The sequence below is a fragment of the Styela clava genome, chromosome 10 (genome assembly GCF_964204865.1).
Source record: "Styela clava chromosome 10, kaStyClav1.hap1.2, whole genome shotgun sequence".
Taxonomy (NCBI): domain Eukaryota; kingdom Metazoa; phylum Chordata; class Ascidiacea; order Stolidobranchia; family Styelidae; genus Styela; species Styela clava.
Window position 1 is genome coordinate 20,537,793 of NC_135259.1, and position 144,179 is coordinate 20,681,971.

The 144,179-nt window shown below is 37.2% G+C and overlaps 7 protein-coding genes, 12 non-coding genes and 1 pseudogene across 20 annotated transcripts; 17 read left to right on the top strand and 3 right to left on the bottom strand.

Annotated features, from left to right (window-relative positions):
• The first annotated feature begins 28,510 nt into the window (after positions 1-28,510).
• Trnat-ugu (transfer RNA threonine (anticodon UGU)) lies at positions 28,511-28,583 on the top strand. The gene has a single exon. It is a non-coding gene; the product is annotated as a tRNA-Thr (tRNA).
• Positions 28,584-30,232: 1,649 nt separating this feature from the next.
• On the top strand, positions 30,233-30,304 carry Trnag-ucc (transfer RNA glycine (anticodon UCC)). Its single transcript has one exon. It is a non-coding gene; the product is annotated as a tRNA-Gly (tRNA).
• A 538-nt stretch (positions 30,305-30,842) lies between these two features.
• Positions 30,843-30,915, top strand: Trnat-ugu (transfer RNA threonine (anticodon UGU)). The gene has a single exon. It is a non-coding gene; the product is annotated as a tRNA-Thr (tRNA).
• Positions 30,916-33,205: 2,290 nt separating this feature from the next.
• On the top strand, positions 33,206-33,278 carry Trnat-ugu (transfer RNA threonine (anticodon UGU)). Its single transcript has one exon. It is a non-coding gene; the product is annotated as a tRNA-Thr (tRNA).
• Positions 33,279-33,949: 671 nt separating this feature from the next.
• On the top strand, positions 33,950-34,022 carry Trnat-ugu (transfer RNA threonine (anticodon UGU)). The gene has a single exon. It is a non-coding gene; the product is annotated as a tRNA-Thr (tRNA).
• Positions 34,023-35,577: 1,555 nt separating this feature from the next.
• Trnag-ucc (transfer RNA glycine (anticodon UCC)) lies at positions 35,578-35,649 on the top strand. Its single transcript has one exon. It is a non-coding gene; the product is annotated as a tRNA-Gly (tRNA).
• A 543-nt stretch (positions 35,650-36,192) lies between these two features.
• Trnat-ugu (transfer RNA threonine (anticodon UGU)) lies at positions 36,193-36,265 on the top strand. The gene has a single exon. It is a non-coding gene; the product is annotated as a tRNA-Thr (tRNA).
• A 2,297-nt stretch (positions 36,266-38,562) lies between these two features.
• On the top strand, positions 38,563-38,635 carry Trnat-ugu (transfer RNA threonine (anticodon UGU)). The gene has a single exon. It is a non-coding gene; the product is annotated as a tRNA-Thr (tRNA).
• A 1,664-nt stretch (positions 38,636-40,299) lies between these two features.
• Positions 40,300-40,371, top strand: Trnag-ucc (transfer RNA glycine (anticodon UCC)). The gene has a single exon. It is a non-coding gene; the product is annotated as a tRNA-Gly (tRNA).
• Positions 40,372-40,913: 542 nt separating this feature from the next.
• On the top strand, positions 40,914-40,986 carry Trnas-uga (transfer RNA serine (anticodon UGA)). The gene has a single exon. It is a non-coding gene; the product is annotated as a tRNA-Thr (tRNA).
• A 1,095-nt stretch (positions 40,987-42,081) lies between these two features.
• On the bottom strand, positions 42,082-42,153 carry Trnag-ucc (transfer RNA glycine (anticodon UCC)). The gene has a single exon. It is a non-coding gene; the product is annotated as a tRNA-Gly (tRNA).
• An 814-nt stretch (positions 42,154-42,967) lies between these two features.
• Trnat-ugu (transfer RNA threonine (anticodon UGU)) lies at positions 42,968-43,040 on the top strand. The gene has a single exon. It is a non-coding gene; the product is annotated as a tRNA-Thr (tRNA).
• Positions 43,041-47,804: 4,764 nt separating this feature from the next.
• On the top strand, positions 47,805-60,420 carry LOC120342956 (contactin-associated protein-like 2). Its single transcript, XM_039412050.2, has 8 exons — positions 47,805-47,827; positions 51,370-51,711; positions 52,640-52,706; positions 54,171-54,293; positions 55,641-55,757; positions 56,934-57,088; positions 58,334-58,466; positions 59,669-60,420. The coding sequence occupies exons 2-8, from the start codon at positions 51,394-51,396 to the stop codon at positions 59,851-59,853; spliced, it is 1,098 nt and encodes a 365-aa protein (XP_039267984.2). The 5' UTR covers positions 47,805-47,827; positions 51,370-51,393; the 3' UTR covers positions 59,854-60,420.
• A 19,069-nt stretch (positions 60,421-79,489) lies between these two features.
• On the top strand, positions 79,490-91,096 carry LOC120337505 (magnesium transporter NIPA2-like). The gene has a single exon (XM_039405301.2). It carries the CDS (start codon positions 79,699-79,701, stop codon positions 81,004-81,006), a length of 1,308 nt encoding a protein of 435 aa, XP_039261235.2. The 5' UTR covers positions 79,490-79,698; the 3' UTR covers positions 81,007-91,096.
• A 136-nt stretch (positions 91,097-91,232) lies between these two features.
• On the bottom strand, positions 91,233-98,289 carry LOC120338283 (uncharacterized). 2 transcript variants are annotated; one of them, XM_039406256.2, is made up of 6 exons: positions 98,185-98,289; positions 94,887-94,982; positions 93,939-94,056; positions 93,647-93,786; positions 92,942-93,042; positions 91,233-92,650 (listed from the first exon to the last, which is right to left on the bottom strand). In XM_039406256.2, exons 2-6 carry the CDS (start codon positions 94,970-94,972, stop codon positions 92,526-92,528), a joined length of 570 nt encoding a protein of 189 aa, XP_039262190.2. In that variant the 5' UTR covers positions 94,973-94,982; positions 98,185-98,289; the 3' UTR covers positions 91,233-92,525. The 2 variants fall into 2 exon arrangements, with proteins under 2 accessions (XP_039262190.2, XP_077973539.1); XM_078117413.1 differs by lacking the exon at positions 98,185-98,289 and adding an exon at positions 97,626-97,645.
• A 1,298-nt stretch (positions 98,290-99,587) lies between these two features.
• On the top strand, positions 99,588-102,246 carry LOC120337779 (G2/mitotic-specific cyclin-B2-like). The gene is made up of 2 exons (XM_039405664.2): positions 99,588-100,303; positions 101,273-102,246. Exons 1-2 carry the CDS (start codon positions 99,779-99,781, stop codon positions 101,942-101,944), a joined length of 1,197 nt encoding a protein of 398 aa, XP_039261598.1. The 5' UTR covers positions 99,588-99,778; the 3' UTR covers positions 101,945-102,246.
• A 5,457-nt stretch (positions 102,247-107,703) lies between these two features.
• Positions 107,704-109,535, top strand: LOC120340546 (large ribosomal subunit protein uL24m-like). Its single transcript, XM_039408872.2, has one exon. The coding sequence runs from the start codon at positions 107,765-107,767 to the stop codon at positions 108,506-108,508; it is 744 nt and encodes a 247-aa protein (XP_039264806.2). The 5' UTR covers positions 107,704-107,764; the 3' UTR covers positions 108,509-109,535.
• Positions 109,536-109,572: 37 nt separating this feature from the next.
• LOC120340456 (SH3 domain-binding glutamic acid-rich protein-like) lies at positions 109,573-117,842 on the top strand. The gene is made up of 5 exons (XM_039408756.2): positions 109,573-109,731; positions 111,327-111,422; positions 112,103-112,198; positions 113,041-113,115; positions 116,070-117,842. Exons 1-5 carry the CDS (start codon positions 109,690-109,692, stop codon positions 116,511-116,513), a joined length of 753 nt encoding a protein of 250 aa, XP_039264690.2. The 5' UTR covers positions 109,573-109,689; the 3' UTR covers positions 116,514-117,842.
• Positions 117,843-123,611: 5,769 nt separating this feature from the next.
• Positions 123,612-127,929, top strand: LOC120337228 (aryl hydrocarbon receptor nuclear translocator 2 pseudogene; annotated as a pseudogene).
• A 4,851-nt stretch (positions 127,930-132,780) lies between these two features.
• LOC120338369 (serine protease 33-like) lies at positions 132,781-142,637 on the bottom strand. Its single transcript, XM_078116695.1, has 9 exons — positions 142,544-142,637; positions 140,429-140,584; positions 138,580-138,711; positions 137,673-137,827; positions 136,703-136,794; positions 135,188-135,350; positions 134,741-134,846; positions 133,618-133,787; positions 132,781-133,230 (listed from the first exon to the last, which is right to left on the bottom strand). Exons 1-9 carry the CDS (start codon positions 142,635-142,637, stop codon positions 133,036-133,038), a joined length of 1,263 nt encoding a protein of 420 aa, XP_077972821.1. The 3' UTR covers positions 132,781-133,035.
• Positions 142,638-144,179: the final 1,542 nt, after the last annotated feature.

Consider the following 144,179-nt stretch of genomic DNA (forward strand, 5'->3'; position numbering starts at 1 on the left):
AAAATGAGAAAATGAAAACTAAAAAGTGGATCATTCTTTGTTTACGATGTGATTGATTGAGGTCATACTGAGCTATTTTACTGTAGTTTTCGAACAGTAAATGTTTGGAAGGATGGTTTTGTTATTAAAGAGTGATTCATAAGCGGTTTCATCACTGAAGAAAGTCGGCGGACGTCAAATAATAAATTTTTTTTTGAAAAAAATGAGTGATGATGGAGAAATTGGGAGATTGTATTCTTTAATTTTAATAATATTCATTTTAAATGTAAATTTTTGTGATTTATCTTGTATCTATCTTTGGCTGGTGTGTAACAGTGAATGGATAATCACGTATTGGTGGTGTAAACGGCAAAACACTCTGAAACACTGCTCAGAAACACGTGGTAAATTTTTGAGGAATAATTTCGAAAGGCTAAACGCCAAAATATGGCTCTTTTAGTGAACATAGCTACATATTATTTTGTAAATTGAATATTTATACCTATTTGGCTCTGAAAACATGTAATAAATTTTTCAAAAATAACTTTCCCGATATTCTAAAATTCGATAAACATTTACATTATTTTCTTTGAATAATTCTTTTTATAAGTTGAGATTTCAAACAACAATTAATCAAATCCTGTCTGTAATTTTTTAACATATTGAATGTTCTCTAGCTCTTTTCTCTAATGAATTATTTCTGATGGTGATTGAATAAAAATTTAGAACTTTATATGAGTTTGAAGTTATCAAGGCCAAGTACAAAAAAGAGAGAGAAAAGGGGAGTTTTAGCTAGAAAATATATTTATTGAGATTGCATGAAATTTAGTTTTGGCACGATGCTTATCGTTTTCCACTTTGTTTTTGTCACACTGTAAATATTGTTTGTAAAATGTGACTTTTTACGTCACAATTACATGGACCGTCAGTTCACATGTGCGAAATGTTTGGCCCCTGTTACAAAAACCTTGCCAACCCCTGATTAAAAGGGTTAAAACAGGTTTATACGGTTGGGGAAATTCACAATCCAGTTTCCGACTCCAGCTCAGACCTCAATGAAACTCTAATTTTATTTTCATAACATCGGCTTAAAATCGGACTGTTTAAATTACTTAGCAAGTTTGATGATTACTGGGATTTTGAAGAAAGGAATTTTATTATCACCATTAAAAGAATGAAACTCCGACTTGCGGCTCTGGAAATTTCTCCAACGCATGACATTAGTGATAACTTATCTTTATGAAAGTTGAACATGCAGCTTATAACGGGGCTGTAGAGTCAGGACCAAATTTACAATCGACTCATTACTCCAGGTTAAGAACATAGTTGACTCAGGTCATAATAATTCCGACTTCAGCTCCGAACAAAAAGAAAATCAAATTTTGATCACAAAAGATTAGTAAGACTACTTTAATAGACTGCTATGATTAGTTGTTAAAACATTTTTGAGATGTTATATTATCCATGTATTTCCAAGCTTTCAAGGTCGTGACCCCATCAGGTATACAGAGTGTTGAAAAAGTAACGCACAATTTATTCTCCAAAAGTTGAAAAAGTAACGCGAAATATAATCTCCAAAAGTTGAAAAAGTAACGCGAAATTTAATCTTTGAAAGCTGCAAAAGTAACGCAAAATTTATTCTTTAAAATTTGAAAAAGTACTGCAAAATTTATTCTTTAAAAGTTGAAAAAGTAAGGCAAAATTTAATCTTTAAAAATTGAAAAAGTAACGCAAAGTTTAATCTTCAAAAATTAAAAAATTAACGCGAAATTTAATCTTTGAAAGTTGGAAAAGTAAAGCAAAATTTATACTTCAAAAGTTGAAAAAATGATGTAACGCGAAATTTCTTTATTAAAAGTTGAAAAAGTAACGCGAAATTCAATCTAAAACAAAATTTATTCTTTAAAAGTTGAAAAAGTAAAGCAAAATTTATTCTTTAAAAGTTGAAAAAGTAACGCGAAATTTAATCTAAAACGAAATTTATTCTTTAAAAGTTGAAAAAGTAACGCAAAATTTATTTTTCAAAAGTTAAAAAAGTAACGCAAAATTTTTTCTACAAAAGTTGATCCCTCTTTTAAAAATTTATCAAGTCTTGCGCCCCACCTAAAAATAACTAGCTAACAACAATAGGCTACAAACAGGGTTGCCATATCGTGCTTATTTCTATTGTGCTCAATTTTGAGTTACTTGCTTATTTTTTCTTAGAAACATTGAAGACTCGTTTTTGTTTTGCGTACAAAGCTTCCGCCCGACAGACTATGTTTATCATTATTCGCGCTTCGCTTAATATTATTGTAACGCATCAATTATCCACATTCCACCGTGTCCTCATGTCTCGGACTCTATCTCACTCTCAGCGCGATCTGTTTCTGTTTATGGCAGGGTTTGCAGTATTACCATGCAAACTGTGACACAGTTACAATAGTTGCTGTTAGTGTTTAGGGATACTGTTTTAGGAACAAACCATAATTTGAACAATGAATAAGCATGAGTTCCGTTTGGAATATGAAGGAATTTGCTAATGTCAAACAGTCGAAAGGGTAAGCGCTATGCCCGCGTAACGATTTAAAATGGCCCGCCGAACTTAAGTGAAATAGTTTAACGGTTAAATTTTAACCGTAAATAAATACTAATACGTTTGAAACTTCATGTTTTTACCTTTTTTACGTTTTAGATACCGGCAATTGTTACATCATTATCACAGTTTAAGCACGTGCATATTCGTAACAATTCAAGCGATTTGTCTTCCTTGCCAACAAAATATTCCAGTTCTGAAGGAATTCAACACTAGGCGCCATTTTATTTATTTATTTAATTCATCGCTAAATTCATACAAACGTCTAACAACATGTTAAAAAAATGTCAAATGAAAGTGAATCCACGTTACTGGCCAGTTATATTGTAGCCCACAACATCACTAAAAAGAATCGCCCGTTTGTTGAAAGGGAATTTTTCCGCGAATGTATGGTGCAAGTTTTGGATGTCATTTCTCCTGATATAAAAAGTAAATTTTCCCGCATCAGTCTTTCTAACAACACAATTATGAACCTTAAACAAATCAGAACTTCGGCCCAGACTGACAGATAATCACTGAACCCACGCCGTACAGTCGTGGCCTTTTTTACGCTCCCCTTTCCTACCCCCTGGAAAAAAAAATTTTGCAACCCGTGCTTATTTTTGGCTCTCAGTAGATGGCAACCCTAGCTACAAATAACAAATGATGAAGCGAAGTATCTTTATTAAGACAAGACACAAGTTAACACTACAAGTTTAACTGACTTACCTATTTCTAATAAGTTTGTGGCCCACCTGATAACGTTTCTTTGGCCAGAAATGGGCCATGGCCAACTTGTTGAGACCCGGTGGTTTAGATTTTAGAAGGTATTATTCTAAATACGAAAACAATTCTTTGAATAGAACCCACGAAGGTTGCGCAATTGTCTTGGCGACAGGGTGACTCGAGGGGCAAAATTCCTTTTGAAATACGAAAAAGGCATTTTTCTGTATTATACAAAACAATTTTTGGTAGCTTGAAACGCTTTTTAGACCCTCAAGACTTTTAAAAATCTACACTGACACGCTAGCTGTCCAACTTAGCAAATAGAAATTGGAGACCCCCTCTCCCTCATTAAAAATTCCTGGCTTTGCCCCGGACTGGCAAAACGTTAGACCAACGAGTTTATAGTAAAGACCGGCAGATAAAGGTGGCCTATACAGCCTAGTCCCATTTACCTTTAAGGAAAAGGGAAGCAAAATTTTAAGTTAAATATCCAGTGCCATAACACCAGGAGTTTTAAAATCTCATTTATCAAAAATTGGGAATTCATTCTTGTAAACACAAGTTTTTCAGATAAAGTATGCTGTCAATTAAACTAGTGATTCTCACACTCTTTAAGCCGCACCCCATTTTAAGAATTTGTCAAGACTCTCGCCTCACCTCAAAATAACAATAATCCCAAATAACAGATAGTAAGGAGAAAGAATGTTCATTGGAAAAACTCGTTGAAAAAACGTGGATGGAAGGTGAATATCCAAAATAAGGCGGTAATACCAAGTATTTGCATTTTTAATTAGCTTCACGTCCCCTAAAAAACTTGCCTACGCCCTTTTGAGAACTACTGCATTCTTTTTAATATCTAGTGTTTTTACTCTGGTGTTTACCACTAGATAGCCAGTCTTGTGTTATTCTAACAATTTTTGGGGCTTCCGAAGTATGCGAACCAAGATGGCGGACATCGGAATGTAATATGTGTACTAGGTTAGGGTTAGTCCATAATTTTAGCTATAAATACTACGGGAGGCTCTTGGCTAGTCTTCGAACTGATAATAGGACTAAAAAGAGGAAAATTGAAAAAAAATTATCGCCTAACCCTAACCTGTTACCCATGTTACGTTCCGATGTCCGCCATCTTGGTTCGCATACTTCGGGAGCACCCAACTTTTTTACAAAATGAAATAGCACTCTATGTACTCAATACGTATTTTACTTCTTCTGCTTTCTTATGATGAAAAATTAAACCACTGGTAACGAATCGACTATTCTTATGTTTTCCACGATTACGCAAAGCAATTTTTACCAAGACCGTTGTTTGAAAACGCAATTATTTCGAAATACGCCAAATCAACTAAAATACTTCAATTGAAGAATTGAACTAACGTGTTTTCCTGAAAATAAGACTTGCAAGAATTTCAAAAATGATTTTAATATAAGCCCTCCCCTAAAATAAGACCTGGTCAATAACGCGAACTTTTTTTTTTTTGACAAGTCGGTAGCAAGAAATTCTCTACTTTGTAAACTGGTTTTTGATAATTGAAAATATAAGACACCCCCCGAAAATAAGCCCTAGTGGTATTTTTCGGGAAAAAAAATAAAATAAGACCCTGACTTATTTTCGAGGAAACACGGTATAGACCAGGGTGGTCCAGGGTTGTCGGCCTCGCGGGCCACATAATTAGTTTTGTAATAATCGCGGGCCACAATAGTGCCTAGAATGGGTAAACAGTGCAAAACAAAACAACGTCATGTTACCAAACACATTGATCATTATTTGTCATTTATCAAGCTAAAACGTGCAAAAACCACCAAAAAACTCACTAAAACGTGCAAAAATCTTACTATATCTACACTTAGTGTAAAATTTCAAACTTTTCATAACCGAGAAAATGCCGTTTTAGATTGTCACCAACACAACTTTCAGACATATTAAGCAAGCATTATGATATGGTATCCCATATCCAGTCATCAAATCTATTTGAATTGGCCAGCTTTCTTTTCAAACTCATGTTTACAAAATAACTTACAAATAACTGCACATTGATTATCGAATTTTACCAAATTTGGGATACATGAGGATAATTACTGAATTTTTGTAATACTGTTTATGCTGGTTGCAAAAAGATTCGGCAGGAATTCTATTCAGTTAACATGTATAGCCAACCTAGGCTAATAGATTCCTTATTCGATTATTAGTTTTCTATGAAGCCTATTTTGTTAGCATATATTCCCGACCAAAAATTAGAAAGCTAGATACCAATTTAGACTAACCAAGCACCTAAATCAATTTTGCTAGCTGCTTCAGCTAGCCATAACACTACTCAGTTCAGTTACATCAAAATATTTTTTGGTTAATTTCATGACGAAACAACTCCAATTGCGATTTTTTTGTTCACCTTCGCCCAAATGCGTCGCGGGCCACAGCCAATGATGCGGCAGGCCACACGTGGCCCGCGGGCCTGGGTTTGGACCACCCTGGTATAGACATACAGCAACTTGAAAGAGCTTAACATGCATTTTCTTTATTAATTGAGTCAAGATTTCTCTCATGATAAGCGCTTGTTTTCAAAAACCTAATTACCCACAAACACTGAATTCGAATAAACCAACACTTGACGTCGGTCTCCTGAGACAAAGTATTTCAATTCTTCTGACTCAGTACCGGAAATAATTCAAACTTTTACGGGAGTAAATATGTTTCACAACATTAAGTAAAATTCTAATATAAACATAATATTACTAGTTTATTTTGTATTGCAAAGTAAATGCGGCATTGTAACCAATTATATTTCAATAATACAAAAATTATTAAGAGTGTGAGATCCGAAATTTTGAATGAAATCGATTCGAATCGGAAGAAATTTTAGCTAATTAAACTTGCATTTGTTTAGAACAGTAACAGTGATTCGCGACATTTTTTCCTTTGGGGCCCACCTGTGTAGCATATAAAAATTATGTGGCCCATTACCTTTTTCATGCAAAGGAAAAAAACTGCATGAAATCGAATAAAAAAGACACTTCTACTTCAACATTTAAAATGAGAATTACCACTCACAGACTTAGTAGCAAATACAGCATTAATATTCGTTGCTACTACTATCAAAATTTACCTATTTCTAATAGGTTTGTGGCCCACCTGAAAATGTTTCTGTGGCCAGAAATGGGCCATGGCCAACTTGTTTAGAACCGGTGGTTTAGAAGGTATTAATCTAAATATGAAAACAATTCTTTGAATAGAAACCACGAAGGTTGCGCAATTATCTTGGCGACAGGGTGACTCGAGGGGAGAAATTCCTCTTGAAATATAAAAAAGGCATTTTTCTGTATTATACAAAACAATTTTTGGTAGCTTGAAACGATTTGTAAACCCTCAAGACTTTTGAGAATCCACACTGACACGCTAGCTGTCTAACTCAGCAAATAGAAATTGTAGACTCCCTCCCCCTCAATAAAAATTCTTGGCTACGCCCTGGACTGGTAAAACGTTAGACCAAAGAGTTTGTAGTAAAGATCGGCGGATAAAGGTGACCTAGGCAGCCAAGTATGGCCTATTTACCTTTAAGTAAAAGGGAAGCAAAATTTTGAGTTAAATATCCAGTGCCATAATACCAGGAGTTTTAAAATCTCATTTATCAAAAATTGGAAATTCATTCTTGTAAATACAAATTTTTCAGATAATGTATGCTGTCAATTAAACCAGTGATTCTCACACTCTTTAAGCCGCACCCCATTTTAGGACTTTGTCAAGACTCTCGCCTCATCTCAAAATAACTAGCTAACAATAATCCCAAATAACAGATAGTAAGAATGTTTATTGGAAAAACTCGTTGAAAAAACGTGGATGGAAGGTGAATATCCAAAATAAGGCGGTAATACCAAGTATTCGCATTTTTAATTAGCTTCACTTCCCCTAAAAAACTTGCCTCCGTCCTTTTGAGAACTACTGCATTAAACTGTTTTCTTTTTAATATCTAGTGTTTTTACTCTGGTGTTTACCACTAGATAGCCAGTCTTGTGTTATTCATACAACTTTTGGGGCTCCCGAAGTATGCGTACCAAGATGGCGGACATCGGAATGTAATATGTGTACTAGGTTACGGTTAGGCCATAATTTTAGCTATAAATACTACGGGAGGCTCTTGGCTAGTCTTCGAACTGATAATAGGACTAAAATGAGGAAAAAAATTATCGCCTAACCCTAACCTGTTACCCATGTTACGTTCCGATGTCCGCCATCTTGGTTCGGATACTTCGGGAGCACCCAACTTTTTTACAAAATGAAATAGCACTCTATGTACTCAATACGTATTTTACTTCTTCTGCTTTCTTATGATGAAAAATTAAACCACTGGTAACGAATCGACTATTCTTATGTTTTCCACGATTACGCAAAACAATTTTTACTAAGACACTAAGACCGTTGTTTGAAAACGCAATTATTTCGAAATACGCCAAATCGACTAAAATACCTCAATTGAAGAATTGAACTAACGTGTTTCCCTGAAAATAGGACCTAGCCAGAATTTTAAAAATGGTTTTAATATAAGCCCTTCCTTTAAAATAAGACCTGGTCAATAACGCGAATTTTTTTTTTTTTTTTTTTGGCAAGTCGGTAACAAGAAATTCACTACTTTGTAAACTGGTTTTTGATAATTGAAAATATAAGACACCCCCCGAAAATAGGCCCTAGTGTTATTTTTCGGGAAAAAAAAATTAAACTAATACCCTGACTTATTTTCGGGGAAACACGGTATAGACCAGGGTGGTCCAGGGTTGTCGGCCTCGCGGGCCACATAATTAGTTTTGTAATAATCGCGGGCCACAATAGTGCCTAGAATGGGTAAACAGTGCAAAACAAAACAACGTCTCGTTACCAGACACATTGATCATTATTTGTCATTTATCAAGCTAAAACGTGCAAAAACCACCAAAAAACTCACTAAAACGTGCAAAAATCTTACTATATCTACACTTAGTGTAAAATTTCAAACTTTTCATAACCGAGAAAATGCCGTTTTAGATTGTCACCAACACAACTTTCAGACATATTAAGCAAGCATTATGGTATGGTATCCCATATCCAGTCATCAAATCTGTTTGAATTGGCCAGCTTTCTTTTCAAACTCATGTTTACAAAATAACTTACAAATAACTGCACATTGATTACCGAATTTCACCAAATTTGGGATACATGAGGATAATTACTGAATTTTTGTAATACTGTTTACGCTGGTTGCAAAAAGATCCGGCAGGAATTATATTCAGTTAACATGTATAGCCAACCTAGGCTAATAGATTCCTCATTCGATTATTAGTTTTCTATGAAGCCTATTTTGTTAGCATATATTCCCGACCAAAAATTGGAAAGCCAGATACCAATTTAGACTAACCAAGCACCTAAATCAATTTTGCTAGCTGCTTCAGCTAGCCGTAACACTACTCAGTTCAGTGACATCAAAATATTTTTTGGTTAATTTCATGACGAAACAACTCCAATTGCGATTTTTTTGTTTACCTTCGCGCAAATGCGTCGCGGGCCACAGCCAATGACGCGGCGGGCCACACGTGGCCCGCGGGCCTGGACCACCCTGGTATAGACATACAGCAACTTGAAAGAGTTTAACATGCATTTTCTTTATTAATTGAGTCAAGATTTCTCTCATGATAAGCGCTTGTTTTCAAAAACCTAATTACCCACAAACACTGAATTCGAATAAACCAACACTTGACGTCGGTCTCCTGAGACAAAGTATTTCAATTCTTCTGACTCAGTGCCGGAAATAATTCAAACTTTTACGGGAGTAAATATGTTTCACAACATTAAGTAAAATTCTAATATAAACATAATATTACTAGTTTATTTTGTATTGCAAAGTAAATGCGGCATTGTAACCAATTATATTTCAATAATACAAAAATTATTAAGAGTGTGAGATCCGAAATTTTGAATGAAATCGGTTCGAATCGAAAGAAATTTTAGCTAATTAAACTTGCATTTGTTTAGAACAGTAACAGTGATTTGCGACATTTTTCCTTTGGGGCCCACCTGTGTAGCATATAAAAATTATGTGGCCCATTACCTTTTTCATGCAAAGGAAAAAAACTGCATGAAATCCAATAAAAAAGACACTTCTACTTCAACATTTAAAATGAGAATTACCACTCACAGACTCAGTAGCAAATACAGCATTAATATTCGTTGCTACTACTATCAATGTTTAACTGATTTACTGATTTCTAATAGGTTTGTGGCCCACCTGATAACGTTTCTGTGGCCAGCAATTCAAATTCTTTGAGCAAATTTCCAGCTAAAACATCAAAATTGGGGGAGGGGGTGTTTGAAATTTCTAATTGCCAAGTTAATTGTCGTATCACCTAGCGTGTCTGTGGATTCTCAAGAGTCTTGATGGTCTAAAAAGCGTTTTAGGCTACGAAGAACTGATAAAGTGATCAAGCAGTGATACATCTCTAGAATTGAATATAGATTATTTCAGCATTGCATCTCAACAAATCACATTCGAATATTAAATCCTTTGTACTTAATATCAATTTTTCTGCTTTGTTGCCATTTGTCCAATTTTATTTAAATTATAGGCTCATGAAGCGAATTCCAGTTGGTCTTTCTCATAAAGATCGATCATCCTTAATTCAATTGCAGCCTCATTTGAGACTAAATGGAATTTTAAATTATCCGTCTCATAATTAAATGAGTCGTCAACGACGTAGTCTGCGACGTTTTATCTGCACCTCATATACTTCGCTCAAATGATAAATGGTGCGTTTCTCGCGGAACTACGATTACGACAGTGCAGGGCAAAAAACACAACTCACAACAAATAAGTTAATTGTCACATAATAATGGATGATTGCATGGTAAATTGGATGAAAGCGTATCTCCGACGTAAAAGAAGAATGCGCGATGAAGCATAATATGTTTAATCCAAAATGATAAATCGTAGTTTGCAGCTGAATTTTTTTTTAAATGACCAAGGCAAAAAGAGTCGCATGAAACCGGTTCAAGAGCCGCATGCGGCTCGCGAGCTGCGGGTTGGCCACTCCTGTCCTAATGGATTGTAGGTAATATCATTATGAGTTTACTGGTAATTTCTTGTTCAGTACAATACAAAATAAGACATTGGAAGCCGGGTCGCTATAGGAATAACAATTTTTTCTCGTAGATTCGCATTCCACTAGCTCTGTCGTCTGCAGCATTTTTATACCCGCACCAAACGTGTAACGCTGCATTACTACGCAGTTGCTGCATTATTTGCATTCCTGCTGTAACAATAACCTAACCATTGCAACTTAAACACAACTGAACTAGAAATTTATTTGTACGAATTATCAACGTATTCGATATTTAGAATATTATTTACTAGTTTGTTTACTCACATACGTCTCTTGAGACTGTCTGCAGTTGCAATAACTCGAACTAACAACGTGCGAGCGTTATGAATATTATTTAAACCATTTGCTACGTATAGTGAGTTGTTTTGTGTTATTCAAATTTTATTTCGCCTGATGAATGTTGTCATTTGAAAACTCCTATTCCACTGTAGCACATACTACACAACAACCAAATAGTAATTAAATTGGATATCCGCAACTATGAAAGCACTACGGTAGCCTAATTGCCAAAGAGCGGTTGCTACGCATCAACACAAAATAAGGCTTTCAAGCATAATAAGCATGAATGACTCGTGCCCATGTAACGTAACATTTCTTACTTTGAATAAGCAAAAACTTTCACTAGATTACCCTAATAAGCTTTATGAATTTCTTCGTGATTTTCTATTTCTCCCATTTTGAGAAATATCAACTCAATTTTATCTTATTTTCTTCTTTCTTATTTTTTCAATTTCTCAGCTTTGTAAACACCGCATTGCCTCATTTTTATTTATTCGCTGTAAAATTACATCCCAAGCGAAATATATTTCAACCATCGCTATTTACAGAAAACCTTAACTAGAGTTCTGTTTTACGAAAGTTTGTCATAAAATGTGTTTGACATTCAGTCGAATATTAGTTTGCTTGTTTGAGTACTTTAAGATTTGCTGTGGCTCGAGCAATCAACGCCCGTGTTGTATTTCGTTCTTCAACATTATTTGTGGTACATCTGTTAATTCCATGTAAACTATTGCTACAAATAAGAAGGTATTTTGCGGTGTCAAAACTCGAGAGCGTCAAACTTGGCGGGGAAAACTGTCGTTTTGCAAACTATTTATAAAATTACACTGTATCACATACAAGACGTCTAATCATCTCAGCTGTAATCTAATCAGACCATTGCAATGTACAAAAACTCGACTAGAATTTTAATTGCACAAACCTAACGTCATACAAGGCATTCAACATTCAGACAAACATTAATCACTAATTTGTTTACATACGTCCCTTGATATTGTCTGCGGCTGTCATAACTCAAACTAACAACGTGCGAACGTAATAAATATCATATAAACCATTGTTACGTAAATTATTTCGCGGCATTCAAATTTATTTTCGTCATGCTTGATGAATGTTGTCATTTCAAAACATTTATTTCACTGTAGCACATACGACACATCAATCGAATAGGAATAAAACTGGATATCCGCAGCTATGGAAGCACTACCGAAGCCTTGTTGCCAAACAGCGGATGCTACACAAAAGCACAAAATAATGCTCTTCAGCAAAATGCAAATTGACTGATCAACGCAATCTGGTAACAAAGTCGCAACGGAAACTTCCGATTCATTAAAACTGGTGGAAAATTCGTGATTACATGTACTAGCAAATGCTTGATTTTTTGCATTTAATATTTAATTTCACCAGAGAGCTGATCTGGACCTTGATTTGACGTTTGTTCAATTGGGGCCGAAATACATGAAGTCGACTCATAATAAAATTGAAATTTTTCACTTTTTGACACTTTCTACATTGAATCATTTCTATCTTTTAAAAAATACATTTCATAGCTCAGAAATCCCATTCCACTAGCTCTGTCGTGCGTGAGCGTTTTCCGGTTTCTTAAACTTGCGATTAGAACCCACACCACAGATACAAGTTAGAACGCTGAATACACAATGCGATGTTTAGATATTTTGTCAGTTGTTATTCATGACGTCACGTTTCTGCAGCCGCAATGTTTTACTGCAACTTTGAGATTCTCAAGTTGTTTTTAAACTCGAATTTCTAATAAATACTAGTTTATACTGTAATTTTACAGTTATGCAAATATTAAAATTTAATTTAAAGCATATTACATTCCACAAAAATATACAAAATTTATTATGAAGTCCTAATGGATTGTACATTAATTCATTATGAGATCACTGTTAATTTTCGTGTTGAGTACAATACAAAATATGACATAAATAAGACATTGAAAGCCGGATCGCTATGGTAATCACAATTTCTTCTCTTAGAAGTTGCATTCCGAAATTTCAACTAAAAAGAATTGCAATACCTTTATATTCTCAGTTTTATCATACTACAGTCGAAGTCTGAAGTTGCAATTGACTTTTGTTTGTTCAATTAGGACTAGTGTCAAATTCAAAATATTAAACAAAGTGCTCATACACATTATTGGGTATGTTTAATAGTAACTCACCCCTCTCAGTTGTTTTGAATAAATACTACTGAAATTATTGTAAGTCCAAGACCACGCATTGCTACGCAAAAAAATGCTAACATGAACAGACGCGTTCCCTTTCTCTCTTTGCAAAATACGTCATCGCATTCCACTGGCTCTGTCGTCTGTGAGCGTTTGTCGATTTAATAGACTTGCAATTGGAACCCGCACTATAAGTGTAACAGCCCATTACTACATTAATCTAACCATTGTAACTTACCCAACAACTCGACTGAAGTTTTAATTGTACAAATAATCTTCACACAACTTATTCGACATTCAGAAGAATATTATTTACACGTTTGTTTACATACGTCCCTTGAGATTGTCTGCAGTTGTAATAACTTGAACGATCAACGTGCGAACGTTATGAATATTATAATATCATTACTAGGCATAGTGAGTTGTTTTGGGTTATTCAAATTTAATTTTGCCATGCTTAATAATGAACTATAACTCCTATTCCACTGTAGCACATACAACACATCAATCAAATAAGAATCAAAGTGGATAGCCGCAGCTATGGAAGCACTACGGCCTGCCTCATTGCCGTACAGCGTTTGCCACACGCAAGCACAAAATAACGCTTTCAAGCATATTTCACGCAAATTGATCAAGGCAATCTGATAATAGAGCCGTTCGGGAATCTTCCGATTCATGAAAACTGGTGTTAAAATTGGCGAACAAAAGTACTAACAAATGCTTGAGTTTTTGCATTTTAAATTTTATTACACAAGACTGGAGAGTTGGACCTTGAAACGACGTTTGTTTAATCGGAGTCGGGGTCGAAATATCTGTCAATGTTAAGTCGACTCTCAATAAAATCGAAGTTCTTCCCAATAAGAAAAAAAACAAGAATCGAACAACAACATAATAACAAAACGATCGATAGGTAAATTTCGTGTTCAATAAAGCATGAATGACTCGTGTCCACGTGACCTCTATTTATGCAAATTTTGTACTTTGAAAAATACTAATTGATTTTTGAATATTTAACCATAATACCAGATATATTTATCTTCAACAATTTCACCGCAATTTTCTATTTCTATCGTTTCTAATAAATAACACCTCCGGTCACACTACTGCCGTCTGCACTCATTTATTTTTTCGATTTCCCAGCCTAGCAATTCAAACCGTACCCTAGATATATCGCTGCATTTTTATATAATCGCTGTAAAATTATATCTGAGGCAAAATATATTCCAACTTAACTAGAGTTTCAATTTTACGAAATGTGCGTAATAAAATGTATTTGACATTCAATCGGATCTTAATTATTAGCTTGCTTGTCTAATTCCTATGAGATTTGATGCGACTCGACCGACTCAACGCCAGTGTTAAACCTGTTTCTTTAACATTACTTGTAGTACAGCTGTTAATTCCCTATAAACTATTGCTACAAATAGAAAGGTATTTTGCGGTGTCAAAGCTCGACGGCGTCATACTTGACGAGGGAAGCTGTCGTTTTGCAAACTATTTATGCAATTACATTGTAGCACATACAAGACGTCTAAACATTTCAGATGTAATCTAATTTAACCATTCCAACTTACACAACAAATCGACGAGTTTTAATTCTACGGAATCATCGTCAAACAACGTATTCGACATTCAGACGAATATTTATTAATAGTGTGGCGTGCCTGTATCAAGCCTAGATAGATATCACCACTCATGCTTTTCTTCCACGCCAGATCTTGTAATCAACCTTCTTCTCAACTGCAGCAGAGTAACTAACTTCACTATATTAAATCTTAACACAACCACATACTCCAATGAAAATATAATTATCCAAGAAAAACGCAGTACAAATACCGTAGGACATACCCAGGTTCAGGGCACCATAATAATGATTTAAGATACAAGAGAATTCCACACTGCCGGCAGTCTGGCAAACCAGATGGAACGGAGGTTGCTCAATATCATCTCCAGTGCCATAAATGAATATGGCGCCTACGGGAATAAGACACAGTTTAGACGTGGTCGTCTCAATAGCTTGGTTGCTTGAGCATTATGAGATTGTTTGTTATGGAAAATAACTTGAAGAGTGGTTCCCAACCGCCGTGCCGCGCGCATTAGTGTGCCGCGAAATGATTTTGGTGTGCCTCGAAAAGATTTCATTTTTGAAGATATTCCAAGTAATCACAATTCCCACCGCGCTAACCAAAAAACACCACGTCGTGTATCGTTAAGTAACAATAACCTTTTAATGTCATTCTATTAAGTATTAGAATTACTACTCGCACGTCGAGTAACTAGACCGGGTTGCTTGTCCACGGAACCCGCGTGTCGCTAAACCGATCCCTTAAATAAATTCCGCGAGAATTATCTCACGGCTCTTGCTAACAAACGGAAACGACAAATTTGAGGATTCGTATTTGCGTGTTATTTCAATTCTTAGTTTTGCATAAAACTCACCAACAACGTTTCGAAACATTAGTAACAAGATAACAAATTATAGTGCAAAATTGTACCAAGGAATTAAATGTTGGACTAGTGAAATTGCCATTATTGAAGATTTATCAAATCATCAATTGGACTCAAAATAATATTCAGTCTCATAAACATTCCCATCAGGGCGACAGAAATGATAATATTATTAGCTTAAAATCAGTACGGTTAACAAACGGTGACGAGAAAGATCAAAGCCGACACAAGAGATGAAATTCAGAATAAAATCCCGAATTCACTTCCTAATAGCTGTCGATAACATATGTCGCCGATATGAACGCATAGTTCTCTCAGGGAATATAAAGCCAAAATTTGACGTGCTTAAACGAGTTATTATGAATTATATACTTGTTGGTTTATATTATAATTTAGTATACACGTGTCTCACACTAAGTTCTGTTACGTAAAAAATATAATCTTTAATACAGCCGTTTTGTTACTACAATTCAGTGAAGCGTCGCGGGCCGGATTATTTCACTCAGCGGGCCGTAGGTTGCCGACCCCGGATGTAGACGTTTGTAATTTTGCCAAGTAAGGTCATAGAAGATCGTGGAATCCTTCATTTTTGATCAGTTCAAGCATATTCGTCAAGAACATCACGTAGAAATTTTATTTTCCCATAAAAGATTGAATTATTCCCGCCTCTCGAGTCAGAATTGGAATATTTTCTCCCAGGAACCAAGTTCAAGTAGTTAAAAGCATTTCAGTTTATTTTAATCAAGTGTTTGTAGATAAATGGGTTTTCAAAAAAAAACATATACTGGCTTTATTCTGATCGTGGCAGCATCAGGCGGGCCAGATTGAATCACACAACGGGCGAATTTAGCCCGCGGGCCGTAGTTTGCCCATGTCAGCTTCAAACAAAATTGAGATTTTCTGTCAGGAACAAAAAGATGGGCAATATCATAGCAGACTCCGGTCAAACCATGTTTACGAACTAGTAATATAAAACATCATGTATGTGTAACAGTTTGACTGCGCGTATTAGGAAGCACATCAAATAATAACTATCAAAGTCGCCTATTTTAAGTTTTATCTAATAAATAAACTTCATATTATATTAAATTTATGGAAGAGTAAATCTTTTACAAAATTAAATAAAAATTCTAATACAAACTTAAATATGACTAGTTTATTTTGTTTTGCAAAGTACATGCGTCATAGTAACCATATATATTTCAATAATGCAAAAATTATTAAGAGTGTGAGATCCAAAATTTTGCATCAAAGTGATTCAAACTAACAACTTTAAAAATAAATTTTTGCTTATGCTTCTTGCATTTGTTTACAACAGTGGTTCTCGACGTTTTTTCTTTCGGGGCACACCTCTATGGCATAAAAAATTCTGTGTTGCATCAACTTTCTCATGCAAGGGAAAAACTACAAGAAATCAAATAAGAAGTTCCTCGCGCAAAGATAGACACTTCTACTTCGATATTTAAAATGAGAATCACAGCCTAATCACCTTAATTACGTATCCCGGCGTACATGGCCACTATCATACCGCGCGGCCTCAAAAGCAATATTCTCGTAGGGTTCCACGACGCTGACTGTGGTCAGACTGCCGTTATGTTACTATACTCTTGCCCATGGTTACCCTGGTTGTGCCTGGAGTCTCTTTTTTTGTTACGGTTTTGGATTTTCTTGGACATTCTTTCCTTCACTGCCTAAATGTGTTCGTTTTATTCTATTCTACTTGTATCAAAGTTAGACATTTATCACAGGTGTCGCTGCTAGATAACCAACATTGGTTTTTTCGCGTCACCCTTCACCAGGAAATGCCTTTTGTTATGTTTTCTCTAATTTTTGTTCGCATTACGTGTATGTTTCATTTTGGTGAAAAATAAACGACTGACTGACTGACAGACTCACTAGCAAATACAGCATCATTATTCGTTGCTACTACTATCAAAGTTTACCTGATTTACCTATTTCTAATAGGTTTGTGGGCCACCTGAAAATGTTTCTCTGGCCCAGAAATTGGCCATGGCCCCCCGGTTGAGATGGTTTAGAACAGGCACGCGTGCCAATTATAGCACGCGAGAGGATTTCTCATGGCACGCCAGCGATTTGAACCATATTCAAATATTTATTTTTGTAGTGCGACAAACATTCTACATTTAAACAAAAAAAAATCGACAAAATCATTGAAAAAACATGCAATATTAAACTGCAATCGACGAGAGGCCGAAATCTGTACCTAAAATCGGTGTAGATAAGCGTGTGCAGTCGATCATCCCCCTTCTTTCAAATTTTCGGAAAACTGAGAAAGTCGCGAATACCGCGTGCGATTGCTTTTTGCTAAAATTCCTGATTGTTTTTATCAGCGTGACGTGGTATTTAGGCCGTAAACACTTTTAGTTGGTGTTTTCTTCCTGAATCACAACAATTATTTCACGTCAACGATAATAACTACTTATTTCTTTCATAATAAGCGCTTGTATTCATACCCAGTATATGTGTTTTTTCGGAAACCCATTTACCCACATACACTTGAATAATATAAACCGAAATGCTTTTAACTACTTGATCTTGAGTCCTTACACAAAAGTAATCCAATTCTGACGTGAGGAGCGGAAATAATTCAATATTTTTTGGAAAAATAAAATTTCTACGTGATGTTCTCGACGATTGATACTTGAATGTGCATGAACTGATCAAAGCAAGGATTCTACGGTGATTCGACTATAGTTGGCCGAACTACAAACCTTTACACAAATCTAAGATTTCCTGCCAGGAACAATGAGTGGGCCATAGCAAACTCTGGTCAAATCATGTTTACGTACTAGTATTATAAAACATCATGTATGTGTGACAGTTTGACTGCGCGTATTAGGAAGCACGCCAAACAATAACATGCAAAGTCGCCTATTTTAGGTTTTATCCAAGAAATAAACTTCATATAATAATAAATTTACAAAACAGTGAATATGTTTTACAACATTGAATAAAATTTAAAAATGCTAATATAAACATAAATATGACTAGTTTTTTTTGTATTGCAAAGTATATGTGACATTGTAACCAATTATATTTCAATGATTCAAAATTATTAAGAGTGTGAAATCCGCAATTTTGGATCAAAGGGATTCGAACCAACAACTTTAAAAATAAATTTTTGGTTATGCTTCTTGCATTTGGTTCTCGACCCTTTTTTTTTGTTGTCATCTCTGTGACATAAACAAATTCTGTGGCCCAATAACTGTCTCATGCAAGGGAAAAACTACAAGAAATCCAATAAAAAGTTCCTTCCGCAAAGATGGACACTTCTACTTCAATATTTAACACAGACTTAGTAGTAAAAACAGCATCATTATTCGTTGCTACTACAATCAAAGTTTATTGTGTTGTTTATACAACCTTTTGTACAAAACAGAACTTCATTTTATAAAATAGCACTCTATATACTCAATACATATTTTACCTCTTCTGCTTTCTTATGCTGATAAAATTAACTACTGGTTAAGAATCGACTATTCCCATGTTTTTCCACGATTACGCAAAACATTTGGCGCTCCAGAAGTATGTGTACCAATATGGAGGTAACTAATTTTGTTCGTCTACTTCACATCAAGTTGTGTAAGGGGTATATTTATTTGGATAACTCAGACAGTCCCCGAATCAGTAATACAACTAAAATAAGGAAAATTGGAATAAAATTATGCCCTAACCCTATCTGGTACACACACTACGGGAGTACCTAATATTTTATAAAATAACACTCCATACACTCGATACGTATTTTATCCCTCCTGGTTTCTTATGTTCATAAAATAAACTATTGGAAACCAATCGACCATTCTTGTGCTTTCTCGATTAGGCAGAACATGTTTTCTACGACGGTGCGACGTTAATTTGAACACGCAATTATTTTGACATTCGCCAAATATTCTTAAATACCTCATTCAGGGATTTGAATTCGACATTTAGCAACTTATAACGCGCATTTTCTCGAATGATTGAGTCAAGATTTCTGTCATAATAAGCGCTTGTATTTAGGAGCCACACTTGTGTGATTTCTGAAAACCCATTTACTTCCAAATACTTGAATAAAATAAACTTAAATCCTTTCAACTACTTAACCTCGGTTCCTGAGACAAAATATTTCAATTCTGACTCAGGGACGGAAATAATTCAAACTTTTATGGAAAAATATGATTTCTACGTGAAGGTATCGATTGATACTCGAATATGCATAAACTGAATAAAAGATGAAGGATTCTACGTTTAGATCTCAATTGGTCAAACAAAAAACCTCTACACAAATCTGATATTATTGTCATGAACACAAAGGCCATAGCAGACTTTGGTGGTCAAATAGTATGTGTACCAGGTTAGGGTTAGGCAATAATTTCAGGTACTAATACTACGGGTGTCACTTGGCTAGTTACCAATCTCTTAAAAAAACGCAAATCGGAATAAAATTAGTGCCTAACCCTAACCTGGTACACATACTATGTTCCGGTAATATAATAATAATTTTATAAAACAGTGATCATGTTTTACAACATTCAATAAAATTTAAAAATGCTAATGTGAGTGTGAGATTCGAAATTTTGGATCAAATTGATATTGAACCAACATCCTTGATGTGAAATTTTAACTAATGCTTCTTACATTTGTTTAGAACAGTGCTCCGCAACCGGTGTGCCGCGGCATACAGAACAGAACGCTAAGACTGAAATTCAGCGAAATTCCACTTGATGTGTTTTGGATTTCAAAGAAGAATATAGGCACATTTTCAATGCAGCTATTGAAATATTGCTCCAGTTTTGCACTTCTCATGTGTGCGAACAAAACTTTTCCTCTCCATTACTGATCAAAAACGATAAACGATCCTGCATAAAAGATGTTGACAGCGAATTTCGAGTTGCTCTTTCACGTATTGATCCTAATATAGAGCGATTGATTGTGCTAATTGAAACAACCACAAATCTCTCATTGAAATATGAACATAAAACAAAGTTACAATTTTTTTTCGTTTGTTGTGGTGTGCCGTCGAATTTGGCAAGTTATATAAGTGTGCCGCATGTCAAAAAAGGTTGCGGAGCACTGGTTTAGAACAGTGATTCTCAAACTTGTTTCTTCCGCGGCCCGCCTTTGTGACATAAAAAAAATTCTGTGGCCCATCAACTTTCTCATACAAGGGATAAACTACAAGAAATCAACCAAGAAGTTCCTCGCGCAAAGATAGACACTTCTACTTCGATATTCAAAATGAGATTTACTAATCACAAACTCAGTAGCAAAAACAGCATCATTATTTGTTGCCACTACAAGTTTTACTAATTTACCTATTTCTAATAGGTTTGTGGCCCATCTGAAAAAGTTTCTGTGGCCCAGAAATTGGCCATGGCCCAAAGGTTGAGAACCGGGGGTTGAGAAGGCATTAATCTAAATATGAAAACAATTCTTTAGTATAAACCACGGAGGTTGCGCAATTGTAATGTTACCAGAGTGACGCACGAGTCGAACCCTTTATTGAAATGTAAAAAAGACATTTCATCAGTATCATACGAAGCAATTTTTCGAAGCTTAAAACGCTTTTTTGACCCTCAAGACTTTCGAGAAGCCACGGAACCGCTAGCTGTTACGGTCTGACTTGGCAATTAGAAATTTCAGACCCTCTTACCCCCACCTCATTGAAAAATTTTGGCCACGCCCCCGACTGGCACAAAGTTAGAGCAACGAGTTTGGAATAAAGATCGGCGGACAAAAGTGACCCTCAAACCAATTACAAAACACAAAATGTAATAACCCTCTAGCGACATCTTCCGTTTTCAAGCACTGGAAATCTGTATTAGATTCGTTTATCTGATGTAAACGAAAAGCCTTTTTCTGAACAATAGCAACAGTTTAGTAAAACGGCCCATAAGCCCACTTCATAGATGGTAATGTAGCTTGATATTGCTCATTATAAAGATTTCACAATTGTTCCAGTATGGTAATCGGTGATGGCAAGTTCGGGTCTCATGTAGTTTCGTACCTAACATATTTCTAGTGGGCGTAGCATAATTTTTCGATATGTCAATTCTAACCCCCATATGACTACGCCATCCAAAAATTACGTTACTACGACATCACAATCACGTCATATAACTTGCTAAATATACGTACAATCGCCCGAAATGGTATTGGCGCCGACGATTAAAAACTGACTGACATTATCGATCTCTCTCCTATTGGAATCGTTGCGACGAGAAAACGAGAGAAATAACTGTTCGATTTCGGGTGCTCGTTTGCGCGTCTCGGATGGCAGTTCGTATAGTTTGAAGGGATCTATTACGTCACTGTGACGTCGTGTTGACGTAATTTTGGAATGTGTAGTCAGGTGGGGGTTAGGATTGATACGTGTAAAAATTGTCATGCTACGCCCACTAGAAGTATGTTAGGTACGAAACTACATGAGACCCGCAAGTTCTATATGTCGGTATATGTGTATTGATTCTCTTTCCCCACTCAAAGACTGCATAATATTATTTATTTAAAATTGATTACGGTATTCCGTAATTGTGATAGTTTAACTTACTTTGGTACTTGCCGATTTCTCTAGTCATTGAATATGGAATCCACAGACACGTGTCACAAGCATCGCGGTAGATTTAAATTACTTGAATAAGTTGGTACTGAGCGAATAAAATGATAGGATAGGATTTACATATTTATCCCAGGGGAGATAAGACGGCTTATCAATATGGCGAACCACGGCCTCTCGTCCGGTTACCATTCCAGGTCGGGTATGGGATTAGTTATATTGTTTTGTTTTCGGAAGCATGGACTTGGTGGTGGAGGAAGCCGTAACCGACCAGCGGCTACGTGAACCACCCAACGACAGCGATCCTCTCGCACATAACCATCCCTGCATGGGATTCGAACCTGCGAACCCACTTAGAGTAATTAGAGGTGCGGTGGCGAGCGTATACCCAACGCTTAGCCCGTTGAGCCACACCGCCGCGCAGATAAATAGCCGTACCAATCACAGCATACAACAAAATGAAACCGACAAATGCGACCAAGCGAATAGGCAACATTTGGGTTGGAATAAACGTATTGTGACCATGACTAAGTATTTTCTTGAACTTCGTATAAATCCGCATGTTTTTCATACTTTGTTGCGGCGTTGACGAAGAACGTTTCCATAATTCTTTGCTCAACTTAAGATCGAAAATCGTGTTTAATTTTTCGGCTGTCGTCTGTTACGTTTTTTTTTTTAAAACTTGAAGCGAACGATAAAATCCGCAAAGAATACTAAATAATATTTAAAAGCTATTTTATACGCTGTATATAAGATTGCAAGAAATAAAATACCGTTATGCTCAGTCACTATCGAAGCTGAGGATGAAAACAATTAATTACGACACAATATGCTTTTAGATTTAATGTCGTGGCCGCCCAGACTCAACTAAGTTGAAATATACGATAATAATTGTAAAATATTTTCACTCAAAACGTCCTCGACGTGTTATACGTACTTCAGGTCGGCACTGGTGCCAGGTGTAATTTAATGTAGCGCGAATGTCTACAATTACGATAAAACATAAATGTAGAATACTTTCAATCAAAACGTGGACGGGTGGCGCTGGGATGTGGACGGGTGGCGCTGGGATGTGCTTCTCGATATTCTTATAAACACTTAAAAGATATTCGAAGGTTGTAAATTAAATTCGAAGTGGACATTCCAGGCTACGCTATTGCTTATAATACGAATATGAATGGTTACTTTGTCGAATTTAATCTTCACTTTCGTTAGAATGTCTCAGGCGCAATGCACGCGCCTCGCGTGGGTTTGAAATCAGACATGAAATAAACAGTGTTCAAACTTGTTCTTAAGCCTCTCTTTTTAGAAGCAAGAAAACCACTAATTTCAATCTCATCACACGTGCCATTTGTATTTATAGCTGCTTTACAGTGATAATCTTATTAGCGTAATTCCTATGTCCCTGGATTTCAGAAATTTATATAGGGCATTTCAGAATGTATTCAATATTCCAAATTCGAAAATCTCTTTAGAATATATTCGAAATAGTCAAGTAGTCGGTTATGCTTGTACCGGCAGGTTTCGGGTTCGAAACGACCCCTTAAAATTTCGGAAGACCGATTGCGATTTTCACTGCGTTAATTTGGTAAATAAAATCGTCAATTGTTTTTGCCAGCTCGACGTGGTTATTTTTAGGCCGGTATTGTGTCCATAAACTCCATTTCCGGTAATTTTCCCCGGTTCAGAAATAACTCTTTCCAAATCTTGTTCGACAGTCGTGTTAAAAGGTTATGGATATTTTCCCGTTTATACCCCAAGTCGAAATAAAACTGCAAAAACAGTATGATATCCCATGGTTCATAAATCAAGTGTTGATATTAACAATAAAGAATGATTAAACATTGCTAATCAACACTTGGTGGGAAATTCCCACTATTTAAATACAGGCAACTATAAAAATAGATTAAAATAAAAACGCAACATATATACCATATGTAACGGCAAATTGGAACAAGCAAATAATACATTAAAGTGAAATAAATACAAATAACGGAATATGAATACCTGTCTTACTTATCTGGTTCGACGTTTCTGAATTGACAAAAACGATGTTGACACGCTTTATGCAAAATTAGGAATTGAAAAATATGACGCAAAGAGGCAAGGAATTTTTTAACGTAACTCGTTGTTAATTAATGCTAATAAATTTGCTTTTCAATGCGCTGTGATTTGTATCAATAAAAGTAATTGAGTCGAAAAAAGAAAGTCTCCTTCTCTCCTTTTGAGCGCCCATGACGGTGGTAAAATTATTTTCGTGTCTGTTTCATGAAAAGAAAGAAAAATACGCCTTCCGGAATTGCAACCAACAATCACACCGCCGAATAAAAAAGTCTGGCGGTGGTAATTGCGTCACGGTGATAACGCACAGAATAATATCGTTTTGACCAGGAAATCAAGATGCGCGATCGTAAAACGATGCTGTTGCTTTTTCGTAGATGAAATTTCACATCAAAAATTTTTTTTAAACGGGCGTGGCAACGCGTCAACGCGCCCCACCTGCGTAACAAGAGAGAGAGAAACGGCTTCAAATACCAGAACTCTAACTTCTTCTACTTATTAAACTTTCATTTTTTACAGTCGACGGAATGGACTTCTTTGAAGAGAGCTCGTTTCAATCGCGAAAGTGCTCGACCAATAATTACGACTTTACGTAATTCGTAACTTCCCTTCCGTAACTCGAAATACTTTCGTGATTTCGTAAATTACGTGCAAGCCTATTATCTGGAATGATTTTTGTGATGGGAGTTTGAGGGGCACGCTGTAAATAAACGCGCAGGATGCCACCAGTGAGATCACACCCATGCCAACTGGTTTGCGGGACCAGTGCTCTACCACTGAGTTACAGTGGCCGTCTGTGGCTGCATTAGATTGTAACTTTTATCTTCATAGAATATTAGGAGGTTTGCATATTTGTTTTTACCAAGATCAATTGATTACCTGGGCAAGGGTCGTGAGTTTGAATATCACTGGTAGCATCTTGATTATCAAACTATAATCTTCTTCCACGTAAGCATTATTGGTACAACGGTTGGTTCTTCCGTAGTATGTGTACCAGGTTAGGAATATGCCATCATTTTAATCCGATTTTTCTTATTTTAGTTGTATTACGAGTTCTGGGACTGTCTGTGTTAGCCAAGTGAGTACACCCCCTGCCCATAGGATTCAGTCCCTTTGCACAACAAGATGTAAGGTAGGCAAACAAAATTAGTTACCTCCATATTGGTACATACACTGCTGGAGCGTCAAACGGTATTGTCGACTTCAGAGCGATAATTCCGGATTTGACGCTATGCGATTAATTTTGTTTTGTTTTTGTCTCCGACGGTCTTTAAAGATTTAATTCCTGTTGAAGAAGTATACAAAATAATATCACGAATATTTGTATGTAGAGAAGACATATAAATTACGTTATCGAAAAGAAATTATAAACGTCGGTAAGGCGGAACAAATACCAAACAGATCCAGCAATATTTGTTCAAAAATATTCAAATCATATTGAATTGTTGCCGTCCAAGCAGTAGTTTCGGGTTTAAACGCAAATTGGCAGCACAGGCTAGCATGCTCTGTTATGTGGGCCAGGATACGCAATCTTTCTGTGTACATCGTAACCGACTATTTTATAACGTCGTTGTGAGCTGGTGAGAGTGGGATTTAGAACTCAGACCTTTAAATCAGGGTTGTCCAACCTTTATGGCCGAAAGGCCACATGCTGTTTACGAATGATTGTTCTAGTTTCCACTACACCGACTACAGGTTAATGAAAAAACAAACAAAATCCCTACATCCAACTTATAAGAACAATGAAAATACAAAGATACAGTAAAATCAAAAGTTTTTATCACACATATATATTTCAATGGGAAATATGGCTCTGCTTTTATCCAACATGTTCGTCAACATTTGGTGCGATGGACAATATAGCAATGTGGACCGAATTTTTTATATGAATATCAGAAATTAGTGATCTCACGGGGAATATGACATGGTTCATCCGTGAAAAAACTTGCTCGTACAAGTAAGTGCTGTCGAAGTACAGTAAGTACATTGACGCCATGACAACTGCCTTTTCTAGATTCACAGAAAAAAAAGACCTAAAAACAGAATGAAACACATGGCAGACGATAATAAATTCAAATATCTCTCTCCAGCAATAACGCCCGCAAAGAGACTCAAAAAAACTTTCGATAGCTCGGTGGTGCTTTTCGCGCGTTTGAACGACGAGGAATATTTTTTATTAGCGGTTTCAATAGTGGCTCAGATTTGTGAATAACATCGGGCTTCTATTGATACCGCGCGGGTCACTCTGAAACTTTCGGCGGGCCACATATAGCCCGCGGGCCACGGGTTGGACGACCTTGCTTTAAACCGTAACATACTTAGTTAAAACAAAGGCCACTCAGTCATCGCACCAAAGTGAATTTGGTAGGTTCGTGAAAGTAAATCAGTTACTTATTTGTTACACAATGATAGATTCGAATTGTAAATTGATTTTATGTACAATTTAGTGACGGATGGCATTTCACGGGAACAATACACTACAATGGTCATATAAATAGTCGCAAATGTCAACAAACATTCAAGCATATACACTGTAGTCTTGAAGATTTGATTTGTAGTCAAGAAATAGTCGACGAGTGCAATCGATAAACATTCACAAATCACAGTTCGACTAATTACCGTGCTCCAACCAATGAGGCATAGCGGCTGCTGTCGTGATGTTCGAATTGTAAGTTATAACTTTATAAATAGAATAGTAGCTGAGTCAAGCAAATAGAGAGGAAAGATTTACATATCCGGGGGATAGGAAAGCCGCTAAGACGGCTTAATCATATGGCGAACCACGGCCTCTCGTCCGGTTACCGGTCCAGGTCGGGTATGGGATTAGTTAGCCAGTTATTTGTTTTCGGAAGCATGGACTTGATGTCTGTCTGGATTAAGGGGGATACGTTAGCTATTTACTTTATACGCATATCATATGCCAGGTAATTTGGAGGAGAATGTCACAAAAGATGAACAGATATCTGCGTCAACCGGGAGTCGATCTCGGAACTGTTGCTCGGAAAACAACAATGCCAACCGTTACAACATCGACGCCGACGAGGACAATCAATAAACATCCATCATCTTTCCCTTGGTGCCCTAAGCACGTGCTAATATTGCTTGATGCTTAATTCAACCCTGGGTGCGGGAATAGGTAACCTGTTATTCGTTTGTTACCTATTTAAGAATTCGAATTGAAAATTAATTCCATATACAGTTTGGCGACGGATGGCATTTCACGGGAGCAATATACTGATATGGTAGGAGTATAAGTTTATTTCGACTACATAATCAGCATAACATACGATAAAATAATTGATTAAAACAAACAAATAAAAACTGATCTCTCCATCAGAAGAGGTAATGGTAATAAATAGACAGAATAGCCTGGAATGTAAACGAATAAACATTCAAGAATATGGACACTGTGATCAATAAAGGTTTAATTTATTGTCAACAAATAGTTTCACGCGTTTGCATACAAGCGAAGAAAAGGTAAAAACAAGAGCGAAGTATCATTGGCCGACTTGAAGAAAAATGGCACGAACCCGGAAGGCAACAATGCTAACCGTTACACCATCGACGCCGACAAGAGCATTTGAGCATTTTGAGCATTCACAAATTGTGATAACTTGTGATAATACTGAATACTGAAACTTGTGATATTTGCTAATTATAATTCGACTAATTAGTTGCCTCGTGATATTGCTGCCGCCGACTTCATTATTCAGAAATCGGTTCATCCTCGGGTCTGAAAAAACCTAATAAATTACAACAAACGCTAATTAGCAGAGAATATGCGCTTAAAGTGTTCTTTATTATGGTTGTGAAAAAGGCAACGTTATGCACGCATGATATGCTAATATCAGTCAAGGATTTTTAGATGGAGGACGCGCTGATTCTTAAATATATAAGTCCGCGGCAGAAACACCACTTTGCGTATAATTACAAACTATAATTAGTAAATGGTGCATCACAACTACTCGTCAGCGTCGATGGTGTAACGGTTACCGTTGTTACCTTCCAAGCAATAGTTCCGGGTGCGTCTCTCGGTCAACGCAATTAAGCATTTGTTTGCGCCAACAATACAACTTTTAATATTTCTACGTTAGGAGTCATTTTTAGTCAAATCGGTCCATGATCTTTCGCTTCTGTTTCAATCTTACGTTCTTTAGTAGATGATCGCGTTAAACAGACTGTTGTTGGACCTCCAAGAAGTAGATCTTTATAGGACCTCAGAGTCCATATCACAGACTGTCTGTTTACATTTCAGGCTCTTCCACTTATCCATCTTCATTTCGGTGTATTGAGCACGTGAAATTTTATTTGTCATCTAATCTAATATAGATTTCATATTAAAATTTTTCAATATGTCGCAAATACCTATTTGGCTACTATTCTCTTCTCGCATCTTATCTGGACAAGATGCTTGGTCTGCCATATAACTACGATAGGCAAACCGGTCAAACACTAAGATGAAGAATGGCATCAACTAATAAATTGCCATCGTAGCTCAGGTTACTAATTGACGTCGGCTCAAAACAAGAAGATGAAACAACCCAGCTATTACTTTATGAAGTGATAAGTTGCATTATAGCCTCTCTAGGAAGTGGCCGCCATAGCTCAGTGGTTAGAGCACTGGTCTTGTAAACCAGGGGTCGTGAGTTCGATCCTCACTGGTGGCTTTTGGTTGTTCATGAATTTTAAACTACTGACAAACATTCACCAATTAGAGTCGATGATAAATAAAGCCTAACCGGTGTTAGCAAAACGATTTAATTTGCCGACGTTTTTAATTTATATTCATAAAAGCTTCATCAGGGCATGATATGGAAAGCAGATTATCGTAATAAAATACAGGGAGTCCTCGGGTTACGATGGTCGCGACTTAAGCTATTTCGATGTTACGAACGCACTTACTAAAAATATAAAAGATATTACTGTACTGTAATATCTAAGCCTTAAACTGGCTCATTGTGATCAAGAATATCAGTGCTTTGGGCTCATTGGTTTTTGGTATTTACATCGTAAACGACGTGGACAATTGCGAACTATTACGATTATGAACGAATAATCACTAAGCTTCAGTCACATAATACACAGTTTCAGTGATACTGTACGCCATTTTGGTTGTCCCGACTTACACTGAAATTCGGGTTACAACGCGTTTCGAAAACGGAACAACGTCGTAAGTCGAGGACTACCTGTATAGGGAGAAGAGGGAGAAAAAACTACGGCATGACTCTAAACATAAAAAAACGCGAAAATATGATAATACACCCACGTGAAATAGCGCAAGCTCAAACAATTATGGCGATTATCTAAACTAAGGAATGTCTTTTTTTTGTAGTCGATTTTATTCTCTGCGTCGACCGGGAGTAAACCGGGAATGTAAACAAACAAAGGTACTCCCGAAGTATGTGAACCAAGATGGCGGACACCGGAACGTAGTATTGCTTGGAAGGCAACAATGCTAACCGTTACACCATCGACGCCGACGTTATCGTTGATAAACATTCACAAATTATAGTTCAACTAGTTACGATACCACTGAGCTGTGGCGGCCGCTGCCGTGAACGTTAAATTTTAAAGTTACGATACAATAACAGCTGAGACAAGATAACAGCTGATGGCAAGTGAATAGCAAAATAGCTATCTGGTTGAGAGGGATATGCCAGCTAATTTGTAACTGGTTTCGGTAATAAATAGGGTAAATAGCCTGGAATGTAAACAAACAATCATTCGAAAATATGGACAAGGCTTGATTCGTAGTCAACAAAGAATAACGCGTTTGCACACATAACGCACATCTGCGTCGACCGGGAGTCGAACCCTGACATAATACTTGGACAAAAATGCTAACCGTTAAACCATCGACGCGACGTTAGCTAATGAATAAAAAAACCTCATCAATTACAACAAACGCTAGCTGGCAGAGAACATGGGATGGATTGTCTGGACTGCAAACAAACAAACTTTCGGGAATATGGACACTGTGGTCTATAAAGATTTGATTTGTAGTCAAGAAATAGATGTTACACGTTTGCATACAAACGAAGTAAAAGCAAGAGCGAAAGCCAATGGACCATTCGAAGGAAATTGACACAAAATAGGAATGAACATATGCGTCAACATGAAGTCGAACCCGGAACTATTGCTTGGAAGGCAACAATGCTAACAGTTACACCATCGACAAACATGATCGAATTAACAAAGCCAAAAAATTGTTTCCTGTTAACTTAACTATTTACCATGTTTCCTACAATTAGTAGGTCAAGATCCGTCAGACCAAAACGATTGTTTATGTCGGTTAAGTGCAACAAATTCCCCGTCGGCGTCGATGGTGTAACGGTTAGCATTGTTGCCTTCCAAGCAATAGTTCCGGGTTCGACTCCCGGTCGACGCAAATAAGCATTCGATTGCGCCAATATAATTTTCAATATTTCTGCGTTAGGAGTCATTTTTAGTGAAATCAGTCCATGATCTTTCGCTCCTGTTTCAATCATTCGTTCTTCAACAGATGATCGCGTTAAACAGACTGTTGTTGGACCTCCAGGAAGCATGTCTTTATAGGACCTCAGAGTCCATTTCACAGACTGTCTGTTTACATTTCAGGCTCTTCCACTTATTCATCTTCATTACGGTGTATTGCGCCCGTGAAATTTCATGTGTCATCTAATACAGATTTTATATTAAATTCTTTTAATATGTCACAAATAACTATCTGGCTAATATTCTCGCATCTTATCTGGACAAGATGCTTGGTTTGCCATATAACTACGATAGGCAAACCGGTCAAACACTAAGAAGAAGAATGGCATCAACTAATAAATTGCCATCGTAGCTCAGATTACTAATTAACGTCGGCTCAAAACGAAAAGATGAAACAACCCAGCTATTACTTTATGAAGTGATAAGTTGCATTATAGCCTTTCTTGGAAGTGGCCGCCATAGCTCAGTGGTTAGAGCACTGGTCTTGTAAACCAGGGGTCGTATGTTCGATCCTCACTGGTGGCTTTTCGTTGCTTATGAATTTAAAACAACTGACAAACTTTCACCAATTAGAGTCGATGATAAATAAAGCCCAACCGGTGTTAGCAAAACGATTTAATTTGCCGACGTTTCTAATTTATATTCATAAAATCTTCATCAGGGCATGATATGGAAAGCAGATTATCGTATAAATATACAGGGAGTCCTCGGGTTACGATGGTCGCGACTTAAGCTGTTTCGAGATTACGAACGCGCACTCCATAACGCTATTTCGATGTTACGAACGCACTTCCTAAAAATATAAAAGATATTACTGTACTGTAATATCTAAGCCTCTAAACTGGCTCATTGTGATCAAGAATATCAGTGGTTTGGGCTCATTGGTTTTTGGTATTTACATCGTAAACGACGTGGACAATTGCGAACTATTACGATTATGAACAAATATTCACTAAGCTTCAGTCACGTGATACACAGTTTCAGTGATACTGTACGCCATTTTGGTTGTCCCGACTTACACTGAAATTCGGGTTACAACGCGTTTCGAAAACGGAACAACGTCGTAAGTCGAGGACTCCCTGTATAGGGAAAAGAGGGAGAAATAATTACGGCATGAATCTAAAATCTAAAAACGCGAAAATATGATAATACACCCACGTGAATTAGCGCAAGCTCAAACAAATATGGCGATTATCAAAACTAAAGAATGACTTTTTTTTGTAGTCGATTTTATTCTCTGCATCGACCGGGAGTAAATCGGTAATGTAAACAAACAAAGGTACTCCCGAAGTATGTGAACCAAGATGGCGGACACCGGAACATAGTATTGCTTGGAAGGCAACAAGGCTAACCGTTACACCATCGACGCCGACGTTATCGTGTATAAACATTCACAAATTATAGTTCGACTAGTTACGATACCACTGAGGTGTGGCGGCCCCCGCCGTGAACGTTAAATTCTAAAGTTATAATAGAATAACAGCTGAGACAAGATAACAGCTGATGGCAAGAGAATAGCAAAATAGCTATCTGGTTGAGAGGGATATGCCAGCTAATTTGAAACTGGTTTCGGTAATAAATGGGGTAAATAGCCTGGAATGTAAACAAACAATCATTCGAAAATATGGACAAGACTTGATTCGTAGTCAACAAAGAATAACGCGTTTGCACACATAACGCACATCTGCGTCGACCGAGAATCGAACCCTGACATAATACTTGGACAAAAATGATAACCGTTAAACCATCGACGCGACGTTAGCTAATGATTAAAAAAACCTCATCAATTACAACAAACGCTAGCTGGCAGAGAACATAGGGTGGATTGTCTGGACTGCAAACAAACAAACTTTCGGGAATATGGACACTGTGGTCTATAAAGATTTGATTTGTAGTCAAGAAATAGATGTTACACGTTTACATACAAACGAAGTAAAAGCAAGAGCGAAAGCCAATGGACCACTTGAAGGAAAATGACACAAAATAGGAATGAACATATGCGTCAACATGGAGTCGAACCCGGAACTATTGCTTGGAAGGCAACAATGCTAACAGTCACACCATCGACAAACATTATCGAATTAACAAAGCCAAAAAATTCTTTCCTGTTAACTTAACTATTTATCATGTTTTCTACAATTAGTAGGTCAAGATCCGTCAGACTGAAACGTTTGTATATGTCGGGTATGTGCAACTAATTCCCCGACGGCGCCGATGGTGTAACGGTTAGCATTGTTGACTTCCAAGCAATAGTTCCGGGTTCGACTCCCGGTCGACGCAAATAAGCATTTGTTTGCGCCAATATAATTTTCAATATTTCTACGTTAGGAGTCATTTTTAGTGAAATCAGTCCATGATCTTTCGCTCCTGTTTTAATCTTTCGTTCTTTAACAGAGATCGCGTTAAACAGACTGTTCTTGGACCTCCAGGAAGCATGTCTTTATAGGACCTCAGAGTCCATATCACAGACTGTTTGTTTACATTTCAGGCTCTTCCACTTATCCATCTTCATTACGGTGTATTGCGCCCGTGAAATTTCATGTGTCATCTAATCTAATATAAATTTTATGTTAAATTCTTTTAATATGTCGCAAATAACTATCTGGCTACTATTCTCGCATCTTATCTGGTCAAGATGCTTGGTTTGCCATATAACTACGATAAGCAAACCGGTCAAACACTAAGATGAAGAATGGCATCGACTAATAAATTGCCATCGTAGCTCAGATTACTAATTGACGTCGGCTCAAAACAAAAAGATGAAACAACCCATCTATTACTCTATGTAGTTGCATTAAAGCCACTCTTGGAAGTGGCCGCCATAGCTCAGTGGTTAGAGCACTGGTCTTGTAAACCAGCGGTCGTGAGTTCGATCCTCACTGGTGGCTTTTCGTTGCTTATGAATTTAAAACAACTGACAAACTTTCACCAATTAGAGTCGATGACAGGAGTCATTTTTAGTAAAATCAGTCCATGATCTTTCGCTCCTGTTTTAATCTTTCGTTCGTTAACAGATGATCGCGTTAAACAGACTGTTCTTGGACCTCCAGGAAGCATGTCTTTATAGGACCTCAGAGTCCATATCACAGACTGTTTGTTTACATTTCAGGCTCTTCCACTTATCCATCTTTATTACGGTGTATTGCGCCCGTGAAATTTCATGTGTCATCTAATCTAATATAAATTTTATGTTAAATTCTTTTAATATGTCGCAAATAACTATCTGGCTACTATTCTCGCATCTTATCTGGACAAGATGCTTGGTTTGCCATATAACTACGATAAGCAAACCGGTCAAACACTAAGATGAAGAATGGCATCAACTAATAAATTGCCATCGTAGCTCAGGTTACTAATTGACGTCGGCTCAAAACAAAAAGATGAAACAACCCAGCTATTACTTTATGAAGTAATAAGTTGCAATATAGCCTCTCTTGGCAGTGGCCGCCATAGCTCAGTGGTTAGAGCACTGGTCTTGTCGGCTCAAAACAAAAAGATGAAACAATCCAGCTATCACTTTATGAAGTAATAAGTTGCAATATAGCCTCTCTTGGCAGTGGCCGCCATAGCTCAGTGGTTAGAGCACTGGTCTTGTAAACCAGGGGTCGTGAGTTCGATTCTCACTGGTGGCTTTTTGTTGTTTATGAAATTTAAACAACTGACAAACATTCACCAATTAGAGTCGATGATAAATAAAGCCCAACCGGTGTTAGCAAAACGATTTAATTTGCCGACGTTTCTAATTTCTAATCATAAAAGCTTCATCAGGGCATGATATAGAAAGCAAATTTTCGTATAAATATACAGGGAGTCCTTGGGTTACGATGGTCGCGACTTACGCTGTGGTTAGAGCACTGGTCTTGTAAACCAGGGGTCGTGAGTTCGATTCTCACTGGTGGCTTTTTGTTGTTTATGAAATTTAAACAACTGACAAACATTCACCAATTAGAGTCGATGATAAATAAAGCCCAACCGGTGTTAGCAAAACGATTTAATTTGCCGACGTTTCTAATTTCTAATCATAAAAGCTTCATCAGGGCATGATATAGAAAGCAAATTTTCGTATAAATATACAGGGAGTCCTTGGGTTACGATGGTCGCGACTTACGCTGTTTCGAGGTTACCAACGCGCACTCCATAACGCTGTTTCGAGGTTACGAACGCACTTCCTACAAATATAAAAGATATTACTGTACTGTAATATCTAAGCCCCTGAACTGGCTCATTGTGATCAAGAATATCAGTGCTCTGGGCTCATTGGTTTTTGTTATTTACATCGTAAACGACGTGGACAATTGCGAACTATTACGATTATGAACGAATAATCACTAAGCTTCAGTCACATGATACACAGTTTCAGTGATACTGTACGCCATTTTGGTTGTCCCGACTTACACTGAAATTCGGGTTACAACGCGTTTCGAAAACGGATCAACGTCGTAAGTCGAGGACTCCCTGTATAGCGGAAAGAGGGAGAAAAAATTACGGCATGACTCTAAACATCTAAAAACGCGAAAATATGATAATACACCCATGTGAATTAGCGCAAGCTCAAACAAATATGGCGATTATCTAAACTAAAGAATGTCTTTTTTTTTGTAGTCGATTTTATTCTCTGCGTCGACCGGGAGTAACCGGAAATGTAAACAAACAAAGGTACTCCCGAAGTATGTGAACCAAGATGGCGGACACCAGAACGTAGTATGTGTACCAGGTTAGGGTTGGGCCATAATTTTATTCCAATTTTCTTAATTTTAGTTCTATAACGAGTTCAAGGACACAAATTTGGCATCTTTAGGGTGGATTGTCTGGACTGCAAACAAACAAACTTTCGGGAATATGGACACTGTGGTCTATAAAGATTTTATTTGTAGTCAAGAAATAGATGTTACACGTTTGCATGCAAACGAAGTAAAAGCAAGAGCGAAAGCCAATGGACCACTTGAAGGAAAATGACACAAAATAGGAATGAACATATGCGTCAACATGGAGTCGAACCCGGAACTATTGCTTGGAGGGCAACAATGGTAACAGTCACACCATCGACAAACATTATCGAATCAACAAAGCCAAAAAATTGTTTCATGTTAACTTAACTATTTACCATGTTTTCTACAATTAGTAGGTCAAGATCCGTCAGACTGAAACGATTGTATATGTCGGTTAAGTGCAACAAATTCCCCGTCGGCGTCGATGGTGTAACGGTTAGCATTGTTGCCTTCCAAGCAATAGTTCCGGGTTCGACTCCCGGTCGACGCAAATAAGCATTCGTTTGCGCCAATATAGTTTTCAATATTTCTGCGTTAGGAGTCATTTTTAGTCAAATCGGTCCATGATATTTCGCTCCTGTTTCAATCTTTCGTTCTTTAACAGATGATCGCGTTAAACAGACTGTTCTTGGACCTCCAGGAAGCATGTCTTTATAGGACCTCAGAGTCCATATCACAGACTGTTTGTTTACATTTCAGGCTCTTCCACTTATCCATCTTCATTACGGTGTATTGCGCCCGTGAAATTTCATGTGTCATCTAATCTAATATAGATTTTATATTAAATTCTTTTAATATGTCGCAAATAACTATCTGGCTACTATTCTCGCATCTTATCTGGACAAGATGCTTGGTTTGCCATATAACTACGATAGGCAAACCGGTCAAACACTAAGATGAAGAATGGCATCAACTAATAAATTGCCATCGTAGCTCAGATTACTAATTGACGTCGGCTCAAAACAAAAAGATGAAACAACCCAGCTATTACTTTATGAAGTGATAAGTTGCATTATAGCCTTTCTTGGAAGTGGCCGCCATAGCTCAGTGGTTAGAGCACTGGTCTTGTAAACCAGGGGTCGTGAGTTCGATCCTCACTGGTGGCTTTTCGTTGCTTATGAATTTAAAACAACTGACAAACTTTCACCAATTAGAGTCGATGATAAATAAAGCCCAACCGGTGTTAGCAAAACGATTTAATTTGCCGACGTTTCTAATTTATATTCATAAAAGCTTCATCAGGGCATGATATGGAAAGCAGATTATCGTATAAATATACAGGGAGTCCTCGGGTTACGATGGTCGCGACTTAAGCTGTTTCGAGGTTACGAACGCGCACTCCATAACGCTGTTTCGATGTTACGAACGCACTTCCTAAAAATATAAAAGATATTACTGTACTGTAATATCTAAGCCTTAAACTGGCTCATTGTGATCAACAATATCAGTGCTTTGGGCTCATTGGTTTTTGTTATTACATCGTAAACGACGTGGACAATTGCGAACTATTACGATTATGAACGAATAATCACTAAGCTTCAGTCACATGATACACAGTTTCAGTGATACTGTACGCCATTTTGGTTGTCCCGACTTACACTGAAATTCGGGTTACAACGCGTTTCGAAAACGGACAACGTCGTAAGTCGAGGACTACCTGTATAGGGAAAAGAGGGAGAAAAAATTACGGCATGACTCTAAACATAAAAAAACGCGAAAATATGATAATACACCCACGTGAAATAGCGCAAGCTCAAACAAGTATGGCGATTATCTAAACTAAAGAATGTCTTTTTTTTGTAGTCGATTTTATTCTCTGCGTCGACCGGGAGTAAACCGGGAATGTAAACAAACAAAGGTACTCCCGAAGTATGTGAACCAAGATGGCGGACACCGGAACGTAGTATTGCTTGGAAGGCAACAATGCTAACCGTTACACCATCGACGCCGACGTTATCGTTGATAAACATTCACAAATTATAGTTCGACTAGTTACGATACCACTGAGCTGTGGCGGCCGCTGCCGTGAACGTTAAATTTTAAAGTTATGATAGAATAACAGCTGAGACAAGATAACAGCTGATGGCAAGAGAATAGCAAAATAGCTATCTGGTTGAGAGGGATATGCCAGCTAATTTGTAACTGGTTTCGGTAATAAATAGGGTAAATAGCATGGAATGTAAACAAACAATCATTCGAAAATATGGACAAGGCTTGATTCGTAGTCAACAAAGAATAACGCGTTTGCACACATAACGCACATCTGCGTCGACCGGGAGTCGAACCCTGACATAATACTTGGACAAAAATGCTAACCGTTTAACTATCGACGCGACGTTAGCTAATGTTCAAAAAAACCTCATCAATTACAACAAACGCTAGCTGGCAGAGAACATAGGGTGGATTGTCTGGACTGCAAACAAACAAACTTTCGGGAATATGGACACTGTGGTCTATAAAGATTTGATTTGTAGTCAAGAAATAGATGTTACACGTTTGCATACAAACGAAGTACAAGCAAGAGCGAAAGCCAATGGACCATTTGAAGGAAAATGACACAAAATAGGAACTAACATATGCGTCAACATGGAGTCGAACCCGGAACTAATGCTTGGAAGGCAACAATGCTAACAGTTACACCATCAACAAACATTATCGAATTAACAAAGCCAAAAAATTGTTTCTTGTTAACTTAACTATTTACCATGTTTTCTACAATTAGTAGGTCAAGATCCGTCAGACTAAAACGCTTGTATATGTCGGTTATGTGCAACAAATTCCCCGTCGGCGTCGATGGTGTAACGGTTAGCATTGTTGCCTTCCAAGCAATAGTTCCGGGCTCGACTCCCGGTCGACGCAAATAAACGTTCGTTTGCGCCAATATAATTTGTCAATATTTCTACGTTAGGAGTCATTTTTAGTAAAATCAGTCCATGATCTTTCGCTCCTGTTTTAATCTTTTGTTCTTTAACAGAGGATCGCGTTATTCAGACTGTTGTTAGACCTCCAGGAAGCATGTCTTTATAGGACCTCAGAGTCCATATCACAGACAGTTTGTTTACATTTCAGGCTCTTCCACTTATCCATCTTCATTACCGTGTATTGCGCCCGTGAAATTTCATTTGTTATCTAATCTAATATAGATTTAGAAATAAATTCTTTTAATATGTCACAAATAACTATCTGGCTACTATTCTCGCATCTTATCTGGACAAGATGCTTGGTTTGCCATATAACTACGATAGGCAAACCGGTCAAACACTAAGATGAAGAATGGCATCAACTAATAAATTGCCATCGTAGCTCAGATTACTAATTGACGTCGGCTCAAAACATAAAGATGAAACGACCCAGCTATTACTTTATGAAGTGATAAGTTGCATTATAGCCTCTCTTGGAAGTGGCCGCCATAGCTCAGTGGTTAGAGCACTGGTCTTGTAAACCAGGGGTCGTGAGTTCGATCCTCACTGGTGGCTTTTCGTTGCTTATGAATGTAAAACAACTGACAGACTTTCACCAATTAGAGTCGATGATAAATAAAGCCCAACCGGTGTTAGCAAAACGATTTAATTTGCCGATGTTTCTAATTTATATTCATAAAAGCTTCATCAGGGCATGATATGGAAAGCAGGTTATCGTATAAATATACAGGGAGTCCTCGGGTTACGATGGTCGCGACTTAAGCTGTTTCGAGGTTACGAACGCGCACTCCATAACGCTGTTTCGAGGTTACGAACGCACTTCCTAAAAATATAAAAGATATTACTGTACTGTAATATCTAAGCCCTTAAACTGGCTCATTGTGATCAAGAATGTGAGTGCTTTGGGCTCATTGGTTTTTGTTATTTACATCGTAAACGACGTGGACAATTGCGAACTATTACGATTATGAACGAATAATCACTAAGCTTCAGTCACATGATACACCGTTTCAGTGATAATGTACGCCATTTTGGTTGTCCCGACTTACACTGAAATTCGGGTTGCAACCCGTTTCCAAAACGGAACAACGTCGTAAGTCGAGGACTCCCTGTATAGGGAAAAGAGGGAGAAAAAATTACGGCATGACTCTAAACATAAAAAAACGCGAAAATATGATAATACACCCACGTGAATTAGCGCAAGCTCAAACAAATATGGCGATTATCTAAACTAAAGAATGTCTTTTTTTGTAGTCAATTTTATTCTCTGCGTCGACCGGGAGTAAACCGGGAATGTAAACAAACAAAGGTACTCCCGAAGTATGTGAACCAAGATGGCGGACACCGGAACATAGTATTGCTTGGAAGGCAACAATGCTAACCGTTACACCATCGACGCCGACGTTATCGTGTATAAACATTCCCAAATTATAGTTCGACTAGTTACGATACCACTGAGCTGTGGCGGCTGCTGCCGTGAACGTTAAATTTTAAAGTTATAATATAATAACAGCTGAAACAAGATAACAGCAAAATAGCTATCTGGTTGAGAGGGAGATATCAGCTAATTTGTAACTGGTTTCGGTAATAAATAGGGTAAATAGCCTGGAATGTAAACAAACAATCATTCGAAAATATGGACAAGGCTTGATTCGTAGTCAACAAAGAATAACGCGTTTGCACACATAACGCACATCTGCGTTGACCGGGAATCGAACCCTGACATAATACTTGGACAAAAATGCTAACCGTTAAACCATCGACGCGACGATAGCTAATGATTAAAAAAACCTCATCAATTGCAACAAACGCTAGCTGGCAGAGAACATAGGGTGGATTGTCTGGACTGCAAACAAACAAACTTTCGGGAATATGGACACTGTGGTCTATAAAGATTTGATTTGTAGTCAAGAAATGGATGTTACACGTTTGCATACAAACGAAGTAAAAGCAAGAGCGAAAGCCAATGGACCATTTGAAGGAAAATGACACAAAATAGGAATGAACATATGCGTCAACATGGAGTCGAACCCGGAACTATTGCTTGGAAGGCAACAATGCTAACAGTCACACCATCGACAAACATTATCGAATCAAAAAGCCAAAAAATTGTTTCCTGTTAACTTAACTATTTACCATGTTTTCTACAATTAGTAGGTCAAGATCCGTCAGACTGAAACGCTTGTACATGTCGGTTACGTGCAACAAATTCCCCGTCGGCGTCGATGGTGTAACGGTTAGCATTGTTGCCTTCCAAGCAATAGTTCCGGGTTCGACTCCCGGTCGACGCAAATAAGCATTCGTTTGCGCCAATATAATTTTCAATATTTCTACGTTAGGAGTCATTTTAGTGAAATCAGTCCATGATCTTTCGCTCCTGTTTGAACCTTTCGTTCTTTAACAGATGATCGCGTTAATCAGACTGTTCTTGGACCTCCAGGAAGCATGTCTTTATAGGACCTCAGAGTCCATATCACAGACTGTTTGTTTACATTTCAGGCTCTTCCACTTATCCATCTTCATTACGGTGTATTGCGCCCGTCAAATATCATGTGTCATCTAATCTAATATAGATTTTATATTAAATTCTTTTAATATGTCGCAAATAACTATCTGGCTACTATTCTCGCATCTTATCTGGTCAAGATGCTTGGTTTGCCATATAACTACGATAGGCAAACCGGTCAAACACTAAGATGAAGAATGGCATCAACTAATAAATTGCCATCGTAGCTCAGATTACTAATTGACGTCGGCTCAAAACAAAAAGATGAAACAACCCAGCTATTACTTTATGAAGTGATAAGTTGCATTATAGCCTTTCTTGGAAGTGGCCGCCATAGCTCAGTGGTTAGAGCACTGGTCTTGTAAACCAGGGGTCGTGAGTTCGATCCTCACTGGTGGCTTTTCGTTGCTTATGAATTTAAAACAACTGACAAACTTTCACCAATTAGAGTCGATGATAAATAAAGCCCAACCGGTGTTAGCAAAACGATTTAATTTGCCGACGTTTCTAATTTATATTCATAAAAGCTTCATCAGGGCATGATATGGAAAGTAGATTATCGTATAAATATACAGGGAGTCCTCGGGTTACGATGGTCGCGACTTAAGCTGTTTCGAGGTTACGAACGCGCACTCCATAACGCTGTTTCGAGGTTACGAACGCACTTCCTAAAAATATAAAAGATATTATTGTACTGTAATATCTAAGCCTTAAACTGGCTCATTGTGATCAAGAATATCAGTGCTTTGGGCTCATTGGTTTTTGGTATTTACATCGTAAACGACGTGGACAATTGCGAACTATTACGATTATGAACATATAATCACTAAGCTTCAGTCACATGATACACAGTTTCAGTGATACTGTACGCCATTTTGGTTGTCTCGACTTACACTGAAATTCGGGTTACAACGCGTTTCGAAAACGGAACAACGTCGTAAGTCGAGGACTCCCTGTATAGGGAAAAGCGGGAAAAAAATTACGACATGACTCTAAACATCTAAAAACGCGAAAATATGATAATACACCCACGTGAATTAGCGCAAGCTCAAACAAATATAGCGATAATGTAAACTAAAGAATGACTTTTTTTTGTAGTCGATTTTATTCTCTGCGTCGACCGGGAGTAAACAGGGAATGTAAACAAACAAAGGTACTCTTTTTTAGCAAAAATTTCAGGTACGAATACCACAGGAGTCACTTGGCTAGTCCTCGAACTCGTTATAGAAATAAAATTAGGAAAATTGGAATAAAATTATGGCCTAACCCCAACCTGGTACACATACTACGTTCCGGTGTCCGCCATCTTGGTTCACATACTTCGGGAGTACCCAAACAAACATTCAGGAATATTGACACTGTGGCCTATAAAGATTTGATTTGTAGTTAACAAATAGTTTCACGCGTTTGCATACAAACGAAGAAAGGATAAAAACAATAGAGGAATATTTTGGGCCGACTTGAAGAAAAATGACATAGAAGAGGAACTAACATCTGCGTCGACCGGGAGTCGAACCCGGAACTATTGCTTGGAAGGCAACAATGCTAACCGTTACACCATCGACGCCGACGTTATCGTCGATAAACATACACAAATTATAGTTTGACTAGTTACGATGAGCTGAGCTGTGGCGGCCGCTGACGTGATCGTTAAATTTTAAAGTATGTATGTATGTTTATTTGCCTATGTTCATAATAGAATAACAGCTGGGACAAGATGAAAGCTGACGACAAGAGAATAGCAAAATACCTATCTGGTTGAGAGGGATATGCCAGCTAATTTGTAACTGGTTTCGGTAATAAATAGGGTAAATAGCTTGGAATGTAAACAAACAATCATTCAAAAATATGGACAAGGCTTGATTCGTAGTCAACAAAAAATAACGCGTTTGCCCACAAAGCACATCTGCATCGACCGGGAATCGAACCCTGAAATAATTGCTTGGAAGGCAAAAATGATAACCGTTAAACCATCGACTCAATGTTACCTAATGATTAGAAATCCTAATCAATTACAACAAACGTTAGCTAGCAGAGAACATAGGGTGGATTATCCCAGGGGCCGTGAGTTTGTTTACATTTCAGGCTCTTCCGCTTTCATGTGTCATCTAATCTAATATAGATTTTATATTAAATTCTTTTAACATGTCGCAAATAACTATCTGGCTACTATTCTCGCATCTTATCTGGACAAGATGCTTGGTTTCCATATAACTACGATAGGCAAACCGGTCAAACACTAAGATGAAGAATGGCATCAACTAATAAATTGCCATCGTAGCTCAGGTTATCAATTGACGTCGGCTAAAAACAAAACATGAAACAACCCAGTTATTATACTATGAAGTTATAAGTTGCATTGTACAACGCTCATAAGCGTGGCCGCCATAGCTCAGTGGTTAGAGCACTGGTCTTGTAAACCAGGGGTCGTAAGTTCGATCCTCATTGGTGGCTCTCAACACCTCCTTTTTGAAGTGGCAAGCAGACTTGCATGCTGTGCTAAGCGGAGCCAGAATACGCATTCTTTCTGCGTGTCGAACATAATAACCAACTAATTTAGACGTTAACAGCAACATACTTAGTTAACAACGGTCACTTAGTCATCGCACAAGAGTGATTTCCGTACGTCCCGGTTGGTTTTATAAAAGTAAAGCAGTTGCATATTTGCTACATACACTGCAATAGTATGGGTATAAATTTATTTTCGACTCCATAATCGGCATAACAGACGATGAGGTAATTGATAAAAACACACAAATAACTTATAGTCGATGACCGATCGATTACAGATTTTCAGTGCTCTAAAACGGAGGATGTCAATAAAGGGCTTTTCCATTTTATGTTTTTATACAGGTTTGTTTTGAGTACTATCGCACTGAATATTTAACTTGAGAATTTCCCATTTCATAATTTTGAAGTAAACACTTTAAATGAGACCATGCCTGGCTGCCTAGGTCATTTTTGTTCGCCGACTTATACTCCAAACTCGTTGCTTTAACGTTGTGCCAGTCAGGGGCGTAGCCAAAAATTTTCAATGGGGGGAGGGGGCCAATTTGTAACTGCCAACGGGTCCAGCCATTTGTTACATTTCAAAAGGAGGGGGGAGGAGGGGGTCGACCCTCGAGTTACCCAGGTGCCAGTAAAATTGCACAAACTCGATGGTTTATATTCGAAAATTCATTTCATATTTAGATTAATACCTTCTGAACCAGAAATCTCCAAACTACGGCCCGCGGGCCAAATCCGGCCTGTTGGGTAGTCAAATCTGGCCCGCCCGATGCTGCCACAGTAAAACTAATTTCGATGTTGAGCTAAAAAAATAGCCCGAGGAATTTGTTGAGATTGCGATTAAATGTAGTTTTGGCACGAGGCTCACAGTTTTCCACTCTTGCTTTTGTAACACAAAAAGTAAACGCGAAACAAATAATACAAGCCCCAACAATTGTTCAACAAACTTTATAATTTATATCACAATGTCACTGTAACACTGTCATTATTGTTCATAAAATGTAACTTTTACGTCACACTTACATGGCCCGCCAGTCTACAGAGGTCAAATGGGACCCTTGTTCAAAAACCGTACCCAAAACCCTGTTCTTGACAAGAAACATTAGCTAAAATTCCTCTTCAAAGTTGTTCGAATCAATATGATCAAAAATTTCGTATCTCGCACCCTTATTATTTTATCAAATATTATTACATTATTGAAATATAATTGGTTACAATGCCACATGCACTTTGCAATACAAAATAAACTACTCGTATTCATGTTCCTACAGCATTTTTAAATTCTATTTAATGTTGTAAAACATATTCACTTTCTCATCAAATTTATTAATATAAGAAGTTTATTTCTTAGAGAAAACATAAAATAGGCAACTTTGAATGTTATTTTTTGGTGTGCTTCCTAATACATCAACCGATGGCAACCGGACCCGTCACTTCGAACTTAAAGCTCGCGTCAAATAACTCCTCATTTGGATTGACGTTTTGTGCCTTCATTTTAGTAAAAACACTACTCTACTCCAAGCGTTAGCCACGTTACAGCCCTATAAACCGAGAGGAAACGTATTACCCACAACAACGTTAAACCACAGTGTCTGGTGTGTTTTCAAGTAAAATCCGTCACGAAAGAATATAATTTTAGGCCACAACAAAACCATACACGAGAAAAAATACCACGATATTTCTCGAGTAGCAATTTTAAAATAACTTGAGACTTTATATAGTTTCCTTGAAAAACTGATTAGAACGATAAACTCTCATTCTTAAATATATTTAAAGTGACTAAACTCGCGATGTTTTGATCACTTTTGGGTTTTCTCCAACTGCGGCCCGCGAGATCTCCTCAAAAGTTGTTGCCAACGCTTGTTATATTATTTCTAGTTGCGTGACGCTATATCGGGCTATGACTGTGCGATCGGGAGGCATTTTCTCACTGAGTCCAAATTTGTAGACTGTTCGAAGCCGAAAATTTTAAATCTCCAATTTATTGGTATAATTGTGGTAATAAAAGTAAACGCCTTCATAACAGGGCTCCCCTGGGGGCGCGCAACAAAGATCAGGGGTTGGTAAAAGTACACCAATTTTACGCAAAGTATTTCATGGATTTATTGACAGCTCATTCCAAATTAAAAACAAAATGTTTTAGTGGGAATACTTCCCAATATGAAATTCAAACAATCAGATTTTAAAAGTTTTGGTTATTGAAAACTTGTGGAATTTCATTTATTTTTAACTATTTATTTTATTTTTTTGAAAAATTTTGAAACAAGGTTTTTTGTTGTTACAGGTTTCTTTTCGGTTCAATGGCACCATAACTTTTACACAGAATGTTGTTGTTTTTTAATTAAAAGTGTACATTTCTTGTACGGCCACGATTGGCCGACTACGTAACGCTTGTTTGCCGATCTTGTGGGGAAACGAGTCAAAATTGTAATATTTTGGTAATTTGAGACTCAGGTAACAGAGGTCAAGTAGTTAAAACACATTTTGGGTTTTTTGAAATAAGTGTTTGTGGGTAACTGAGTTTTTAAAAACACGCATATACTGGCTCTGAAAAAATGCGCTTAATATGAGGTAAATCTTGACTCAAATATTAAATGAAATGCACGTTGAGAGAGGTTTAAGTTGCTAAATGTCTAGTTCAAATCTCTAAATGAGGTATTTGATATTATTTGGCGAATTTTAAAATAACATTACAGGCTCAAAACGCTGGAGTAATGAATAAAATGTATTTCAATGTAGTAATCAATCAATCGGCAGTGTATTTTAAGTTATTATGTAAACATGAGTTTGAAAAGAAAGCTGGCCAATTCAAACGGACAATCTAAAACGTCACTTTTTATGGAACTTTCTACGTTATGAGTTCGAAATATTACGCTAAATGTAGATATAGTGAGATTTTTGCACGTTCTGGTGAGTTTATTTTCTTGGTAGTTCTTGCATGTTTTAGCTTGATTAATGACAAATAATGATCAATGTGTTTGGACAAGAGAAGTGTTTATTTTGTATTGCACTGTTTACCTATTCTTGGCACTATTGTGACCCGCGAACAATACAAAAATAATAGTGTGGCCTGCGAAGCCAACAACCTTGAACCACCCTGATGTAGGGTATAAAGTATTTTTTTCATTTTGTGAATAAAGTTGTTTATAAACAACAAAAGACTGATTGTCTGTAGAGTGAAAATATAAGATATTAAACGAAAACAGTTTCGAAAACAAAAACAGTATTGGGTTCATCGACAGCATACAAAAAAATGTAATTTTAGGAATGAATTTTCTGATTTCAGGTAAATGAGATTTCAAAGTTGTTATCGAGAACTTGGAAATTTCAATTACTATCGTGAATTCGAAAAATTGTACATACTGTGTTACCCCGAAAATAACGTCTGACGTGAATTTTAAAAATGATCTTAATATAAGCCATCCCCTCAAAATAGGACCTAGTCAATAGCGCAAAATTTTTGTTGACCTATTCGATAGCAAGAAATCTATACTACACGTTTTGAATGATTAATAATCTATATTTAGCAGTTATTTTAAATAAAATCGTGCTATTTATAGGTAAATGGATATCTGTTTTCTTATTTTGTATTTGAAAATCTCGTAATTCTCCACTTTGTAATTATGTTTTTGATAAATGAAAATAAAAGACATTCTCCAATAATAAACCCTAGGGTTATTTTTCGGGAAAAAAAATGAGATCCCGTTTTATTTTAGGCGAGAAATAGCAGAAACGTAGGCACTTTATTTCTCTGCCAATGCTTTTCATATTATTTCTAGTTGCGTGGCGCCATATCCGGCGATGACTGTGCGCTTGGGATTTTGGCATTTTTTCCCTGAATCCGAATTTTTAGACTGTTCAAAGTCTGAGTCGAACTATTAAAATCTCCAATGTATCGATATAATGATGATAATAAAAGTAAACGCTTTCTATAACAGGGCTTCCCTGGGGGCGCGCCACAAATATCAGGGGTTAAAAGAGCACACCAAAATTTCAAGCGAAGTACTTACTATAGCTGTTGTACTTTTTTAGACTTATTATTCGAAACACAATTAATAATGCTAGTGCAAAACATGAATCTCAAAAAAATTTATCAGAACGGCAAACTCTCATTTCCAAATATATTTAAAGTGAGTAAACTCGCGGTGTTTTGATCACTTTGGGTTCCTTCTGACTGCGGCCCGCGAGACATCCTCAAAAGTTTTTGCGGTTCGCCAACCTCGCATCACCCTGGTATATTTTATCAACACAAGAGGACGAGAATATGTATACGTATTCAATAATGCACTATTTCAGTTCATAAATTTTTTTTTTGCAAGACTGGTTATGTAGAATCAACACCGGAATTAAAGTATTAGATAGATCACTTTGTTACAGATACTGAAGTTCGCAAACAAAGTATTTCATTGATTTATTGACAGCTTATTCCAAATGAAAAACGAAATGTTTCAAGGGGAATAATTCTCAGTATGAATTTTGGATCAATCAAGATTTCGAAAGTTTTCATTGTTATTGTAAACTTGGAAAATTTTATTTAGTATAGCTGGAAAATTTTCAGAACAAGCTTTTTTGTTACAGGTTTCTTTCAGGTTTTATGGCACCATAAATTTCACACAAAGTGTTGTTGTTTTTTAATTAAAAGTATACATTTCTTATAAGGCCACACTTGGCCGACTACGTCACGCTTGTTCGGAATTGTATTATTTTGGTAATATGAGACACAGATAACAGAGGTCAAGTAGTTAAAACCATTTTGGTTCATTTGAATTCAGTGTTTGTGGGTAACTAGGTTTTTAAAAACACGCAGATACTGGCTCTGGAAAAGCGCTTATTGTGAGAAAAATCTTGACTAAATTATTGAAGAAAATTTAAGTTGAGCCCGTTTTAGGTTGCTGGGTGTCAAGTTCGATTCGTCGAATGCGGTATTTGAGTTTATTTGGCGTAACTCAAAATAATTGCGTGCACCGTCGCAGTCTAAAATGTTATGCGTAATCGTGGAAAAACATGAGAATGGTCGATTCGTTACCAGCAGTTTATTTTATCAGCATAAGAAAACAGAAGAGGTTAAATACGTGCGGGGTGGTACAAACCTACGCCCGCGTCGCAATTGCGCAAGTGTAAACAAAATATCGCATTTGGTGTTGTTTCTTCATCAAAATAACTAGAAAAATAATGAGCTTGGCTAGTCTAAATTGTTAATTGGCTTTTTTAAAAGCCAACCAATTTAAACAGACAATCTAAAACAGTATTTTCTCCTTATGTAACTCTCTTTGTTATGGGTTTGAAATCTTACACTAGATGTAAATATAGTAAGATTTTGCACGTTTTAGTGAGTTTTTTGGTGGCTGTTTACCTATTCATTGGCAATATTGTGGCCCGCGAACAATACAAAAAAATAATGTGGCCGACGAGGCCGACAACCTTGGACCACCCTGAATTATAGAGTATAAAGTATTATTTTTATTTTGTAATTTCTATCTGTAGACTGAAACTATCAGATATTGAACAATAACAGCTTCGAAAACAAAAACAGTGATGGATTCATTTACAGCATACTTTATTTGAAAAAAAAATGTATTTCTAGGAAACAAATTTCTGATTTCTGATAAATGAGATTTCAAAGTTGTTATCGAAAATTTGGAAATTTTATTTACTCTCGTCAATTCTAAAAATTTTACATACTGTGTTTTTCCGAAAATAGGAACTAGCCTGAAAATAAGACCTAGCGTGAATTATAAAAAGGATTTTAATATAAGACATCCTCTTAAAATAAGACCAATTCGATAGCGCAAAATATTTTTTATCTAGTCGACAGCAAGAAATCTATCCTACACGTTTTAAATGATTAACAGTTATTATTAATCTATGTTTAGCAGTAATGTCAAATAAAAACGTGCTATTTAAAGGTAAATAGATATCTGTTTTTATTTTTTGTATATTTAAAAATCTCGCATTTCTCTACTTAGTAATTTTGTTTTTGATAAATGAAAATGAAAGACATCCTCCAATAATAAACCCTAGTGTTATTTTTCAATCGAAATTTCAGTCGAAATTTCCAACCTCCCATTTTATTTGCAAATGGTGTTATAAAAGGCCAACGCTTTTCATAGAAGGGATTCCTTGGGGAGGGGTATTACCCCTGGGGGATGCAACCAATACCTGGGATTGGGAAGGTAGAGAGCATAACAGTCACGCCAAGTACTGTAGCTGTACTTTGATTCGAAACACTAGTGCAAAACAGGAATCTCACGAATCCAAGAAAATACATAGGATCAGAGTATCGACGAGATTGCATAACAATGTGGAATTTGATCTTAAGTGCCAAGAAGCGGCGGCCGACCGACTTAACGGGGGTCCCGAAAAATATTAACTTATTGAAGGGGTCACGATCTTGTAAGTTTGGGAAGCCAAGGTTCATACTCTATAACAGTGTTTCCGCCATGGGAGCGTTGATAATTTGTTTGAGGGGGCGTGAAGCTTGTTACATTTGATCTTGCCGCCTTATTTTAGATATTTTCATTTCTTTATTGTTTAGAGATTGCAGAGAGCTGTTTGGCTTGTGGTTATTTTTATTAACTATCATATTACTTTCGCCTTATTGTCTGTTATTTGGAGCTTATTGTTAGCTAGTTATATTCGAGGTCGGGCGCGAGACAGATTCTATAAAGGAGGCGCGGTTTGGAAAGTTTGGGAACCACTACTTAGTAGATCTTAAAAAATATCAGGTTTACCAACTGATCTTAAATGTCTATTAATTGAGGCTTACCTATGTTCTGTGATTAAAATTCGATTTTCTTTTTGTTCGGAGCTAAAGTCGGAATTATTAAAACCCGGAGTCAAAATTGTTATTAAACTGGAGCAATGAGTTGAATGTAAATGTGGTCCTGACTCCACAGACCCAGTATAAGCTGCATGTTTAACTTTTATCAACGTACAAGATCGGTTATTATTAATCTCACGCTATGAAGAAATCCCCAGAGCCGCAAGTCGGAGTTTCATTTATTTAATGGTGATAATAAAATTCTCTTCTTCAAAAACTCAGAAATCATCAAATTTGCTAGGTATTTTGAACAGTCCGATTATGAGCCAATGTTATATAATTGAAATTAGAGTTTTTTTGAGGTCTAAGCTGGACTCGGGAGTGGATTGTAAATTTTCTCCAACCTTATAAACGTGTCTTAACCCTTGCATGCATAAATAACGTTCATTTTAATCCTCCCTGTTTATGTAGTTAACCGTGACAACTCCGAACCCATGTAAACTTCTAAATGCTTATTCAATCACCATTACTAATAATACCATTGTAAAGAAAGACTAGAGCACTTTCAATATGGTGAAAAATAAAAAACAGAATTTGAATAATTGTTGTTTGAAATTCCAAATAATTTATAAAAAAAAAATCTTCGAAGAAAAAATGGTAAATGTTTATCGAATTTCAGAATATCGGGAAAGTCATTTTTGAAAAATTTATTACATGTTTTAGAGCCATATAGGTATAAGTATTCAATTTACAAAATAATATGCTTAGTTCAATAAAGAGCCATATTTTGGCGTTTAGCCTTTCAAAATTATTCCCCAAAAATTTACCACGTGTTTCTGAACAGTGTTCCCATTCACTGTTACACACCAGCCAAAGATAGATACAAGATAAATCACAAATTTGTACATTAAAAATGAATATTGTAACAATAAAGTATACAATTTCCCAATTCTCCACCCTCACTCATTTTTTCAATAAAATATTTATTATTTGACGTCCGCCGACTTCCTTCACTGATAAAACCACTTATGAGTCACTCCTAAATAACAAAACCACCCTTCTATTAAAACTACAGTGTAATAGCTCAGTATGACCTCAATCAATCACATCGTAAACAAAGAATGATCCCCTTTTTAGTTGCTGCCACCTAGTGGTGGCGCTTCCATGTACTCATTTTGAGCGTTTATTTTAAAGAGAGATGAAGAGAAACGCTTCACTGAGTATTTGAGTTGCATAATAATACGTTTCAGACAGGAAAAAGCATTCGACATATACGAGAGGAGGATGTAAAATTTTTTGTGCCAACTGATAGTGGTGCTCTCTTTTTGTATATTGAGCCCCCTTGTAAAAGAGAATTGCGGAGAAACATCTTACAAATAACTTGCTACATATTTTTGGATGTCACACAAAAAGTTTGAGTATGGTGAAACCACTTGGGTCAGACGAGAGATGTTTTGAACATTTTTGTACCAATGGCATTAAAGGGAGTTTTTACTTTATCAACGTTTTTTACAGATCAGTTATAACTAATCTTATACGATGGAGAAATCCATGGTGATTATCCTTCTGATAATATGCCACATTGCAATTACAACTGTCGTTGCTCAGCATTCGGTGCCGTTTCCGTCAAAGGGAGGGGATTCATGCAACGTAGTTCAAGTCAACTGCGGGTCGGCCGCTCCTGTTAACGATAAAAGCGCCTCTCAGCACCTTAGACACCCGGGGCCCCCCGGGAAGCGTGGCCCCAAAGGCGACTTGGGTCCTATTGGGCGTGCTGGACCCCAAGGTATCAAAGGAGCAAAAGGAATAATTGGGGGTGTTGGACCAGCCGGTGATAAAGGAAGTCAAGGTTCAAAGGTCAGTAAACTGGGCAAGTTTTTCAATTTTTGATTCTAAACGTTTTTCATTTTTGTAAGAGCTGCCACTCAAAAGTATGGAGTAACCAATTTTGAAGGGACAAGTTTTTTTCGGTTCAGTATTGTCTACCAAATTTATTACACCCTGGGTGAGGTGGTGAGCATGGGATTTCAACCTGCCATGACCATATAGAGTTAAGCCTACGCACGTCAATCGCTTGTCCATCGCGCGCACCACTGATAATATTTGAAACGACGAACACCAATCAACAGTTCACACGGGAAATGGTGATGAATTTAAATTAAAGTTATCATGTCACAATTATTAATAGTTTTACCGCTGGCATAAATCAAGGATTCTTATGTTCGTAAATTTAAAAAGTAAAATTCACCCCCCAAACTGTGTATACCCCCTCGTTTGAGTATAAAATGACTATAATGTGTATATAAAGTATCTTTTCCAGTGTGCATCTTATGAAATAGGGTAAGGCTGAGCTATACTGTCTATGGACAGCGAAAATTTATTAGACACGAAGTGAACTTATGGATCGTATTGTTATTGTTGTTGATAGTATTTTTTTTCTTGTTATTACGGCATTCCTCTTCAACTATGAACCAATGGCTTCAAAGTTTTCAGTAAGGAAAGATTGTATTTTTCGCTAGAATTCTATTACTTTTATTTACTTTAAAAACTTTTGCCGGCTCCAAAGGATTCATTCCTAATCATAACTGGACAATTATTAATTTTCTTTTTTTGAACGTTGGTGAGAATGTTTTTTTTAGATTTTCCACAAAACATCCGAGAACCCTGCACGGGTTGGTTGTGTAATATAAAAGAATATCAAGTATCGAACCCATTTGAGCACGGGTATTTTTTTTTTAATATTGGCAAACACGAAATTTGATACATAGTCTATGTTTCATTTTAGGGACAACAAGGAATCAAAGGTGTGAAAGGAGACGCTCCTGACTACATGAGAATACAAAACATGATGAGTGAGTTTGTTTTTCTACCTACAGTATGTTCAGAAATGGTCGCTTCCGCTTTTTTTTGTACGGATGCCTCCAGTCCTTCCGGAAGTCCGGCACGAGAAGATTCCTAAAGTGATATGACGTCACGCATGATTACGTCACTTGTCTTATGAGACTTTTTGAATAGTGTGGTGAATTTCGCATAAAGCAAGCGAACAAATGCGCAGAATTTCTGAAACATTTTTATCTAAAAATATGCAAAATAGTATTTTGTGGAAATCTGATTCAGGATGCAGACATTCCGAAAACTGCTTTATTCAAACGATCTAAGAGTTCGCGTTTAAGAAATCTCCGTGCAAAACGCAAATTTTTGAGGCATACTCAACTAATGCAAAAGTGTGAGATGTGGGAAGAACGCCCCCGCTCCGTTTGAAAATACCAAATTAATAATTTTCCAGCTAGGGTTCGGAATGATTTAAAAATTTGCATTTCCAGCGCAATTAGCATTCCTAGCCCTCATTGTGCATGTATAGTTACTAATTTTAATATTTTGAGCAGTGGTGGTTTTTTTTACGGGGGCTTTGAACAAAACATCACTCATTTTTACTTACACTAAAATTGCTCGGGTCGGGTGACCCTATGGCTGACATGGGCAAATTACGGCCCGCGGGCCAAATCTGGCTCGTTGGGTAATTCATTCTGGCCCGCCTGATGCTACCACAACGAAACGAAAACCATATTTTGATGTTTTAGCTCAAGATTAGTGCAAGGAATTGGTTAAGATTGCGATTACAATTAGTTTTGTCAAGAAGTTTATTGTTTTTCGCTTTTGCTTTTGAGACACTGTAAATATTGTTCATAAAATGTATTTTTTTACGTCATACCCACATGGCCCAGTCTAGGTGGCCCACCTCTGCCCGAGAGCTATAGGGTCTCTTTTCAAACATGAACGGAAAATATTTGGGTGGAAAATAACTATTAGCTGTTTTCTGTGAGGCTGCAAATGTAATCGGGGTACTTCACAATAAATTTTATGTTAGGTATTTCAATTATTTGGCCACCTTGAGATAATCAGTATACTGTATATATAGGTTGTCTAGTAAGCACAATTTATTGATTCAAAAAATACGCAATATGAGATTTGAATCATTTACGATTGTTTTGACTTCCGAGTATTCGTTTCAATTGGGCAGACATGACGGGTTAGCAAAAGTTTATCCAGAATAACTTAACCACAGCCAACTTTGTGACTGCACGCAGACATATATATATATGTGCATGTAAACATGTTTATTTAAACAAGAGAAGATCTTGTTTCATTGCCAAGGAGGCATGATAATGCACGAGTGGCACGCTAAGATGCACGCTCTTGAGAGTATTTTACAACCATTTATTTTCGACTGCAGAAAAAATCGCCCTTTTTCGATAAGAAATTCTTTTTTCTTGTAAATTTATCAGCACATCTCCGTTTTAAATTTGTTGTTTTAGGTGCAACAAGCTGCAAAGATCTGAACGAAACTTACGGAGTTTCCACAAGCGGATACTATCCATTGAGAACGATTGGTACCGGAGTTCTGGTCTCTGTTTACTGCGACTTCAGAGTTTACGACGGTACGTAAAAACCTGTTTTCACTGGAAACTTTCTTGACTTAAAAATTCTTATTGAATATAAGTAATGTGGCCGAAAATAAAACGAAATTTACCGTCAAAAACAAAAAAAAAGTATTTTTTTTAAATTTGCTGGCTAATAAAGTTTGGAATATTTGAAAACAAATTTTCATAAGTATGATTTTTCTGTAATGTTGATGTTCTCTTGAAATAGTTACCATTGTAAATCCCCTAGACTGGACGGCTGGGAAGACGTTTGTCATCGCACTTCTGATTATATCCTGCGCGGGTTTACAAACTATTGGTAAGTGAGTTCTAGCACTCGTTTACTGCCACTTCAGAATTTATAAAGATACGCAAGAACTTGTTTTCGACGGGACATGTTTTTGAAGAAAATGCTTTCGTTCCAAAATTCCCGATGAATAACATTTTTTTTATAAATAAAATTGGAATTTGGCTTAAACTGAAACGAGTAAAAAGGAATTTCGGATATTTTGCATCGTAAAATATCCTTAAGATATCCCGCATAATGTTAAAATTTCTTTTCACGTATACTTTTAATGGGGTTTCTGTTACCTTCTCTCAGTATGATCTCAATGTAAGTGGCCATTACATTTAACCAAAATATCTTCTTTCCTAAGTCAATGCGGCATGTCATGAATGATTTTCTTAGTTTATCCTTACCAAATTTTCAAAAAAATGAATATAAAATAAAATGTGGCGCGTAGTAAACGTATATAGCCTGGAAAGATATCACATAGAATGTGGTGGGGTTCACTTCTTTATAACACGAAGCCAGAAACCACAAATGAAAAGGTCGTAATCAAATTCGCGAGAAGCTTGAAAAAAATTAAGTAATTTTCTGAGATAAAATAATAACAGTGACATTCATAAAGGCCGGTATACACGACAGCAGTATAACTCACCGTACCGCGACTTTCCGCACTATGTGGTACCGGTATGCGCGAAACCACAGCATGGTACCGGTATTGCTGGCCAGACCGACAGGCATGTCATACCAATGTACCATATATACCAATAATATAAAACAATGTCATACCAATAATATAAAACAAACTAAAAAATACGCTGCGGTGAGTTCGCACACTTTCGGGTATATCGGCCATAACTCACTTTACGTTGGTAAGGGATATTACGAATTAACTGAATCGATCGATGCGGTCGAACAGGTTTATCCCGCCTCACTTTTTTAGTTAATTAAAACACTTTAACGGTGCATGCATTTCGGTACATTCGCATATGTAAAAATGAAAATACTACAACAAGCATTTTGTGTTAATTTCCATGCATGGAGATAATAATATACAATTGAATTTGTTATATAAACAGGTATTCATACATGCCATCAACTGAAGGAAAGAAACGGAATAACGACGTCTGGAAACTACTTTCTTGGACCAGCTAACAACCAATATGAGGTTCATTGTGACTTTTCTGGATCGGATGGTACGTTAGTTAGTCTATACTTTTATAATTATCTCAATCCTACTTAGAAGCGCTTCCAATCACAGTCAGAGCTTTGTGTTTGAGGATGGCTGTGGAGTCGGAGTCTTATTTTCAAACTCCCTAACGTCGAAGGTCAAAATTTACTACCTTCATATGTGATAACAGATTCAGTATATATATAACTTATCTTTGAAATTTAGATTTATTTATGACTTGTATTAACCCTATTAAAAAAGGTTTAGCATTTAAATTAAGTAAAGTACTTTTAACTTATTCAGGAATATTAATCGGAAAGTAACAATTTTAACATTTATTTTGGGGCTCCGTGAATAATAGTCAACCTTTTCAAGGGCTCCGCAACACCAAAAGTTTGAGAACCCCTATTAGTCTATACTTTTATAATTATATAAATCCTGCTTAGAAGCGCTTCCAATCACAGTCAGAGCTTTGTGTTTGAGGATGGCTGTGGAGTCGGAGTCTTATTTTCAAACTCTCTAACGTCGAAGGTCAAAATTTTCTACTTTCATATGTGATAACAGAAATTTACTCTGATACTCAAAACCAATTTACTGAGCGTGCTTGCATACTAGAATGTTTGGTACTCCTGAAGTATGCGTACCAAGATGGCGGACAGCGGGATGTAATATGTGTACTAGTTTGGGTCAGGCCATAATTTTATTCCAATTTTCCTTATTTTAGTTCTATTACGGGTTCGGGGACTAGCCAGGTGACTACCGTAGTATTTGTATCTGAAATTATGGCCTTACCCTAATCTGGAACACATACTACGTTCCGCTACGAATAATTCAGGATTATCGAAGCTTTCGTTATTGAAATTTGATTTTTGAAGAGCTCGGAGCAGGAGTCTAAAATAAAATTTGTTAGCAGTTTGATTCAGACTTATTAAGCTGTTGTATTGTCAACAAACAATGGAATATCAAATGAATCAATGCAAGATTGCGATTATACAGAATTATCTTAATTGTTCAATTTAGTATTGATTTTACTTTAAGATGATTGCATTAACCAAACAAAAAGTTTCATTTTAAATAAAAAGAAAACCAATTATAAACTGGCAATTCTTTTGAGGCAAATTTTCTCATTCATGAGGAATCTTATGGAAGGTTGGAGATTCATAGGAGTTGGAGTTTCAACTATTTAACATTACATTTACAGCAATCACCGAAATTCGACATGATTCCATGGGAGAGGTGCTGATGCCAAAGTGCGAAGATCGGGGGTGCTACTCTAAGATTCCTCGGTATACAATCAGCCTGATCGACACGATCAAAATCATCGAGAATTCAAGGGAATGTCGGCAGTATATTCAGGTTTGTAACTTTGCTGATAATCGAGCAGTGGTTTTGAAAAGGTAAGGCAATCATCAGAATCTATTTTATTTTTTTGTTCAAGGTATTTAGATCATTCCATTAAGGCATTTACACAAGAAATCGTTACCATTCTATGCTTTTGAAAAAACGTGTTCCATATCGTAAAATATTTTAATCAATTATACCTCAAATAAGAGATTTATTAGTTACATGAAATACTGTATTGACAACTCATTTGCGTATTAGTTGTGCAAAAACAGGAGATAAGTGTTTGAATATTTTTACTCGCAGTCGCGCATCAGTACCGGTATAGCATGAAAGCATCGAGATTGCTGAAAAGAGTGGTAAAACGAAAAGTGTTTCCGTTTGAATAAAATGAAACGGCAAAATTTTGTGGTGAACAATCGAGTCCCATACCGTGTTCGGCGGAATTCGGGACACAAAAAGCAATACCCCTTTAGCCGCTTCATCCATGTTCAATTAAGATTAAAAATATTCAAACTGATTGGCCTGGGTCTTCGGAGAGCATCCAGTTTAATGAAGAGGTCGGTGCCAAGAGTGACGGATGTAGCCGATGAATACTAACTAATACGTGTTTCCTTTATGCAAAATAGTACATCTGAATTCCGAGTAATTGAGACTAGAAAAAAAATTGAACAAAAAATAAAAGTATTACTCTTTATTGACGTCAATAACCAATAATAAATAAAAGTTAATTTTTTCTAATTAAATTCAAATAGCCAAAACGTTATATCGAAATTACCAAGTACTGAAAATATGAAATATATTAGTCCATCCGATGCGGCGAATAGCAATTTTTCCAAAAAAAAAAACCTAGCAAAACGGTGTCAAGCAATGAAAATGAGTTAGCGATCGAACACTAAGCAACCAGTCTTTGAAAGTTGAGTTCTGACTTTTTTTTGTTCAGAAATATGACCTGTCCAATGTCGCAGTCAGGAATATTTAGAGTGAGAGGATATGAAATTTCTGAAATGCCAAGTTAGACTATTGGGCTATTGGATCCAGCCAGAAAACGTGATTTACAAGAGTCTAAATTACGTTCCAATTGCTATGTAAAATACATAAAAGTGCTTACCCCTTACCCCTACTCTGGCTATGCCCTTACTAGTGGGTATTGCTCACATGAGCGACCTATTTATTATTTGGGGTTATATAATGCATAATGCTAAACCTAAGCTTGATTGAGACAGTTCATTATCAAATCTATTTTTTCTTTTTATATAGGCACGTTGTGAAGGAATGATGATATTTCGTGATGGCCCTTATGCCTGGTGGGTTTCACGAGATGGTGAGAAAATGCTATATTGGGGTGGAGCGACTTCTAGAAGAAATTCTTACTGCGCTTGTGGAGAGACAGGTAAAGTCTGAAATATTTATGAAGTGTACTGCAGTTTGATAATGTTTGCAGTTGACAAAACTAACCCCACAAAATAAAAACCTTTTCCACCACCATCTATTACCAAAGTGTTAATCAGTAATGAAAACATAGTTGTAAAAATGAACTTTTTTGCGTAATAAAATTAAAAATGGCCGGTCCAAAGTTGGGTTAACCTGCATTACGTGAAATGGGAGTCTGTGAAACTGAAATTATTTAATTTGCGCAAATGTTTTGAGCGTCATGTCATGACAAACTGCTTTACACTTCGTAAACTACTTCAGACAAATATGTTTAACCTGTTATTCAACGGACTCGAATACTGTCTGACATAACAATATGTGAGTGAATTGCTAAACTTCACAGCACGATGGTTCACATAACCGTTGGTTGGCTTGGTTGGTTGTTTGGCTTTCTCCGACCTTGACTTCTCTGATTTGCATATAATTTGATTGGGCTTTATGCAAAAATATAGCTGCGAGTTTCGCTACCGAAAGTTAATAACCTCCTCATTACCCGATAATTTGTTCAATATAAGATAATTATTTGACTTTGAAGGTAAATCGACAACTCAGATTCGAACCCACAATCTCTGTTCCCGGCTGACAACATAGTCATGCGTAGGATCGAATCCAAAACATTTGATTAAAAGTAATCCGATGACATTGACCAGCGACGCCAACACGCCAAAATACGGTACCTCCAGAAGTATGTGCATCAAGATGGCGCACAACCTGAACATAGTATGTGTACCAGGTTAGTGTTCAGGTTGTGTGCCATCTTGGAGCACATACTTCGGGAGCGCCAAAGTGCGTTATCCGATAAATCTCAAGGCGACCTAGCGGTTAAAGAATTTGACTTAACTGTAATGGTATCGCATATTCCGCATCTCGGATTCGACTTCATGACCCCACCTACGCAGGGTGTGTTAAATTAGGCAGGCAATACCGAAAAGATACCGGTTAATGTATAAATTATTAACTGTTTACATATCAATCGATATTGGTGGCTGCTAGCACACGGCCTTACTCGAAGCTAAGAGCATGATTAAGCGTAGTATGAAAAATGTCTAGCTATATAGTAAGCCATGAATTCTGGAATTGAACGCCAGAGGAGCAAGGCCAACGTTCTCCCACATTTTAAAAAATGACGAAAAATGATTACCCTTGTTTTTATATTTCAAGGTCAATGTGCTGACAACAACTACAAATGCAATTGTGATAAGAACGACGTCGGCACCATCAGGGCAGACGAAGGATTCCTGACCGACAAGACCAAGTTACCGGTCAAAGAAATAAGATTCGGCGACATGGGAGGAAGTGGAGAAAATGGATGGCACACTCTCGGCAAATTAGAATGCTTGGGTTAGAAACTCGAAACCAACGGAAAACTAAAAAAAACGATTTACATTACAATGAATTTCTTTTTACTAATTGTTCGTATATTTCATTTCGCTCACAACGAGGATAATGGATAAGCATCTCAGGCAAATGCCCAGATACTGTTTTGGATTATAAGAATATTTCCGGTCGTTCATATCCTATCGGAAGTATTTCATCGGTAAATATCACGAAATAATAGTTTTTTTTGGAGCGAATCGAAAATTATTCTATCGGGAAATATCACGCTCAAATTAAGGCACACTTTTTCGTCATGTCAACACTGAGAAGTAACTATTAAAAAGCGTCAGTCGTGAAATGTTTGAATGGCATTTCACCGTAGTTTAATACTGTTAAAAGGTGTCAGTTGTTAAATGTTTTAAGTAGCATTTCATCTTAACTTCCGTTAATTTTGCGTTACTTTTCTAACACCCTGTAGTTTGCTTTTGAAACGACTCGATACGAACTTAATGATAATTTTGCAGAACTTCAACTCGTGCAAATTATATAATGTTTGTGAATGATCTGAGTCATTGTAATAAAATATATTCATCTCGCATGATTATCCAATCTGACTGATAAATCGTGCAAATAGCTGGGTGGTTACTCTAAGATTTTACAATAATAGAAGATTTTTCGATAGTTGTAGAACTTAATTGATAGCCAAAGTCGCATCTTTATTGCCTATTCTGGATTTTATCCTAAACATGGCACTGTTCAAACGGCCACTGGTATTATGTAATGAGGTAATATTTCAGGAACAACCGGAATATTTCCGGTTTGGCATCGTCTACCGGATAATGCCATTTTGAGGCGCCAATTCAGACCTTTCGCTACGAACAAACTCTTTTCAAGTAGCCAATTGTATATGACGTTACCTAAAGAGCTATTATCTTCAGAAGGGCAGGAATCTTCCCAATTTGGCATCGCCTAGCGGAATAATACCGTTTCTGCCACGCTTGTTCCGGTCTTTCGCTCTGAACAAGGGTTGTCTAGGCGACCACAGATATCTATATCTAACATTATGTAAAAAGTTAGTATTTCGGGAAAAAGGGAAAATGTTCGGGTTCGGCAACTTCTATCGCAATATTGATATTCTTGCGACGTTTATTCAAGCCTTACACTACGAGCAGTACACTTCTCAACCAACCAATGATGATATCTAATGTGCAGAGCTACTTGTTTCGGGAAGAACAGGATTATTTCCGATTCGCCATCGCCAACCCAATTTATTATGTAAGCCTACTCCAGAGAAGGGTAAAATGACATTTGAACCAGAGATTTGTGACACGATATGTCCATTGACGATTTAAGTCAAGGATTTAATCGCAAAGCCATATCAGAGCTTGATCTGTTGTCTACCAAGGTATTAGTACTAAATGGCTCGACATGGGCGGATACAAGAAATCATTTCGTCGCTTCCCTGATGCTTGTTATTTGTTCTCATTCTGCTAATGATTTCTCATTATATAATGCCATGGTTCAGACACGATTATATTTATGTACGTCAATTGCCCTTTATATATTAACAGCACCCGCGTACAATATAAAAGAGAGTGTACTGTTTGTACGCCTTGTTGAAATCTCTGTTCAAATAATTGATCAACCCTGATACCAAGTTACCGGTCAAAGAAATAAGATTTGGCGACATGGGAGATAAGGGAGAAAATGGATGGCACACTCTCGGCAAATTAGAATGCATGGGTTAGGAACTCGAAACCGACGGAAAACTAAGAACACCGATTTACATTAAAATGGATTTCTTTATATATTTCATTTCGCTCACAACAACGATAATGGATAAGGACCCCAGGCACATGACCAGATGCTGTTTTGTAACATAGGAATACTAAAGACTTTTTCATAACATATTGAAAATATTCTATCGGTAAATATCACGCCCTAATAGTTTCCTTTGAAACGACTCGAAAACAACGTGATAACAATTATTACAACTTCAACTTGTGCAAATTATGTAACGTTTGTGAATGAACTGAGTCAATTTAATAAAATATATTCACCTCGCAAAATTATCCAATCTGACTGATAAATCGTGCAAATAGCTGAGTGGTTACTCGAAGATTCTACAATGATAGAAAATTTTTCGATTGTTGTAGAGGAATTAGCGGGCTTGTCCATCGGACATATTTTTATGTCTCATTCCCACCCCATAGCAGTTATGCCTGTCCCATCCCATGGGATTCCCATTGGAATAAAAGTCAATAAATATTGTTAAATTTAGGTTTAGCGTCTAATAAATAGGACTACATGTAAGAAGACACATGTAAAACAACAAAATTTACGGACTTTGTTGACTCTATATAACTATTATACATGCGACCATCTGCCCCTCACAAAGTATATTGTTAATGTTGTTGAGCTATGCTCAAATATATAGACAAGAAGTCCGTAACGAAAGGTTTTACCATCATTTCCCGAGAATCATACGGTTTTCGTGTCCCATGGGAAATACAAATGTGTGTTGTCCTATCCCACCCCATGGGACGTTTCCCAGGGACAAGCCGTGTAACCAGTATAGTCAAGATTGCTTGTTCATTACTTATTCGGGATTTTATCCTAAATATGGCACTGTTCGAGCACCCACTGATATCAGATGAAAAAACGACCGAAATCTTCCTAGTTTGGCATCGCCTACCGGAATAATGCAGTTCCCGCGACTCTTGTTCCGTCCTTCCACTCTAAACAAAGCTCTGCCAAGGAATTCACTGTTAATTAACGTATGGTCTACGAAGTTGCTAATTCCCTGAGAAACAGGAATTTTTTCCGGTTCAGCCTCACCTACCAAAATATTACCGTTTCTGCCACGCTCCGACTTTTTGCTCCAAACACGGCCTTTTTATGGAGCCACTGATATCTGAGGTAAAAAACTACTATTTCTAGAAAAAACAGAATCGTTCCCGTTCGACATCTCCTATCGTCATAATGCCATTTTTCAAGAAGTCACTAAAATCTATCATTAAGTAAAGATGGCGCACAACCTGAACCCCAACCTGGTACACATACTATGTTCAGGTTGTGCGCCATCTTGGTGTACATACTACGGCAGCACCGTAAAAAACTACTTGTTTCTGGAAGTTTCGACGGAAATTTTTTCCCTTTAGCGAGGTTTCTTCAGGTCTCTCGCTCCGAACAAGGCCCTGCTCAAGCAGATTTAATTTAAATTAATCTACAGAGCTAATTGTTTCGGGAAGGACAGAATTCTTCCCAGTATGCCATCGCCTACCCGATTTGCTATGTACTCCGGAGAAGGGTAAAATGACATTTGAACCCGAGATGTGTGATACGATAAGTCTATTGACAATTAAGTCAACGCTTTAATCGCAAGGCCATCGCGCCCACTATCGAGGTGGCAGTAATGGCAAACACGTAAGATTCCGGAGACTCAAGAAAATTAGCGTCCATGTACGGGGAAAAAAATTGTAACGGGCATGGGTTACGTGTACCACTCTTCAAAGACAAGGCGTGGTTACTATTTTGCCATATATCTCGGAGGAGCGGAAAGTTAATTAGCTACCACTAGGGCTGGGCAAAATATTCGAATAACGAATCGAATATTAAATTATTAGAATGGCATTTTACTATTCGAATATCGGGTACCACGTGATCTGCGTCGCTTCACTTGGACACAGAACGTCTGTGAACCGATCGTAAATTGCGCGAGAATTCACCTACAAGCTCGCTAACAGACAAAAGCGAATAATTTGAAAAATCGTCTTTGCGTTGTGGTGTTATTTGTTTTCATTCCGTTTCGATCGTTCATTTCAATTCCCTATGTTGCACAAAGAGGTACCGACACCGTTCCCTAAATTTAGAAACTTTAAATCAGATGAGGTATTTAAAATAAATATTCCAGATTTTAAACTCCGTATGATTGGCGGCACGTGATTAGCCGTTTCATGCATGAACCAAACATAAATTTGTTTAACGAAAATTAAAAGTTGAACTTTTGCGTGAAACCATACATAGTATAACACGAACAAGCTATGACCAGAAAAGAAATGGCAGGACATAGTTCTTTTAATGTACTTCCAAATAATTCTTTAGTGATCCCTTTCATTCTTGACCAAATATTGTTTCGAAAGTGTAAACATTTCACTCAGGGATGCATGGCGGGTGGAGTGTAGAAATCGTGAACAAGAGTATGGCGTAAAATCAATCGTGAATTTCGATGTAACAACGCGCACTGTCTCGTTTACGAATTGTTGTATCGTCGGAAATGATTACATTCGTTATATTTTGAGTATTTTTGCACTAATAAATAGGGCGTGACATTATCAAAATTGTCAAGAGAAGTAAAAGTGAATTCGCAAATTCCGTAAACAAAATTGTGAATTACTCGGTAACGATATTAGCTATAATGATCGCGCGGTTTGTTGAAAGAAAACGTCGGAACTTGGAAGAGTTAGTTATAATTAGCGCCTGGCCATCTATTAGGCACAAAAGTACAAAAGCGCAATTTTTTTCAGCATTAGGTCGCATATGTAAATTATCATTCAAGAAGCGCTGTTTATTAACGTCATCTCGTCATATGGCCACGCAGAAATGCCTTTATTGCCGAATTATTTAGTCACTATTTTAAATCAACATTCGGGATTGACGCAATCGCAGCTCTGCGAGGTTTATCTGTAGAGCAACATAGACACCATAGAAAAGCATAGCAAAGTTAATTACGGTATTGTCTTAATAAATATCTGCATCCCGGTATCGATAATAATATCACCGTTCGCTTAATATTGTGACAGTAAATTTACAAACGTTGATAAGTAATATGAAAGCCAACGCAAATGATAAAAATTAGAATATTATTAATTTGGGTTTTTACATCAATCCTTGATGGTTTTAACAGCTGTTGCCGACGTGAACGCACGGGTAAACCCGAAATATAAACGTCGATGTCCGCCGACCCGAAAGAATTAATACTTGCAAATAACAGAAAGGGCGGTATTATAGATCAGGGCTACTCAACCATTTTCACCCCAAAGGTCCGTTTACGAAATTTCAAAATTACTGGGGTCCGGACATTACAGAAAATTTATTTCATTAAATAAGCGAAACGTCAGATGCAATATTACATTTAATACAAGAGCAATGAATGGCTCGCGAACATGGACACAAATATCGTACATTGGTACCAGTACGACAAACTGTATAGCTGTGTATTTAAATTGTATCAAAATCCTCTGAAACTATAAAACGATGCTTATGCTGCCAAAATAAACAAGCAGAAGCGGTCCAAATTTTATGGTCGAAAGGTCCGGATTCGGACCGCCAGTTGAGTAGCACTGTTATAGATTATATATCACCGCAAAAACGGTCACGGTGACAAAAACAATCAGCGATTATGACGAAATTAACCAGTAAAAAAACGCTTTGTAGCCGATTTATCAATGTTCTTATTAATTTCCAAAGGGAGTATCTACCGACGTTGTAGACCTCCTGTTGTGTATAAAAATATATTCGTTATTCGACTATTCGGTATTCGTTAAAAATATTCGAATTATTCGATTCGAAAAAAATATTCGATTTTGCCCACCCCTAGCTACCACGTTGAATTTCTACGTCACATATGTCATGACGTCTTCGCTTTAACACGTTTCCCGATTCTCAAGATAACCAGAACAAGCTGTATTACAAAAACGACATCGTATAGCAATGGTGGTTTTGGCATTTTATCAATATTGACATCTCTAATTTTTATTATCTGTTTTCATTTTTACTCTTATAATGGTAGGATAGGATAAGTTTGTTTAGGTTACTCTAAGCTGCTATTGCCAACCATTAATTTCCGTCCCGTTGTTACTTATCGATCTTAAGATCGGTAAGTATATTGATAGGTATTTGTCTGTATGTATGTATGTCTGTCTGTGTGTCTGTTAGATGAACGCGATATCTCGCGAATGCGAGGTTGAATCTGCTCCAAATTTTGCATGTGCATACATCATATCTCGGACCAGGAGCCTATAGATTTTGGGTTAATTATGCCGTATAATTAGCGAGTTATTAACTAATTACCGATCTAAGATCGATAAGTCTTCGGTCTCCGACCGATATTCTCGTTTTTGATTTTATTTATCTTACTCTAGGTGGGATGAGCTAGGTAGGAGTGCTATCCCGTTATTGCCGCACTAATTTCCTGAACCTTTCGCTTTCATCGAGTTTAGGTTATGTTAGCATATCGTCACGCTAATAACCGAATTGCGTAAGTCATTTTTGCCGATTTTGAATTTTTTATAAAATAGGTATTTATGTAATGCTGCGCACCTGTCTGTTAACTCAGATTTTATTTTAAGAATTCCGAAACCCATAAAAATCAAGATTTAGTATGGCATGCACATTTTTGCAATTATTTCGTCATAATGAGTTATTATTGTTACCGCATGACTATTGTGACGTCACAAAGGCAAAATAAGCTCGTCGAAGTATTTTCGAGTTTTTGCATCTCGGATTCTAGCTTATCGCGTATTAATTTAAATTTATACTACAGTATAGGAAGGCGTGCACTTGTGATATTCACTGTCCGAGTCTAATTCACCTTGGTTGGATTTTATATTGAATGCATTGCTGTTTTATTCTTTATATTTAATCTTATTTCGGTGGGTGTGCAGAACGTGTTATATTGATGAAATATATAATTTTAAACATAAAAAATAATGTAATTGAAACTGATTAGCCATTTTGGGGATTGGACATTGTAGATACTGGGAATTACATTCGTTTTTGGAAAGTTTAGTTTCCAGGACTGGTGCATATAGTAAAGTTGCAAAATTGCGTATGTCCCCAAGTCATAGACGCATTTCTGCCTAAGTCACAGTGCGCCATTATGACGTCACTTAACTGCGTCATACAAATTAACTTAAATCCGGCTACGATCGAAAAATTGAATCATGGCAAATTATTGACTCTCAATGGCATAACAATATCATAAGGAAGTTTTTTACGTTTTTCTCAAAACTGCTAAAAATGACTTACGCAATTCGGTTATCAGCGTGACGATATGTTCTGTTGAGCGGTAGTAAGAAGCAGAGAGAACGGTTTGGCAGTATTCTAGTTTAAGGATTACCAAACTTTTAAGCTCGCGAACCTTTTCAATATATTAACTAAAATTTTCTGCGACTCCAGTTAAGTTGTCATTGTTATGCAAGCACACCGTTTCTCTGATGCTATGTATTCCCTTGAAATCGTAAGATTTATGCTTTGCAATAGTTTTATCAATTATGTTTCGAATCAAAAGTCCAATAAATATAGTACTTTTGTGTAAAATTGGTGTACTCTTGCAACCTCTGAAATTTGTTGCGCGCCCGGTGTCAGGGTCGCGTCCTCCAGTTTGAGAAGCCCTGGCCCAGTCTAACCACTGAACTAGTGAAAAATATCAGAAAATTAACGATGGGGCAATCATAAAATAGTGCCAGCTTTTCAAATGAATATTGGAAATGCATTGTGCACTTGTAGTATTATGAAGTGAAAAAATTTTTACTTACCAACTTTGCCGGGTGAAAAGAATCAAGATGGACGACCACATCCCACATCAATAGTTCCGTACTGCAGATAAATCCCAAACGTAGATTACAACAGTGTTTTTAGAGCTGCCGCAGAGGCGCAGTTCTTACCACTTCATGGCAACTCCTGCCACGAACGTACCGCGGCGTCTCTTGCCATGGTTTTATGGCGCTATTACCGGTATATTTACAAAGTCATGTACAATGTTTTAGTTTATCATGCGGAATTATATCTACTATCCAACTTACCCAATATTTATCACCATCAGGGGCAGCCCTACTATTACAGCCGACATTCCGTGGTTACGGCAGCAAAATTGGTGGTATTCGATTTGCTGTCGTAACGACGACAGCTCGTTATTGGTTTGTGGCAGCTAAAAAGTCAGTCGCCGTGGATTTGGTCATAGCGGCCATGGTTTGAAAATCCCGCCATGGTTTTGCGGAAGCTCTAGACGCCACAAAATACTCAAAACTGCACTTGAAAACACATCCCATGAGTTGTAACTAAGTCTATTACTCAACCCTTTTTGCATCAATCATTTTAAGAATTTTCAGGAGAAATTTAACCCGGACCGATTTCCTACAGAACCAACGAAGCATCTAAAGGATTCCGAAGCGTTTAATTATTACGTCACAAGATTCCGGTCACATAAATAGTGAACAAGAAAAAGATAATTTTAGCCAATGGCTACGCTTGCAATATTTCTGGATTAACCTAGACATGTCCGGGTTTAAGTATAAAATTTAAATATGAGTGGAAGAAGAAAAAAAACGAGGTGTCTAAGATCTGAGACCAGCCATCTAAAATAGAAGGCGCGCATATCTGCTTTAATTATTTAATTCAACGTTTCTTTTATCTTGCTTCTAGCCTACTAGATTTTTCGATATTTCAAGAATTGACCTCACTTGTGTCTTGACTCTTGATGCTATCGATTTCAAATCTCGAGGTTTTAAAGACTGTGACAAAATATAGATTCGGCGGTGTGGTGCATCGCGCTAAGAGTTAGGAATACGCTCGCCACCGTACCTCTGATTACCCTACGTAGGTTCAAATTCTGTGGAAGATAAATATGTGCGTCAGGATTGCTGGGCTCCTCGCCGCTGTAGAGTGGTTCACGTAACCACTGTACGCACTGGTGAGTTACGGCTTTTACATAGGGTTACCATATTTTTGCGACTTCAAATCGGGACGCCTCGAAAGACAACGACCCCTTAGCTGTGATTTTATAACTTCCCATTTTCCGATTTTACTACATAGGCCTACATTTAAAGCAGTCTCGGCTGTCTTTATTGACCATATTGTTATCAAAATTTCATGCGCATATTCTCTGTCCAAATATCAGGTTCAGTTCGAAAAATAGGAAGGAATTGACGTTAACGATACCGGTACAAATAATTCGAATTTAGACTAATTATTATTAGTATTGGTTTTACATGCGATACGTCTGCCATCAATGAGAATCAGCGGGAAACGAACGCATTCACCTTCAGTAAGTAGGCTAGCGCTGCGCTACAAAGAAACAACAGTAACGAGAACATGTTTGTGTATTATGCTGGAAAAGCGGGACTTTTGGCTGACTTATCGGGACGGCGGAACAAAACGCTGAAAAGCGGGACGTATGGTGTCGCTGCCTGAAGACCTCATCCTCGCGACTCCTGTCACACAACTTAAGTTAAGTTCCTATTGTGTTTGAAATGTTTTTTTCTTATGATACGTTTATTTTGTGTTGACGAATAAAATGATGATTGATATGGTAAGCCTACTCTTACACCATCAAGTCCGTGCATCTGAAAAAAAACTGGCAAACTAATCCCATACCCGGCATGGACTGATAACCGGACGAGAGACCGTAGGTCGCCATATTATTGAGTCGTCTTAGCGGATTTCCTCTCCCTGTGATAAATATGTGAAGCCTGCCCTGGCCGGACGCTGTGGCGTATCGTGCTAGGCGTTAGGAATACGCTCGCCACTGGACTCATTGATGACTTAACAATGGATAGAAAACTCATTGTATCGCCACAGACGTTCCACGCTTGAATAACCTTCCGTAAAATTATATTCTGGGGCGCTTGAACAATGCTATTCTTATGGCGGAGCCGCGTCGAATTAAGGCCTGAAATCTCGTAAAATGGGGTAATATACCAGGAAATTTGATGGTAAATATGTTTATACGATCGTATTCATATACACTGTCGAAATAGAAATTATATGCAGTATTCGGACAAATTTGGGGGCTCCCGAAGTATGCGAACCAAGATGGCGGACATCGGAATGTAATATGTGTACTAGGTTAGGGTTAGGCCATAATTTTAGGTATAAATACTACGGGAGGCTCTTGGCTAGTCTTCGAACTGATAATAGGACTAAAATAAGGAAAATTGGAAAAAAATTATCGCCTAACCCTAACCTGTTACCCATGTTACGTTCCGATGTCCGCCATCTTGGTTCGCATACTTCGGGAGCACCCAAATTTGTAATTGGCTACATGTGCGTGACATCGTATATTAAATCCAATGTGGAATATGCGACCAGAGGGTGGTTTTTGATCGATTTATAAAGATTGTGGAAATGTCTGAATGGCGTGCGATTGCATTTTGTTATATTAACCGATCTAATTCAGTGTGATCCGTGACGTTGGTGTCTGAGCACCTTCACGCCGTTATTTATCTCGCTTAATTTCCCGCTGCAAACTTACCGCATTTCATAATATCATTGCAAGCATTTTGTCTCAATAAGTTGTTTTGTTCCGTATTGTTAAATATATAAAATGAAACGAAAAATACCTTTAGTTTCTTTGGGCTGGTGCTAGATTAAAATCTCCTTTTCAGTTGGTAAATTTGCCCTTGTGAAATATACCACATAGTCACTGAATTCCTTCAGTATGCCTGCGATATAACTTTTATGGCAGGGGTGTGCAACCTTCATTGTAGACCAGACTCTGGATAAAGTCGCGGTCTGCACCAAGAAACTCTACTAATGAAAAGCTCTGGATACGAACAATTCAACATACGAAAATTCTTCTCGTAATATTGCTTCGGCTAACATAATATTTTCTACATACGAAAGATCGAAAACCTTTGAAACGCGTGTAACAATATTTGTATAATTTAGGTTAATCTATGGCATTGCTTGAAAAAGTGAATACCGAATATGGCGCACACATCCTAGATTTAAAACACTGCAGCCCTGTGCGACACGCCAAAAAATTATCTGGCACGTCTCATCAAATGAGGAGTTACTTGACGTTGAGCTTAAGGTTTGAGGTTTAAATAAAAAGCGCGACTCATCTCAACGGCTTGGTCCTGTCTGCACAATTCGTTTTCCTGGTACCGATCACAGGACGTTATTCCCATATAGGCACCGCCTCGACGTTTATAGATACAACATTGAAATTCCATGATGTTAACAAACATTTATCCCGATATCGAAGTACAAAAAGGACTATTCCCAGTTGAAATAGTTTACAAATAAATCAAACATTTCTGCCAATAAATACAAATATCTGCCATTGGTTTAAGTACGCTGAAATTGTTCAGCGGGCCAAACGGAATGTGTCCGGGGGCCGCAGTTTGGACCACCCTGTCCTAATTTGTTCTAAGCCTACACAAAACTCGGACGTAACATTTGTATAAATTTTTGTTTCACGGATAGTTAAACCCATACTAACCCTAACCCATGGGCTTTAGCACCCGCATATAGATTGAACCCGTGGATATACGCATGGGTTCAAATGTACATGGGTTCAAATGTACGGTCACCTTATTACGCGATCATTGTCATAATCAAATGGGTACTCCCGAAGTATGTGAAAAAGATGGCGGACACCCGGACGTAGAATGTGTACCAGGTTAGGGCAAAGCGTATATATAATACTACGGTTGGGCCATGATTTCAGGTACAAATACTACGGAAGTCACTTGACTAGTCTCGGAACTCATAATAGAACAAAAATGTGGACAATTTGGAATAAAATTGTGGCCTAACTCTAACCTGGTACACATACTACGTTCGGGTGCCCGCCATCTTGGTGCACATACTTCTGGGGCGCCATCTACTAAGTGAACCCGATTCCATCCGTCAATGATGGAGAATTAAGTTTTATTATTCGATTCAGTGCTGTTATAATAAATATTTCATGTCAGCAGTTATGATTTCATTTTTGATTGCCATCAACGACGTCGGGAAAACGATAAAACTCGCAATAGATACTAAATAATATAAGAGCTATCCCACACGCTCTAAATTGCAAGAAATGAAAACTTTCTCGTATTGTCCGGTCACTATCGAAATTGAGGATGAAAACGTTTAATTGCGACACAATTTGCTTTTAGAGGTATTGTCGAGGCCGCACAAACTATCTCGACTAAATTTGAATATACGATAATAATTTAGTATAATATTCGTAAAATATTTTCAATCAAAAACATCCTCGACGTGTTATAAGCAATTAAAGTCAGCGCTAATTTAAATCTTTTCTTGTGGCTGTAATTTATTGCCGTGCGTACACGGCTGCCTTCGACTACTATAAAAATGAAGTGCAGTAGTTGTAAAATGTTTTTAATCGGAACGTGGACCGCGGTGCTAGGATATGTGCGCTTATAAACTTGAAAAAACGATATTCGAAGGTCGCGATATTCGAATTGGACATTGCTGATCCAAGCACTGCTTTAAATTATTCCCAATGATACTACACGCGGTATTCAAGTTTTCAACCTTCCGAATGTTGGCAATCTGAAAAGATCCGACTATTTTTACGAGTGGCGTATTTGGCGAATGTTTCAGGACCCATTACATGGAAATTTCCGAATTCTGATCTCCCCACCCCTTTGAAAATCTTGGCTGTGCCACTAAAAGTGTGTATTGTAACGTGAGTCTGCTCGACCCTTTTTTATGACATTTTGTGCCGGGATAATATGCCAAATTCAGGTTAATCATGCTTAAGATAAGTATTTCGCAAGCCTTCATACACGGAAATTTAGGGAAATCCATCCTCTAAAAATCAGTCGATTTTTACGATCACAGATTTTTATTAAGATCCTCATTAGCTAAATCATTGAGCTGAAGTTACAAACTTTCCATTACTATATCAAATAAACCATGCATCGTGCTTCGAAACATTACATTTTTACAGTGTATGGTCGTCACTTCACCCATAAATTCCCATGCATTCGACGACAAGAAATGCGTCGGAACAGAAGAGATGAAAAATTACAGTAGGCTTACAGTAGAAACTCTACCTACGAAGTTGATTCGTTTCGGAAGCCCCTTCGTAGGTAGAAAATTCGGCGCCCCCGAAGTATGTGCACCAAGATGGCGCACAATCTGAACCCTAACCTGGTACTCATACTATGTTCAGGTTATGCACCATTTTGGTGCACATACTTCTGGAGGTCTGAAAATTCTGCAAGTAAGGACGCAGTTTACATATAAATGCCCTAATTCGTTCTAAGCCTACACAAAACTCGGACATAACATTTGTATAAATTATAATACTGGGTAAACCAGTAACAATTACATCTTAGAATTAAATTACCACATAATAAATAGAAAATGTACACATAAAAAGAATAGAGAAATAACAAATAAAAACTACGAACGGTAGACCGTGGAGATTGAAAGACGGCGGTCTTTTTTTTATTTATTAATATTTCATTTTGCTAACTAAACCATTCGTTGATTCAGAAAAACGCAAATATTATTACGCGATCATTGTCATAATCAAATGGGTACTCCCGAAGTATGTGAACCAAGATGGTGAACATCGGAACGTAGTATGTGTACCAAGTTAGGATCGGGCCATAATTTAAGGTACAGATACGGGAGTCATTTGGCTAGTCCCGGAACTCATAATAAAACAATAATACGGAAAATGGGAATAAGATTGTGGCTTAACTCTAACTTGGTACACATACTACGTTCCGGTGTCCGCCATCTTGGTGCACATACTTCTGGGGCGCCATCAAATGAGTGAACCCGATTCCTCAATTTTCATCAATGATGAAGAATTAAGACCGGAAATCGTGTTTTATTATTCGATTCAGTGCTGTTATAGATATTTCATGTCAGCAGTTATGATTTCATTTTTGATTGCCATCAACGACGTCGGGAAAACGATAAAACTCGCATTAGATACTAAATAATATAAGACCTATTCCACACGTTCTAAATTGCAAGAAATGAAAACTTTCTCGTATTGTCCGGTCAGATTCAGATAATTTATTTTCGTCGTGCAAGAAACATTATGAACTATCGAACTGAGGATGAAAACGTTTAATTGCGACACAATTTGCTTTTAGAGGTATTGTCGAGACCGCACAAACTATCTCGACTAAATTTGAATATACGATAATAATTTAGTATATTATTCGTAAAATATTTTCAATTAAAAACATCCTCGACGTGTTATAAGCAATTCAAGTCAGCGCTAATTTAAATCTTTTCTTGTGGCTGTAATTTATTGCCGTGCGTACACTGCTGCCTTCGACTACTATAAAAATGAGGTACAGTAGTTGTAAAATGTTTTTAATCGGAACGTGGACCGCGGTGCTAGGATATGTGCGCTTATAAACTTAAAAAAAAACGATATTCGAAGGTCGCGATATTCGAATTGGACATTGCTGATCCAAGCACTGCATTAAATTATTCCCAAAGATACTACACGCGGTATTCAAGTTTTCAACCTTCCGAATGTTGGCAATCTGAAAAGATCCGACTATTTTTACGAGTGGCGTATTTGGCGAATGTTTCAGGACCCATTACATGGAAATTTCCGAATTCTGATCTCCCCACCCCTTTGAAAATCTTGGCTGTGCCACTAAAAGTGTGTATTGTAACGTGAGTCTGCTCGACCCTTTTTTATGACATTTTGTGCCGGGATAATATGCCAAATTTAGGTTAATCATGCTTAAGATAAGTATTTCGCAAGCCTTCATACACGGAAATTTAGGGAAATCCATCGTCTAACAATCAGTCGATTTTTACGATCACAGATTTAAATTAAGATCCTCATTAGCTAAATCATTGAGCTGAAGTTACAAACTTTTCATTACTATATCAAATAAACCATGCATCGTGCTTCGAAACATTAAATTTTTACAGTGTATGGTCGTCACTTCACCCATAAATCCCCATGCATTCGACGACAAGAAATGCGTCGGAACAGAAGATCAGCCAAGCGTTTACTATCTGCAGCACAACAATGGTAAGACAATGGTCATTTTGATCCATTGTTAAGGTATCAATGCTGCACCTTTGATTGCCCTGCGTGGGAAATAATTTTGTCCGTCAGGATTGCTGCACTTCTCGTGTCGCCATACGATTTAGCTGTAGGGTGATTCATGTAATCGCTGGTCGGTTACGGCTTTCCTCACCATCAAGTCCATGCTTCCGAAAACAAACAACTACCTAATTCCATACCCGACATGGCGAGCGAGAGGCCGCTGTTCGCCATATGGCTGAGCCGTCCTATCGGCTTTCCCCCGGGATAAATATGTAAATCCTATCCCAAATCATATACTACTGGACGGTAGGCCGTGGTTCGATATTTTAGCTGTATTATTTGGCTTTACACTTGCTGGGATAAAATTCCGATTAGATTGTGTCCTCATGATATAAAATTTTTATCGCATATCGGTGGAGTTATACGATTCATTCATCACATTCGAGTGACAGAAAGGAGAAATGAACCCTCGCTGTAGCGAAATGATCAATAGTCACCAGACTAACAGAACACTTATGACGTCAATGACGTAGGTTTTAAAAATGATTCAATGTAGTGAACAGAGTCGTTTGAAATATTTTAATAATAATCAATTTTTTTTACCATTTTGGTGACTTTTTACTAAAAACTTCTCATGAATATTAAGTAATAATTAATGCTGTCTTAGTAATTTTCCTAATTATTGTATTCCGTAGGCTCAATTGTTGTTTTTCTGTACTTACCATTTGATTTTGATTGACTCCAATCGCCGCGTCACTACCAACCGCTGATATTGTCAGATTCTGGAATTTAGGAGTATAAAGTATGCCAACATTACGAATGTCAGGCCGTCGGTGCGAGTTTCGCGTTTTAGTTAGGTTTTTCGACATTTGACGTGTCTTTTGTAGCATAGGAGTTTCTGAGAATCCCAATATAGGGCTCAAATCTGCAGATCTTTCTGGAGTCTGATAAGTACAGCAATATTCAGATATTGTAACTTAGGATAAGAATTACATAGACTATTTATCCCAGGGGAGAGGAAAGCCGATGTGACAGCTTAACCCTATGGCATACCACAAAGCGTATACCGGTATATAATATAAGCGAGGCAACGCTCAGACAATGGACGCCATCTTGTGCCTATTGTTCTCGACCTTATGACAGTTTGAGAAGTTCCAACACAATTATTGGAACATGGGCTACCTATTATTTTCACTAATATTTTAGATAGAAAAATTTTGGAGTCTCGTGTAGTTTCGTACCTAATGTTCTGATGGGCATAGCATAACAATTTTTTGATATGTCAATCCTAACCCCCATCTGACTACGCCATCCAAAAATTACGGGGTCTGGTATAGTTTAGTACCACATCCACTTCTAGTTGGCCTGGCTCAACAATTTTTGCATATGTCAATCCTAACCCCCACGTGACATCGTCATCGAAAAATTACGTCATTCCGACGTCCCAGTGGCGTAATAAGGCCCACCGAAGTATGCGGATGATCGTCCAAAATGCACAGACGATAACCCGAAATCGAGCAAGCTATTTCTCTCGTTTTCTCGTCGCAACGATAACGATAGGAGAGAGATCGCCGGCTTTAGCAAGTTCTGATCGGCGGCGCAGATGCCATTTCGGGCGATCGTAATTATACTGGCAATCCCTATGATGTGAGGGTGACGTCGTAGTGACGTAATTTTTGGATGGCATAGTCAGGTGAGGGTTAGGAATAACATATGCAAAAATCGTTATGCTACGCCCACTGGAAGTACTTGTGGTACTATACTAGACCCAAATTACGTCACTACGACATCACAATCATGTCATAGAGCTTGCCAAATATACGTACAATCGCCCGAAATGGCATTGGCGCCGACGATAAAGAACTGACTCACGTTATCGATCTCTCTCCTATTGGAATCGTTGCAACGAGTAAACGAGAGAAATAACTGTTCGATTTCGGTTGCTCGTTTGCACGTCTTGGATGACAGTTTGTATAGTTTGAAGGGCTCTATTACGCCACTGTGACGTCGTGTTGACGTAATTTTTGGATGGTGTAGTCAGGTGGGGGTTAGGATTGATACATGAAAAAATTTCCCTGCTACACCCACTAGAAGTATGTTAGGTACGAAACTACATGAGACCCAAATTTTGAAGGTCGCGTTTTAAGTAGAATCTCAGCCATACATGCTTATATCCTTTCATGTTGGCCAAATTACATTTATAGTACATCAAATTGTCTTTGAAGACAAGTATTCCGGTTCCGAGTTGCTTCCGAAGTAAATTGGCCATTCTAATCGTCATAATTAACCCTTTGACAATGGCTTTCCTTATGACTGTATGACGTCACAGATGAAAAGTTGTATTTATTCATCGAAATGACCGGCTGACCCAACTTTGCTTCAATGGCTGTTCTATTTTCTGGTTAACATTTTTCGTCTGTCAAGCTCCATAATGCCATTGTAGGATTGTTGCGGAGACATTTTACAGCCTCAAATTGGCGTATCACTATAACATCTTGGAAAAAATGACCAAAAATGGTTCTACGCTGTGTTTGTGGTCAAAGTTAACGCATTAGATAGTTTTTTATTCCTAATTGCGTTATATATTTAGATAGCATATATCTTAAATTTCAAAATCCACCCTTCAGTTTCGTTCTAGTCCTTATAACAGCGGACTTATTCGATTCGGTACAACCACACGACGAAAATTTCCCATAAGACTTCATATTTTTCGCGTTTCCCAAATATGGCACAAGATGGCGTCCATGAACTTGTTTAATTAACATTAGAAAGTTGGTTGCTGGCCATTGGCATACCACGGCCTCTTGTCCGGTTACCATTTCATGTCGGGTATGGGATTATTTAAGTAGCGGTTACATGAACCCCCAACAGAGTCTAGCAATCCTCTCGCACATAACCATCCCACATGGGATTCGAACCTGCGAACCCACGCAGAGTAGTTAGAGGTGCGGTGGAGAGCGTATTCCTAACGCTTAGCACGATGAGCCACATCGCCGCGCCGTATCTACTGTTCTATGATTTTACTTCACTTCTCGCTTAAGGTACCGGTACAGTATCCTGGTATCAAATACGCCACCCTTATAGGATGGGATTTACATATTTTTCCCGGGGGAGAGGAAAGCCATAAGATGGTTTAATCATATGGCGAACCACGGCCTATCGTCCGGTTACAGGTCAATGGTGGTATGGGATTAGTTAGCCATGTATTTAATGTGTTATTTGTTTCCTTTTCCGCAATGCCCAATCTAGCAATCAGTGTAGTTTTTCATGGCTTGGTTTTTCTCAAAGCTTTCATGGCTTCATGAGTGTGACTATCGTCGCCAATTTATTACATTCCACTCCCTACATTATCTTTGAATGAGATTGTATTGGTCATTATCAACGTACAGACGTACCGTAAGTGTTAAAAGTACAACAGCCCGAAAGTTCAATACTATCATGTATTTTTTTTGTTAAGTTTGGCCCAAGCCTCATTTACCTGGGCTTGTGTTTTTGTGTGTGTGCTGGTGGGCAGGCATATGAGATACTTCTCATGTTTTAAACTTTTTTTATAGGTTTTGCTTGCTCTCCAGAATTCTCCGTTTTTAATTTATGTTTGTTATGGAGTTTTCAAAATAGACTATCTGTTTACAGAAACCTGGAAACATGGACTTGATGGTGGAAGGAGGACGCTGTAGGTAACCTGGTAACCGACCAGCGATTACGTGACCCACCCTATGGCGGTGGAAGTCCAGCAATCCTCTTGCGTATAAGTCAGTAAGTTAACTATACCCACTTACTGACGAAGGATTCGAACCTGCGAACGCAAGCACGCAGGGTATGGTAATCAGAGCGTATTTCTAACGCTCAACTTGCATACTTGATGCGCCACACTGCTGAGCCATACAACATTGACTGGTATTGTTGTATCTTTTCTGCTAGAGGGTGCTGTGTTCCGCTAGCATACCCTGAGTACGTACCTGTAAGTCTGTGTACCCTTCCTGAATAGGACACAATTCTCAAATTCCAAGATGTTTCCATAATTAGATTCATAAAACAAACACTCTTTCGTTCCAGAAATAAGAGCGCCTGGCATGTTGTCAGATGTGCTAGATCATGCAATGTTTGTCGCGATAATAATATTAATCAAATGTGATGTTCATCGGCTGTCATGTGGCTAAAAGTCATTTCTTTAGAGTTTAGACTGCTTCTTTTGCCAGTATGGCATAGTTCTCCAATTCCAAGCATAACCTCCACATTTAAATAATCTAATATAACAGTGAATGCAAACCCCGCTTTATGAGAAAGTTTGGGCTTCCATATCGCCACAAATCAACTGCACTATATACTGAAAATAAGCAAAATCTGAAAATGTCACCATTGGATTAAAAAAAATCTGAATTACCGAAGGCATAAAAAAACTAACATAACATTCAATAGTTTTTAGCAAAACAACATGTGACATGAACGCACTTCACGATTGTTGCGCTTGCAACAAGTTGAAAGTACTTGCTCAAGTTTTTGTGATTTGACATTGCCTACAAAATTTATTGCACCCAGAAACAGGGGCAGGGCTCCATCAGCAGGGTACAGCTTCCCTATTCCAAGATGTCCGGGCCTTTGGTTTAAAAGAAACACTCTATTTTTGCCTGAAACGGAGTGTTTGGCATTACCGTAGATTGTGCCATGCTTGTAATCATGGCCGGCACATGACCAAATTTGCAATTTTTTTCTGAAAACTCTAGTATGCTATTGTAAAAATTTTTCACTTTGTTAAATCTGAATATTTTTTTCCGGGGTATACAATGGTGCTGTTTTTAGATTAGGTCTCCTTCTAGTTTATTACACAAATCTTGTTTACTGATATGGAGGCGCAGACTGTCTCGTAAAGTAGGTATTTACGCTAACTAATATAATTGATGTCTTCCAATGTGGGGTCTATCCTTGGAATCGGAGAACTGTGCCGTACTGACCATAAAATCAGCTACTGATATTAATCACTAGGCTATGGCGCCTGCAATGCAATAAATTATACTAATCTCATAATGCTTTTTCAGAATTAATCTGGGAAATCTGAGAAGACTAAAATATATAAAAAATCCTACATGGTATTAGTATTATGAATAGTACTGTATATGAGACAACCAACAGTGGTAGGAGCACTGTGGAAAATTTAGAAACAACTGCAACAAGCGACCTAACAAGTTTAAATTTTTTGACTCCAACCACATCCCATAGTGGAACATCATTTGCAACTTCACAAGTAACAAATAATATGACAAGCACGACAACATTAGAAGATGGTGAACCTTACGGTGGGGGATTTTACATTGGACTTAGTCTCGCTATTAGTTCAAGTATATTTATTGGCGGGAGCTTTATTTTGAAGAAAAAGGGCCTCCTGCGTTTAGCAAAAAAGGGGTCGCAAAGGGCGGGAGATGGAGGCCATGCATATCTCAAAGAATGGTTGTGGTGGGCTGGACTTATTACTATGGGTTTGGGAGAGGCGGCTAATTTTATTGCATATGCATTTGCACCAGCGACATTGGTCACTCCACTTGGCGCGCTGAGTGTCCTAGTAAGCGCTATTTTAGCGTCATATTTTCTTAACGAAAGGCTGAATTCTCTTGGAAAAGTTGGATGTGTTCTCGCAATTCTTGGATCAATGAATATCGTTACTCACGCCCCTCAAAAAGAAGAAGTTGACAGCCTCACAGAAATGGCAGAAAAATTAAAAGACCCACTGTTTGTTTGTTATGCTTTAATTATTCTCGGTATCTCATTGTTTTTGATTTTCTACATGGCACCGAGGAAAGGCACAACAAATATGCTGATCTACATTTCGATCTGTTCATTGCTTGGGTCGTTTTCAGTTTCGTGCGTCAAAGGAGTAGGTCTCATTTTCCGGGATTATTTCGCTAACCGACCAGTTTTTACTTTACCGATAACGTATTTCCTGATTTTCTCTCTCATTGCGACAATTTCAACGCAAATTAACTACCTGAATAAAGCTTTGGATATTTTTAACACGTCAATGGTGACACCGATATATTATGTCCTATTTACTACAGCAGTATTGACGTGCTCTGCTATACTTTTCAAAGAATGGCGAGAAATGATTGTCAAAGACGTCTTTGGAATTTTAATCGGATTTTTCACAACAGTAATCGGAATCTTTCTTCTTCATTTCTATAAAGATGTAGAAGTCCCATCCACACCGTTACCGATTTTGACCCCCTCAGACAGGCTGAATGATACCTCTAGAAACGGGCATCGTGTTTACTTTGCGAATAACTCAACGAACCATGGGAATGAAAAACTAGAGCTTCTAGACCACATGGATACTTTGTATTCCGAGGAAGACGAGGACACAACAATATTTGAAACTCAGAATAATCAGAGGAATAAAATAGGAATAAATAGTTGAAAACTACAAAATACAAGTTCAAATAACCGTATTTTATGAAAGATTATGGCATATCAACATTATTGCACTTAACAAACTTCAAACTTGACTGGCCAAATCATTGAAAGGTTGGTAAGTTAGACTACAGATTTGAGTACTCCAGTAGTGTGTGTACCAGGTTAGGGTTAGGTCATAATTTCATTTTGATTTTCTTTTTTCCAGTTTTATTACGAGTTCGGGCACTGTCTCTGTTAGCCAAGTGAATATACCCCCTGCCCATAGGCTTCAGTTCTTACAAATTGATGTAATGTAGGCGAACAAAATTAGTTAACTTCCTATTGGTATACACACTTCTGGAGCGCTATGGGATTTGTTCCTCAAAAGTCCAAATTTAGAAACAAAGACTCAATCGAGCTCTGTTTGCAAGTTTCAATATGGAAAAAATAACTAATCGACTTATTTTATAATTTGAAACAGAGACGCTACTAACAGTACCACATCACTGAGTGAGTATTATACTCTAGGTCAGGGGTTCCCAAGCTTTTTTAGGACGACCCCAAGGACAACTTTCAAGTGTCCGGTGCGACCCCAAGTCAATATATATATTTTTCATGAAACTTCAGAGTTTCTTTCACTGGATTTTTGAGTTTGGTCATGTGGTGGTATTAAATAAAATAAGCTAAAACCAAACAGTGATGTCACAATAAGCTAGTACATTTTCTATCATAGCATAAGCATAGAGCGACGGCTATGGGCCTGTTTTACAGTAAGCCATGGTACAAACTGCTAAATTTAACATGGTTTGTCAAATCTTAGATGATTTGTACATCCATCCTCTACCATACCTCAGTGACCCCACCAACCCCATGACCTGTTTGCGACCCTACCTACTTATCACTCCGACCCAATTTGGGGTCGCGACCCCTGGTTTGGGAACCCCTGCCCTAGATGTTCAAGCCCGGAGTGTATAATCAGCGATCTAACCAGCATAGTTAATACTAACACTTTAAACCAGTGGTTCCCAAAGTTGATTGGCCACGGCCAAAATTAGAAGCGGAATAATATTCGCGGGTTGGGGAAGGGAGCGACCACAATGGACCAATACTGGTATAATTGAACTGTTACGAATATAACATGCTTAAACTGTGATTATAACGTGACAATTGGCGGTATTTAAAATGCAAAAAGGTTAAAACAAAGTGTTAAACCAGCGGTTCCCAAACTATGGGTCGCAAGAGGAATCTCAGTGGGTCGTGAAAAGATGTAGAAAGCTTTGATCAATTATACTGGTTATTAGGATCGATGGCAAAGCAAATTTAAAAGCAAATTTCGAAATAAACTATAACTTTTCAATTTTTTACGTCTAAAACTATCTGAAATTGAAATAAATGTTAAGTCTATTATGGAAAATAGCAAGAAACAAGCTCATCTTTCTCACTAGCTTCACTGAAAATTCAATTTGAGAAATTTAATTTGTTTCCTCTATCAATGTTTTATTAATTTATTAAAGTTAAATGGGTCGCCATAAGCTGTGGTAGAAGATAGTGATAGAAGATAGATCTAAAAAGTTTGGGAACCACTGTGTTAAACTATTTCACTATATTAAATCACTACACGGCCATAATTGGCCGACAGGCCATGGTTTGGGGACCACTGATTTATGAAACACAAAGCCACTGCGCCGCCTAAATTTATTCTGTGCATGAGTGAATACCAGTATACAGTATGATCTTTCTTGTGAAGCTATCTTTTATTATTGAAGTGCCTTATTTTTATACCCTGGCTAAATTTTTAAATTATCATGTTATATGTTTCTTAAAATTGTTAGTATCTAAAGACTGTAAAGGTGAATGTTTTTGTCTAGTGATTTTATAGAATTTACTGTAGTTAGACCAAAATCATATAACTGTTCGGTCTGTGGAGTTACCGGTATATATGGTTTTTAATCCACAACTTCCAAGCTGACCCCTTAGTTTGTCAACTTTCCTTTTGAGTTTCAACTCAGCTTTTATGCGAGGATATACAGTAATGATTTTTTGCTTCCGTTGGAATTTAGACTCGATAATCACCATTTGAAGTAAGAAGTCTGAATTTCCCTCTGACTCCCTTTTTAAACCAAGAAAAACCAATTTAAATACCAATGCCAAACTACTTCATGTTGCAGGCAGTTAACACTTGTTATATTGAAGCTATGCATTTTGTGTTGTATTGAAAGAGTGTTTGGGCTTCCATTGTGTTATTGGGAGTAAAAAAATATTTGCTGTTGGTTTCACAGAAATTTTGATGTTCTAAATTGAGGATATTTCGTGAATGACATGGTTGTAATAGTTTTCTAAACTATCCTGTTATTGCTCCTCCCAGTGGTGCAGCTAGGGGGTGAGAGTTTCGAGTAGTAATGTTTTAATTTTGTCGTAAGAAGACGCAAGCGCGAATTACATTGAACACAATTAAATTAATATAAGAAACGTTTTAGATTCTCGTAATTTTCATGGATTGAATATTTTATGCGGCAGAAAAGTCCTTATACTCCGAAAGAGTCGGCTTATTCAACGAGGGCGTAATCGCGGTGAGAACAGAATGTGAATTTTCGATTTTGAAATCCTCCCTTTGTGAAAATTCTGATTTCGCCTCTAATTCTCTGATCCGTTTTCTTTGTTTCTGTTTATTTCAAGTAAGGCTGGATCCTGGAATGAGTCACAATTAGTGAAATATCTCGTCATTGTCCAACGACTAAATTTCCGATTACGTCTGTTTAATATATAAATATGTTAATTTTGGTACTCCCGAAGTATGTGACCCAAGATGACAAACACTGAATCGTAGTGTGTGTACCAGGTTTAGGCCATAACTTCAGGTACGAATACTACAGGAGTCATTTGGCTAGTCCCTGAACCGAAATTAAAGTAAGGAAAATTGGAATAAAATTATGGCCAACCCTAACCTGATACACGCACTATGTTCAGGTGTCGGCCATCCTGATTCACATGATACGGGGGCGCCCTCGAGAGAACCTAAATTTTGACATTGAATTTCACAAATTGGCACAAAGGAAAGAAATTGTTGTCGACCCTCGTTCTAGCAAATCAGGGGTCACCATAAACTTCTCTATCAGTTATAAAGTTGGAGCAACATAGCATTGTGCTTCCCTTACTAACCCTCACAGCTTCACTATTTGTCAATGGTCTTATTATATAGCAGCTATATCAGTCACTTATATTGAAGGGTGAGCCCCGGCCTCGTTTCAGGCATTCAAAACAAAATTTTACCAATATTGAGAGTTAATAATACTACCTGATTAATTTTCATGTTGAACCAAATGTTAATTAATAATACTGTTTAATTAAGTTTCATTCCATTTGTATATTTTAAGTTAAAATTTTTTCCGGTGTCGGTGTTGTATGTGATCTGCATGCAAATTTCTGATATATAGGGTGTCCATAAAGTCTTAAATTTTTTTCGATATATTTCGAATTTATTGATACCATATATTGTTTTGGCCCTCACAGATGTATTAAATGAAGTAAAAATACTTGAAAAATTACTGAATAAAAAACAACAAACCTGGTTAAGATATATTTAGAACTGATTCCATAACGAAACTGAAATTGTAAAGGGACTTTATGGACACCCTATATTGGGATGGGCAATTCAAATTACATAATTTAATTTTTAGTAAGTTATCCATGAGGCACACCTGGCTATCAGACAACCTTTTTAAGGAGTATCGCATTACTGTACAAAGCTTATCGAACAAAACAAAAAAGCTCATAGTTTCTGGGTTATTGTATTTTATTCAACAAAAACGTAAAATGGTGGTTTGCGTAAAAAACATTAGTACTGGTTTTTAGTGTGGTAATATAGAACTGCCTAATCCAAAGATGCAAGGCTTATAAGCAGTGTTCCCTCTAAAGTGTGCGCGTGCACACAGCTTGGTTGGCAGGTTGAGAGTTTGTTGTTGTCCCACCCATTATCCAGTTAGAATGCCAGAATTTCTTCGTTGGTTTTTGCACAAATATTAGTCATTTCCCAAAAAGTGCGCACATACCAAAATTTCTGCGCACACATACTACAAAAAATTAGAGGGAACATTGCTTATGGGCAAGATTGATTTTTGAGAAATAAAAATAGTAAATTTCTTTAGTGGCCTATCATAATTAGGGCTAGGCATTTCGAATCAAATAGTAAGTTATTTGAATCGGTTTAGTTGGACCAAATTTTTAAAATGCAATTCTGACATATAGCTATAACTCCCCTATTCCTAGTATGTTATTGATGAAACATGTTTTTTATTGTGCTTGACAACTTCATGAACTGACTAAGTGATGGATTCTATGTTTTCAGTGGTTATGCGTATGGAAAACCCATTAAAAAGTCACAATTACACATATTCCAAGTCTTTGTTTCGAAAAAAGATTCTGAAATCATCAGGTTTTCGAAAATGCCCAGCCAATCACATTGCGCGTAGATCACATGCGACAGCGAAACATTTTTTTTTATTTGAACTAGAAGTGAATTATATTAATTCCTAATTAACTCTTGTAATTATTTTCTTTTTTATATTTTGATTAGTTCACGGTACAAATGGTTTTGCACTATTGCATCATAATAGTTTTTTAAATATTGTCATCTTCTATTTCTGAATCTAAATAACGGTAGTTACAAACTTTTGAGCCAATAGTTTCATTGGTACTCCCGAAGTATGTATACCTTTTCAGGGTTAAGGCCATAATTTGAATCCGATTTTCCTTATTTTAGTTCTATTACGAGTTCAGGGCTTGTCTGTGTTAGCCAAGTTAATATACCCCCTGTCGATAGGTTTCAGTCCCTTTACACAACTTGATGAAAAATAGTGAATAAAATTAGTTACCTCCATATTGGTACACATACTTCGAGCATGTAAACTATTTTTGAGCATATAAATGATTATTGTTTTAGATTGTATTTCTTAAATTTGGTGATTTTGATAACTTAGTAAAATTTGCTATGTCAAATATACAGGGGGATCTGTGGAATTCAGTACCTCATAGCTATAACTTCCTTATTGCAATGGTTTGAACTTTGAACTGCTTCGAATCTCTGGCCAATCAGCAGTGCGCAATGTATCGCCATAATTTTATAGGTTTCAGTAGAATAACTTCGCTCAGAGATGAGTGAGTCTTTATTATTTTTGAGTAGTAACACATAGCTTCTGGCACGTCAATGGCCACCCACAATATTGCTCAGAGATGAATCACTTTTAGTTTTGGGTGAGGCGTGTAGCATTTTGTGTTTCAGTGTTCACTCCTAAAATTGCTTAAGAGATTTGTCATTCAGAATTAATTCATGATGATGTATGTAGTCTGTCCTAACCCAGTGTTTCCCACTTGTTTTTACAACAAAAAGTGAAAAACTTGGCAACATCTTTTTTCCACGAGCCATACTGCAATTTTGAAAACTCGCTGTTGAAATACAAGCATTTTCTCCCTCGAAGCAATTTCTGGTAAAATAAATATAATGTATAGAAATCATTGTTTGTATATGGTAGCTTAATTTTCCGACAAAAAAGCGCTACGTGCTGTTCAGTATTTGAGACTATTCTTGGATCGCATATTTTTACAAACTCAATTTTTTGAAGAATTTGGGCTTGAAATGTTGGGGACCACTGCCCCATGTTACTAGGAATAAAATAAAAAATATTAGAATAGTGTATTTACTGTACGAATATTCTGGCTGGCCACGCTCCACTGCTTCTAATGTACTAGTGTGGATTTATTGTCGTGGTTTGCCTGACCCAACTTTCGTGACTGAAACCTACAAATTTCAAAATAGCTGGTGAGTTAATTCTGGCTGGTCACAGTCCACCGACTCCTTTTGATGTGATGAATTAGTGATTATTCCGACTGGCCACGCTCCACTGATTCTCTTTGTTGTGTAGAACTTTTAAGTTATTCAAGTGTAACATCGGCATTAAAATGGCACAATTACAGTGTGTTTATTCTGTCTGGACATGCTTTGTTGATTTTGGTTTCAAAGCAGACCTACTCTTTAAGAGCTTTAAAAAGTAAACAGTCAGCCTTTGTTCAATAAAACTCCATGGATACATAGGTAAAAGAAGTCATTATAAGCTTAGAATTACAAATGGTTATTTATTCCCAGACAAAATGTTTGAAAATATGATAGGGTGTCCATAAAGTCTTAAAAAAATTTTGAATTGCAAAGGAAATTTATCGATAACACATATTGTTTTGGCCCTCACAGATGTATTAAATTGAGTGAAAATACTTGAACAATTAATGATTAAAACGCAACAAACCTGGTTAAGATATATTGAGAACAGGCTTCATAATAAAATTTAAATTGTAATATTTATATGAAATTTTTGATATCTACTACACTTTGCCAGGGCGAATAGTATCTCACAAGTTTCTAAATTAAATGCCTCAATTCCGCAAGAATTCGCCCACGGCCACGCTAACAGAGTGGCCGTGGGCAGAGGGAATGACAAATTTGAGTAGGTGTTGTCTATGCGTTTTGATGTTCTTGTTTTCTTTTTGTGCGTATCATATTGTTTCAATTTCTAAGTTTGCATAAAGCACGAGAAGCACTCGAATTTTTACAATTATATTGTGGCCCGGTTTGTATGTTTTAAAACCAGATGAAACCAGAACTGTGAAACCAGTGAAAATTTCAGCGAGATTTTAAAAAGCCAATATCATCAAATTTGATAAAAATAATCTATTTTGCCGACCTCTAGCAGCCTCTGTCATACAGAGTGTCTGTCCATGAAGTCCCCTTACAATTTCAATTTTATTATGAAGTCAGTTCTCAATATATCTTAACAAGGTTTGTTATCTTTTAATCAGTAATTGTTTAAAGTTTTTTTACTTCATTACATCTGTGAGAGCTAAAACAATATATGGTATCGATGAATTCCCTTTGCAATTTTTAAAAATTTTAATACCTTATGGACACCCTATATAGTGTTGAAAACAATCTGAATCAGCTCAGATTTAACAAGGGAAACCAAACCAACGAAATTTCCAGGAAGCGTTTATGGTATTGTCGTCATTGTGATTCATCTCTGTGATTAAATTTTTCTGATTTTAAAATTCTACCGTGTTTTTCCAAAAATAAGACCTAAGAATAAGCCCTAGTGCTATTTTTCAAAGGAAAATTGAAAAATATTGTGGTATTTTCGATGAAACTAGGTAGTTTATTAGCATAATTATTGTGGTTGCGGTTATTTGTACGTTTAAAAATGACCTAAACATACATGGATGCAAATATAATTTCCAAAAATAATTTAAGACCTGTATGTTGTGTAACTCTATCCCTCTCAAGAATCAGATCCAAGAATTACGTAGGTACATTACCTTTGGCTATGGTGAGACTACAGGGGTTGGCAATTACTTTCTGAGTGGGTCAGTTATAGATGATAGACTTGTTTACTGGGCCGGAGGCTCATAACTCAATATGAAAAACTATGAATAAAAAAAAAACAGTTTTTCACAGAAGCTAGGCAAACGTTCTTATAATAATGAGCGCAATGCAACAATCGGGGTAACAACTGAAAATTATAGGGTCACAATCCCCTTCTATGGACCTAGCATCGAATTCCGTTTTTACTTCATGACATTGGCCAATCAGCAAGATGCAAAAAGCTCAGACACTTTTCTCACTCAGACAGATTTTCATGTGTGGTTGTAAACATTACCTCGTTTCCGCATTTTTGAACTCTATTCGTTAGTTTTCCTCTGTGTTTCGGGAACTTAAATATAAATCAGATAATTCAATGATCACTTTGTCTTCCTAGGAGTTTTAATTTAACTGCAGTAACAAAAAATTAGTGTAGAAATAGCTGTGATAGACTAGGCTAAAATTCCTTACCGGTACTTTTAAAAAACAGATTGTTGTATGCAATGAATCGTAATGATGGTTTGAAACACATACCCCATTTTACAGGCGCCAACCCGCAAACGCACTCTTAAAATAGCCCTGAAAATTTTGCAATGGTAAAGTATAGGAGGAATTTTTCGGGGGTCAAAGGTCGGGGAAAGGTCCATAGGAAGGGTATAGGTGAGGACCAAAAAATTATATGGTATCGATAAATTCCACACCCCATAGTTTCAGATTGTGAATTTTCAAAACAGCACAACAAGTCTGGTATTAAATTGCTCACATGCACTCACTGAAAAATTAAGAAGACTAATCTCCTGAGTGATGCAAGAGACTATAAGAAATTATAATGCAATATTGTGACTTACTGATTACAGATTAACGAGGGATCCAAAACAATTATGTTGAAACAATCAGGAAAATAGCTATGTGATATTGGATTCCACATAACCAGAGTTTTTTTTCCAAAAATGTGGCACAAAATTCATTCATCTAAAAGGGTGATGGTGAATGGATTAGAGTAGTGGTGGGCAAATTGCGGGCCAGATCCGGCCCACCGATGTGTTTCATCCGGCCCACTTGTGCCCGCTGAAATTCCCACTATAGTTTTTATGGATATAAATTTCAACAAATACCTATTGCAGGGTGGTCCAAACCCAGGCCTGCGGGCCACATGTGGCCCGCCACTTCATAATAAGTGGCCCGCGTCACATTCGGAGAGGAATCAAAAAATTGCATTTCGTGTTGTTTCGTCATAAAATTAACCAAAAAAATATTTTGACATATTGTTGCATGACTAATGTCACTGAATTGGCTAGTGTTATGGCTTGCTGAGGAAACTAGCGAAGTTAAACGAGCGAAGTTCTTGGCACTATTGTAGCCCGCGAACAATGCAAAAGTAATTTTGTGGCCCGCTGAGCTGCCAGTCTTGGACCACCCTGACCTATTGTATTGCATCAGTGAAACTCAGCAGGAAGACTAATGTTATCAAAGTTAAAGTCCGGCCCATTAAACAAGTCTATTATCTGTAAGTGGGCCAGTTACGAAAGTAATTGTCCACCCCTGGATTAGAGCTTACGACCGAATATGATTACTAAAAAAGTTTCGTCGAGGGATAGATTGCCAAAGTCTAGGATAATACCGTCACTTATATTATCTGTAAAATAAACACAAAACTGACCTACTATTAATACTGAGCAAATAGACTGAATAGTGAGAGCAGTCTTTCATTGGTTATACTTGGGCCAGATATGAATTTTGTAGGTAAAACAGTGGCGTATCTCCATAAAATTGCGCCCGTGGCAAAGTATATATATGCGCCCACCATGATCGTTTGAGTCGCAATTTTTAATGGCTGTTTTTGAGTTGAGATACTTGTATCTTATTCTTTTTTAATTGAAATAAGAGTTCAAATTATTTCTAATTTAAAATTATTTCATTGAAACATTTTACGATAAAAACTTATCACCGATTTTGCGCCACAATCCAAACAGCACCCATAAACACTCAAAAACGAAGTTGGTTCTGATTGGGAATCAATTCCAGAAAAATGAAAGCAGGATTTGTCAACCGTATTTGATTTTTCAACTCAGTAATTGTATCTGATTTTTTTATGAATTTATTCTTTTTTTCGACTCGTGTTGAGTATATTATAATCCACAGTTAAACTTACATTGTATTACAAAAATGTAGCTTTTCTAACTTTGATTTTTTTTTAATTTCTCACTTTCATGCATTTGAGTTTGTATATATTATTAACATTGATTTTTGCTTGTATGCACATTTAATGATGCTTCTGTAGTATGAGTATCAGGTCAGGTCATAATTTTATTCCGATTTTCCATATTTTAGTTCTATTACAAATTTGGGACTGTCTTTGTTAGCCAAGTGAATATACCCCTAACAAATATTTTCAATGAGCTTCACTTCCCCTCCCAAAGATCCCCCCCCCCTCCAATAATCCTCATGGAAAGGAAAGTTTGAATGTCAATTTATTCGGGTATAGAAAACCTTGTAAAAAATACCCAAGCTTTGATCAATCAACTTTTTTGGGGGGGTAAAGGGGTAAAGCAAATAACCTCAAGTTATAATTGCGCAATTCTTGATCAGAATATTCTGTAAATGTTTGATTTGATTATTTTATTTATTTTCAGTTTTATTATTTTGTGTGTGTATAACTTTTCAAAAATTATAGAATGCACTGAATTATAAATAAAAAAACATTTGATGAAATTAATGGAAGGTTATGTTTTCATTACTATATGGGGGGAGAGGAAAACTGTGAATATGGTTAGATCATATTAGCTATTACAATCTACCAAGTTTCCCTGAAAATAATAAGACAGTGCAAAATAACACTACGGATTATTTTTGTCGGGTTGTATTTTATTTTCATTTATCAAAAACAAAATTACAAAGTAGAATATTGCGAACCGATATTCATTTGTTTATAAATAACATGTTTTTATTTGAAAAAATCTGCTAAACATAGATTTGTCTCGCCAGATTCATTGAAGATTTTCGACCAGGTCTTATTTTTGGGGACACACTGTACCGTGGGGCAGATATTCCAGAAAAACAAATTTCTAAATTATGCTCTTTGTTAATTGGGATGTTCGGTATTATTAAAGGCCCGATGGATTTTTATAAGTTGTTATATTAGTTATCAATAAACTATGACAATAGGGTCTGGGCAAGGCCGGATCATCTCAGAGCCCCTAAGAACTACACATAAAAATAGCAATTATGAAACTGCGGGTATTGAGGTTTAAAATGATACTTAATGAGCAAAAATTGATTTATCTGGGCCAATATTGAGGTCTGTGTCATCTGACCAACTCGAATTATTTCGTTTAACACTGAGGCCTGATTACAATTTGACTATGAGAATTTCTGGGACGCCCCTCTTCCTTGGTGTCCTAAGCATGCGCTTAATGTTCATTCTGGCCATGTGTTTGGGGTAGAGAGGTCCAATGAAGTTGAGCGAAAATTTGAAAATTGTTGCGAAGATCGATTTGTTGAAGTGTCATGCTTTTTACACTTATGGTTTTCATATTTGCATGGGGAGAGAAAAGGTGGAATAGTGCCATATTATGTTTCATAGATACACCGTGTTTCAATTCAGAAATATGGGATTCGAACCCACAATCTTTACCTAGTTTAACCAATAAATATACTAGTTTCAAAGACATACTATGTAATGATGAACAGAATGTACCAGCACTATTCAACAAACAAAACAGGGACTGACCCTTGTTAATAGTTAATCAATAACTAGGCGATTACACTGCCAGGATTCCAACTTGTGGTCTCATTTATACCTACTGTGATTGCGATGGCGAACACGCAACATTTAAATGTCCAAGTTCATTGTATGCATGTTTAAAAAGGATCTTATAATCTCAAAATGCAAAGGAATACGAATAAAACATGTGATAAAATTAGAATTTGTTGTCGGTAGTTGGAGTTATATTCACACGGGAGAGAGAGATTTTATCACGTAATTCTACATTCACAGCCCACAAATTCGGAACGTGAAAAATGATTTAGCGTTTTAGGATGCATCAGAGACAGCTAGTCGCTGCCTGAAAGTATGCATTGAAATATCAGATTGGGTACACATCTTTCGAAGTCAAACCAAACGGCATCTTGCCCAATGTCGCCATCTACCGGCTGGTACGATTACAATATTCTTCAATAGTGGTGTCGCCTTGTGACTGATCTAACGTCCAATCAGATTGCTCGTTATTTGAGTCGACTTTGATATTGTGCGGCGTAACCAGACCACATTCTGAATTGAAAGTTTTGTATTATAGCTAATATGATAAGTATTCCGTTCGAATTATTTCCCTCGGCTGAAATAAATCTTAAAACTTTTCCCACCCCTGCTATAACCCAACTAGTATAAAAAGTATAGGTTTATTTCGACTCCATAATAAGCATAATGGACGATGAAGTAATTGATAAAAACGGGACAAATTGATCTGATTATAGAATCGGGAGTGCAAACAAAATCTCAATTAGGTTTGAAACTAAAGTTTTCTAACTTTCCCTGTTTTTCCAAACCTGTTAAATTTCTCACCGTGACAGTTGTAGCAAACTCTGAGTGGTTTTCCAGTGGGTTGCGAGAAAGCGTAGCTTCTGCATCTTGAACAACAGGCTTTTTGACATTCACCACAGAACCTGTATGGCGAATAAAATAAGCGTTTAGTGTAAATACGGAGTACCGCGCGGCGCAGCGGTGTGGATCATCGTGCTAAGCGTTAGAAATGCGCTCGCCACCGCATCTCTGGTTACCCTGCGTGGGTTCGCAGGTTCGAATCCCATGCGGGAATGGTTATGTGCGAGAGGATTGCTGCACTCCTCGCCGCCGTAGGGTGGTTCACTAGGTTACGGCTTCCTCCACCACCAAGTCCATGCTTCCGAAAACAAATAACTAACTAATCTCATACCCGACTTGGAATGTTAACAGGACGAGAGGCCGTGGTTTGCCATATGGTTAAGCCGTCTTATTGGTTTTCCACTCCCCCGGGATGAATATGTAAATTCATCCTAATTTTTGTAGCAGTTTACGTGTTTTGAGTGACAAATGTAATTAATTTTATTATGAGCTTCACCAATTGTTGCTGGACGAGCGCGTACCTGAGCCGATGTCAGAAATTGCATAATCTCGGACCGGTTATTATTGAGACCTTTTTACGCTTAAAATTTTTGCGCCCTTGTTCAAACAGCGCCCATGCACGATACACGGCTGCAATACCCTAGATACAACACTGGTTCAACTCACTTTCGTCGCTTTATAATCCCAAATCGGTCGGTGCATCTGCAACATCTCGGAGCAGAATTTCCTCTTTCTTTTTCGTATTTCTGATTTTCCAAATAGTCTAGTTTGCTGACAATGTGCCGTGTTCTATATTCGTCTATGTTCTGAAAGAGAAGATAGGATATTAATCCTGGGAGGAGATGGCCAACCTCTCCATATATTCCGCTTAGTTGTCTACCCATGCATCGGTTTCCTAATTTATATCCGTATCAATCAACAATGACGTTACAATTGCGATTTCTGCAGCGCTTCTCACCTTCAATCTGTAATAACAGTCGTTACAGACTCTCACATCTTTATTTGCGTATCGTAAGTATGTTTTCTGTTTTATACATGCTTTACAAAAGACGTCTCCACAAGCTCTGCAGTGAAATCTAAAAATGTACAAAATGCAGAAAATATTATCACATTAGGAGCTGTTTGGAATATCGGAGCAGATACCCCGAATGCACGTTCGTCAGCAAAAATGTTGCGGTATTTCTGGGAGATTTGCTCAAAGCATGGCCACGCACACTCATTCAGAAGTAAAGGAAGATCATTTTTGAATAACTAAACTGCGACCGCTGAAACGAGAGTTACTGTCATTGACACATTTTAAAATACCGGATGATTTCGAAATCGAATCGAATATTTTTTGAATCGAATCTCAAATACTTATGAGATATATAATTGAAGGTGACTGTTATATTTTAATGAGTCCTCTCAACACATTTATTATTGAAATCATCGAATTCATCACTCATACAGTTCGCTGAGTGTTCACAAACAATAAAAAGCATGTCTTGTCAATAACTCATAGTAACTAACAAGGAAGAAAAAAGTATATATATGTCAGAATTGCATTTTAGAATATTTCTTCAACAACCAAACTATTGGAAAATTCACCACGACCTTTGGCGCCCAGAAAAAAACAAGATGGCGGCGATTTGGATTTTTGTCTGAACGGATTCGAATAATTCACTATTCGTTTCAAAATGCCCAGCCCTAAGTTTTTCGGACTCGCCGCCAACCAGTGAGTGAGACCAATCTCTATGAATGGCTCAAAACTTGTATTCCGTGACACGACTTGGTATTCAAAGGCTTCTACAGAACATAGTGCACCAAGATGGCGCACAACCTGAACATAGTATGTGTACCAGGCTACGATTCAGGTTGTGCGCCATCTTGGGACACATATTCTGGGAGCTCCCCTAAATGTACTTACTTTTGAGACAGGAAACCGAACTTTTTGTTGCACTTTGTGTCGGAGCAGAAATTAACTGGACGTTTAAGAACAAAGCTAGGCTTCATAGTTAGTTATCTGAAAAAGTTAAGAATAAATCTTTCAAACTTCTGAGTAATCTCGGACATCTATTCTTTGCTTATAACTCCAAACTTAAATCTCATCTAATCTGACTTTCCTACCAGCCTATTTAGACCTGCCGAATTACAAGGTTTTCAGTTCTTCGATATTTATAGTAGTTCCGTGGGTACTCCCATAGTGTGTGTACCGGGTTAGGGTTAGGCCATAATTTTATTCCGAGTTTCCGTATTTTAGTTCTATTACCAGTTCGAGGACTGTCTGTGTTAGCCAAGTGAAAACACCCTTTGCTCATAGGTTTCAGTCCCTTTACACAACTTGATGTGAAATAGGCGAACAAAATTAGTTACCTCCATATTGGTACACATACTTCTGAACCGCCGTTCCGTGCGTTTCAGCAACTGCCTGTCCAAAGCGTCATTCCAAAAAAAACTCTATAAAATACTAAACTAAACTTAACATTATCATCACCCGTATCTTCAAAGAGTAGATGTGGTCAACCTGAAAAGTCCGCGGTTTCCAAAGGTTTCGCCGCGGCGATTTGCTACGTGCGTCCCGAAAATTAACAGAAATGTCTTAAACCGCCTATAAACCTGGCAATAACCACACAAGGTATATTAATCGTCTATATCTGCGGAGCACGTAACTCCTTCTTTAAATACACTACCTAACACGTAATTTCAAACTTTCACTGTTTAATTCAGAGGCGTGCAACCTTGATACAGATAAATAACTGAGTGGAACTGCAGGCCGCGCCTTTTTTAACATAGGCATTCTAGTATTTGCAAGCACAAAAATTTTGGTTATTGACCTTATGATATTCGTTGTTCGCGAACCTGGCAATAACTACACTCTACTGAAACTAAAACCTTTATTTAGCTTTCTCAAACACAAACCTATTATTTAAAACGAACGTCGACGCGCCATAAACTGTCTATTGTACATATCGTCGTGGTGAGGGATCTCTTTGTCTTGTGTATTGTATTAGAGTTTTATTTGTATGTTTCATGTCTGTTGTCCTACTATAACGCATCAGTCTCAAACTGGTGCTATACTTGTGGGGTTCATATCGCACATATGTATTTTAGGCCAGTAAGGTCTTGAACACCTATCTCGTCTGTAGTAACTTGTCTTTATTTTTCATTATGCAAATACTGTTACTATTTTGAGGAAAATAAACATACATACATACATCTTTACGGAGCTCTCCTAAACACAAATTTATTTTTATAGGACCAGTGTCGACACAACGACTAGGACTTATTTATAAATGTCGCTGCTCTGTAACCAGTATTGCTTTTCCGCACCTCCTTCACTCTGAAATACGGCTTGTTTACAATTTATTGTAATTTATATGTCTTGTACCTATGTTATACATATAAACATACATACATACATACATCTTTACGGAGCTCTCCTAAACACAAATCTAGTGTCGACACAACGACTAAGACTTATTTATGGGTGTCGCTGCTCTGTAACCAGTATTGCTTTTCCGCACCTCCTTCACTCTGAAATACAGCTTGTTTATAATTTATTGTAATTTATATGTCTTGTAATTATGTTCAGTATGGCGAAAAATAAACCACTGGTTACGGATGACGGGGAACTCGGCGCTCGATCAATCACGCGAATATGAAAAGCCAACGCTTTGATAACGATCGACTATTGAACTAGCCATACGTTCCCGTTCGCAATGCGATATGAGAGAAACGGCTTTCATTTAAATATACCAAATGTGGGTAACAGATGTTTAATAAATAAGAATAATATAATCTCCTTCTATGCAATAGCGAACATGTTTTAAGTACGGGTGGTACTGATTGCTATGATTTATTTGTAATGCCAGTGTGAACTATTATAGTATTTTAAATACTATTAAAAATTGTTGGCTCAATCCATTTTTAGCTTAAGATAACCCTATTCATATTTATTCAATTTTTCGATGAGTCAATTAATGCAGGTCGGCCAATACAGGGTGTCCATGGGTGACAATGTCCAGGGTGTTTTGTTATGAAGTCAGTTCTCAATATATCTTAACCAGGTTTGTTGTTTTAAATCAGTAACTGTTTAAATCGTTTTACTTCATTCACTTCATCTGTGAGGGCCAATACAATATATGTGGTATGGGTAAATTTCCTTTGCAATCTTTAAATTGTCAAACTTTTTCCTTCCGTACTAGGAATCATGACGTGTTGTGGAGACAAGAATAATATATGTACATTTTATCTATGCGGTGATTGGTCTTGCTTTTGTGTGCTTGGCGATCGTTACGCAATTGAATGTACTCCAGAATTATGTGTGTACCAATATGGAGGTAACTAATTTTGTTCGCCTACTCTATATCAAGTTGTGTAAAGGGGCTGAAACCTATGAACGGGGGTATAATCACTTAGCTAATACAGAAAGTCCCCGAACTTGTTATAGAACTGAAATGAAGGAAATCAGAATAAAATTATGGCCCAACTCTAATCTGGTACACATACTACGGGAGTACCGAATGTCCGATATAAAATCACAGATTTGATTATTTTATGTCAAATTCTAAAGGCTTGACAATATTTTGAGAATCAATTTCAATTTTCTCACGACTCACAGTTTGAGACCACATATCCAGCGCTTTATTAGGATAGCTGGGCTTACCATACGTCCCGTTTTAGGCGGGACATTCCCACTTTTCAACTTCTTGTCCCGACTGGTCAGCCAAATATCCCGCTTTAGCATCCAGCCAGTCAGCATAATACACGAACATTACCAATTAGCATGTTCTCGATACTGTTGTTACTGTGTAGCGTGGTTTCGTTGTTTTCCGCTAACATTGGCGTGTGATTACTACAATTTGTTACGTGTAAGCCCTATACGCCAAAAGGGTGCTTAACGTTAACGTAAATTCCTTTCTATTTTCCGAACTGAAACCGATATTCAGACAGACAGCGCATGAACTCTCGATGACAATATAGTCAATGAATACAGTCGGGATGGTTTGAAATGTAGGCCTCTAATGTAAAATCGGTAAATTTAAAGTTGAAAAAATCACACGTGTGGTGTTTGGATGCGTCCCGCTTCGAGATCACAAAAATATGGTAACCCTATAGATGGCGCTCGTATACACTTCATGTAAAAACAAATAACACACCCTGCCCGCGACTTTTTAAACTTAAAGCTTACGGCAGTGTCGAAATTCAATAATTTAAATGCTCACCCTTGAATTTGACACCGCTGATCCGATTATTATTTCATAAGCCGATTTCCCCATATTGTGATGCAATAAACTAATGCACTATAATCTGTATTGATTTGGGTAATCCTGAATTAAACGCTTTTAAGAATAAATGGTAATATCAAAGGTCACAAAGAAAGTAATGAACCCGGAAGGATTCCAGTCCTTTCAAAACCAGTAGTCCCTTATATCGCAGTGTGTGGCGCATCGTGCTAGCGCTGGAAAAACGCTTGCTGATTACCCTGCGGAGGTTCACGGGTTCAAAACCACGGAGGTTCACATGTTCAAAACCACATAGGGTAATCAGAGGTGAGGCGTCAACCGTATTCCTAACGCTTATCACGATGCGCCAGACCATCGAGCAAACAGCCCTTGCCATTTGAATGGCCGCTTTAACTTGCTCATAGGTGAGTTCCCGATACTTGAGTGCGCGTGACCCTGTTTTAAACAAATTCTCATAAAATGTCTGGTGTATGCACCCAGGCGAATACTTTATCTCGGACGATGGAAGAAAAAAAGTTTAAAACTCATGTACAATATTTGTACCACGGCATCGGTATTCTGTTTACAACAAAATATATACTCGCATAGTAACTGATTAAACCTACATATCTTGTCCTGACAGAATACGACGGAGCATGTGATGGCGATTGCTGCGGTTTACAAGTGTAAATAAAGAATGATAGTGTCGCCTGACAATGTACCACTGATTGTTGATAGTCCTGCGTGGGTTCGAATCCTGCGGGAGATGATTATCTGACAATTCTTTCAAAATTATCAACATTGTGTGGCAAAATTTTATTTTTTGTTTTTTATTTTGTTTGTATATTTTTCTTTTTTTATTACGTAATATATCTTATATTTCTTTTTTTTTTCTCTTCAAATTATATTTTGTTTGCATGGTTGTATGTAAGTGTGAGCGGGTTTTGATTAATTTGATACGTTTGGTTGAGCTAATACGTACCACTTCTTTTGACAACACCTTTCAATCTAAAATCTGTACGTTTTAAACCTTATTCAAGGTTTTGTTTGCATTGCTGTAATCAGTTTTATTTATTTGTTTTTTTAAATTTTATCGTCTTTTATATTGATTATAATAACTCTATAATTACGGGGTCAAAATAAACTTACACTTATTATGTACGGGTTCTTGTTTTATTCAAGGTGATGGAATGTTTTTGTTACATTCTAAATCAGATTTACCTGCATCTTATAGTTTAGTTAGTCAAATAATGATATTCGTTACGTCAACTTCGGATATTGAATCATTTGTCTCCGTGCAATACCTGGCAGTAAAATGCTTTTCCACGTCGACATGATGTCCTTCAAGGTGACCACTCGGTGTTGCCCAAGAGTCGAAAGTCACTCTGGTACGTGCATTCGTATGTACCATCATTCATTCTTAAGTTGCCTCGGAGTAAGTTGGTCTACTTTTGTTCTCCTGCTTCGAAGTTATATTTTAAGTTGTTACTGCTCAAGAAAAGACTGCTCGACTAAAAGAAAACCGTTTACTACGATTAACTCTCTCTGCTTCAATTTTGTTTACCGTGACCGTGTGTAACGCTGCGATTCGAAGATGGCTACCCTTACTACTCGTGCTAATGTTTTGTCTCGTGTCGACCAAGAGAATCCAGTCAGAGGTAAATCGGTCGCAGTTACGAAGAAGCGTACAGCTGCACCTGTGACAAGACATGCTCTTGGTACTGTTACCAACCAACGGGTCGACAACAAAGCTCCAACAGCCAAACGAGAAATTAAGAAGCCTTCAACGAGACAGCAAGCAACTTTAAAGCCCAAATCGACACAAAATGCCACTAAAAAGCAAGTTTCAGATCCGGAACATGCACCTATGGAAATGGGAACCCCAAACAAAGTGCCGGTAGCTACACAGGAGGACATTTTCGATCGAACAAGCAAGCCAGATGTTCACAACATCGATGAAGATGACTATGAAAACCCACAACTTTGCTCTGAATTTGTGAACCAGATCTACCAGTATATGTTGCACCTTGAAGCCGAATACCCAGTCAAGAAGCATTATCTGAAAGAAACGTCATTGAAGTCGCGGATGCGCTCGATCCTAGTGGATTGGCTTATCCAGGTTAGCGTGTTTCGTTTATTGTTTTCTATATTTAAGTTTGTGCGCGACTAACGCGGACTCTCATTGACGTGTACGACGTTTTTTAAGATTAATGTTTTTTTGAAGGTCCGCTTCATTATGGCATTTCTTTGTGTCGCTTCTTTTCGCGGAGTTCGCGGCGGCCCACTTGTTCGTGTTTCTATTTAAATGCATAACACCCAATTGCGTCGGCGGTCGAATTTAATATTGTGAGTTGTATATATAGATCTTTGGCCAAATATTGTAATTAATTAATTATTGTGATTAAATCATTGTAATTGGATATATTTCAACAGGTAATTATCAAATTGGAATCAACATAATTCTGCAGTTAATGTTAAACTATATATTATGACTGATACCTGAATCTTAATTGGTTTATTTATTTTGTTTTAAATTACCAAGGACTAATAACGCAAGTGCCACGCGGACGTGTTTATCGGTCGGGCGTGTTAGTGCTCAATTACGATTGCATGACAACAAGTTTGTTCACGGAAAGAGATGTAGGATTGATTACCCCGCCATGCTTTCGTCGCTTTTCTGATTGTGGCAGGGTTTTGTAATCGACATTCTTTCGCTTGAGTTGTATTATCATGCGTTCGTCGATTTTCAGATTATTACAGGGTTTCGTAATCAACAATCTTTCGCTTAAGTTATATTATGCGTGCTTCGCTGTTCGACTGGTTTCAGAAATTGACTTTGTTCTTCATGTATAGAGAAATGAGCTTGATTACCCCGCCACGCGTGCGTCGCTTTTCAACTGTCTCAGGTTCTTAAATCAACATTATTTCGCTTATTATGATCATTGTAGTGCAAACTTAATACCAATAAAAACGTTTCAAGTAATGACCAAGTTTTATTATATCCACGTATATTAAATCGGATTGTGTATGCTAGTCCCCGACGTAAGGTTTCAGCAGTGAAGTCTTTAATCTGTACTCAATGTTTCAGGTCCATCACAGATTCGGACTTCTACAGGAAACTCTCTACTTGACAATTGCGATTTTGGACAGATTTCTACAAATTCACCCAGTCGTTCGCACAAAACTGCAACTTGCTGGTGTTACCGCGATGTTGTTGGCGTCAAAATATGAAGAAATGTACGCGCCCGAAGTGAGCGATTTCGTCTATATCACCGACCAAGCTTTTACAAGAACCCAGATCTTGCAGATGGAGATTTTAATGCTGAAAACCCTTGGATTTAATCTCGGACGTCCATTACCGTTGCATTTCCTGAGACGCAATTCAAAAGCAGGAAATGTCGATGCCAACCAGCATGCTCTGGCGAAATACCTGATGGAATTAGCGATGGTTGATTACGAGATGTGCCACGTACCACCTTCACAACTCGCCGCCGCTGCTCTTTGCCTATCAACGAAACTGATCGGTGGCGATGACTGGACCCCTACTTTACAACACTACAGTCGATACTCATACGAAGAGATCGCCTCGGTCGTATGCCATTTAGCAAAGAATTTGAAAGCTGCTGAAACCAGTACATATTTGAATGCCATTCGCAATAAATATTCAAGCCAAAAAGCCTTCCGCGTCTCGCAGATTGATGAAATTAAATGCCCGTTGGTATCAGAACTTGCTGCAAAAGCTTCCACGATCTCTTTGTAACGAAATAGTTTGTGGACTGTTGCGTTTGTCACAAGTTCAAGTATTTACTTCAGTTCAACTGGACACTTTATCTATCTTTATTGATGTGTGACGGTTGACATGGTTACCTGGTATCAGTGGTACAGAAACAGGTTTCATATTCTAGCGTGATTTTGTGTTTTTATATTTTAATACTATTCATTTATTTTCGCTTGTCTAAGGTTGCGAGTTATTGTTTTCATGTGCATTATTTTATTCGTCTTTTATTATTAAACAAGAATCGTGCGAGGAAGTTTCATTAAATCTAATATTATAAAGTGGAATGTTTGAAGATGTGAGTTGTGCTAAATGGGGTTTCCTTCACCATGGAATCAGCGGAGGGTCCTTAAGCGACTCGCAGGGGAAAATCTGACCATGCTCGAATTTCAATCGGCTTTCATCTTGTCTGATACTAGTAACTCTACTATCTGACGGGACTGAATATGGTTTTATTCGGGGTTGACGGTAGCGGTTGGTTAAGTCTAGCTAAACCATTTGCGTGCAATCTGTGGACCACATGGAAAAATAGTGCGCCGGTGAAACTAGTTTTTAATTTTGTTCAATCTGATACGTGCGAGTAACTTCAATACCTTTGCGTTCCAAATCGTACACAGGAGTCCAATTTATTATCTATGCCTAGGACGTTACAATCCACTATCAGCCAGCTTGTACGAAGCAAACAACGCATGTGATAAGATCAATTAACAAAATCTTGTGCCAAAGCCTATGTTAAATAAAGGTGCGGCCCGCGGGTATTCGTATCTGTCCTTCCTGCATTAAAGGTTTCAGAAACATTGTTAGGTTGGCCACAAACATTTTAAATATTGACAAATTAGTTATCTTAGATTGTAGTAGCAGTAAATGATGATACTGTTGCGTGGTAATTCTCATTTTTATTTTTATTAATGTGGAAGTTGCATTTTTGCGAAATGAGTTTTTCGTTTTTTCTTGTAGTTTCACCTTGCATAGGAAATTTAATGAGTCGCAGATTTTTTTGTGAAACAAACTTGGTCTACAAAGTAAAAAGGTTGAGTACCGTGATCTAGACAGGCAGTTAATGTTCACTCCAAAAATTGCGATTCGCAGGAAGCAAACAAAGGAGATTTAGTTTTCATTTAAATCGGTCATGATTCCACACCTCTGCCAATCAAAAATATCATAAAAATTCTCGTGAGGCGGCTTAATCATATAGCGGAAAACGCCCTCTCGTCCAATAGGTAATCAGCTGGCGGTGATGGAATTCGAAGTTTTAAAAAATAGGTCCTTTTTTGTATTGAGCTCAATAAAACAGTTCTAAACCATGGGAATCTTATATAGTACGTTACAATCTGGACCTCATGTCGGGCATGGGATTAGTTAGCCAATTATTTGTTTTCGAAAGCATGAACTTGATGATGGAAGTCGACCATCGGTTACGTGAATCACTCTACGGCGGCGAGGAGTCTAGCAATTATCCCGTACATAACTATCATGGGATCGAACTTGCGAACTCACACAGGGTAATCAGAGGTGGCAAGCGTATTCCTAACGCTTAACACGATGCGCTATACCGCCGAGCCAAAATTATCACAAATTAATCATATGGCGGAAACGGCTTCTCTTCCAGTAAGTATTAGCAGTTATGGGATTCAAAATGTAAAATAAGGGTTCTCTCAAACATCTATCCGCCATACCAAGAGTAATGATATAATTCTGTACTCGCTGTGATATTGTTGGCAAAATGCTTACTGCTGACAAACGTTTATAATTAAATTTTTGCTGTGACGTCATAAAAACTAAAAAAAGGATTGTTCTTTCCTATCCTATTGTGTGAAGTCTGATTTTGGTCAGACGAAACGTTACAAAAATAAATTTGTGCTATTGTGCAGCCAGCAGGACTCTTGAATTGCATACACTCGTCTTGAAACCAAATAAGTGATCGTTTATTCTTAATTTGTATTTTGTACTATTTTATATCATAAAATGCTTGTCTGCTTGTCCAATAATTTGACGAGGAACAACTGAAAATCTTTAATGGAATACCAGTATTCCGCGGAACGCTGGTTGAAAATCACTGTACTGGCCCTGTCGAGTCAAAGTTTAGAATCCCATTGCAGCGAGCCAGCGCTAGTGGAATAGGATTTTCATATTTATCCCGAGGGAGAGGAAAGCCGTTAAAGAGGTTTACCCATATGGCGAACCACGGCCTCTCGTCCGGTTACCAGTCCATGTCCGGCATGGGATTACTTTGGCAGTTATTTGTTTTTGAAAGCATGGATCTGATGGGGGAGGAATGCGTAACCGTGAACCACTCTACGGCGGCGAGATAAATTCGCGCCATGAAAACTGGCGTTTTTAGACATTGCGTTTGTCATATATCATACCCATTTCCTGATGCATATATACTTTGTATTGATTAACGTAATTAACTGAATGCAATAGAACACAAGGTTATTTTAATGATCTGTGACGTAATTTGATTGGGAAAGCTAGACTCCGATTGCGGTCGAACTGTGTTGTCGCGACGGAACTTAACGTCATATAAGTTTAGGAATTTATTTTGGATTCCTCTATGGTACAAAAATGACAAGACAAAAATTGACCTCCTTCCCCCGTCACTTTTTGCAACTTGCAGATTGGCCAATGTCACGAAGTAAACAAGGAAGTCGATGCTCTGGGAAAGGTCCATAGTTTAGAATTCCGATTGATACGCTCCATTACACATTTGCTACATTTTCGGCTGTCAATCAAGTGCGTGGGTGCGTCTGCTTTATTTTGCATTTCTGTCAGGATGTCTGCTTTCAGTCTTTGGAATTCCAGATATTTCGATGTTGGAGTTGTATAAATTGTTGAATTGAGTGTGTTGGTACTGTAACTATATCGGTACGGCCGAGTTTTATTTGAATTATATTTTGCAATATATGAAAAGGACATTTAGTAAAAACAGTACCGTAAAAGCGCCTAACTTCGGACAGTTCCTAACTTCGGACAAAATTTTTGAACGGCCATATCTTGGCTAAAACGCGCCGTATATTGCTAATTTTAATTATTATAGGTTGCGCTGTTATATTTACATCTATTCTCATCTTTTTTAATGTTGCATAATTATTTTTTTGTTAAAAAAACGGGAATTTTGCCGAAAATTGACTGCCCGGCATTCAACGGCGCAGAGCGTCGCTCCTACTGAAGCTATCATCGTCAAAATACCATCATTCGGTAGAGGGCGACAACAATGTATATAATTTATTTGAGTGATCGCAAGATGTCGTACGAGATTTAAATAAAACCTAAAATTCTGAATTATAAATTCCGTAAGAATATTAAGATTTCACGCAGCGTCAAAAATTACGTCAACCTCACGTAGATTATTTTTCGCTCACTTCCGACACGACGTCACACTGCGTCGCGGAAATGAATTTTGACGCCAGACACAACGGAGCCAATATGACAATTTCCGTTAAGATAAAGACGGCGTTCCAATGTAATATTTTTGTATTTTGTTCGGTCATGTAAGAATATATGCCAAAATTACATTAATGAAAATACATGTCACACTTAATCGATGACGTTAAAAATCGAATATATAAAACTATGATAATTCCAACGTCCATATGGCACAGTGCACTGACTTAACCATTATTTTATGATTAGTAGTCGAAATGACAGGTATTGAATACGGCCTGGGTGAATTTTATTCACTCGAAATTAAAAATAAATTTAATCTCCAACAAATAAACGGGACCTACATGTTTACAAGATTAAGTTGAATTTTGAATTAAACTTTACAATCGGATTTACCGTGTGTTTGATATAAATTATCATTTATAAAGATAACCGCGCAGAATAAAAAAAAAGCTATCCGTCGAGAATATTAATACTTCAAAGACTTCGATAGAAGCCTGTTAAAATACTTCATTGTGGATTGAAACGGTTTGCATCAGATATATTTACGTATGCATTTCCTGATTAAAATGACTAACGTGTTATTATACTCATCTGAAGTATCGAAAATAACGAACGAAAGATGTAAACATAGGACGACGGAAGTTTCAAATAATGCATTTTCGTCGTGACGTCAATGTTACGTTACGACGACGATCGAGCGTCTTATCTTCACGCAACGACGTGATTACGTCATCCGCATCGGAAGCCTCTTTCTCTCTGTGCGTCGCGGTTACGCAGTGAAGAAAATGACTGTCCGAAGTTAGGGCAGTGAAGGATAACGGTCAGATGGCAAGAAATATCGATTATTTCAATAGTAAAAATAGTCCAATTGAACCGAAATTTGCAGGGAATGTAAATTACCGCACGAATGTTTTACCGAGCAATTTTGGCACCGTTTGGACAATAAATGGCCGAGTTATTGACGAAAATATAGTAATTTTGTCCGAAGTTAGGCGCTTTTACGGTAATTGGCTTACAGTCAGTACCGTACCGGTACGTTCAGACGTTACGGTATGGGTATTAGTCTATATTATATTAAAATGATAAGTTGAGACATCCTTTGCGCGTCCAGTACCGTACGGTACCGGTATGCCTTCCGACATATAAGCACGTTTTCTTGTCACTTTGTTACCATTTGTACAGTACCGGTAGGTACGGTATTGTAACCAAACACATTTAAATTAATATATTTATCCTTACTATTGAAGTTGTTAGTATAAACAGCCACCTTTCCATCTCCCATTACAAGAAGAGCCTTCGCACAGTTGCAGGCTAACCCGTTAACCGCCGTCGCATGCCGAGTGGTCCATGGCGAGTTAGCCCTCATGGCGAGTTAGCCTCCACCCTTATATTCCTGTACCGGTAATCAGGCAATGCCAGAATGGCGGCGAACCGAAGTACCGGTGCGGTCAGAGTACCGAGTACCGTTTGGCAGTATTGGGTGCGATTATTCGGTTATTTATAATATTTAAGAGCCATCTAATAGGTTAAAAGGAAAAATAATGTAGCATATATGGGAAAAAACATGCATGCAAGAACATTGAAATAAGAAACAAGAAAAGACTAAATTCCGAAATTATTAATTTTATAGTCCCAGAACAACAAAGATTAAAAATGCTAAATATTTTAACTTGAGTTCATGCCATACACTGATAGATATTAAGTTATATATTATAGCTGTATACCAGACTGGATTCCATGGCAGATGCACGCCCGAGGGCGCTAGCGCTCCACAAAAATGCACGCGAGCGAATTCAATTTTGCACGCCGAAAATTTGCAATTGCTCACCAATGTAAATCGGTTTAAATAGTTTTTAAATCAATAATCTAGTAATATAAAGATGCCAAAAAATTGTATAATGTATGAGAGGATGTATTGAGAGGTGTATAGGCGTAAAAGTTAGCAAACAGAGAATTGCAGAATTCACATTAATTTGAAACTATTTTCAGATTTTGAGCAATTGGTCAGTGTTCCACAGTTCTATCACATTTTGACATTGGTAGGTAACTCATACGCAGCATAACGGTCTAGTTTACTTCATTCTCTAGTAGACTACAAAAGACAGACTTTTGAGCGCAAGTTCACTAAATGCCATTCCCTTTTTAAATAATATGGGCATACCAGGTAATCAGAATGGATTGTTAGCTCTAAAAATAATAGTATATAAATACACGTGAATTTATGGGACATTTGTGCATAATCCTCCTTCTATCAGCAATTGGTCCCAATAGTACTATCGGAGCGGAATATCTGTTGGGTGAAGAGTTCGTTAAGCCCGAAAGTACTTGATTAGAAAAATCTATCAACTTTGAAATCGCATTTTTGTTCCTGTTTTACAGTTATTGCAATTAAATAATTTTTGAAGAAGATCTTTGACAATGGTCCGCCTGTGTCTAATGCTTCTAGCAAGAAGACGACCTTTCCCTCAGCATATTAGTGAATACGCCATACCAGAGAGTTACAAGCATATAAAACATGGACAAGTAAAATGGCGAGACTATAAATCAACGTATGTGGAACCACCATATTATTACAAATGGACAATGGATTCGCCATATTCTCCGATGGAGCAAAGAAAAATTCGTGCTAAGGAACATATTAATTGGTACAGGCATAATTATGATAAAATTAAATACACGCCGCCGGATAAATGGCTATTTCATGTTGGCGATAAAGTTGAAATCCTTGCTGGAAAAGATAAAGGAAAAAAGGGTGAAGTTGTCATGATTGTGCCGCAGAGAAATTGGGTTGTTGTTGGTGGTCGCAATTTTAAATACAGGCAAACAGAATCGAATGAGGTACACGCTGAAGAGCAACCACTAGAACATGACGAAGTCGCTCTCCTTGACCCTGTCGATAATGAAAAAACCGACATAGAATTTAAAGCAAACGAAAAAGGAGATTTAGTTAGAGTTTCTGTACGTTCTGGGCACGTAATTACAATACCCTTGGAAATGCTGGCTGATAGAACTTTAAAATGCGAATACTTGGAACAGTCTAAAGACACAAATGTAGATGATGCTTTGAAAAGAACATTTACACCTTCAATATCCACTGTAGAACAGGAATTAGTGAAACAATTTAATGTTGAAACAATGGAAAAAGAGTTTTATTGGTATTAAAATTTGAGGGGTTCCCAGATATTTGGAAAAAATTTAACAGGTTATCTCATCAAAATATGAAACTATATTTACCAAAGTTTTTTAAAAAAAAGCTAAAGTTCAAAAATCAAGAAATTCACACTTTACTCACATTTAAAAACAGTAAACTTTTGGAATTTGTGGGTAAATTAGATATAGAGCAATGGATGAAAAAGCAGAGCTTGTAAAATTTATCATGCACAGCGCAATTGAATTTTTTCCATACAAAGGGCACTGGGATATTGTGTATCCAATGTCCCCATTCCTAGACATGTATTGACAGTGCTGTTTTACTGTTCTCAGTTTTAAAAAAGATTAGGTGTACCACTATTACTAAGCAAAAGTTTGTTATTGTGTCAAAATTTTAGTCACTTCTGGTCAAATATTAGTTAAAATATTAATACTAGATACTTTGATGGCGCTGTTTTTTTGTTGTGTGGTTTAAAAGTTATTATTGAAAGATTGGAAATGCCACTGCTAGGCAAAAAAGTGTGTTTTTTTATTCAAATTATGAGAATTGAGTAAACTTATATTTCCTGATTTTTTTCTTCAATCTAATATACTTGGCCGGTCTGAGCAGAAGGTTTTTTTTGCTGTGTGCAAAGTTCAACCATACTTTCATTCTGGATATATTTCTGTTTTGTATTTTGGAACATCAGTTTGGAAGTGACATTGTTATAATTTTTTTCCATAACTAGTACCAGACTAGACGTCACAGTGCCATTTTTCTCTCTGGGTTTTAAATTCTTTTTCAGGGCCGACGTCATCCCACACAGAAGATCTTGGCATGTTTTTACAGTGCTACTTTCTGTTTTGTGTTTAGATAGGACATTCTTACAGATTATAAATAAGTGTCGTTATATTTCTAGAGCAGGGCTAATCAACTATTTTTACCCAAGATCCGCATACAAAACTTTAAAAATATTTGGGTCCGGTCTTTCCAGAAATTATATTTCGGCATCCTTTTAATTTACTCCTTCCTCAAATTTCAGTCAAAACTTCAATACTATTCTCATTTCTCATGCCTTGCGATATTTGACAGTGCTATTTTCTTTTCTATGTTTTAGAACATCCTTTTCACAGAATAAAAATAAGTATCGTTATAGTACTTTAGTACCTCTGTAAAATTTACTGTCAAATATCTTGAAACTCTCAACTTAGTCATGATTTATATCTACACTTCTTCAGCTGCAGGCAGCACTAAGGTAAGAAACTTGTTGAGTTAGAAGTTTAGAACTGGGGTATCTAAACCTGCGGTTCCCATCTGGGGGCCTGTCAGCCAGTTTGCACCGGTTTTATAGAACCGTCTCACAGAATTTTATGAGATCAGCGAACCGGTTAGCATTACTGGTTACTGTCAATGTTCTGTTTGTAACAGAACCGCCTGAAAAATATGACTTTTGTGAAGAAACCGGCTGACAAAAAATTTGAATCCCACCACTGCCTGTCATCCTCCCATGAAGACCACAATGCACAAATTGGCTCGCATGTTCAAAACTATCATTTTTATTTAAATCAATGAACCACGTCCCGCTCATAAGTACTGATAACTAATTTTAGGCTATTCTATCGCAGCGTTTGCGATATCGATTTTTGATTATTGTAACCAAACTATAGGTCCTCGGAAGTCATAATGACAAATGAGTCTGATATACAACTATTCTTTGAAAACACGGCTAAAAACTGACAAATAACACGCAATATTACTCGAAAGAGGCAATGTTTACAATCACGCTTGAATATCTATCTGAGCGAAAGAAGTGTCTGTAATGCAGCTCAAATCCTATTTGTTACGTCTGTGTTAACTTATGCTTGAGGAAACATTCATTGTGAGATGTCAGTGGCCTCTTGAATATGTCCCTTTTTCGAAACAAAGGACTGTGTACAAAGTTTAGCCGACCTGATGCTTTTTTAGTATTCAACTAATATTTTGACTTTAATTAGGCTTCCCGCTGCTTGTCAGCAGGTAACCTATTGTATTCCTGTGTTTTATTATTATTATTATTATTTTTTTTTCAAATTGGTCCTACAAACTTGAAATTCACCTCAAATGTGCAGAAGTTCTCAGCTAGCAATAAAATGCAAATTTTATGCATGACTGACCACGCTTTCACGCTCCAGTGAGCAAAACGCGTATTCAGTTTTTTTGCGATTTCTCAAAATTGATACATGGTATTGAGTTGAAATTCATAACAATGATTAATGGACATGTTCCGGATACAATATGTCAATGATACGCATGAGTGACCTCGGCGATACGCTCCAGTGAGCAATATAGGATTTTACATTTTCATCTTCTTCTCGAGAACGACACTACTTAGAGACTTGAAATTTACATCACATGCAGACAATAAATCCCCCATCATAATTTGCAAATTTTATGCATGACTGACCACGCTTTCACGCTCCAGTGAGCAAAACGCGTCTTCAGTTTTTTTGCGATTTCTCAAAATTGATACATGCTATTGGGTTGAAATTCATAACAATGATTAATGGACATGTTCCGGATACGATATGTCAAGGATACGCATGAGTGACCTCGGCGATACGCTCCAGTGAGCAATATAGGATTATACACTTTCATCTCCTTCTCGAGAACGACACTACTTAGAGACTTGAAATTTACATCACATGCAGATAATAAGTCCCCCATCATAATTTGCAAATTTTATGCATGACTGACCACGCTTTCACGCTCCAGTGAGCAAAACGCGTCTTCAGTTTTTTTACGCGGGAAGCCTGTTAAAGCTGCACGCAGCTCTAGTTCAATATTGAATTCCACATTCTCATGTTTTTTTAGATGAGGAAAGAGCAACAAGCAATTTTGGATTATTTGAAATCCAAGGACATGAAATTTGAAGAAATTGACCTCTGTGCGCAGACTGACGCGAAAGATGTGAGTATGGTGGTGTTTTTTTGGTACTCCCGTAGTATGTGAACCAAGATGGCGGACACGGCACGTAGTATGTGTACCAGGTCAGGGTTAGGCCATAATTTCATGAACAGATACTATGGGAATCACTTGGCTAGTCCCTGAACTCTTAATAGAACTAAAATAAGGAATATTGGAATGAAATTATGGCCTAATCTGGTGCACATACTATGTTCAGGTGTCTGACATCTTGGTTCACATACTACAGAAGCGCCATTTTTTTTAGCCTATGTGGCTGTGAAGCCAGGAAAAATATGCAAACGACACCTGACTTTAAATATGTGCGAGGGGATTGCTGGACCTCTGATTACCCTGCGTAGGTTTGCAGGTTCGAATCTCACATGGGGTTAATAATGTATGAGAGTATTGCTGGACCCATTGCATTGCAGGGTGGTTCACATAACCCATCCTCCAAAATCAAATCCATGCATCTAAAAATTAAAAATTGACCAACTAATCCCATATGCCACATGGACGAAAAGAGATTTTAGTACGTCATATGAATAAGCCATCTTATCAGATTTCCTCTCTCTGGAATAATGCGGAAATCCCATCTTCTGTCTTTTGTCTGGAGCGAAAGGTTTAAATAGCTGTCATGTTGAACAATAATTTCAACATCTTTTATTAATTTTGCATTATTTTAGGTAATGAGATCGAAAATTCCAGCAGAAGTGACGAAATACAACGACTCAAATAAAGCACTTGCACCACAAGTCTTCAATGAAGACGAATACTGTGGGGTAAGAAGGCTGCTTTTGCAATATTTTAAAACAGCAACATTTTTTGTCGGTGGACCATATAACCAACTTCAGACAGCCACACAAAATATTTTCATGGTACGACTTCCTCCACCGTCAAGTCCATGCTTCCGAAAACAAATAAACGGGCTAACTAATCCGATACCGACCTGAACTTGTAACTGGACGAGAGGACGTGGTTCGCCATATGACCAAGCCGTCTTATAGGCTTTCCTTTCCCCGAGATGAATATGTAAATCTTATTGGACACGTTTAGTGGACATAACGATCGTTTTGTTGTTCTCGTTCTTGTTGTTCTTTGATAATTTTTGAACACCTAGTGGAAAATCTGAAAAATCGCTTTTCTCTTTGATTACTGGACCAATTGCTTCGAAATTTTTAGTGGTTGAGAATGAAATTTTTCTCCATTAGGCTATTACTTTTATTTATTTTAAATATTTCTGTTAGCTCTGTGAGATTTGTTTTTGTTCGCTATGACGTCACTGAACGTTCTGCGGACATCGGACGCCATTTTGTGTCCGACTGTACTGCTTCGCTTGGTGTGAATATATTTGTAGACTGTGATCTGACGGTACGGTAAACTGTATACTGTACTGCGAACAGACGTGTCCATTTATTTGGGCGTAGTTCTCTTGTCTTTATAGGAAACCTACTGCCTGTTGCCTAATTACCAGTCCATGTCCGTCCAGGTTCGTAAATGAAAGGTCTGTAATTTCTGAACTGAAGTTTTTAAAATCATTAACAAAAATAGTTAGGTCTAAAGCTGTAACCGCTGGGCCATCTTCTGATTTTTTTATAACCAATCTCTTTTTCTTCCCCTGTAGGATTACGCAATGTTCTTTGAAGCAAGGGAAATGGAACTGCTGAATACTTTCTTCAAAGTTCCACCTTCAGAAAAGGTAAAATGTTACATATTTGGTGTGGTACTCCTGTAGTGTGTGTACCTGGTTCGGGCGCAATTTTATTCTGATTTTACATATTTCAGTTTCTTAAAAGAGTTGGGGACTGTCTGTGTTAGCCAAGTGAATATACCCCCTGTCCATAGGTTTCAGTTCCTTTACACAACTTGATGTAAAATAGGCGAACAAAATTAGATACCTCCATATTGGTACACACTTCTGCAGCGCCGAATGGTTAGGGTTAGTATTGACGGCTTTTTTTTATAAATTTACGCACCATTTGTGAACTTGTAAGGCAAGGAGGCGTAGACAATGAATCTGAATAGAAATAAAAATATTTGTTAGATACAGTCTTCCCACATTATTCTGGATATTTACATTTCAATATTTTTTTATTATTTATGTTCCATCCACTATTTTTAACATGTTTTTTGAATGAAACATACTTTCGCCTCGCAATTTCGTATTTGTAGCTTATTGTTAGCTAGTTATTTTTGATGTGGGGTGCGAGACTAGACAAATTCGAAAAAGGGGTCGCGACTTAAAATGTACGAGAACCACTGCTTTAGAACCTCTTGCACTAAAACTGAGTCAGGCTTTTCGGTATTTTTTGAGTTTTCAAAATTTTGAGTAATAGGTAATATTATTGAAGAAAATTGCGGTAATCATTAATGATGATGGTTTTATTAAATAAACTATTACTGGTAATTTTAAGCTTGATTACTCAAGCACCTCTCGAACTTAGGTTAGGCTTTTTGTGTTGATGTTTTAGTTTCTGTTGTGCTTTAATTATAAATTTGGTATGTATCACATGTATATCATATCCTGTGATTGGCTGTTGTATCATAGACTTATCTCTGAAACTGTGAATCATGTAATACACAATTTTGCAGTCTAATGACAGGGGAGTAGCCAAAAATTTTTAAACGAGAAAAAAGAAATTTCTAGTTGCCAAGTTAAATCGTAAGAACTAGCCGGTGTAGGCCGGAAAATGTAGGTTTTCACAAGTCTTTTTTAGGGTCTAAAAAGCCTTGCAAGATCTGAAAAATTGCTGTGTATGATGGAGAATTTTTTTTTTTCTGCATTATAAAAGGGGGGTTTCCAGCACCTGGCTACGTACCTGTTTATACAAACTCTTATTTCCGCCTCCCCACTTGGGCACGGCTAACACAACAGTAGCATATGCCTACTAGTTTTAGTAATGCAACTGAATTAATATGGTTATTTCAACTACCATATGTTATAGTATAGAATGTATAGGGAGACATAGAAAAATTGTTCACACGTTAGGTGATTTCTGAAAACTGTGAAAACTAGGGAACAAATCAAATTTTTGTTTATCTCAACATTTCTATATTTCCAAATTTAAACTTGTTGACTCGTATATGCTCTCTTCTGCCCACTTTTAGTTGCTGAAAAGTTATTAAAATGTGTTTGATTTAATGTCGCCAAGATTTATCACACAAAATTAAAAAAAGACATCTCTTGAATACCAAAAACACTCAATAGCACCAGACTATAATACAATGAATTTTTTATACTGTTTTATATTACAAATTTTAACAAAAAATATACTATAAATATAACATGCAAATGGCAGTTCATCTAATTCGTTGACTTCATAAGGAAAAATAAATATTTTATTACATTATTTGAATATATTATATAGAAACTTTTCTAGAGCAAAATTTGGAATAAATTTGAATTATATAAAATTTCGCGCTTGCCAAGAAAATTATTACAGTATATAAACTTCTCTTTTAAATTGATAAAATCTGCTAATGTTGCAAAAAACTTTAAATTTTGGTATCTGAGATCTTGAAAAGCACTACTTTTGGTTAGCTCTGGGCTTTCAATAAATTTTAATCCCTAAGCAGCGCGTGAAGTTCAACTCTTTTATGTCCTTCTGTATTCTTCGTAACCTTTTTTTTTTCAATTCCATGCTTCTGAAACAAATAACTAATCGGTGATTTTCAAACGATGGGTCGCTTCCCACAAATGGGGCTTAACAATTTTTTGAGGGGGCAGTGATCTCGCCTTGTTTTGGATCAGGGGGGTGCAACCTTTTTGGGACCTCCTGAAGTATGCGCACCAAGATGGCGCACAACCTGAACTCTAGTTGTGTGCCAGGTTAGGGTTCAGGTTGTGAGACATCTTGGTGCGCATACTTCAGGAGTACCCCTTTTTCACTGGCGGGCCAAATTCTAGTAACTGAGTGAAGCCGCAGGCCGCACCTTAATTCTAATATAGATATTCTAGTAGTAACAAACAAAAAAAAATTGTTTATTTTTGCTAGTCACCTTACGGCATTGTTAGGGTTTCTTGCAGAAATAGTGAGTTAAACGCATAAACTTCTGAAGAAACTGCTATTTAAATTTATCGCCACACCGACTTTAATCCAATTCAGTGAGCAACTCGTTTTTGTAATATAGGCTATATCGTATATTTTGCAACAAACTTTTTCTAGCTGGCTTTGTGGCGCAGAAGGATTAGAATTTCTCGCACGTACCAGATTACCTAAACTAAATACTCATTTTGCGGACACCTCATTTAAAATGTTATTTCTCCGTGGGCCCATTTGCACAACCAGTTAGATATTTACATTTTTTACTGTTTAGAGATTGCGATTCCATGCACATATATTTTTTAAAACGTATTTTGAACAAAACATACTTTCGCCTTACTATCTGTTATTTGTAGCTTATCGTTAGTTAATTATTTTTAAGGTGGGGCACGAGACTTTCAAATTCCAAAAATAGCCAAATTGCGGCTTAATAAAAAATTTGAGAATCACTCAACTAATCCCATACCTGACTTCGACTGGTAATTGGGAGCGGTCTTAGCGGCTTTCCTCCCCCCCGGAATGAAATTGTAAATCCTATCTTTTCTTCTTATCTTTTCTTTTCTTCCTTTCCCTTTCTATCCTATTCCTTCTCTTTTCTGAAAAATAACAGGAAAAAGGAAACATGAAAAAGGTTGACTTGGAAGCCGCAGAAAACAAGGAAAATGATCCAAACGTTGGAAATGTTGTTAAAACTGAAGAGAATGGCCTTGGAAATGACACTAATCAAGGTCAAAAGGTCAAAGCAGGAGATAATGGTGAAAAAATAGAAGATAATCTGAAAGGAGAGACCGATAACGCAGAACAATCTGCAGAAAGTGATAAAGTGCAACAAAAAGAGGAGAGCAATGATGTGGAACAAAAAGGAGAGAGCAGTGATGCGGGAAAGCAAAAAGGAGAGATCAATGATATAGAACAAAAAGGACAATCTGATGTCAGTGATCAAAATGGCGATGGAGCGAAACAAGAAAGCAGTGATGCGGCAACTGAAAAAGGAGAGACCGGTGAAGCAGAACCAAAAAGAGAAGATGCAAAACCAGAAACTGGTCCGGATTAAAGAATCAGAACACCGCTATCGACAACCGCACTCGTTCGAACAAAACTTTTCTTGAGAAAATCTTTACGCAAAAGCATTGTGTTGCATGCTATTTAACTCAGCATATTAATTCACTCTTAAACTATCCTGCACTTTCTCAATCTTTTTTTCTTTTTTGCTCCATTCAGAATGTTGTTATCAAGCTGCATCTTTGAAAATTTTCATTTTGATATCTTTTCGTGATATTCGGAAAACTGTAAAAATTTCGTTTGAGTATTTCAACTCTTACTTGAAGTCATAAAATTCTTAAATCCTATCTATTAAATATTTGTAGGGAAGGTAAAGCTTTGGGTTTTAACTATAGCAGTACTGCCATAATACCTGCGAATACTTTAGACTCCCAACTTCGCGGCCATGTTCAGAAGCTAATACTAGCTTTGGGGAAGTTTTTAGAGCTTTTTCTTCTTCATTTTTAGCAATAAATTGGCTGGCGAAGGTTCTGCTAAATTACTTTTCAGGATCGAAAGCTTGATGCACCAGATGTTAAACTATTGTGTTTGATCAGGGGCGCAGCCAGCATCTCTCAAAAGGGGGATTCCAAATTTTCTAATTGTCAAGTTGGACCGTAACAGCTAGCAAGTCTGGTTTTGCTAGCTAAACTGATAATATTTTAAACTTATTAGATAGAGTTATGTTGAGCACAAAATGTCTGTTTTCTCAATGTTACACTTGATTTCACAAAATATCAGTATTCTGCATTTTTTTTTTTTTTTTTAACTTTTTTGCGATTGGTTGACATCGAATTAATCCAGTGTTCCCCCTATTTATTTTCATTTTTGTGCAGAAACTATTAAGTACCCATCAACCACCACTCCATCTATCCGCGGAATTTGATTATTCAATTTCATAACACATTAATTAATAAAATATTGTTCCAACAAATGCATCTGTGGGACCCCTGTATATTGTCAATCTTATTAGATCGATATTCTTTTTACTGGCTCTACTTAATTGTCCAATATTTCATTATTTTTCTTGTTATCAACACCTCGGCAATTTTATAGCATCGAATTAATCCAATGTTCCCCTTTATTTTATTGCCATTTTTCTGGAAAAGCTATCATAACCTACTTAATATTCTCTTCCAAATTGACCCCAATGGTAGAAATTTACCCCTGATTGATAACCCCCTTGCTCTACACAGTTCAATAATAATTAATTTTTATGGCATCAATTTTATTCAAATTCACTCAAAGAATTGTCGATAAATTTATTATTTCGATAATATATAAAGTTCAAATAAATATAATTGACACTCAATTTGTAGTTTCTGTGATCTGCTTAGGAGACTCAATTCTGTTGTTGGCAAAAAACTTGTATGGGGGAAGAACTTGGTGCAAAAATCACTTCTGTCACAGGAAACCCTGGCAACTTACTTTATCAGTTAAACAAGAGAGTTGTGCTCAAATATATGGACACGTTAACCAGAGCGAAGCAGTATTTACCTTTGACGCCGCCGGTACCCACAAAAAATTCCGAGTTTCGCGTAGAAATAATTTACAGAATCAAACCGGACAGCCAGTGTTCCCATGGATAAAATAATACAGCGAAATTTTAGACGAAATATCAGATTTCATGCGAAATTTAGAAATAAATAAAAGTAATAGCCTTCTGGCAAAAAAATCAATCTTTACTCACTGAAAATTTCAAAGCAGTTGGTCCAGTATTCGAAGAGAAAAGCGATTTTTTAAAAATGATGGAGACAAATAATAATAATAACAATATAATATTGAAACGATCGTTATGTCCACTAAACGTGTCCAATAAATATAAATGACACTTCATTTGTTGTTTCTGTAATCTCAGTTTCAATGCGGCTGTTGGCAAAATCCTTGAACAGAGGGAAAGGCTTGAATGAGTGTTCTATAAAAAATGTCTTCTGCCATACGGAACCCTCGCAACTTATATTGTTACTGGTAGTTTAAATAAATATAAAGGACGTTTCATTTGTTGTTTTTGTAATCTCAGTTACAATGCGGCTGTAGACAAAAGTTTTGTTCGAAGCGAAAACCTTTAGTAAGTGTCGTATATCAAAATCTCTTTACCAATGTTAAGCTTAGAAACCTTTGTAGCGTTTCTTGTTGATAAACAGTTCCGAACTGCATTACGTTCTGACTCTGCCCATGCATGTACCTAGATTAAAATTCCCACTATTTGAATAAGTATGAAAATAGAATAGGATTCGGTATTCTGGATTCCAGAACTTTACCTTAAAATTGCTCAAATTGCCCCAGACTGGATTTCCAATTAATTGTTGAATTAGTTCCGAGTAGTGGTTCTCAAATGGTTGCCGCACTCCATAAGGAGGCGTGGACAATTTTTCGAGGGGGCGCGACACTAATTAAAAGATGAAAATATTTGTTAGATTTGGTCTTTCCCGCCGCATTGTGAATATTTAAATTTCTTTAATTTGGATATTTGCGTACCATCCACGTATTTTTCGGTGTATTTTTTGAATGAAACACAATTTCTCCTTACTATAGTTATTTGTAGCTTATAGTTAGCTAGTTATTATGAGGTGGGGCGCGAGACTTGACAAATTATAAAAATGGCTTGAAAAGTGTGAGAACCACTGAGCTGGAGGTCGTTGGAAATGGGGAGAGGGGGGGGGGAGGGTATAGAAAAATTGCTCACGCTTTCGGTGATTTCTGAAAACTGTGAAAACTAGGGAACAAATCAAATTTTTGTTTATCTCAACATTTCTATATTTCCAAATTCAAACTTGTTGACTCGTATATGCTCTCTGCTGCCCACTTTTGGTTGCTGAAAAGTTATTAAAATGTGTTTGTATTATTTTTGTCAAGATTTATCACACAGAATTAAAAATCTCTTGAACACCAAAAACACTTAAAAATAGCACCGGACTATGTTACAATGAAATTTTTATACTGTTTTATATTACAATTTTCAACAAAAACCTGATTTCTGGGAAATATCGCCCATTTTCACACAACCATAATTGTATTAAAATTATCATTTTTCTTCAGTTTTGGGGTGTAGCCAAAATATTAATTAGAAGCTAGTAACAAAATTGTGTTACACAGTGTTTGAGTGTTATTATACATGGTGGTCGCTATAAAAGAAAAAAATTCTAAGATCAGATGAGATCATGAATACAATGCATATAGGTATAGGTTGAATTGGAATGATATCCTACAAATTAACCTTTGACCTTTGAAACCTTAAACGAGCTTGATCTTCTAAGTTAATTAAGACACTGCTCTCAAGTGCAACTTTTTGAGCACCTATGAGTGTAATATAACTTAAGCCTTTAAAAAACTTTGTATGAGTTATTCTTTGTTCAAAAATGAATAGCTGTTTGACAAATTTTGTGTCGTACTAGCGACATACCAATTTCTTTAGACATAGAGACAATTTCTTTAGACTATCTTTTATGTCAATTACACAAATTCTATTTGCAGCAGCGCTCATGACATCTGTGACGTAAAATTTAAAATTAGCTTTTCATTGTCTTAACTGAACCGATGTAACTCATGACAGGAACTTCCTTGTTAAGGTGGTTTCTCCCTGGCGGTGAATACCATACGTGTACAAAAAGGTATTATTGTCAATTCAGGGCCTAAAATTTGCATTAATTTGGACGTTCTATTGGCCTTCCTTTAGTCAGATTGCTTTATTTTATACGATAATAATTACCATACAAGTATAAAGATAGGTAATTTTACAATTCGATGCCTAAAACTAAAAAGTTACCAAGTCACTTTAAAATAGCTATATTCATTAGATTCATGGAGTGTTTTTATACGTATTTCGGCCAATTTTTGGCTGAAATTTGCATTAGATTGTATAATGAGCCCTTCTTTGGTCAGTTTGCTTTATATTGCAAGACAAGCGGTAATTACCATGCAAGTATAGGAAATAGTAATCTTGTGATTTAGAAGCCAAAGTTAAATTTAGTAGACTGGAAGGTGATTTGGAAATGTGAGAATAGTTTTAACATTTGAAGCGTTCAGAGAAATAGGGCGACTGCATAATAACTGTAGGCACTCTACAGTTACTAGTGATAGTTACCATACAAGTGAAAATATGGGTGTTTTCACAATTAGAGGCCGGAAATTAAATACCTCCATATCAATGCATTCTATTTGGTAAAACTGTCTGCAAAATATTATAAAGTTACTAGTCTGTGTTGCTTTGAAATAGCTATATACATTAGATTCATAGAGAGTATTGCCATACGTGTTTAAATAGGTATTTTAGCTAACTAGGGGCTGAAAATATGTATTTTATTACCGTACAAGTATAAAATCCTGTGAAAATTCAAATTTAATTTGAATATTTGGACGATCAGATTGTATTACAGGGCCTTCTTTGGTCTGTTTGCTTTATGTTGTAAGACAAACGGTAATTACCATGCAAGTATAGGAAATAGTAATCTTGTGATTTAGAAGCCAAAGTTAAATTTAGTAGACTGGAAGGTGATTTGGAAATGTGAGAATAGTTTTAATATTTAGAGCGTTCAGAGAAATAGGGCGGCTGCATAATAACTGTAGGCACTCTACAGTTACTAGTGATAGTTACCATACAAGTGAAAATATAGGTGATTTCACAATTAGAGGCCGGAAATTAAATACCTCCATATCAATGCATTCTATTTGGTAAAACTGTCTGCAAAATATTATAAAGTTACTAGTCTGTGTTGCTTTGAAATAGCTATATACATTAGATTCATAGAGAGTATTGCCATACATGTTTAAATAGGTATTTTAGCTAACTAGGGGCTGAAAATATGTATTTTATTACCGTACAAGTATAAAAAATAGTAATCCTGTGAAAATTCAAATTTAGTAAATAATTGGACAATCAGATTGTATTACAGGGCCTTTTTTGGTCTGTTTGCTTTATATTGTAAGACAAACGGTAATTACCATGCAAGTATGAAAAATATTTCTATGAATTAAGAGACACAATTCAAATTTACTAAATTGGATAAGCAAATGTGTAAGTCAAAATACTTTCAATATCCAAAGCATTCAGATATAGGACTGCAGAATGACTGCTAAAATGCCAGTCTGTTGTCATTGGGATATGTAATTTCACAATTCGAGGCTAAAAACGAAATATCTTAGTAATAAAGCATTCTTATTGGTAAAAGTGTCTGCAAAATAATGTAAGGTTACTAGTCAGTGGTGCTTTGAAATAGCTATATATGTTCAGATAAATAGTGCAACTGCAAAATAACTTCTAGTCTATGGCTGTTTTGAGAAAGGTTTATGTATTTGATTTATAGAGAATGGAAGTCATACATTCTAGGTTCTCTTTAGTGGTAATTTTCGTTGCAAAAAAATTATGTGCCCCATTACTTTTTTATGCAAGGGACTACAAGAAAAAACAGAATCTTTCTGCAAAAATAGTCGTTTTCACTTATATAATTAGAATGAAAATTACCACTCGGTAGCATTCATCACCACTACAAATAAAATTGAAGTATAGTGACGCAACCAATTTAGATATTTTAATATTCTCTGGTCCACGTTATGATTTTTCCATGGCCTAATGGCTGAGAACCGATGTGCTAAATGTTCGATTTTACAAGCGACAGAGAAATAGCTAATCTTTCTGAGGCAGCAAGTTCACTGGAAAGCATGTTGCTGATGCATTAGATCAGAGTTTCCGAAACTGGGGTTTGCGGACCCCCAGGAGTCAGTGATGACTGCACAGGGATTCTGCAACGATATGAAACGAGTCTGATCAATCGGAAATGATTGATTTTAATTTTAGTCGGACTAGAAGCTAGATTTTACAATCAACATATTGTTAAGATTTAAATAATTTAGTTTGTTTTACTAATTTATTTTGAATTTTTTTCCAATTTAAGTATATTAACTTCTTATATAGAGCCCTGTTTAAAGAGATCTTGTCGTGTTCGAACCTTATGCTTGTAGTGTCACATTGTCCATTTATTAATGGCCTGTGTAAGGCTTAAAAGTCTACAAGCATCAGATCATTAGCTAATCTTCCCTAGCAAGTTCTGGAAGACAGGAAGTTACACAGGAAAACATGTTGTTGATGCTTTGAGTCATTGATTGATCCCTAAAGAAAGTAGGCAGTTTCTTCCTTGCAATGTTAATACCACAACTCAAAATAAAGGCTGCTATGCAGTTTGAAACGTGTAGTCTGGAGGTCTGCTGGCTGATAGAGAATATACAAAAAGTAGGCAATTTCTTGTTTGCAATGTTGTTATTACTTTAGCTTTAAGAAAAGCGACTGTTAAAGCACCTTGCAGTGGGCAAATATAGGGTGCAATTGCTTTTCGGCATGCCCGTCAAGAAAGTAAGTTGTTAATGTGTGTATATTGGCTTTGGTAGAAGGCCTATTGCATTTGGTTGATTAGAATTTGGAAGATTGAAATAATTTAAATAAGAATAGCATGATAGCTCTTTTCACAAAATAGCAAGTATATTTGTGAACTTTCGTTAGATCATAGTCTGACTTCTTCAGACAAAACAAGATAATGCGTAATAAACGGTGGATAACCATTAGCTTACATATTGAAAGCTTATAAATATACTTGCTATATCGTGAAAAGAGACTATGCTATTCTTATTTATCTTCATAATACTATCTCGTTCAAGCATACTTGTGGCAACTGACACATCCGGATCCAAAGTAGAAAGTAAACAAAGAGAAAGGACTTTTAGTTCAGTACACAATATCCTAGTACCCCCTAAAACAATTAGGTATGAAAAAATTGGAACTGGAAATAAAACGAAAAATTTGATTTTTGTAATTGTATTAGAATTAATGTTTTTGAGGAAATTTTTATCAAATTTAGGTATAATTATGTTAAAGGAAATAGATTTTTCTTGCTTTGTAATATTTTTAATACTTTGAGTAAGGCGTCAGTTTAATGCATTTAAGGAGTGTTGTTATCTTGTTAAAGTGATATTGAGTTAGTTATCTTGTTAGAGTTATACCAAGTTGCAGGTTGAAACCCCCTCTATTGAAACAGCGATTTTTCGTAGCTTGCCCGCTAGCGATTACGGTCCAAGTCAGGGTGGTCCAAGATTGGCAGCTCCGATGGCCACGAAAATATTTTTGCATTGTTCGCAGGCCACAAAAGTGCCAAGAACTTTGCTCGTTTAATTTCGCTAGTTGCCTCAGCAAGCCATAACACTAGTCAATTCAGTGACATTAGTTATGCAACAATATGTCAAAAGATTTTTTGGTTAATTTTATGACAAAACAACACGAAATGCGATTTTTTGATTCCTCTCCGAATGCGACGCGGGCCACAGATAATGATGTGGCGGGCCACATGTGGCCGGCGGGCCTGGGTTTGGACCACCCTGGTCTAAGTAGAAATTCCAGAAACCCCTTCTTGAAAATCCCTGGCCACGCCCTGCGTTGAAATGTTTTATTTAAACAAAATCGGAAATTATTCTCAGAATTCAGAATTGTAAAATTAACGATTTACTGTGAAAATTAGCAATTTTTTTATAAAATTCGTTCGTGTTAGAGAAAGTAAGCAGCCTCAAGTAATGTTGTCTTAACTTTAGGAAAATACGCTGTTAATTAGTCGCATAAGATTTGTTTAGGTTATTAAGCTGGCCTGTAAATATCTCAATTTTTTTATTCTCTCAAATATAATTAATAGCTTGTAAATTGAATACCTTAACCAAATGAGAATGTCACAAGCAGATAAAGAGCGATTTGCTCGTGAAAATCATTCAGAGATCGAACGCAGACGCAGAAACAAAATGACAGCGTATATCACTGAACTTTCGGACATGGTACCAAGTTGTAGCGCACTCGCACGAAAACCAGACAAACTGACAATATTGCGAATGGCGGTGTCGCATATGAAGCAGTTACGTGGACTTGGAGGAAACGGATTAGACAAACCAGCTTTTCTCACAGATCAAGAATTGAAGCATTTAGTGTTAGAGTCAGCTGATGGATTTCTTTTCGTAGTATCGTGCGAAACTGGACAAGTTACATTCGTTTCTGATACTGTTACTCCAGTGTTAAATCAAGCGCATTCTGATTGGATGAATCATCGTATTTATGACCTAATTCATCCACAAGATATCGCTAAAGTACAAGAACAAATGATGATCGAGGACTCGTCAAACGCTGGACGGATGTTGGATCTCAAAACAGGAGCGATCAAGAAAGAATCCATGCTTTCAAGCGAAGGAACACGACGTGCGTTTATATGTCGCATGCGATGCGGAAAACTTCAAGTTAGCGCTTCAGAACCGAGATATCGCTTAGCTGAAGGTCATATAATGGAAGGTGAAAATATTTATGCTCTGACGCACGTCACAGGCTATATAAAACCATGGCCACCTAGTGGTTACAATGGCGATGAATTACAAGCAGGGATAATGGACGAGCTGACCGCACAAAGTCAATTGAATGGTGAATACTGTTTAGTTGGTATCGCAAGACTTCAAATTCCAAGCAATTCTGTGATTGGGAGTCTAGCGCCACCTAATGATATAACCGAATTCGTTTCAAGGCACAATTTTGATAACGTTTTTACATATATTGACGCAAGAGTTTCGAATATTCTGGGATATCAACCGAGAGACCTAATCGGAAAACGTCCTGTCGATTTCTGCCACCCAGATGACACAGAAAAAATTGCAGAAAGTTTTAAACAAGTGATGCAACTGAAAGGACAAATGTTTTCCACAATTTGTAGATTCCAAGCGCACAACGCGGAATATATCTGGCTTCGATTGAGCTCTTATGCTTTTCAAAACCCGTATAATAATGAGGTTGAATATATCGTGAGCAACTACTCTCTCGTCAAACAAAATCAAAATAATCACAGGTCCGTTGAGGAACAGCTGTCATCACACTCAAGAGCAGAGCAAAGTTACATCATAGGTTCAAATCCAAGCCAGTCTCCAGATATCCAATCCCCTACCGCGACACTAAATTACCCCCCGCAAAACGTATCCTACGCTGCACCCCAGAGTTCTCACTACTCTACGACCCCAACTGGAACTCTAGCCCCAGGTTGGAATCCTGTCGACCCATCTAGCTCTGATTACCCCCATGCTTTATTGGATCGCTACCAAGGTGTTATCGCAACGCAACATTCTCACGCAGATATTCCTGCGTCAAATCTGTCTTATGCTGGATTTTCTTCCGATGGAAGGCAAGGGGAATACCCCTCTCAAGAGACTATGATGTCAATGCTAGAACATGGGGTTAACAATCACCCCCACGCTGAATTTACAGAGCTTTTCACCCCCTTTTCTGCTTCTTAATTGTAAAATAAGTTTTCTGGCGTATTTGAGAGAGGAAAGCTGATAAGACTATCTAATACAGGCGTTATTTTTTTTTTTTATCTTTCACCCCTTCGGCATTCAAAAAGTAAAATTTATCCCTTCAATTGTGTGAACCAGTGTTTCCCAACCTATGTGTCGCGTCTCGAATCTGGGTCGCCTGAAGCAATGGTCGGCAACCTTTTTTCGGCGACGATCCGGTAAAGCCTGACGAAAGTTTTGTCGGACCACCTTGTACAGACGGAATAAGCTTATGTAATAAATTATATGTGTTAGAATAAATAGGTTGATATTGAATTCAGAGAATAAAGGTGATGTTATACAAGTAATGTGTTTCTTACGTTCAGCCTACTGCGATTTTGTCAACACATAGATGTAAACATGTCTGTAAAGCTTTTTCGCAATGTCGGGGTATTCAGGTAGTAGTATTGCCCAAAAGACTGCCGGAGTACCCTATAAATCGCAAAGACTCTTTTCAACTAATTATTGTTTGAGTTGTTAATCAACTAAACATGTTATTAGGATATTGTCCGTCTTTTGTGCCATGTTTCTGCGGACCGCTAGTAACCTTTCCGCGGACCGGCTATGGGCCGCGGCCCGGTGGTTGCCGACCACTGGCCTAAAAACAAAAACTTGAAAGTTGCGAGTTTCATTGTCTAGTTGATTTTATTTTTTCATTTTGTATTTAGTATTAAAGTGTTGTTCAATAGTAATTGTACTTGTGGGAAATATCAAAAAAATTTGCCAGCAACTATTTTACTTAAATAAAGCCACGCCATGATTTCAAAAACTTGCGTTTTTTTTCACTTTCACATTTTTTTAAATGTCGTTTTAAAATGATTGTTTTATATTAGTCAAAGCACTACATGCCAATTTGTATGTGACCATATTCTTGGGTCTTGGGTCGCGACAATTGTTGTAACTATCTATTGTAACTCTTGCCATGTATGGTGCATTTTATATAGTTTTGAACATTATATTTTAGCTTGCCAGATGTTCGTATTTTCATATCTCCAATTTGAAGTCTATGAACAAGTACACATGATAAAGAATCAAACTTAACAATTCTTAATAATCGAATATAAAATTTGTTACATTTTTCCGTTATTTATTTGTTGGAATCGAGTGTATATTTCAATATAATTTTATAATGGCTCTTTTTTTTGGTTTATGATTAGTAGTGAGTTTTTAGGAGAAGAGAAAATAACGAAAGTGTTATACAAAGTGGTGTTTCCCATAGTGCATCACCCTGGTGTGTTACAAGATAAAATTTACATATTTATCTTGGGGGAGAGGAAAGGCGGTTTTATCAAATAGCCTGTCGTCCATGCCGATTATGGCAAGGTTTCCAAACTAGGGCTCGTAAACTCCGGGGGGTTCGTGATGACCGCACAGGGGATCTTCAACGATATGAAAAGATTGGGATCGATCTTCATTGATTGATTCCATTTGAAGGCCATGGCATCTTTTGGGGCGAGCATTGCGAAACAATATCCATTGTTGTCAGAGTAGGCGATTAAAATTTTATTGCCTCTTACATGTGTGAGGCAGCATTTTTAGTCTTACCAATATGATAACAAAATACAGGTCGAAATTTGCTGTAGAGGCGGCCCTTCAAGTTTGCAAGTGAAGAGCAACCTAATCCATCACATTAATGTTGTTTGTGTTGTAAGGAAAGTTCATCAAAACTAAGATTCATAAACAGGGGTTCGTACCCAAAAAGTTTGGGGTACCCTGGGTCATGGAATTAGTTTTTTCCCAGATGCACGGACTTGATGGTGGAGAAAGCCGTAACCGACTAGCCGTTATGTGAACCACCTATGGCGGCGAGGAGTCGAGCAATCTTCTCGTACATAATTATCTCTCACAGGATTCGAACCTGTGAACCGAACTCATGCAGGGTATAATCAAGAGGTGCGATGGTGAGCGTATTCCTATCTGGCGAAATGACCATTCCCTTACCTGATCTGGTGATAGATGAGTTTGCAGTCACCCCATAATTAATATTATCTTATTGACTTTCCTCAGCCTCGTTTATAAATGAGTTTATGTTTCCCTTTGGAAATTTTGCTTTAGACAAAACATATGTTAAATATTTCGTGTTCACTTCAAAACTAATTTTGTTACAACTCATTTCAATTAAGTGTTCACTTTCTTTTTTCAGGAACAAGGAAAACTTGCAGAATACAAGTCACAGAATATCCCGATCAAATTTTACTGAATGGTGGAGTATGGAGTTAAGACTTACTTAGCATAGGAGCATAGGCCAGTGATGCTTTATTTATCTGTAAACATAATTTTAAAGTTATTCGGGCCAAAATTGTTTTTTACGGGGAACACTTTTTAAGTTTAGTTTACTTGGTAAGATTTAACTTTAATTTGATCAATAAACGACAGATTAAAAAATTGCGGCAATGGCACTTATATATTAAGGTTTGGTTATTCTGACTAGTCACGCTTCAATGATTTTTGTTGGTTGTGGAGCTAGAACAGTCCAGACTGTTTTCTAAAATAATTATTTCCTGTGATATGAATTTATTTGCATTGCATTTCAAAACCCCCTCTCTTTTTCTGTATACAGTTTGGATTTTCAATTTGGCGCTCCAGAAGTGTGTGTACCAATATGGAGGTAACTAATTTTGTTCGCCTACTTTACATCACGTTGTGTGAAGGGACTGATTACAATGGGCAGGGGGTATATTCACTTGGCTAACACAGACAGTCTCCGAACTCGTAATAAACTAAAAAAAGAAAAATCTTAATAAAATTATGGCCTAATCCTAACCTGGTACACACGCTACGGGAGTACCCCAACTTTTGTGACTCACACAAACGTTTTCTTGCATGCTCCTATCCTATGCTCAACAATTTTTTAAATACTTTAAATCACGCTGCCGTTTTAGTTATGTGTAATTGTGTTAAAGAAAATCATATTATGCAGATTTATTGTGTTAAAGGAAAGGGTCCTAGAAATAGTTAGGAAGTAAATATATCCTATTCAGTTTTGTTGCTTTCATGTTATTGCACCATGTACCAACACTAAATTTTTTTTTTTAATTTTGTTTATCTTTGATTAAAACAGTGGTTTCGAACCTTTTAAGGCTTTTGGCCCCCTTTTTGGGAGGTTTTAGCATTCATGGCCCTTCTGTTTATCATTCCAGTGGTATTATGTTCAAACAGTTCGTGCTCGACAAAGCAAAAACACATTATTAGGCAATGAACTTGGTAGAAAGGGGTTTTTGAAAAGTAAAATCCCTTTTGCACCTAGCATTGTGCCCCCCCCCCCCTTCAAACTTCTCTGTGGCCCCATTGGGGGCCCCTGCACCCCCGGTTGGTATTAGTATAAGTGAGATTAGGTCAGAGTACTATCCTGTTATTGTTGTTGTTTGGTATTTTTTATTCTGCTTATTGCAAAACCAATCAATCATGCGTGACTTAAAAATCATCCATCTGTGGCATTTTTTTTTTCAAAAAAGGAAATTTCTTTGCCCTAATGTGTAATTTTGAATTCAAATCGGGCTCTGCAAAGTGCAATCATGCGTGATTTGAATAAAATCATCCATCTGTGGCATTTAAAAAAAAAAAGGAAATCTCTTTGCCCTAATGTGTAATTTTGAATTCAATTTGAGCCCTGCAAAGAGCAATCCTGCATGACTTGGATAAAACATCCAATCGTGACGTCTTCCTCCGTCAATCTAATGTTTAATTTCAATTCTGTAAAGAGCAGTCATCCGTAACTTCCAAAACCATTCATCCATAGTTTACCTCTGCAAAATAAGTACCGTAATCTACAGGTTGCTCATAAAGCCCTTTTGACGCCATGAATTTTTTTTTCAAATTTTAAATGCAATAGCACTCAAATAAATTCGCCAAGCAATAATGAAGGTTGAGAACCCTTGCTTTATAGAACCCGTCATAAATTTCATTCCATTTTTTAATCCATGACTAGCGTACTTTCTTAGCCTCCATAAGCAGTTCCATATCACCGAAAATTGTGTTATTTTGAAAGTATTATGATTTTATTTATAGTTTATTGCATTATTCTAGAGTTAGTAATTTAAAGGATATATTTCTGAGTGTTTATGAACATAGAGATAGAATGGACGCTGAATATCATGAATATAACATTTAAAAGTATTTGCATGATCAATTTCGAAAAATTTTTATGAACGATATTTAGGCGTTATTACAACATTACATTCGAAGAAAGTATGGGGTGTCCATAAAGTCTTAAAACTTGCAAAGGGAATTTATCGATACCATTTATTGTTTTGGCGCTCACAGATGTATTGAATGAAGTAAAAATACTTGAATATTTACTGATTAAAATACAACAAAACTGGTTAAGATATATTGAAACTGAATAAAATACAACAAAACTGGTTAAGATATATTGAAATATAATAAACCGACTTCAATACAGAACCGACTTCATTACATAATTGAAATCGTAATGGGACTTTATGGACACCCTGTATTACTGTTAATAAAATTCACTATTGTGAAATTCCATATGAGAGCATTGTGCAAGTACCCCTTTCACTATAATATCATTGTGAATCTTCATTTCTGCTTTCATGCAGTAGCCAGGGTTTGCTGGTCGGAGCCGCACTCCCATTCCCCCCCCCCCCCTTTCTGAATCCTTTGAAATGTAAAAAAGGCATTATTCTGTATCATACGTAACAATTTTTCGTAGCTTGAAACGCTTATTGGAACCGCAATACTATTGAAAACCCATGTTTTAGAGCCCCCGGCCTGACCCACTAGATGTTACGGTACAACTTGGCAATTACGGAGTTTGTGGGGTCCAGGTTATATGGCCCATCCACAAAAATGTCGTACACCCTGTTTTAGATCCATCAAAACTTATCGATTGCTCATTACCATTTACTATTCTGAAGTTCCATGTTAAATTAACTGAAACTTGCATTACTTCACTTTTCATTGTGTAAACTTGCGTTCTCATTGTGTTATGTTTGTATAATTTCACTTTTCATTGTGAAAACTTGCGTTCTCTGTCGTCATTGTGTTATGTTTGTATAATTGTACTTAACACGTTCATTCCATGCTTTATCTGCGGCTGATTTTTGTGCGCTTAACTGCACAAGGTGTTCAGAGCTATTTTCAGCTAAAACATCTCGGTCATTTTTCGCTCATAAATCGACCACACGTTATTTTTGCTTTTGATTATTTTTCTTGCAATTTATATTCAGCTGCTTTTATTTTTCAAATATAAAGGAATCGATATTGTGAAAGTATTGTTTATATTTTTCATGAGGGGTTTTCACATTCTCACTCTAAATAAGGCTCTAGATCGGGGGGGGGGACAAGGTTTTTGGACGTAAGTAACATTTTATGAACATTATTCACAGTGTTACAAAAGCCTCATATCAGAACTAAATTTATTCCTAAGTTAAACAAACTCCTTGAGCTATTTTTTTAGCTAAAACATCTAAATTTGGTTTAGTTCGGTTGTGACAGTATCACGAGGGACAGATTGACTTACCCAACGGGTCAGATTTGGCCCGCGAGGAGTTACTATACACGGAAATCTTGTTGGTTAATCAATGTGTTCTCAAATTCATACAGACTGGGACCCAGTATCACCAGGATGACCGCTGTTATTATTTTCATGTACGGTAGATTTTTTTACGTCTTCACCCAGAACAAGGCAGTGAGCAAGCGGTTATTGTTGAGGGAGAAGTTGGAGTGCTCCAGAAGTATGCGCACCAAGATGTCAGACAACCTGAATCCTAACCGATACACACATACTATGTTCAGGTTGTGCGCCATCTTGGTGAGAATACTTCTGGAGGTCCGAAGTTAGTGTTATTGTAAGGACTGCAACCTTTTTGGATCGCCATTGTCTACCCCAGAGCCAGAGTGTGCAATTGCAGTTCACAAAGAAAAAAGTTGCGGACCGCGGAGAAGTTCCAATTGTGAATGATGTGAAATCTGCGAAAACAGTTTTTACTTTAGTTTAATCTAGTATGTGAGAGTATTTCCAATCCCTTTTCGTTGCAAAGCCTGTGCCTGAGTTCAATTTGGTATCTATGACGTTACAATACTAACAGCTAGCCTGTGCGAAGCAAATAACAACGGATAGGATTTACATATTTAACTCGGGGAGAGAAAAGCCGATAAGACGGCTTAACCATATGGCGAACCACGGCCTCTCGTCCGGCTACCAGTCTATGTTGGGTATGGGATTTGTTAGTTATTTGTTTTCGGAAGCACAGACTTGATTGTGGAGGAAGCCGTAACCAACCAGCGGTTCCGTGGAACACTCTACGGAGGTATAAGTCCAATGACGAAAAATAAGCTCGGGTGTTCGAGTACCACCGCATTTTTTAATGTAATTTTTTGATCGACTACTGCTGGCCGAAAAAATGGCCCCGTTACCGATTGTAAAAAACCAACTCCGAACTTCACGAAATGCAAATTTTGATAATGAAAAGAAGTTAAGCCGTCTTTAATCTGCGTAAATATACTGTTAAAATCGCTTGGTAAACTCAATGCTTTTCGAGTTTCCATAGGAAAGTTGAATTTTTTTTATCCTAGAGTCCGCAGTTACGACTTCACAGCCAGGGTAAAAAACTAGGGCTGGGCATTTTCGAATATTTGGGGATTTCAGAATCGAATCGAATATTGTTAACGAATCTAATCTCGAATACTTGAAAGATATTTAGCTGTATTGACTGTTTTATTGTAATGGTTGCTTCAGAAACATGAATTAGTGAAAACACGTAATCTATCAGTCTGACAGTTCGCTGAGTGTTCACACTGTAAGCAACATATTTCATCAATAACTCACTCGAAATAAAAGAGACATATGTCAGAATTGCATTTTGCGATTGCAAAAAAAGGGGGATTCATATCGACCTGTGGGCGGACCAAAAAACAAGATTGCGGCGATTCGAAATCTTAGTTTGACCTGTTTCAACTAATTTACAATTCGATTCGAAATGCCCCGCCTTACACCAAACAAGTCATAGTTCCCTCAAAACATTCTATCTTATCGGCCTTCCTCTCTTTTTGGACAAATATTGAGAAGATAACAAAACAAAATTAACGTTTTCAATTGAGACAATGTTTCTTTCATTTCCAAACATTTCACAAAAATCGCTATGATATTACAATACATTCCTCATAGAGGCGTGGCTATATGAAATCTACCAATCAGCATGTTTTTGTGGGCGTGGTCATGTAGAATCCACCAATTAGCAGAAGAAAGCTCCAGATGATTCTATTTTGGATATTTTCTTAATCCAACCCTCAAAATGCTCGACTCTCATATACACACCGGGTGTGTTTTTATCACATATTTTGCCACCAGTTCCGTAAGACAAGGTTGCAGCAACGTACCAGGTACAAGATCTGCATCTCTGACAGGCTACCGCACTTCCGCTGTCCACCTGGAATAAATAAGAAACATCATTGTCAAGCATTGGCTTCAGTCAGTTGAATAAAATAACGCTTCACCAAGTAACCAAGTAACTTCACCAAGTTTTTTAATATAAGAAATATAAACACCTTGTAAAATAACGTTTCGTGCTTGACCATAGAAGACAATATGTCACTCAATTGTGATGAAAAAATGATTAATGAAAATATTTGTGGGGGGAGGGGGAGTGAAGGGGAATTACTGGAGCCGTTGAAAAAATTAGTACTTTATTGTAATCGATGATACTGTTAGAAAAATCGTAAAATTAGTTGGAATTTCGAAATCAGGTAGACGAATACTTATAAGCAGTGGGTTTACTTAGTTCTTTAAGCTTTATTCCACTGTTCCTATATCTTACCTCGCATGCATCCTTTCCATCACTAAACCTACCAACACAGAGGTTTTTTAAGCTCGATATATATCGAGTTTCAGGTATATTCTTCAAGGCGTTCCGACAGGCATCCATAGGCAGTACACGCAAAGTTACATGTCGAAGATCATCAGAAGGGGCGCCATTGCTCGTCTCGGCTGTAACAAGTGAACTTTGGGATAGAATTACGGTACTCCCGTAGTATGTGTACCAAGTTAGGGTTAGATCATAATTTTATTCCGATTTTTCTTATTTTAGTCCTATTACGAGTTCGGGGACTCTCTGCGTTAGCCAAGTGAATAGTTACTTCCGAAGTATGTGAACCAAGATGGCGGACACCGGAACGTAGAATATGTACCATGTCAGGGTTAGGCCACAATTTTATTCCAATTTTCACTATTTTAGTTCTATTACGACTTACAAGTTGGGAGACTAGCCAAGTGACTCCCGTAGTAATTGTACCTGAAATTATGGCCCAATAACCCTAACCTGGTACACATACTACGTTCTAGTGTCCGCCATCTTGGTTCACATTCTTAGGGAGTATTGCAAAACTTTCGGTGCTCCGCGAATATTTTATGATAAGGAAACTTTGGTCAGAGATGAGTCTCCTTTACTTCTGATTGAGTGCCCGTAACTTTGCTCAGAGATGAGTCTCATTTACTTCTGACTGATCGTCCGTAACTTTGCTCAGAGATGAGTCATCTTTACTTCTGAGTAAGTGCCCGTAATTTTACTCAGAGATGAGTCTCCTTTACTTCTGAGTAAGTGCCCGTAATTTCACTCAGAAATGAGTCCCCTTTTTCCTCTGAGTGTTTGCATAAAATGTATTACCATAAATCTAATGGTTTTAGTGGTTATCCGCAGTTCCAGTAGTCGCTTGTAAACTTACTTACTCTGTAGTATGTGAACCATGATGGCTGATAGGGTTAGGCCATAATTTCAAGTACAAATACTAGGGGAGTCACTTGGCTAGTCCCCGAAATCCTTATAGAACTAAAATAGGGAAATTGGAAATAAATTATGGCTTATCCATAACCTGGTGCACATACTACGTTCCGGTGTACGCCATCTTGGCGCACATACTACGGGAGCGCCACCTATTACTTACAAAATCCGAATCCAGCGATGACACAGTTGGTATCCTCAGGAACTCTTTCTAGTTTTGGAAGACAGATTGGTCTGGCCTGTGAACTAATCGTGATGTCGGTCTTCAACTGTGAAATGTAATAATATTTTTATGCGACGTACTTTTACGCTTTCCACAACGAACTGGGCTTGATATGTAACGAACTCCTACAGTAAGGCTTACCATATATATGGCACAATTAATCGGGACAGTGCTGATTGGACAACCTTAGTTCGATTTCGATGCTTAGTAATAATCATACCATTGGAAAACTTGCTCTCTTTCTCGGCATTTTGAATAATTTAATGGCAGTACAGCTAACGTAATATGCTAAATTGACGTATCAAACATATAATGATTATGACATAACAGATAACAATATAAATATTAGAAACGCGCAAAACTTCCAAAGTTCCTACTACTACTCACTTCTATCAAAGCTATATCTGCCGTTGCCAGTGGATGCTCGTAATCTTCGTGTGGGTGAAATTTTTGAATTTCTATTCTCTGGCTATTGTCAGAAGGATTGCTGATTTTTATACTGCCAACTAGGATGTAATAATCTTGAGCTGGGAAAAGACTCGCATACCCTCTGTAACATAAAAGATTGCATACTTGCAGAGATTAGGCATTCTTACATAGTTTTCCATTCTCCGGTCGGACCGCGAGCTCTGATATGGCCAAACTATGGCCATGAGTTTTTCGCCTGATAGTTTGGCGCCCCACGAACAACAAGTTTGGGAACCGCCGTCCTAGAGATATCTTCCATCTTTGGGTGCTCCCGAAGTATGCGTACCAATATGGCGCACAACCTGAACATAGAATGTGTACCAAGTCAGGATTCAGGTTGTGCGTCATCTTTGTGCACATACTTCCGGAGCGTCAATCCTTGAGTATTAAATAATTGGAATGGGGTAGAAAAGCGATACTCAACAGCAACGACGGATTATTAAAACGACACATACTCCGTGTCCGAAAATATATTGGAACTAGAATGTTTAATTACTAAGGTGCCCGCTTTTCTCTTCTCCAGAATTTTTTTTGAAGTATTGATAAATTTTAGAATCTGAGGTTTATAATGGCGCCACTGGAACTATATAACAGTGTTTTCCAATCTTTTACGGCTCGTGACCCTCTTCCATAGGATTTTAGCATTCATGGCGCCCTGTTCATCATTCCAGTGGTATTTATAGTATTATTTTGATTGGTAGATTCCAAATCCCATTATGATCAAACCATCCATGCTCAGCAAGGTGAAAAACCCTGTGAAATAACCTTATCATACAATGGAACTATAGAAAAAACGGTTACTTTGCTTGTCAAGGAATAAGTAGAACAAATTTAGCGCCTAGCATTGTGAGCCCTTTTGTAACTGCTCTGTTTCCTCTTGGGGGCTGCGAGACCCCAGTTGGAAACCACTGCTATCAGGAATTATGGTAGTGCATTTCAGTTCAAGTTTCCGCGGTTAGGAAAACAGGAAATAATATTAAATTTACGCTTGATAAGTGTGTTTAAGTCTAATTATGTTTGCCTACTATACATCAATCTGCGTAAAAAGACTGAAACCTATGGGCAGGAGGCATATTCACTTGGCTAATACATACCCCGAACTCGTAATGAAAAACAAGAGAGCTATGCTCAAATATATGGACACGTAGCGCCACCCAATGGCAATAATTTTGATGACGTCATAGCGAGAGAAAAAAAGTAATAGCCTTCTGGAGAAAATTTTTATTTTTAACCACTGAAAATTTCAAAGCAATTGGTTCAGTATTCGAAGAGAAAAGCGATTTTTTAATGATAATGACGAAAGAAAATAACAATAACAACAAAATTTTGAAACGATCGTTATGGCCACTAAACGTGTCCAAAAATAAGGAATATCGGAATACAATTATGCCCTAACCCCAACCTGGTACACACACTACAGGAGTACCAATTTACCTTGTGCAATGTGCAGCTGACAGAATCCATCTCTTATGTATGATGCTCCCCCCGCACCAAGCTAAAGCAGTTTTCTTGGACACCATGACTGCCTGTAATAAAATTGTGTTTAAATTAAATTTATACCACAATCTTTGCCTCCCTGAGCAAGGCTTGTGTGCAAGTCAAAACATACACGAAGCTACCGCACAATATTGAAATGTAATCAAAATCCAATTTTCTGTGTTATTTTAATTAATTCAAGAGTCTTGCTGCACGCTGACACAAATGTATTTCTGTAACGTTTCGTCTGGCATTTCGTCTACATTTGTGTCAGTGTGCAAAAAGACTCTTGAATTGAATAGAATAGTCATTCTCACTCTTTCTACAGCGTTCCATCGCAATCGCAAAGGATTATAGAGCAAGGAAAGATAGTTAGTAAATATGGAAATCCTAATCATAATGATAAAGAAAATTTAATTTAGTACTGAATTCCAGTAAAATCGTGGGTGAGCAAACACGTTCTACTTCATTTAACAATACCTTTCCTGCATCTAAAATTTGTACGTTTCAAACCTTACTTGAGGTTTTGTTCACTCTACCGATTCTATAATCAGGTATTTATTTTGTTTTTATCAATTATGTTATCGTCTATTATGCTGATTACGGAAACGCGGCGTTGTGGCTCACCGTGCTGAGCGTTGGGAATACGCTCGCCATCGCACCTCTGCTTACTGGCAGGTTCGCCTTGCGGGAGTAGTTATGTGAAAGAGGATTGCTGGACTTCTTGCCGCCATTGAGTGGTTCACGTAACCGCCCGTCGGTTACGGCTTCCTCTACCATCAAGCCCATGCTTCCGAAAACAAATAACTAACTAATCCCATGCCCGGCATGGAATGGTAAACGGTGGTGCGTCATATCCTCTTTCCCCTCGCCCGGGATAAATATGTAAATCCTATCATATTGAAATGAACTTATAAAATCAGCTTACCACCCATGGCCACTCTCCCAGCATGGACACGCTTCCTCCAAAGATACGTTGGAACGGATTCCTCTCTAAATGAACTCCGCATGTCTCGTCGTGTTTCCTGCAACACTCAGACTCGGCGCCGTATCGATACGAATATCCAGACTGGCAAGGTGGAACTAAAAAAATAAAATTAAATATTTTGAATTGTAGGATTTTGAAGAAGAAGAAGATGAAAGTACTGGGCTTGTAGAACGGCAGTGATAACCAGGGAGCCCTCTTTTAAAAATTTGTCTCGCGCCGCACCACAAATTTAACTTGCCAATAAGCCACAAATAAAATATAGTAAGGGGAAAGTATGTAAAAACGTCTTTCCAACATGTTTTTGGGTACTCCCGTAGTATGTGCACCAAGATGGCGGACACCGGAACGTAGTATGTGTACCAGTTTAGGGTGAGGCCATAAATTCAGGTTTAAATACTACGGGAGTAACTTGGCTAGTCCCCGAACTCGTAATAGAACTGAAATAGGGAAAATTAGAATAAACCTATGGCCTAACCTGGTACACATACTACGTTCCAGTGTCCGCCATCTTGCTTCACATACTACGGGAGTACCCATGTTGAAAATACGTGGATGGAACGTAAATATACAATATAAAGAAATGTAAATTTCCAAAATAAGGCGTGCAAGATCAAATATAACTAATATTTTTAGTTTAAACAACGCCCTTTCAAAAAAAAAATTCGACGCCGCCCCCCATGTGGGATGCGCCCCATCGTTTAGAACCACTGCTACAAAATCTCTACAGGGTTAACACGAAGCACATCCACGGCACACGGACGGGATTCGAACATGCGTTCACAGGTTTAATACGCCAGCGCCTTACCTGTTTGACCATGGGCTCATGGCGTTAAGTCAAACTACTTACTCCAAGGACAAGGTTTAACGTTACAATCTTCGTAAGTCTTCTTGCATTCTTCAATAGCCAGGCGGCAAGGGTCAACCTTGAATCTTGTTCCTCCGCCACATTCTTTCGAACATTTCGTGAATTCTCCCCATCCTATGAGTCATGATATGAGATTTTTTAAATATTCAGAGGAAGAGAAAAACCTAGGAGTCGTGTAATGGGATTTCAATTTAATTCGAGGGGACAGGAATGCCGATAAGGAGGATAAACGATATGAAAACCTAATAGTTGTGGTATGATATTTTTTTTAATTTATTTTGAGAGGGGGGGGGGGGGGGGATAAGACGGATAGACCATATGAAAACCTAGGAGATGTGATATGATGTTTTCAAATTTATCCGAGGGGAGAAGAAAGCCGATAAGACGGATAAACCATATGACAACCTAAGAGATGTGACATGAGATTTCAAATTTATTCAAGGCGGGAGGGGGGAATGTCGATAAGACGGATAAACGATGTGACAACTTGAGAGTTGTGATATAATATTTTCAAATTTAATCGAAGGGGGAAGGGAGGAATGCCGATAAGACTTATAAATCATATGACAAAAAAAAATGGCGTCGTGTCTAAGCTTCAATAAAAAAATGAAGGGATTCTCTTCAATTTTTGGCAGACATAAGAGGATAGCGTCGATTTTAAGTTTTTAGCGGGAACGCATCTTCTAAGAGAGTTCAGTAATCAGTAATTTATATTTCCACCATACTAAAATACACATTGTGAATGAACAACTCAAATAAAAAATAGTAAAATGGTACTTCAAGGCGAGCCACCAGGACTGTTTATCGAGCAGCGACACACGTGACATAAGTCTAACGGTAGGCTAATAAATAAATAACCGTAATATATAAATCAAACAATCATTGTTAAAACAAGTTCAAGTCAAAGTAAGTCGAGGCGACCTGGATACCAAAATGACGCCCGATCCAAGGCGAAACGGATAACGACTCCGAGCACCGTCTTGTGAGTAACGACAGCAAAAGTCTGTACAGTAACGGAATACAACCAGGAGATTCAAAATTGCAACGCTCCCCACCTTGATTTAAAATCATTATAGAACATTACCTTTCACGCATGGCTGTACGTTGCACTGTTAGCAAACTCCTCTGTAATCACAGGAGCGGCCGCCGCCACATTTCGCAGAGCAAGGGAAGTTCCAGGCTGCAATTATAAATAAATACCTGCTCACATGAATAAAATGGTGACCGTACATTTGAACCCAGGTACATTCGAACCCATGGGTTAGGGTTAGTATGGGTTCAAATATCCGCAAAACAAAACGATTTCAATAGGTGCAATAGTATGCAGGTACAATTGTCGTGGATTCAAATGTACGTGGGTTCAAATGTATGGCAACCGAATAAAAATACATAATGTTTTTTCCCTTGTCGTGAGTTAAATCATTTTCCGTTTACTGGTGCATTTAATACTCTAAGGCTAAGCGATAGTCGCATCCTCTTCTCTTGTCTTTCCCGCTCAATTTTTTGTGTGTAGTTGGTTATACGGCCCATCGACAGAAAATGTTGTACGTTGGGTAGAGCGCTAGACATTGAACTATTCAAAAATTTCGAACGGAAATAAATATCTGAATCTGGCTTGCAAGTACCTCGTTCAGAGCGAAAATTTTGAATAAACGTCAAATGAAAAACGATTTTTTTTATAACGATGGGAAGTACCGAAAAGAACAAGAACGATCTATAGGTCCACTACTGTGTTTTCCCGAAAATAAGACCTAGTCAACAATGCAAAATCTTTGTTTGACCTAGTCGATAACAAAGAATCTAGTCGATGTCCAATAACAAAAAATCTTACTCGGTGATGGTTTAGGATTCGGGTCAGGCAGCGAATGTGGGCATTCTTTATTCGTCTTGCAGACTTTTGTATATGTTTCACAATTCCCAAAAAAAGTTCTGCAAACTCTCTTTGTTTGCTTTCCAGTGCCGCACGTAACGGAGCACGGAGACCATTCTAGAAAATAAAAGTGATTTTTAAATATATGCATAAATGACCCGTTTACCATCATTTCCCCGAAAATCATACGATTTTCGTGTCCCATGGGATATTCAATTGTGTGCTTTCCCATCCCATACCATGGGACGTTTCCCATGGGATTCCTATTCTCGTGGCTAGCCGGAGTCTATTTTCACGGAGTCAGAGTTACAATTGGAGACTCTTAATAACGATGAAGAAGTCGAAATTTAGAACAAAAATTTAAGCATTAAGTTTATCAGGTACTCCTGAAGTATGCGCACCAAGATGTCGCACAACCTGAACCCTAAACTAGTACACAACCTGAGTTCAGGTTGTGCGCCATCTTGGTGCGCATACTTCAGAAGGTCCGTTTATCCATCAAACTTGAAATGCCAAATATTGAAAGAATACGTTGCAGTTTACAACGATATATGTAAACCAAACGGCGCTCCAGAACTATGTGTATCAATATGAAGATAACTAATTTTGTTCGTAATAGAACTAAAATGATGAAAATCGTAATGAAAGTATGGCCTAGCCCTAATCTGGTACGTACACTACGGGAGTATCAAAAAACGACCACAAAAATATACAATTTAGTAACATGTTATTCGGAGATAAAGTTTTGATTTCTATCAATTTATAAAAAAAACGTCTGTTCTAAAACAAGGGCTTTTTTTAATTAAATTTTTTTTTCTGTCTCTTTTTGTATTTTTTTATTGAAATACATCACCGTGGCATCGCCGTGAAACTACGCCAAAATGTTGCGTTCTGGGGGCTGCACACACAGCCGGAATAACAATTTCAAAAATTAAAAAAAAATTCTTGCTTTGACCTTGACTTTATTCGCATAACTTTATCGACAAATTAGTACCTTCGTGACATTTGAATTACCAAGAATGTTTACCGGAGAAATCAGGGAAACGGTTCGAGTAAGAAAATGCAAGAAAATTTATTACGGTACGGCTTTATTACGGTAAAATCTGTTCAGTTAATTTGAATTATCATACGTTGTTTTTAAGGTTAAAGGTATAGAGTTCGCAGGTATAGAAATTCATTTATCAGGCCGTATTTCAAATTTTTTCATTTTTCAAACGGTAAATATTGGGAATTATAAACCTGAACAAGAAAATTTTGAAATGTTTTAAACTGACATTATTTTGGAACAAGTCTTCACAGTCTAAAAACAATTTAAAACTGATTGTCAAGGCCATTGAGGTTTGAGGGCCTGGGCTTTAGCCGACCTTGCCTAATGGTATACCCGGCCCTGGTTCGAATGCCATAGCGATGTAGGTATGTATGTTTATTTGCCTCAAAAATGTAACAGTATCTGCATAATAGTTAAACGGTATGAAAGAGACGGGATACATGTACAAGACCATACTGGCCTAAGACACAGATGTGCGACATGCACCCCAACAAGTATAACTGCAGATTAGGACTGCTGCGTTATAGTAGGACAACAGACATGAAATATACAAATAAAACTCTTGTACAAGTACAATACACAGGGCAAAGAGGTACGGCACCACGACGATATGTACAATAGTCAGTTTATGGCACGTTCATGTCCCAGGTTTTAATGTGAAGGGATGTGATGTGAGTATAAATCGTATTTTTGTGTTTTTTACAGAAGATTGTACGAAACAAGTAAAAATTTGTTCGGGACATGAACTTGCCAAAAACCAACGTTGGGTGGGACCACGACACAAAAAGATTAGGTTCTAAGAAGGTAAACAGTACACGACATATGTAAAAATTCTTTGACACAGTTCTTTCACACAGTTGTTAATCATAAGTTGTATGCGACAAAAGAAATGAGAACAATAGAGTCTGGCATAAAATGCAGGTCAATTTCGTAGGCGTTATTTTGTGGAATTTGTACATTTAAATGTGTATAAGATGATCTTTTCATTAGCGACGATCCAACAAAGTAACTGTACAAAGCTAATAAACCATAAAAATATGCAGGAACTAGAGACAATAGATCAGTGGGTTGCCCGAGACTTGTTTCCTGAGCAATGGGAGTTGGTGGCATCCACGATGACATAGTTAGTCAAACGGAGATATTTTTCATCTGCCAGTCTTTTCTCAACTTTTTTTCTCCAATCATCAAAAGGCCCTTTGTATCTGAAAAATAATGCCTGGAGAGTAGAATGTCCTTACTGCACAAAAGCTAATATAATTCCAATAAATGTCTTTTGATCTAAATTCGGACGTCGTTTTTGAGCTTTTAATACTGTTAGGCAGTGGATTCCAGAATTTAGGACCAAAACATGTGATCAATTCTTGTGCTATTGATTTTCTCACATACGGAACAAAAAATTTATCGTGATTTCTGCTATTTCGAATATTATTATTTATTCGATCACAATCGAAGCAATTAGGGAGTTGAACAGTAGAAGATAAAAACATCAATGTGCAAATCTCAAGTATTAGTAAATCTTCAACACGTAGTAGTTAGCCAAGATTGAATATTAGTAAGGTCAGCATTAGCTTTTTCAATAAGGTCTGGTAATTTTTTCCCATGTAGGAAAGGGGTGGTGTCGTCAGAAAATAGGATAGCATCGGAGTTCCTGAGTGATTTAGAGAAGTCATTAATCATAATTAAGAAAAATGTAGGCCCAGAAGTGACTCTTGAGTGGCCCTAATTGTTAATTCGCACTCGTTTGCGATCAGCCAGGTAATTGCGTAACTACGAAAGGCAGTGGTCCCTAACACCTATGTGGTAGAGTTTGGAAGATATGATGGTCAATGCAATCAAAAACCCTAGATAGGTCAAGAAATAGTCCGAGAGTATAATGGCCTTTTTCAAAGCCACCCAGTATTTTACTTGTAAGTAGAGACGTAGCCTGCGAAGTGGTATGTCCCTTGCGAAAACCAAATTGTTGATGGTAGAAAAAACTTTTCCGTTTTAAAAAGTTAACTAATTTATTGTACATTACTTTTTCTAAAATTTTTGAGTAAGGCAGTAAGCTAATCGGGCTATAGTTTTTGACATTTTTCATGCCTCCGCCTTTGTGAAGCGGTACAACTTTAGCGATTTTAAATTCATCAATAAATTGTCCCAATGGCAAAGAAAGATTAAAATCATGAGCTAGAGAGAGCATGCAGTTCTACAGCATTGCTCTGATAACCTTAATTAATAGGGATTCCATCAAGCCCATAGCTAATTTTAGGTCTAAAAGCTCGAATAATATCTTGTATTTCTGTGGCTGTTACGGGTGACAGAAACATCGAAGAGTTACTTGATTTGCCCATGTATTTCACGAAGTTACCGTCAATATCATTAGTGAATTTATCAGACATTCGCTTTCCTATCTTAGAAAAATGTTCATTGAAATGATCGGCTATCAATACAGGATCACACGTTTCCTTATTTCCCACAACAAATACTTTTGACAGTTTAGATTTGCATCGACCTAGCAGGGTATTCATTGTTTGCCACGATTTTTTCAGATCGTTTTTAGTTTTACTCAGAGCGATATATAATAAGAATGATTTTGGCCAATATCATTTTTTCATGAGTTTTCTTGATTTCCAAGTATTCATTCCTAGAATATTGCGATTTATTGATGAGGTCTAATTTGCA

Bases quoted from the DNA above. Each gene is read 5' to 3' on its own strand.
- LOC120342956 (XM_039412050.2), top strand. From the start codon at position 51,394: ATGGAGAAATCCATGGTGATTATCCTTCTGATAATATGCCACATTGCA. The intron at 54,294-55,640 runs GTACGTAAAAAC...TTATATAAACAG, and splicing joins CGACTTCAGAGTTTACGACG to GTATTCATACATGCCATCAA. The intron at 55,758-56,933 runs GTACGTTAGTTA...TTACATTTACAG, and splicing joins TGACTTTTCTGGATCGGATG to CAATCACCGAAATTCGACAT.
- LOC120337505 (XM_039405301.2), top strand. From the start codon at position 79,699: ATGAATAGTACTGTATATGAGACAACCAACAGTGGTAGGAGCACTGTG.
- LOC120338283 (XM_039406256.2), bottom strand. From the start codon at position 94,972: ATGAAGCCTAGCTTTGTTCTTAAACGTCCAGTTAATTTCTGCTCCGAC. The intron at 93,787-93,938 runs GTGAGAAGCGCT...CTTCTCTTTCAG, and splicing joins ACTGTTATTACAGATTGAAG to AACATAGACGAATATAGAAC. The intron at 93,043-93,646 runs GTGAGTTGAACC...TTCGCCATACAG, and splicing joins GGGATTATAAAGCGACGAAA to GTTCTGTGGTGAATGTCAAA.
- LOC120337779 (XM_039405664.2), top strand. From the start codon at position 99,779: ATGGCTACCCTTACTACTCGTGCTAATGTTTTGTCTCGTGTCGACCAA. The intron at 100,304-101,272 runs GTTAGCGTGTTT...TCAATGTTTCAG, and splicing joins TAGTGGATTGGCTTATCCAG to GTCCATCACAGATTCGGACT.
- LOC120340546 (XM_039408872.2), top strand. From the start codon at position 107,765: ATGGTCCGCCTGTGTCTAATGCTTCTAGCAAGAAGACGACCTTTCCCT.
- LOC120340456 (XM_039408756.2), top strand. From the start codon at position 109,690: ATGATTTATATCTACACTTCTTCAGCTGCAGGCAGCACTAAG. The intron at 111,423-112,102 runs GTGAGTATGGTG...GCATTATTTTAG, and splicing joins CGCAGACTGACGCGAAAGAT to GTAATGAGATCGAAAATTCC. The intron at 112,199-113,040 runs GTAAGAAGGCTG...CTTCCCCTGTAG, and splicing joins ATGAAGACGAATACTGTGGG to GATTACGCAATGTTCTTTGA.
- LOC120338369 (XM_078116695.1), bottom strand. From the start codon at position 142,637: ATGTCATCGTGGATGCCACCAACTCCCATTGCTCAGGAAACAAGTCTC. The intron at 134,847-135,187 runs GTGAGTAGTAGT...TACATTTCACAG, and splicing joins CAGATATAGCTTTGATAGAA to TTGAAGACCGACATCACGAT. The intron at 133,788-134,740 runs GTAAGTAATAGG...CACTTGTTACAG, and splicing joins CATCGCTGGATTCGGATTTT to CCGAGACGAGCAATGGCGCC.